Below are 121,896 nucleotides of genomic sequence, written 5' to 3'. Positions count from 1 at the left end.
GGCTGGGGGGAGTTAAGCAGGGCTGGGCTGGGCTGGGCTGGCTGGGCTGGGCTAGGCTGGGCTGAGCTGGACTGGCCTGGTCTGGCTAGGCTAAGCAGGACTGGGCTGGCTAGGCTGGGCAAGGCTAGGCTGAGCTGGGCTGGGATGGGCTGGCCTGGTCTGGCTAGGCTAGACAGGACTGGGCTGGGCTGGTCTGGCTAGGCTAAGCAAGACTGGGCTGGCCAAGCAGGACTGGGCTGGCTGGGCTGGCTGGGCTGACTGAGCTGGGGAAAGATAAGTTCTATTACCTCCCATGCTCTCCTTAGACTCTGCCCTCCCCATTCCCTCTGTCTACTTGGAGCCTGAGGAGGGATGAGAAGGTATTGGAGGGAGGCTGGCCTTCAGAGAGCTGAGCTGCTGCCCCCAAGGCCCTCGACCTGGAGACCCCAGTGACTCAGGTGCCAGGAACTTTCCCCAGGAAGCAATTGTCTCCATCACACAAAGAGATTCTAGAACTCAGAAGCATTACCTAGCACTAGATTGTTCAGAGGTCTCCCCCAGGTGGCTGAGAGGGAGGGGGCTGGATGTCCCAGTTGGTGGATACTGGAGGGGGAGCTGAGTGACCAGGACCTGGGTGTGGTTGCCCTGCATGAGACTAGAGTTGCCGAATCCCTAACCTTCCCTGGGACCAGAGAGGTGAGGTCTGGCCCCACCATGCACCACGACTGCTGGAGACAAGGTCTCCTCTCCCTAGCTGCTAAGGTTTGGTGTCTGCTGGGGAGGCACAGAGCCAGTCATTGGGGTCAGGGTCAGGGTCAAGGTCACAATTAGAGCTGGGACCAGAGGGCAACAGATCAAGAGCCAGATGGGATGATGGAGGTCCAGCCCCTTCGTTCCTGGGTGGTCACACACATGACCGCCTGTACTCATTGTACTACCTCCTGGTGCTGGTGGATGGCTGTCAAGATGGGGTGGGAAGGCTCCTCCCTGGTCTGTTTCTGAGCACCATCCACTCTACAGCTCTGGGGGCCCTGGGATCCCACAGTAGGAGCAGGAGTGAGCTCAACAAGCAGGACTAAGGCACCAAAGGTCCAGGCACTGGATGATGGGAGAAGTGGGTGGGGCACAGCAAGGGGCCAGGACCTCCCGGGGCAAAGGCTCCCCCACTCCCACAGCCAGCACTAGGCCAGGCACCTTCTGCTTCTCACCTTGGGCAGTGAAGTGAGCTCACAGCTCCTAACCAGCACACACACACCCCTCCCACCCTTCACAGTGTGCACTGGTTCCCAACTTCCCGGCTTCTAGGCCAGCTGCCCCACTTTTCATTCTGGGTGGGACACATTAAGAAGGCACGAATGCAGCATGGCCTGCATCATCACCTCCCCCTCTCTCACCCCAACATCCAATCTGCCAGGAATCCCCTCCTCTCTTTCGGGGCAAGCCCTTGGCTGGTCAGTAGTCTATCACAGCATTAACATAACAGTCTCATAGCTTTAGGCTGCTGCTGGCTGGTGGCCTCAGTTTTCTCAATCTGCTGTCAAAGAGGACACAGGTGGGATCTCGCCATCCCTTACTCAGTTAACTGTGGTGGCTCCCTCCAGGATCCCACACTATGTCACCTTCCTCCTGAAAATGACCAGGGCACTTTTAGAGTTATTCATGATGCTGAGGTCCCTCTCTGCTCACCACCCAACTCTGGGGCTAACCACCCCTCCCTCTGCTTTCTTCTCACAGAAACCCTACAGAGGACACCATGGCTGAAGATATATGGGTGGGCTCCTGGCGGCCCCACCACCCTCGGGGGCCCATCATGGCCCTGTACACCAGCCCAGGCCCCAAGTACATGATCCCAGGAACCACAGGTAGCCAGAGGCAAACTAAGTGGAGGGGGAGACTGAAAGACCTGGTGGGGAGGGAGCTAGAATGGGGGCCGAGTAAGGATCCTGGTCAGGATATTGCATCCCCATGAGAAGAAAGGTCCATATTTCATAGGCTTCAATCTTTCCAGCCTCTAAGGGAGCCCAGCCATGGAAAGGCTCCCTCCCAGGCACAGATGTCTGCTCCTTTGCTCTTTAGGTTTAAGAGGTCCTGAAGATGGAACCCTCCTCAGTCCCCTCAAGCCCTCAGCTTTGCAAAGCAAGGTCCAGCTGGGCCTTCTCAAGGCCAGGAAGGTCAGAGGAGGACTTTAGCAGAGGGGTCCCAGGCTAACTGGGTGCAAAGGAGAGTGAGTGTGAAGTTCTTCCCTCCCCAATCTGCAGGTTTTGTGAAGCACACTCCAACCAAGCCGAGGGCCCCAGCCTACAGCTTCCGTGGGGCCCCCATGGTCCTATCAGAGAACTACTCCCCTGGGCCCCGATACAGTGTGAATCCCAAGATACTCCGGACAGGCAAGGACATGGGCCCTGCCTACTCTATCCTGGGGCGCTACCAGACCAAGACCATCACAACACCAGGCCCTGGTGAGTCACATGCAGGGAGTGGTCAACACTTCAATTAGTCCCCTCCTCCCTCTGCCTTCCTGGGACCCTCCCTCCATCTTGAGTCAGGATACCTGGGTTCAAGTGTTGCTCCTGACCTTCACCTCCCTAACTTCTGAGTGCCTTATTTGGGGGTCTGCAAAGTGCTCAGTGGCCCCAGAGGAAAGTACTTGGCTGCCTCAAGGTGCTACACAAACATGGGATGTTTTCCCTCTTCTTCCCTCATAGGAGAATACTCTCCAGAGAAATCCATCAAATATGTATTCAACTCAGCGCCCAGCCACTCCATCTCTGCCAGGACCAAGTCCTTCCGTGTGGACAGCACCCCAGGTCAGCACCAGAGCACAGAGGAAGGGACCCTGGAAACTGAGGCAGAGACAGAGCTGAGAGGAGAGAGGAGGGGAGCAGTGGGGAGGGAGAACAGACAGTGAGGAAGGAGGGAGAAAGGGAAGGAGACAGAGATGAAGAGGGGAGGGAGATGGAGAAGAGAGGAAAGAGGAGGGGAGAGGGAGTGAGACAGAAAGGAGAGGGGGGAAAGAAGGGGAGGGGAAAGGAGATACAGGAAGGAAAGAGAAAGGGAAGGAGACAGGGATGAAGAGGGGAGGGAGAAGAGACAGAGAAGAGAGGGAAGAGGAGGGGAGGGAGATGGAGAGGAGAGAGAGAGGAGGGAAGCAAGGGGGAGACAGAGACAAGAGATAAAAGGGGAGGGAAGGGGGAATGAGAGAGAGATAGGAGAAAGATGCTATTAGCTAAAATTTATATAAAGCTTGAAGGATTGAAAGGGGCTTTACAAACATTTGGTTTTATCCTTGAAACAACCCTGGGAGGTGGGTGCTATTTCTAATCCCATTTTACAATTAAGGAGACTGAGGCAGGCAGTGGGGAAGTGGCTTGTCCTAGGTCACACAGTTCGTCTGTGTCTGAGGCCAGATCTGAGCAAAGTTCTTCCTGATTCCAGTCTCAGCACTGTATCCACTTCATCACCAGTCATCAGTAGAGAGAGACAGAGACAGAGACACAGAGAGGCAGAGAGGGACAGAGACAGACAGACAGACAGACAGACAGACACACACACACACACACACATCTTTCTATGGAGCCTGGGACACAGCCTTCCTGGGGGCAGCAGGAATGGTGGGGCCTTGGGCATGGAGAAAGAGGAAGGGGCAAAGGAAGAAGAGTGTATTAAGGACCCATTATGTGCCAGGCACCGGATTAAGCACTTTCAAATAACTCTGAGGACACTGGCCAAGGTTGGGACTCTCCTAGAGAGGGAGGGCAGGAAAAATAAACCCAGAAGTTAGAGCAGAAAGTGTCAGTGTGGGCAGGCTTGTGTAGGGAGGGGAAGGAATAGGTGCGCTTCAGTGTGCTGGAGGATAGAATGCAAGTCTGAGACGAGTATGAGCAAGTGTGTGAGAGTGAGTATTTGTGTGCGTGTCAAGAGGGTGACTGGTAACATGGAAAAGGAGCAAGGTGTAAGAGAGTAAGAAAATGCAGGGGTGGGGAAGGGAGGGAGATGTGTTTCATTTCACCTGCACTGGTTAAGCACCTGCTATGTGCCAAGCCCTGTGGCTTGTAAGCACTGGATAAACCAATATGAAGGAGACAACATGGTGCCTGCCCTCAAGGAGCATGCAGTCTAGATGAGGAATCATACAATAGACTCAGAGGCCTCAGAGCTGGGATCAGGGGCCTCATTCTACAGAGGGGATGCAGGTTTGCTGAATCTTTATTAGAATAATGCAATGTCAAGTGTGACATTTACATCACATGTGTTTCTGGTTCTAGGAAAGGAGAAAGGAAGCCTGGAAGGCTTCATGGAAGAAGGGAGCTTCAAGTTTGGTCTTAAAGGGTCTCAGAAAAGGGGAGAAGAGAAAGGGCATTCCGGGAGGGTGGAACGGCATGGAGGTGGGAATGTACATAGCTTGTTAAGGGAATAGTGAGTAGACCCAGGAGAATTTGTGTGAAGTGAGAGCAAGGGGAGGAGAAGGGGGCTAGTGAATAAGGATGGGGAGAGTTGGGACTACAGACAGCAGAGGTCCTCAACTCTTCAAGACAGAGGAATGTGGACTTAGCCAGAGGGCAATGAGGAAGCCCTTGCTGAGTAGGGCAGTGACATGGCCATGTCAACCAGACCAGAACGGGCCTCTAACCTGGGGGTGACTGGAGATGAAACAGAGCAGGCGAGAGACAGGAGAGTCAGGACAAACTGTAATTTAATTAATTTCAGAGTGAGGAAAATGATGTTTACAAATGGAAGCCCCCCAGCCCCCACCAAGAAACAGGACTTGAGGCTACGACTGGGGCCACTTATACACATGAAAGTGGTTGGCCCACAACACAATCATTCTTAGATCTTGAGATAGTTTTCATGGTTAGCATTTCTTGGGACAATAAAGGTGTTTTGGGGTCCTGTGGGAACAGTCATTATCTCAAGTCTTAGGGGTTGTGGCCACCCTGCAAGACACAGAACCAAAGTTTTGTGATGGGAATAGGAGTGCAGTATTCGTCAGTGACAAGAAACAGGGATTGTGAATATGTGATGGATGGCCCTGGAAAATTAAGGGAGCTGAATTCCTTTGAGAACACTGGTGCTGGTCCATGCAATACCTTTTGTCAGTGGGTGAGATCGTTCCAGGGTGCAAAGAATTATCAATATGTGAAACTCAAGGCACAACCTGCTTGCCGGGCCTTAGCTCTGGAAAACAGAATAGCTCCAAAATATTTTGACAGGTGGAACTGTAGGGAGGGGCAGGTTTCAGCTGGAAGGTGGGGCAAAGGAGAGATGCTAAAGAGGTAGAGTGGACAGGGTTGGGATGTAGAGGACAAGGACAGAGTCAGGTGGATCTGGAGTTTCAAGGTAGGGTGACCTTGAGGAGAGAGAAACCCCAAAAGGAGGCTCTAGGTTTGGTCACTCACTGCTGGGCGTCTGGGGGGGGCAGCTGACCCAGGATCTCCACACTATATTAGAACATAGTAATAGGTCCTTCCTTAAGAATAAACGTAAAACCCAACTGCCTTTCAGACACCCCAAACTGGGAGTCCAATGGACTTCTTAAACTCAACATGTCCAAAATAGAACTCATGATCTTTCCCCCTAAGCCCTCCCCACCCCTCCCTGTTACTGTGCAGGGAGGGCACCCCATCCTCCCATCCCTCCCCTCAGGCTCCCAAACTAGGAGTCATCCTGCATCCCTCACTCTCTCATGTCCAGATGCAAAATTTCACCTCTAAGTATCTCTTGTCAATTTCACCTCTGTAGCATCTCTCATGTACTCCCCTTCTCTCCTTTGACATTGCCCCCACTCTAGTGCAGGTCCTCATCCTCTCACACCTGGACCACTTAATAGCTGCCTCAAGTCTCTCCTCTCCTTCAGTCCATCTTCCATTCAGCCACCAAAGCCATTTTCCTATAAGTCTGATCATGTCACCCCCTTCTCAATAAACTCCAGCAGCTCCCTTTTACCTCCAGGAGCAAATCCAAAATGCTGTTTGGCATTCAAAGCCCTTTCATAACCTGGACCCTCCCACCTTTCCAGTCTTCTCACACCTTCCTCCCTGATACTTGCTCTTCAATCTAGTGACCCTGGCCTTCGGGCTATTCCATGAACAAGAGATTCCATCTCTCTGCTCCAGGAATTCTCTCTGGCCATCCTTCATGCCTGGGAGGCTCTGCCTCCTCCTCTCTGGCTTCCTTTAAGTCCCAAGTGAAATCCATCTTTTACTGGAAGCCTTTCCTAACCCCTCTAAATTCCAGTGCCTTCTCTCTCTGTGTGTTAATTATTTCCTATTTTTCTTGTCTGTAGCTTGTTTGTACATGGTTATTTGCATGTTGGCTCCCCCATTGGATTATAAGCTTCTTGAGGGCAGGGACTGTCTTTTGCCCCCTTTTGAATCTCCAGCTCTTAGCACAGTGCCTGGCATAGAGTAGGCACTTAATAAATGTTTATTTAATGATGACGAACACACACTGCCATCTAGACACTGGGCACACTGAGTTCACCTGAGCAGGGAGTAGGCATTTTCTCTTCATTGCTAAAGCCCAAGACATTGGTCTCAGACTTCTCCTTCCAGACCTCTCTGTAGCATGTGGGACTTTGGGCCATGGACCTTCCCTTCCTAAACACTGTTCTCTCCTCTTCCTGCCTGCTTTCCCACTCTTTCGAATCTATTCAGAATTCCCACCGTAGCCCCAGATCCTAGGCCAGGAGTAAGCAATGGGCTCTCTTCTAGGCTCCCTTCTCTCTACACTCTGTCTCTGTATTTGTCACTTTCTGGCTGGCTGGCTGGTTGACTGGCTGGCTGTCTCCCTCCCTTCCTCTTTCTCTCTCTGTCTCCCTCTCCACCTCCAGAGGCAATCGCTTCTGCTCTGTGACAAGTCTCATAGAAATGAAGTTTTTCCTGATAACAAGCCTAAATCAACCTCTTTAAAACCTACCTTGGAAAGGACTTTGGAGATCACTGAAACCAAGCCTTCCTAGGACAGGCATCCCCTCCTTCGAGGCTCCTGGCTCTGTCCTTCACTCAACAGCCCACCATACACTTGGAGTCAGCTCCCATTGTCCCCTGAATCTTTTCCAGACTAAACATCTCCACTTCTTTATCCATTTTCATGACACGGACTCCATGTCCTTCGGTATCCTGGTTGCCCTCCACTGGAAATGCCAATCAATGCCTGATCATTGCCTTACTTAAACCAAGATGCCCAAAACTGGAAGCAGGAATCTAGATGTAGTCTGAGTTCTATAGTGGTCTGAGCAATCACTCCCTTGTTCCTAAACCCTTGGCCTCTTGGCATGGTAGCATTAGTTGTCTGGCCTGTCATATCACTCTGTTGATACATATTGAATGAATGAACATATGTGAAGTGAGTACCATATGCTGAGCTCTGGAAATACCCATGGAGAAGCAGAGATAGCTCCTGCTTACTCTCAAGTGTGTCTGTGTTGGGGGTAAGGAACAGCACTCAGGGAGTTTCTGCTTCAGGGACAACGGAGAGATCCCATGTTCCTTAGGGTGCAGGGGCAAAGCAGGGGGGAATATAGCCTCTAAAGAACCACTCCCTAATAAGGAACCACTTGACACTGCCAAGGACTTTGGGGGAAGGAACTTTCTTTTCTGGGTCCTCAGTGGCTGTGATCACCAAGATGGGGGCTTCAGCCACTGAGAGGAAGCTGCCACCTCACATCATCATAGGAACTGGTTCTGGGATGATGGCTAGAAGGCTGAGGCTGGGCTAGAAGCAGGACTGGTAGTCTTGGAGGTCGGCAGACTGGTATTCCTGGCCCTCCTGGGCTCAGGATATTGGGCTGTCTTCATCAAAGTCCAAAAGGAGTTAGTGGCCTAGGTGACACTGATGATTTTTTACATGCTTGTCCTGTACTGCCTCCTCTCTCTGTCTCTGCCTGTCTCTGTGTCTGTCTCTGTCTCTCTCTGTGTCTGTCTCTGTCTCTCTCTCTCTGTCTGTCTCTCTCTGTCTCTGTCTCTCTGTCTCTCTCTGTCTCTCTCTCTCTCTCTCTCTCTCTCTCTCTCTCTCTCTCTCTCTCTCTCTACCTCTCTCTCTTCTCCCCTCCCTTCTCTTCCCCTCCCCTCCCCTCCTCCCCCTCCCCTTGCTGTATTGACTAGGCTAGATTGCCCTCCATGTCAGGGGCAGTTGGTGGGGATGTCTGACCCCTTCTCTGCCAGACTGTGCCTTTGGAGGATGGCTGGGGGTGGAGGTCGGGGGAAGGGCCCAGGAGTAAGACCAGTGCTCTAGGGCAGGGGGAGGATGCTGCATTTCTCCCCAAAACTTGCAATCCACCAAATCCCCCACATATAAGGTAGATTTTTAAAGCCCAAGGGTAAGGTTTTTCATTTACCACTTCTAGATATAATCTTTCTAGATTTGGCTGAAACTACTAGCAACTTTCATGATGTTTTTGAATCTTGACTCTCCTCCACTGGGTCAGCCACCCTGCTCAGCCCTGTGTCATTGCATATTGAATAAGGGGGCCAGCTCTGCCTTTATCTGAGTGATCAATCTCAATGTTAAGCAGTGCAGGGCCAAGCAAAGATCCCTGCGGCACTGCACTGGAGATCACCTTACAAGTGGACTAATGACCACAAGTTCTCTCTCCGTCCAATTGCACTCCCATCTCTAACCAATCTAGTGACCCTATCAAACTAAACTAGATGAGGAGAGGTGGGTACGAGTTCTTCTAGCTGAGGTCAGCTGAATGGCTGGTTCTTTCAGAGTTCTGAACCTGGCCATTTCAGCTCACCCAGCACAGTTAAGTCTTCTCTACCTAACTCCCTGCTGGGACATTCTGTTCTGTCCTGATCAACATGAGATCTCTCTCCTGGCCAGGGAGAAGAGAAGTAAGGGCCAAGCAGCTGTGATTGGTCACTCTGCCCTTCGTCAAGGACCTGGCACCTTGTCAATGCCCCCTTTTCCCCAAGTGGGCTCAGAACCAAACAGCCACACAAACGCCAAGCCCACCATGCCGTGGGGAGGGGGGGGCTAAGACCCCCAAACAGTGAAGCGCTGACTTCTATGCCTCCCTTTCACTTCAAAACTTCTGTTGGCTAGAGAGTTCCCTGCTCAGACTTATCCACTTCATTAGGTGGCAGTCCTTTTCATCTTTGGGATGGCTTTTCTTCTTGTCTCCTAATGCCTTCTGCCAACCTCTCCTCCTTCACTCCTATCTCACACAAAGGGGTGGCCCTTCTCCTTGCCAAAGCTAACCCCTCTCTACCTGCACAAGCCCCATTCTGTTGCAACCATCTCTTCCAGCACACTGCCCTCTCTATTGTCTCCAGTCTCATTAATCCCCAGTCTCAAGAACAGATTAATAAAATTGCAAGTAAGAAAACCATCTAACTAATAAATAAAACTAGGAACTGGTTTTATAGAAATAAAATAGATAAACTATTGGTTAATTTGATTTTTAAAAATACCAAATTTACCAGTATCAAAAATGAAAAGGGTGAATTCACTACCAATGAAGATGAAATTAAAGCAATTATTAGGAGGCATTTTACCATATGGTGTGTAAATAAATCAAATAATCTAAGTGAAATGGATGAAACTTTAAAAATATAAATTGCCCAGATTAATAGAAGAGGAAATAGAATGCCTAAATAACCCCATCTTAGAAAAAGAAATTGAACAAGCTATAAATAAGCTTCCTAAAGAAAAAAAATAGGACCAGACGTATTTTCAAGTGAATCCTACCAAGCCTTTAAAGAACAATTAATTCTAATACTATAAAATATTTGGAAAAATAGGCATACAAAGAGTCCTACCAAATTCACTTTACATCACAAGTAGGGTACTGATACCTAAACCAGGAGGAGCCAAAACAAAAAAAGAAAACTATAGACCAGTTTCCCTAACGAATATTGCTGCAAAAAATTTTAAATAAAATACTAGTGAGGAGATTACCACAATATATCACAAAGATCATACATTATAATCAGGCGGGATTTTTACCAGGAATGCAGGGCTGGTTCAATATTAGGAAAACTATCAGCATAATTGATCATATCAATAAACAAAACCAGCAAAAATCATATGATTATCTCAATAGTTGCAGAAAAAGCTTTTAATGAAATACCACATTCATTCCTATTAAAAAGAGAGAGCAACGGAATAAATGAGACTTTCCATAAAATGATAAGCAGTTTCTATCTAAAACCATCAGCAATCATTATCTGCAATGGAAATAAGCTAGAAGCATTCCCAGTAAGATCAGGGGTGAAGCAAGGATGCCCACTATCACCACTATTATTCAATATTGTACTAGCAATGTTAGTTTTAGCAATAATAGAAGAAAAAAAAAGTTGAGGAATTAGAACAAGCAATGAGGAATCAAAACTATCCCTCTTTATAAATGCTACGATGGTATACTTAGAGAATCCTAGAGAATCAACTAAAAAACTACTTGAAATAATTAACTTTAGCAAAGTTGCAGGATATAAAATAAATCCACATAAATCATCAGCATTTCTATAGGTTACCAACAACAAAGTCCAGCAGCAAGAGGTAGAAGGAGAAATTCCATTTAAAATAACTGTAGATGATACAAAATTCTTGGGAGTCTACCTGCCAAGACAAACCCAGAAATATAAACACAATTTCAAAAGACTTTCCACACAAATAAAATCAGATCTAAACAATTGGAAAAACAGCAATTGTTCATGGTCAGGTTAAGCCAATATAATAAAAATGACAATTCAACCTAAACTAATTTGCTTATTCAGTGCCATACCAATCAAACTACCAAAAATTATTTTATAGAGCTAGAAAAAATAATAACAAAATTCTTCTGGAAGAACAAAAGGTTAAGAATATCAAGTGAATGAATTTTTTTAAATGTGAAGGAAGGTAGTCTAGCCATATCAGATCTCAAACTGTATTATGAAACAGTAATCATCAAAACAATCTGATACTGGCAAAGAAATAAAGTAGTGAATCAGCACACTAGATTAGGTACACAAGATACAGTAGAAAAATGACCATAGCCATCTAGTATTTGATAAACCTAAAGACCCCAACTTTTGGGACAAGAACTCACCATTTGACAAAAATTGCTGGGAAAACTAGAAAACAGTATGGCAGAAACTAGGTACACACCAACATTTCACACCATCTACAAAGATAAGGTCAAAAAGGGTACATGATTTAGACATAAAGGGTGATGTCATAAGCAAATTAGGGGAGTATGAAAAATTTTACCTGTCAGATCTATGGATAAAGGAAGAATTTATGATCAAACAAGAGATAGAGAGCATTGCAAGATTGAAAATGGATAATTATGATTGCATTAAATTTAAAAGTTTTTGTACAAAAAAAAACAATGCAGCCAAGGTTAGAAGGAAAGTTGGAAATTGGGGGTGGGGTGGGGTGGAAGGGTAGGAGGTTTTACAGCAAATTTCTCTGATAAAAGCCTCATTTCTCAAATATATAAAGAACTGAGTCAAATCTATAAGAATACAAATCATTCTCCAATTGATTAATGGTCAAAGGGTATGAACAGGCAGTTTACAGACAAAGTAATCAAAGCTATCTATAGCCGTATAAAAAAATACTCTAAATCACTATTGATTAAAGAAATGCAAATTAAAATAACTCTAAGGTACCACCTCACACCTATCAGATGGGCTAACATGATAGAAAAGGAAAACAATAAATATTAGAGGAGCTGTGGGAAATTTGGGACACTAATGCACTATTGGTGGAGTTGTGAACTGATCCAACCATTCTGGAGAGTAATTTGGAACTATGCCCAAAGAACTATAAAACTGTGCATACCCTTTGATCCAGGAATACCATGCTATATTTATAGCAGCTCTTTTTGTGTTGACAAAGAACTGCCAATTGAGGAGATGCCCATCAGTTGGAGAACGAACAAGTGGAACATCACTGACTGTGATGGAATACTATTTTGCTATATAAAATGATAAGCAGGATGACTTCAGAAGAACCTGGAAAGATGTGAATTGATGCAGGTCATGCCTGCTAACCTCATGTGTCCCTCAGGGCTGTCCTGGGCCCTCTGCTCTTCCCCCTCTAGACTGCTTCTCCTGGTGATCTCATGGGCTCCCATGGATTTAACGACCATATGCTGATGATTCTCAAATCTACTTATCCAATCATCTCTGCTGACCTCCAATCTCACATCTCCAATTAGCTATTGGACATTCCATAAACAACTTCAATTCACCTTGTCCAAAACTGAGCTCAACATTTGTCCCCAAACCCTCTCTTCTTCCCACCTTCCCTCTCACTGTGGAGGGCAGCCCCATCCTGCCAGACCCTCAGGCTCCCAACATAGGAGTCATCCTTGGTGTCTCGCTATTTCTCACCGGGTGCCCCCACCATCTGTTGCCAAGTGCTATCAATTTTACTTTTGTAATATCTCTCAAATATGCCCCCTTCTTTCCTCTGATGCTGCTGTTACCTGGGTGCAAGCCCTCATATGCCTGGGCTATTGCCGTAACAGCCTGTGAGCTGAAGTCTCTCCCCCTATCAGTTCATCCTCCATTCAGCTGCCTCAAGTGCAGGTCTAACAATGTCATCCCCTACTCAATAAACTCCAGTGGCTCCCTATTACCCTCAGGATCAAAGGCCCTCATCACCACCACCCCACCACACACATACCTTTCTAGCCTCCTTATACTTCATACCACCTGCCTCCTGCACACACTGTTGGATCTAGTGACACTGGCCCCACCAACCGCGCATGCTATTCCTCAGATAAGGTGCTCCATCTGTGAACTCTGGGCATATTCTCTGGCTGCCCTCCCCTGGCTGGATGCTCTCCTTCCTTATCTCCACTTCCTGGCTTCCTTCTAGCCCACCTTCTACAGGAAGATTTTCCTGATCCCCCTTACTTCTAGAGCCTGGCCTCTGTTGATTATCTCCAATTTGTACCTACTTGCTTGCATATTGTCTCCCCCATTAGACTGGGAGCTCCTGGGGGGTAGGGGCTGTCTTTTGCCTCTCTTTGTATACCCAGTGCTTAGCACACATTACGCACTTGATTCTTGTTTGTTGACTGATTTCAGAATCTTATTCTTGATCCTTGCCCATCCCTCTTAGACTGCCCTACCCTACAGAATTTTAAGACTTTTTCCAAAATGCTCCCCCAAGATCCAGAGTGCCTGTCAGACCATGCCTGGATCACCTCTTTTCTTGATCACAAACTTTAAGAGAGGTTCCATCATCTCCATCTTTGTGGATGAAAAGCAGATGTTGACTTTCTCTTCATGGGCTCCTTAAAAGCAAGGCATCAGTCACAAAGGCCGCATTCTCCTGTGTAGTGAAAGGTTCTTTTCAGAGGAGTTTCAGTTGAGTGATGCATACAGTGGACCAGTGGTCTGATGAGGGGGTGAGGGAGAGGTGGCCACCTGAAGAGCGAGGCACAGTACATCAGAGGAGAACGGCTCTAGAATGGGGACAGTTGAGCCTGTCTGTATTCTGATGGGCTAGTGTTTTATCTCCACTCCCTCAGGTCCAGCTGCATACATGCTGCCGATGGTGATGGGCCCACACACTGTGGGCAAAGTCTCCCAGCCCTCTTTCTCTATCAAGGGCCGGAGCAAACTGGGTGGATTCAGCCAGGACCTTCACAAGGCAAGTGGTCTCCTCAGAGTTCCTCCCCAGGGTCCTTTGGGTCCCCTGACACCTCAGGTCCCCTGAAAGGGGCTCAGCAGCCCCAAACACCACTCCTCTCATTTCCCTGTCACATTTTAGGTGCAAGTGCATGGCCAGAAATACTGAGCTATGTCCCCACATCAGGGAAAGCAGGATACAGTCACAGTGAGAGGGTCTCTCCGGAGGGACCACCTCTTCCTGGGCACTCTGCTCCCCAGTTTGTTAGACTTAGAGTGGTTACACAGGAGTGTGGGCGAGCGCACGCGCGCACACACACACACACACACACTCCAGCAGCACTTTAGGGTCTCAAACCCTCCTGCAGTCATTTGAGGAAGAAACAGCACAGTCCCCACAAAGAGACAGGCCCGGGGTCCAGGGTCAAGGTGGTCCTGGGCTGCTGTCCACAGACTGGAGTTCCCTAAAGAGGGCAGCAGTGCTTGGACTACCAATCCCACTGGCCTCTGTCATTTCCCACAGACTCCAGGCCCTGCTGCGTACCGACAGACTGATATCCAGGTGGTGAAGTACAAGGCCCCACAGTATACCATGGCTGCCCGAATCGAGGCGGTAGGAGATAAGACAATGAAGCCAGGCCCAGGGGCTCACAGCCCAGAGAAGGTTTGAGGACTGGGTATGGGCAGGGCTGCCAGGTTGGGATGGTGCGGGCTAGGAGAGCCAGTACCTCACAATCCAGGACCTCCTTCTGTGTCTCCTCCCAGGTGACGATGAACAAACCCAGCGCCCCCTTCCTCAGTTTTGGAATCAAGCATTCCGACTACATGACTCCTCTCATCCTGGATGTGGAGTAAGCCCTTACCCTTGCCTGGGGGCAAGTTGCTCTGGCCGCCTCCCAGGCTCCATCATGATCCTTCTGACAACAAATTTGCCTTTTATCTGAGGGAGACCCTCTGCAGGTGATCAGAGTTCTCCTTCTTTCAATCAAGTGACAGTTTTGGCCATGCTGGGCCCATGCATGGTCACAAAATGGGAATGCATTTATTTTTTTCTATGACGGAGTTTATGTTTATTAATCTTGTTTCCTGCTGTGCCTGGATGTTTAATAAATCACCCATTATATCTGCTCTAGGGGCCCAGTCTGCTGATATGAAAAGAAGGGTCCATTGTCAGGTTTCACCTCCAACCTCCCACCTGCCAGAACCTCTGCCTCAGATCTGAGAAAGAGGCAGGGCACTCTGACCAAACTGCTGGACCCCAAGATGACCCAGGTATCCCTAGATGCTGCTCAGAGAGAGGAGGAAGCCTCACTCACCAGATAGAGCACTGGATTGACACAGTGCAAGGAAAGCCAGGAGTTGGTTGTATGGTGTGAACTATCCCTCCCTTCTCTGCAGCCCTCATGTAAACCCCCTGGACAGTCCCCAGGGGCATCCCACAGTTCCAGAGGTGGAAGGGACCCATCCCAGGGGGTGCTCTAAGTTCTCCCAGAGCTGGCCAGTAATGGTCCAGTAGGGAGGATCCCCCTCCCTCCTGGACGTTCAAGTCATCAAGCTTTTTCCGTAGATTAAGCTGGGATCTATCTCCCACTTCTAGTTCCAGCCTTTAGGGTGAGGCAGAGAGAGCCAACTTCCTCTTCCATGTGGCGGCCTTTCAAATACTTGAAGGTAACTTCCCCCGGAGCCTCCTCTTCTCCAGTCCCTTCAGCCAGGCCCCATAAGGAATGATCGGCAACTCTGCTTCCTTCGTCAACCTGAATGCCGGAAATAGTTCTGAAGTCTAGCCCAGGCAGAGCACAGAGTGACCTCATCTTATTCCTCAGGACCTCTCTCCATGCAGACCAGGATCTCCCCATCTCTCCCACTCTACCCTCAGCTCACTCTCCACTAAAACTCTCCAGCTCTGTCTCCCCTATTTTATAGTGACAAAGTTGATTTTTTTGAACTAGTGCATAAGACTTTAAATCTATGTCTGTTAAATCTAACTTGTTAGCTGTGCCTCCTAGCTTTGTCAACCAAGTGCAAATTGGATGACAGTATCATCTCTACCTTTTTCCAAGTCGCTGATAGATCTATTCAACAGGGCCAAGCACAGACCCCTAGGGCCCTTCACTAGAGACCTCTTTTCAAGCTGACTTGCCAAGCTGACTACTCTTTAGGTCTGGTCACTCAGCCAGTCCTGAACCCCTATCTCTCCACCTTATTCATGTCGAGCACTTGGCCAAAATCTAGGTAAAGGCTATCAGTAACATTCCCATGATCTATCAGCTTGTGACCATGATAGTTTCTTTGTGATCACTGCCTCCTTTTCCAGAGTTCACTGGCCATCCCTTTAATGACACCGTCTCCAATCTTGCCAGGAATCAAAACAAAGCTCCCCGGCCTATAGTGTGAAGATTCTATTTGCTTTCTTGGGAGATCCACATAACTTTTGACCTCTCTCATTCTCCAAGGTTACCATATCACCACCACCACCTTCAGATTTGTTGATCTCTTTCCTCATAAAGTCAGGTCTACAGTAAAAGTATTATTCTAAATTTTACAGATAAAGACACTGAGAATCCAAGAAGTTATGCAATCTGACCATTCTCACATAGCCACTCCAGATATAGGTCAATGTGACTCAAACCCAAATCACTCCAAATCAAGCACTATCATGCCAATTTTGCCAAGCAACTTGGAAATCACAGCTCCCAGTTGTCTGAGCCCCAAAGGTATAGCTCATCTGGAACAGGTAGCAATCTCATCAGAAGTAGTTGGGTGCTGAACACTTCCTCAATTATCTTGGATTTCAAGTCACTATTATCCATTTCTGCCCATTCAGAGATGATTCTCTGTGGGAGGAGGGGGAAAATTTTAGAAAAAGGACTTATTATCTAGTTCATCCATTGACACTATCCCATCTGCCTTGGGCAGGGGGGCTTATCCTTCTGTTGAGGAAGCCCCCTTTGGACATTTGTTGTGCTCGGAATCACAAGGCTGTAATGGATTCTCAGAGGTGTCTGGTCCAACCCACATCTGAGCAGGAATCCTCATTAAACAACCCTGACAAGCTTCCAACCAGCCTCTGCTCAAAGACCTCCCTCCAATGAGGGGTCATATTTCACCTTGAGAACTCAAATGTCTATGCATTTCCTTACAGCCTAATAGAAGCACATATATTGGTGATCATCGTGAGGACAAGAGGCTAGCTAGGATCTCCATTTAATTTAACCCTCAAGCTGTGAATCTCATGATACAGCCTGGGGCAGCCATATTACACTATTGGTATGTTTCATACCAAGCATGCAGTCCACTCCATCCCCCAGATCTTCTCCACATAAACTGCTAACAAAGCTAGCCTTATCTCTCCTATCTTGTAAGGGTTAAATTGATTTTTGGAAATATTTAAAGCATATTTCATTTGATTAGATTCAGCCCAGGGCTCTCCCAGTTTTATGTCATCCACAAATTCTATAAGCTTGCTGCAGTCCAGCCAGGCCTTTGTCCAAGCCACTGATAAAAATGTGAAAACTGCCCAGGGCCATGCAGAGATCTATAGCATATGCCCCTAATTACTCTTTGGATTTAGTTCTGAAATCACATTTCTAGATCTTTCCCAAAAGAACAGAATGAAACTTTGTACAAATACTTGGTCAAAAAGTGGGTAAATTCTACCTACAACCAATGTGGTAACTGCCAAAATGGGAAAATGCATGCTACAAAGGATCTGTTGTTCTTAGAGAAGGCTGCTTGCTGGTGCTGTGAAGATACTACTTCATTTCCTAAAGCATCCCTTTAATAACATCCTAGAATTTTGCCAGGACTCAGTCACTCACTGGTCTGTAACTGGAAGGCACCACTACCTTCTCTTCCTTTTTCTAAAAGTTAGCTATTCTCCATACCTGCAGGCAGTACTTCTCCCAACCTCATGCTTCCTCAAAGATGACTGACAGATCAGTGGTGGTAGAAATCCCATCTGCTAATTCTTTCCATACCTAATGCTGGATACTTTGAGTCAGGAGACATATTCACCAAAGACTGCCAGGTGCTCACTTATTAGCTTGTTTTCTTTTGGGTTTTAACTTCCAATTAATCAGCTAAAGATCATTCCCAGTGGCCACAAAGACTAGAGTCCCTCCACCTCTTCTGTCATCAGCATCAAGATCCTCCTTTCTCCAGTGTGGGGGAGGAAACTCCCTCTTTTTGCTGTCCTTCGCTTTCCTCACCAGCCTTGCTCATTCTGAGCTTTAGCACTAGACAGTCTTCTTGCAGGAGCAGGCTAGGCATTTGGATTCATCCTCTTAACTGCCCTGGCTTCCATCTTCTGGACATCCCATTTGGAAATCCAAGTTGATAGGCGAGTCCCCTGAACAACCAACCACATCAGTCTCGTCAGAAAATTTCCATTCCACTGTCTCTCTGATCAGAACTGCTTATGGCTTCCAAATGTCATAGAGCCTTAATATTTCAGAGACAGAAGGCACCTCAGAGGCTACTGAGTCCAACCCATACACAAAGGGAGTAGCAGCTAGAAGCATCATGACATGCCTCCGCCAAGGTCAAAGGGCTCCAAAGAGGAGCCTGCTCTTCAGGCCGTGCTGAATCCTTTGTTCTCCCCAAACCAAGGATCCATGTCAGACTCTTCCTACCTTTCCTTTACCCCAAACTCAGATGGGTCACTTCTACATTAAAGCTTCCACCTGAGCCACCAGTTCCTCCCCCTTGGTGAGTCAGACCAAGATTAGAATTTCACTGCCTAGTCTCCTTTCAAAGGAAAAAAATTATTGGCATTGACAAAGGGCTCCAGAAAGTGTTTAGATCATTGAAGCCCCACTCCCTCATCACTACCATCACACACAGAAAGCTCCTAGTCAGCACCAAAAGTTGGTCAAAGCATGGCCTCTGGACTGACTTGACTTTATTCTCATTACACACTCAGGTTCCTGCACAACTGTTCATTTATTGCTCCAGCTCCATAGATTTTCCACTTTCTGTCTTTGCATTGGCCGTCTCCCATCCTTTGAGTGTCCTCTGTCCTCAGTTCCATGTTGTGGGACTCCCATCTCTCTTCAAGGCTCATCCCCAATACCACTTCCTCCCCCAGGGAATTACTTGATAGATCTGATATTCTTACATGCACATGTAATTATTCCCTAGTAGAATGCAAACCCCTTGAGGACAGATACTGTTTTTATATCCCCTTTGCAGAGTATGCTGTAGGCATGAAATAAATGCTTGAATAGCCTGTGAAAGGTTTGTGATTGGTGCACCTGTTTCTTTTGTTCTGACAGCATACCATATCCTCACCCATTTATCTCCTTAATCCACGTCAAGTATAACCATGCCTTTCCCCAGCCAGCTAACACATGGGCATGTACACACACTTGAACCATCTGGGGCCCCTCCAATAAGGAACATCTTTCTAGAGCTCCAGTAACTCCTGACAGCACCTGTCTGATTTCACCCAAGTCCTGCCTGGCTTTAAGTCCTAACCCAGAGGAGCTACATACAGGAAGGCACTGAAATTTCTCATCTACAGATGCTAACCCAAACCAACAACTCCATAGTAGTACTGAAATCCTTCCTAGACACAATTCCATTTCTGTCTGTGGGAGCAGCCTTTTCAGAGAATGACATGCGACGTGTTGTGTTGGCAACCAAAAATGGGCTCCTTAGCACTTAGTCAACAAGTGCCCTTGACTAGTTTGGCTTTTTCCCTGAACTGAATACTGTTTGTATGTTGGACTGGAGTAAGCTTGTCGGCCCCTTCACCTTGCTTCCCTTGCTTAAGCTGATGGAAAGAACCTGTGCTTTCCCGGTCAACCCCTTCACCTTGCTTAAGCAGATTGAAAGAACCTGTGCTTTCCCCGGCGTACCTTACACCCCCGCAGAAGCCGGATGGTTAAAAGCAGCTCCCGTTGGAGCCAGAGGCTGCTATAGCCATAGTCACAGCCACAGCCACAGCCACAGCCACAGCCACAGCCACAGCCACAGCCACAGCCGAAGCAGGAGCTGCCAGTGGCAGAGCTGACCTATGGGAGGAAGCTGAACAAGGACTTCAGGCCAGTGGGTAATCTTTTTACCATAGAGGGGGAAGCATGATTTTGCTTTACGCAATCATGCTTCTCTGTAGCCTCCTGGTTACTCTTTCAAGGCGTACTTATTGGGCCTGGAAGCTTTTGATCAATATATCAAAATGGGGTTGCTGGTTCATGGGTTGGTTACTGTGGAGCCTAAATATATGTTTTGATTCTTCTGCCTTCTACTTTGAGAGTTTCTTATATCCAGCGGTTCCGAACCTTTCAGACATGTTTATGATCCTCTTTGAGATTATAAACTCTGCCCTCCTAATACATTTGGCGACGAGGATGGGATCGCTAGGTATAAGATCTCTATTCAGAAGCAGAAGAACTTCAGAGGAAGAGATGAATATCCCAGGGTGGGAGGATCCATTTTATTCCTCCCTAGCAAAGGAATTGGCTAAAAAAGCCGGACCCTGTGAAAACTGGAAACCAAGGCTACAGAGAGGAGATCCTAGGGATTTGGAAAAGTGTTTACAAGAAGTTGGGATTCAGTCAGGGGCATCACTATCTAGGCAAAGCTGGATAGTGTTATCAGCCTACCGGCTAGTATACAAAAGATTGAGATTAAGTGAAAGACATGGGGGCACTCCTACCCCACAGCAAGAAGCGGAATCTCAGATAACAGGAGACCAAACTGACTCAAATGAGAACTTTTCTATTAATGTGGCTAGGAGCAACAGGAGACCAAATAAGCCAAGAGTGCATTCCAACCCAGCCCAGAAAGAGCCTGACTGCCTGCTTCGTCCTAGCCATGGTGGTAGAGGAAGCGAGTGGGGAGAAAATGAGACAACGTTAGGGGCTGAGGCACAAAACACTACTGGGGTTCAGGATGTCCCTCACACAGAGAACAGGAGATGGTTAAATGATCAGACAAGGGCTCGACCCATACAAAGGAGGAAGACAGAAACCCGAGGTGAAGATTCAGTTACAAGGGAAATTCAGGAAGATTTCTCACCGCAAGAGGTCACAGATATTTTGAGTAGATTCAGCCAAAGAATAGGAGAACCATTGATATCTTAGATGGTAAGACTCAGTGATCAAGGGGCCAGTGGAATATCAGTAGATAGGACAGACTGTATGAGATTCATAGGTATCAGCCATGATCCTCTAGTTCAACAAGCTTTTAGGGAACATCATCAGCAAGGAGATGGTGATAGCAGGACTACTTGGCGTTAGCCGCTGTGGGATGCAATAAGAGATATGCTACTGATTCTATGTGGCCCACTGAGCACAGACCCTGGTATTCACTTAGAGATTGTATCATGAGACTAAAGGAGGAGGTGATGAAGACTGCCATTATGATAGGAACCGCAGACAAATATTACAATGATCCAATGGGACTGCCTCATAGGAATTTAATAATTAGGACAGCTCCCCCTGCTTATAAACAACTAATTTTGAATTTATTACTTGGAGAAGTAGGGAGCCGTCTTACAACAGTGATAAATAAGATTTTACAGTTACATGACTTAGGTGACTGGGGAAGGGATAGATCTCCTCGAGAGAGAGAAGGGTGAATAACCAGCAAACTTGGCGCCAAAGGAGAGTAACAAGGAAAGAAATGTTTACTGCTCTATTGAGAGCAGGGGTAGGTTTTGAAATGATAGATGGCATTCCAACCAATGAATTATACAGAATGTATAGAGATAAAGGACTTGATAACAGGAGAGATAGGGAAATAAGAACTGCTCCTGCAAATGCTACAGATGTTGAACCTTCAAGCCCAAGTGAATCACATGAAAGGGAATACTAGGGAACAGGCCGAGCCCCAGCCCAAATTAAGGAAATACACAGGCTAGATTGCAGACCTCACATTAACTTGACCATATATTGGAAAAATGGGTCAAGTACGGTAACTGAGGCATTAATAGATACTGGGGCCGAGGCCACCCTTATTTATGGAAATCCAGACAAGTTCAGCCATGGAACTCCTATTACCATTACGGAACTAGGAGGGACTGAAATATCAGCCAGGCAAGTTAAATTAATGATGAAAATTGGACAGTTGCCCAAGAAAGAATATAGTGTGGTTATTGTGCCTATTCCCGAATACATCATTGGAATAGACATATTGAAGGGTATGACCTTAAATTTACCCGAAGGGAAATACCAATTTGCTGTGAGGAAAATGGGCATTAATGCAGTCTTAGTGGGGAAAATCAAGATGGATCCAATCACTTTGCCCGAACCTTCTAAAATAATTACTTTGAGGCAATATCGTGTGCCAGGTGGGCAAGATGAAATTGCCAACGTGTGCTGGCCTTTTCTTTCCCATGAAACACTCACAGGCTAAACTTGGGAGACCCCACCCCCTCTTCTTCCCACACTCCTCTGCATCCTTTTAAAGCCAATGTAGTCTTCTCATTGGCTGAGACCTCACTCTCTCCAGGGCCAGCCTCCCTGCCAACAAGGTACTGGGCATCATGGAAAAATTCAGAATCATGAATTAGTTAGGCAAATCCCAAGCACACACCAAAAGGGCCTGCCTAGACTGCAGGTGATCTGGTCCCTGGCTTTACAGCCTGCTGGTACTCAGGCAGAATGAAAAGCCACTGGCTCTGGGCATTCTCTCAGGCAGTCCCCCATGCCTGGAACACACTCCCTCCTCTGCTCTGACTACTGACTTCAAAACCCCACCTTCTACAGGAAGCCTTCCTCAACTCCTCTCCATTCCTGCACCTTCCCTCTGTCAATCATTTCCTGATGTTTTGCATGATTTCACATGTATAATGGGGAGCATATTGCCTGCCTTCTCAGTGGGTGTGGGTGGGGATGGGGCTGGAGGGAATTTGAAATTCAGAATTTTTAAAGTGTTAAACAACCCAGATTTTCCATTTATCCTGTAGATAGCTTACTTGCATGCTGTCTCTCCATTCAAACTCCCTGAAGACGGGCATCTTTTGCCTCTTGGCAAATAGGCCCAGGGAGGACAGGTCAGTGTCCCCCACCAGGGCTCAATGCTCTGTGAGGGGCCGAGTTGTGGCACAGGGTGACAGATGCGGACAACTCTGGCCCTTCACGCCTCGATCCTGCCTTCTCTGCAGAGGTAGGGGCGATGGGAGCCGTGGCACTGCTTGGTTCCGATCGCTTTTCTCTTTTTTATTCTCGACAACGAGAGAAGGAATAAAAACAGGGTCTGGGGAGCACTCCCTGCTGCACTCGGTCATCCCTCCTCCGGGTAGCAGCCCGGAAGTCACCAGGGAGTGGGGCCCACTCATGTCCGTGCTTTCGAGACCAGGTAGGAAAGGAAGAAGAACAGGATGATGAGGCCCACGGACACGCACAGGAGCAGCCGCCGGTTGTCCCGTCCTGAGCGGGTCATGCTGGAGAATCGCTTCACGCTGCCGGTCAGCAGGCTGGTCACGCTCGAGAAGTCCGAGTCCTGGGGCACAGAAGCAGGTGGGGAGGGGGGAGGGAGTGACCGGTGAGAAGGGGGAGCTCGTGGGCAAGCGCACGACCGGCCCCGGCCCCTCCCGCGCACTTGCGCCGCTCACCATGCCGTCCAGGTAGCGGTTCTGTTCCTCAGCGTCCCGGTCCATGTCCAAGGCCAGCTGGGGGGAAGGGGCAGAGCCGGGGCTCAGACGGCGCTGCCCCTCCCCCGGCCCTCCTCCTCCCCCCACCCCCGTAACCGCCTCCCCACTCCTCCCCGCGGACACGCACGGCCTTGAGACGAGTGACCTTGGCCGCCAGCCCATCAGTCAGACGCTGGTTCTCGCCGTCCAGGAGCGTGTCCGTGTCCATGTCCGCCGCGGCGGCGGCGGCGGCGGCACTACCCCCCGGGCCTGGGCCTGCGCGGAGGAGAGGACAAGGATCAGGAGGGGTCGGGGAGGAGGGGGCCTCGGCCCCGCCCCCATCCATACACCGATTCCCCCAGCCACTTTCCCCCAGCACCGCCCCCGCCTCACCCCGGGCCCAGCTGGCCATGGCCGCCACCTCCCGGTGCGCCGGAGCCGGAAGCAGCGCCAAGGCGAGTGCGTGGGGTGACGTAAGCTGACTGCGTGCGTGCACGGCGAGAGCGGACTTCCGGCCCCGCCCCTTCGCTTCTGGCCAGCTGAGCTTCTTCCACCCCCCCACCCCCCGCGTGGTGAGCGCCTCCGGGCCGGGAGTCAAGTTCAAGGTCAGGGCTAGGCTCAGTGTCCCCACGAAACCGAAGAGAAGTGCCCACTGCCTCCCTTCGGTAGGACGCCCTTTTCCTAACCCCGCACCCGCGTCCAATTGGACCCAGTAAACACGCATGAAGCGCCTACTGTGGGCAGGCTGCGCAGGGGCTACAAGGACAAGCCCTAGTCTCTAGCGGAAGACGACAGGCAAAGGCTAAACCCGGGAGCAGTAGATAATTACGAGAAGGCAGGAAGGCACTGCAGGAGTTGGGGAAGGCGGGACTTCCAGGGAGCCGCCTATGCCCCTCCCCCGACCTCTAGGACAGACAGGGACAGACACACACAGACACACCCCCACCGAGATCTGGAACCCTCCACTCCTGGCCTCCAATTTCAGCGCCTGCTAGGCTTTCTTCCCAACTAGATCCCCCAATCTGCACACTGACCCTCCCCGACACGTCTCCACCCACCTCGGCCACGCCCAGAGGGTCCTCTTCTTGATCTTGCCATCACCCCTAAATGCACCATTTCCACATTCAAGAATTCTCAACTCCCTTTATCTGACCAGGCTCATTTTCATTCTAACCCTAACCCTTTGCTGGATCACCCTCCACCCATGGCTGTCCCTCAAGCTCCGTCCTGGGCCCTCTACTCTTCTATTTACTTCCCTGGGAGATCTTATTAGCTCCCATGGATTTCAGGACCCTCGGCACAATAGATTCCGATGAACACGTCTTGGCGCACGTTCAGGCTTCCACAGCTGCGCCAAGGGCTTTGGAAGCCTGTAGCTTTCAGTTCTGGTCCTCGGGTCACAGACCAAGACAAACACATCACAGGAGACACCGAGGACATGCAGCCAGATGTGAAGAAGCATTCACTTTGGTGTTCCTTTGCTGGCATGTTGTTCCTTCCATGTTTACTGGATGACAGCTTCCCCTTGGCTAGGTTTCCACCCACTGGCTCGGGTTCTACAAAACCACAGGTGTGGCTTTGCCCACTGCAGTGAGGCACCAATGGAACTCCTGCTGCCCCTGAGAGGGTCCCTTTGAGAGAACTCCGGGCGGCTGCCTATCTGACCTGTCCTTTCCTCCCCCAACCTGGTCCTAGAGAACCAGAGCACTTTCTGTTTCATCAGTAGTGAGCACTAGCTTAGCTTGATCAATCGCATCCTCTCCAGCACCCCCACATCCCAGCTTCACGAGGAAGACGCCTCCAGGAAACTCATCACGGGGCATCACTGATGCCCTTGGCCGCCCTGACTGGAGGACATAGGCACAAACTCCCCTGAAGAAGGGGAACAAGCCTGAAGTCTCCCCAAACATCACCTCATTTCTGGCCTGGCTGCACTCCTTAGGGATTTCTTTGCCTTTTCCACAGGCCCCCCCCCCCCACACACACACACACACTCGGTTTTTCCCACACACACACCCTTTTCAGCTTTCTTTTTATGTGCAGTCTTCCTGTTAGATTGTAAGCTTCTTGAGGGCAGGGTGCCTAGCACTTAGTAGGCGCTTAATAAATGTTTATTAACTATTGAGAGACCAAGCTTCCACAAGAGATCTTGAATTCATGGCTCAGATGAAGGAAGAGGTGGGGTCGGCCACAAGGCTGAGAAGGGAGAGGTGGCAAGGACTTGGCTAGAGCCCCTGGGCTCCAGGAACCATACCAGACCTGCCCTGGGCCCTGGTCCGTCTCCACTGCTTCTCAGAGGGCATCCTGTGAAGGAAAACGAGGGGTGAGAAGGGAACAAGGCCTGGACTGTAGCCCTCCCTCCTCTCCCCACCCATTGCCCACTGTCTGGCATCTGTTGTGCCCCTTGAAGAGAAGGGAGATGCTGAAGGTACCCAGGGCCCATTCCTCATCTGGGGGGCCTGGCCACAGTCACATCACAGGGAGTCCACCCTCTGACTGTGCGCTTGTTTCATAAATGTTCTTGTGTCCGCCACCTACCTAACCTCTCAGTGAAAGAGACATTTGTTGTCTGGAGGCAGTGTATGGGGAAGACAGGAACTGCTTTCAAGTTCAAGTGTGGAAGAAGTGATTGTACTCACTTTGGAGAGAGAGTCAGAGAGAGAAAGGGGACATGGGTGGGGGGAAGGAGGAGGGAGAAAGAGGAGACAAAGGAGACAGATAAAGGAGAGAGAAGCATCAGAAAGAGAAAGGGAGAGGACAAAGGAGAAAGAGACAAGAGAGGGGGAAGGAGGCAGGGAGGGAGGGAGAGTAACAAAGAAGACAGACAGAAGAAAAAAAGTCAGAGAGGGGGGAAAAAGGAGAGAGAGAGAAGAAGGGAGGTAAGGTGGTAGAGAGGAGGAAGAAGGCGGGGGGGGGGAGGAGAGAGAGGACAGAGAAGGGAGAGAAAGGGGGAGGAAAGAGACAGAGAGGGAGAGAGAGAAGCATCAGAAAGATGGGGGGAGGGAGGTGGCTCTCACATCTGTCCCCCTTTTCCTTGCCTCACTTAGGGTTCCTGGTTCCCAGAGCAGCTGCCCAGAGTCCATGCTGCTGAAAGCACCAGCGTGCCCAGGTCACTCCTCCCAGCCTGATTCTCATGGCTTCACTGCTGTGGCTGGCACCAGGCTCTCCACCCCACACCATGGCCCGGTGCCTCTGAGCCTGAGTGCCCAGGAAGCTTCCCCTACACCCCAGCAGCGTGGGGTGCTTCCTCCTGTACAGCCTCCTCTGTTTCCATGCTGTGCCCTCCCAACCTCCCCAAGGGCAGAGGTGGTTTTCCATTTCCCACATGCATCACCAGGGAAGGTGAGGGCAGAGGGAGGGTGGAAGGCATCCTCCAGAGTGACAGCCCCAGCCAGCAACACTGGGCCTACTTCTTGCAGGATTCAGACCCCAATACAGAGGTCAGCTTAATGCCCCACAGAGGCCAGTGTGAAAGAAAAGATAAAAACAGGGCTTCTTATATATTAGGAGCAGCTAAAGGGCACTAGAGGAGTCCTGAGTTCAAATCTAGCTGAAGTTACTTCAGCGCTGTCTGCCTCAGTTTCTTCATCACAAGATGGGGATCAAACAGCCCTTCCTCGAGGATGTTGTGAGGATCAAACGAGACAACTGTAAACTGCTCAGTGACTGGCACACAGCTAACATACACCTGTTAATCCTTATCTTTATTTTTAATGCCCATTTCTCATCATTTCACCTCCAACAGTCCCTCCCAGGGAGAGGGTGCCCACACATGCCCTGAGATGATCTCCTGTGGCCCCAAAGCGGCACTCCCAGCCAAGTGTCCCCTACCTTGTCAGTCTCTCTTTGGACAAGGTCTTCTATCTCCTCAGTCCAGCCCAGGGCCTTCACCAGCGTCTCCACCCCGCCAATGATGTCTCCCAGCTGGGCCACATCACTATGACGAGGCTGCCAGGCAAACGGTCCCACCAGCTCCCGATTGATCAGCAATCGAGGGACAGACCTTCTGGATGCTTGGGACAAGCTAGCAAAAGGCTCCACCTAAAAGAGTGGCAAAGGCCCACATCAGCAGACCAAGTCTCAGAGGCCTCCAAAGCCCCAGGAGCTGCTATACAGAGACCCCTCCCCAATACACACACACACACACACACACACACACACACACACAGACACACACATATACATACACACACACAAAAACACACACACACACACACACACACACACACACACACACACACACAGCCATGGGGGGCCTAATCCCTATTCCCCTGAGGCTTCCCTTCTCTAGGACAAACAAGCCAAGTCCTTCCAACGAGTCACCTCCAATGGACAACGGCTGTTCCCTCCCCCCATTCCTTTCAAGCTTACTCCCTAACCTAGGAACTCCCTGACTCAAGAGGCCATTCTTCACTTCCCTTCATTTAATAAATGCTGCTTTAACTGAATTGTGGGCAGACAAAAACAAAGAAAAGAAGAGACAAAACCAAAGTTTCTGCCCTCATGGGAGGAATCTGTTTGGCTTGACTCTGCTGACTTGTTACAGGGACTGGGGAGAAGGGGGAAGGTGGGGGATGTGAGGGGAAAACGTGATATGTCAAAAACAGGGAAGACCAAAGGGTTTCGGAGGGTAGTGACAATCAGCCCTGAGCTTTGGGGAAAACCCTGGAGAGGGGGTGCAGGGGAGGGGGGGGCAGCCTGCCCCCAGGCTCTCTCCATCTGCCACCAAAGGGCTCTTCCTAACAACTCCCATGGCTCCCTATGAGCCTCCACTTAGGGATCTCCTATAAAAGGCCTTTCCGGCCCCATGCCCACCACCCCCTGCTGCTCAAGCCTTCCCTCTATCTTGTACATGCCTAGGTACTGATATACTGTTCCCCCCTTGGAACATGAGCTGAGGGTAGGGCCTGGGTTTGCTGTTCTTTGTATCCACCAACAGTGCTCAGCACAGTGCCTGGCACACTGTAGATACTTGATAAATGCTTGTTGACTGATGGGTAGGAAGTAGTAAGCCCAGTGAAAAGGCTAGGACCTGAACCAGGGACATGGTAAGAAAACAAGAAAAGCTCCTGCTCCTCCCAGCCACCATTTTGGCTCTTCTCCCTCGGCCTCTCACTTGACCAAGGCCATTCATGACAGCCTCCTTCCTCTCCTTTCACCCCACACCCCTTGACAGGTGCCAAGGCCTCCTTCCCTGCTCCCCAAGGTCAACCCTTGTTGGCCAGCTCCCCAACCCTGCTTCCTGGACTCAATCCCACAGCTGCCCCTTCTCCATGCTCTCAGGGTCTCCTGGCTCTTTCACCAATGGCAGCAAAACCACCCACATTTCTCCATCTTTGAAAAGCTCTCACTAGGTCAGTTCGTTTTGTTAAACTATTTTCTGATCTTCCGTATTGTGACACCTGTCATGGAGATGGGGGAAGGGGGATATATTGGGAAATGTAGGTGATGTGCCTACAAAACCCCTCCCTAGACTCCACCACCCCCTGCGCCTCTCCCTCCATCCTCAGCCAAAGTCCTAGGAAAACTTGTCCACATCTGGTGTCTCTCATCCCTGGGCTTCAAACTGCCCCCTCCAAAGAGGCCAAGGAATGGCCAAAACTGGCCCCACCTGCCTCACTGTCCCAGACCAGACCCTCTCTCCTGCCCTCCCCCACCCCTCTGAAGTCCAGGGTCTTCCCTCTCTTACATCCTTTTTATCCTACCCATACAAATTTTCTTTGTCTCTTTATTTGCAGGTTACCTCCCCCAGTAAACCAGGAGCTTCTTGAGGGCAGGGGCTGTCTTGTGCCTCTTTGCCTGGCACACAGCAGACACTTAATCCGTGCTGATCTGTACATGTAGACACAGCAGGAGGAAGACTCCCTCCCCTCTCTGGGGGTAGACGGGCCTCACCCTGACTCCTAGATCCACCTCACATATTCCTTGTTCTCAGCGATGCACAGGACCTTTGCAGAAACTGACCATGTACTAAGACATAAAAACGTCATAAACTACAAAAAGCAGAAGTGATACACACATTCTCTACTGACACAATAAAAATGATCAACAAAGAATATCTAGAGAAATGATTCAAATGTAAATACAGACTCAGCAAATTCAGACTTTGGCTAAAAAGTTAGAGTAAATTATGAGTTTTCTTTTGACTGGTCTGAATTCTTTGTGTGTGTGCTGTCTTGTCACATGTCTTGTCTGTGTGTTTGAGAAGTTGCATGGTTTGTGATGAGAAAATTTCTAAGGTCTGCACTTAGAGAAAGAGAACATTGGGAGAGAACTCCCTTTCAGGGGGAGATCAAGATTCTTTTCAGTTCTAACCCTGGCCAAGTTGGAATACCAGATTAAAAATCAAATTATACAAAGCCAGTAGCTTTTGGAACTGATAAGGAGTCACAGTCAAAGCAATCCAGATGAATCGAGGGCTGATAGAGAGAAGAAAGCTGAGGGTTTATGAATTAAGGTTTAATTAGGTCCTAGAGGTTAAAAATTTGTGTATTTGCAATAAATCAATGTATCTGACATCAAGCAAAGTGTTTTAAAGCTGCAGAAATAGGGGGTCTTCTGTATGATGATCACTTTAGGGGTTCAGTGGTCTGTTTAAAATGCGATTAAATTGTTAGACACTTAACTTCTAGTTTTTAAGGTATAGAAAAACTGGATGAAGTTGGTGAGTATATTTTTTTATTTATTTGAAATATATATAAATTTGTGGATAATATTTCCTTTCAAAAGGCCAGAAGTACTGGGCTTAAAAATATATAATATATACGTAATTGAAGTTATATTGTTATTTGGCAATGACTACCCATACTTGATAACTTTTTACGTTGAATAATTTCTATATGTAATAATCTGGAGATGTAATTGAGGTCATCTTATTTATAAATTGCATTGTGGTTTTCAGTTCTCTTAGGTTGTAAAATCTGAGAGACCATTGTTAGGTAGAAATGGTGTTAAAGCAATTTTAATCCGGATTTTGTAGTATACGAATTGGCTTCTTTAAGGATGGGACAAAAAAAGTGATAATTTGAAATGGTTGTATTTAATTAAAACAAGTAATATTATAGCAGATTTTCCATTTGAAGTCCTGGCTATTTATGAAAATGTATACAGTGGTTTAGGGTGATAGTTTCCATGTGCTGATGAGAAGATTAATGATTCTCCGTATAAAATGATTTAGAAATGCATTCACCTAATTTGATAATGGGTTGTTTCAAGTTTTAAATACATAATAATGGTTAGGGCATGATTACATTTCTATGGTCTAAATGTTGTTACAATTATATTGTCAGAAAAAACATGATGGGTTAAGAAACTGTTCTACTGTACCACTGCCGTAACTTAAGAAATTATAAACTTCCAAGTTTTGTCTTTATTTAAAAGGAAGTTTCAGTTAAAATCGTTCTGCTATAAATCAAGCATTTGCAAAAGTATGTTTGTGAAAGGAAACTTGATAATTATGCAAAGGCCTTGTTTGGGATCTCCTCTTGTTATTTCTGTCAATTCAGAATTAACTGTAAACCGTTTTCAAAAAAAGAAAAAGGAACTTGATAAGCTGAGAATTTGCAAATTTGATCTCTAGTAACTGACTTAGGACAGTTTTAAAATTAGAATTTGAGATGTGGGTCCTGGCAAAGTTTTGATTAATGACAGAGAGAGAGAGAGAGAGAGAGAGAGAGAGAGAGAGAGAGAGAACAGGTGGATGTGATGCTGTGTGTGGAAGGTGGAAGGCTGAGATGCTTTCCTTTTAGTGGCAGGTCTCTGTAATCAAAACAAGCAGTTAGTGATAAAAGGAAAAGTATCTGTCAGAATCTGTTACTATTGTGAAGTTGTGGTACCTAAAGACCTAGACAGTTTTATGTAGAGAAATGGAAAATTTGATTAATACAAATATGGGAAATCTTGCTGTTTTTAAGCAAATAATTGGGTAAATTGGTACTCTTGTATAGTCATGTGAAAAATAACAATCTTTCTAAGTAGTAATGGGAATAATAGAATAAAGGAAAAGAAATAAAGATACAAACACAATGTTGAATCATTATCCCATAGTCTAAGGCAAGCATTTAAAGTTACTGTGCATCTATATGGAATAAGGTTCTTACATGTTTCAAAATGACGTAAGAGCAATTGGGTATTAATACAATTGACTAAATTACTGAAACTAAATTGGAGACATCTTCAGTTTGGGGAAAAGAATTTCAGCGTAAGTTTCTTAGAGGGAGACAACTTCTGGAGAACTTTTGCATTAATAGGAAAATTAAATGTTTTTGTTTTGATTTGAATTCATTCCATGACCTAAAACGTAAGATAAAGTTAGTGTTTGAACCTATCATATTTATATGGTTCAGTTCTTGAAGTATATCTTATTAGAAGCTTGGGAAACTGATGCAAATCTGTTAGAGCAGTAACTTATGATCTTAATGGGAAATCTTGGTTTTATGAACTAAAATAAGTATAAAAATGCAGGCAAGCTATTTAAGGCTCACTTTAAAGATGTTACTTAAGCAATGTGAAATTATAGTCATATCCTAGACTGATTATTGGAACTTGCTATTCAAAGACCTAATGGGACTGTTAACTGACTGTTTTTCTGAGTCTAACTCCAGGTATGGATATCTACCAAGAAAGGGTATCTGAGCCACTGATCCGTGATGCCAGCAGCCTGTGAGGCACAAGTATGAACTGCAGGTTGACAGGGCAACTGTGTGAGAGATCAGTAAAAGCTAGAGTTAGGTTTCCACAGAATAACTAATTAAGTGTCAGCCTTGAATGCGCAAGGGAGTAAAAATTAACTAGGGCAGGTGGACCCAGCTCATCAGAGAATATGGTTTTGTGAAAACCGCAAACCCAGGATATTGGGGAAACTGGTTTAAACCAGCCAGACAACAGGGTTGAAGAGAGAACTGGGTCCAGTTGTTATTACGCACGCTTAATTAGCTAATCGAATATTACCTTACACACCCACAGGGAGTTTTCTGCCATTTCTGAACATGGGACGTATGTTGGTGGAGGAGAACATATCAAGGAGTGACATATAAGTGAAGTGTAAGGAAGATTGTAACCCAGAAGGGGAGCTGACCAATCCGTTCTCTCAAGGGAGGTACTGGGCTGGTGATGTGTTGGTCTAACACTATAAAATTGCTCTCATTTTTGTATTCATTGCTTCCTCTTCCCAAAAAGAGTGAAGCCTGCTTCTGGCCAGAAACTTGAGCCTGAATCCACTGGCCTCTCATCAAATAAATTTTCCTTGATATCTGCATCTCAGTGTCAAGCATTTTTCTAACAAACTGTTCTGCATGTGCTGAGGTGGGACTCTCGACTTGATTGCTTAACTAAAACCTGGCAGACTGTAAGCCTGGCTCAATGCAATTTGCAGTTTGACATAACTTCTGCCTGGAGATGACATGAAACTGGGGAAATACTGTTGCCTTACTATATGTCCCTAATCTCTTAGTGGCAACTTTGTGTAATCGAAGGTTTTGTAAACACAATAACAAATCTATTAAATAATTGATTCTGGAACATCTTAGGTTACTATAAGACTGAGCTATTAGGCTTAGGATTTTAGTCCAAACAACACCACTATCTGTTACTAGTGTGTATAGATAGATAGATAGATAGATAGATAGATAGATAGATAGATAGATAGATAGATATATTCTTGTAAAAGTTAGGATCTTCTAATTCTTTGTAATAGTATGGAGACAATTAGATCAAGGGCTTGGGAGTTTATTATTTTGTTAGTTAATATCATGCTTGTCTCAAGTTTTGTTACAATTAGCTAATGTTAAAAGAAGAATGGCTTGTGGCTTACTTTGTAAATGCCTTAAGGTAAACATGACATGACTAGAAGTCAGAATTGGTTTATGATTTTATATGTACTGTGTTGAAAATTGATTACTTAATGTATTTATGTATGTACTGGAGTCTGTTAATTCCTTAGTGAAATCCTCTGGGTAATGGATTAATGTAAAGTATAAAAAACTGGGTTCTGATGTGAATTTCTTAAACATGACAATTGGCCAAGATTCCAATTTTGGTTTTGTAAGAATGGTAACTTAAAACTGTGCTGAGGTCACTTTTGTAGGAGAATGGACAAAAGAAAGCTGGTTCCTACAAGAAGATGCTGAGATGCTGTGCTGAAGACAGCTAGAACAGGTGCCCAGACCAGAGGACTTTATCAGATGATCCCCACCAGACAGCTGTATGAGACAAGACCTTAATCTTAAAAGGGACAATTGATTGTGCATTATTATTTTCTTTTGGCTTCTGCATCTGTATTTATAAAGGGGACTGTCCCCTTTTAAGTTGTCAATGTGTCGACTGACCTCTTCCCCTTGCCTTTCCCATATTTATTATGCCCACAAAAGGGGAGATGGATAAGGGGAAGAATTCATGTAGGAAAGAAAGGAAGGAAGGAAATTGAGACAAATGTGGAAACAAAACATTTTTGATACAAAAAGGGGAGGGATTGTAAAGTATGATTGAATTTTGTTTCCACAGAGATTATAAGAAAATATGATTTGAAGTCATACTGGTGGCTAATTGTAGGATTTTGGCCGCCTGAAAAATCAGCATATCTAAAAGGCAGACTCCTTTCTTTGCTCTAAGAAAGCCTTTTCCTGTATCTCAAAAGCATTGCCAGACCAGGTATTAATCATAAAAGAATAAGACTCATTAAATCCAGTCTTTTACCATTGATATCCTGGGTTTGAATCTTCAAACCCATGCTTTTGTCAATTCTCTTTAGCAATTGAGAGAGATCCTCCCTCATGCCATCTGATGCAGACAAATAGAAAGGAAATTAAAAATATAAAGAATAAAGTGTATGTGGATGAGAAGGGTGGGGTGATTAAAATGTTGAAATGAAAAGATATAATCAAGGGGTAGGGTTTAGTGAACCCTGAAAAGCTGACCAATGGGGATCAAGGCACAAAACTCAAATCTGGATATATTATAGAGTTTTGTACCTAGCTTAGGAGGGCTTGTGCCAGCTAAGAGGCCAAGTCACCCCATCAAATAATGACATCAAATAAAAATCTTTTTTCTAAAGTCACTCATGGCCAGGTAAAATTCTTGGTATTTCTAACAGTGGGAAAAGGTTATTGTTGGTTCAATCAACCTTCAGCCTTACAAAAAGACACCCCTCAAAAACCTATTTTTAAAAAGTGAATTGGGGCAAATATTCAAAGATTACATAAATTCCTTCTATGAAACAAATATGGTCATCACCTGCCCTCAACTAACCTTTCCAGACATCCCACATCATTCCCTTCCTCACCATCGAGAATCTACCAAAACTCCTTCTGGAAGGAGAAAAAATCAGGAAGAAATCAAAGTAGGAAAAGACAACTACAGACCAGCATGAATACTGAGGAATGAACTGCTGAGGAATAGTTCTGAGAGAAGCAGGAGAGCTTTGGGACCAACATGCCGAGGTCATAACCTGCTTCTAGAGAAATTGGAGCAGATTCATGGCTGGATCAACCATCTACTATCTGTGGATTCTCGTCAAGGTCAGAGTATGAACATTTCAACCCTTTTTTGATCAAGACAACGATCCAAGACAATTCCAAACAATTCATGATGGAAAATGCTCTCCACCTCCAGCGAGAGAACTGAGGAACTCTGAGTGCAGATTGGAGCAGATTTTTTTTTCCTTTATTTTTCTTGGGGTTTTTTGGATCTGTTTCTTTGGCAGCATGGCCAACATAAAAATGTTTTGCATACCTATAATTGAGAGGAAACTGCTTGCCTTCTCAAGGAGGGGAGGGGGTAGAGAGAGGGAGAGAATTTAGAACTCAAAATTTTAAAAAATGAATATTAAAAATTTGGTACATGTAATTGGGAAATACTTAATAAAACAAAAATATATTGGGGGGGAAAAATGACCTTTTTAAAATGAGAAAAACAGATAGAAAGGGAAGCAAGGCAGGATTATCCCCCAAGAAGATACCTAGGAGACAGAGCACTTGGGGAAAGATGCACAGGGCGAGGGGGTGGGGGGAAAGAGAAGGGATGACCTGGGAGTTGAGTCAAGACGCCAAATGCGAGCAGAAATGGATAAGGAGTTTGGGTGTTGGAAGGGATAGGTTCGGAGCTCCCTCCATCCATCCATGCCTTCTGGACTGACCTTGGGACCCATTTCATTCTTCCTCCAAACTTGTTTCTATCCTGGGCCCCACTGTCCTCCACATCTCCCAGACTCCTCTAACTCATTCCCCCTTCCTGACCCAAACACCCAATCAGTTACTAAGTCATATTCATTTCACCTCCACCCGTTGGTGGCAGCTGGCTCTCCCCACTCCAGTCCTAGGCTCTAGGCGATGCCCTGAGGATACAAAGAATGGCACATTCTCTCCTCTCAAGGGCCTTACATACTATAGGGGGAGATGAATGTACATAAGTAAATACAAACTAAATATGGGATAATTTGGAGGGGAGGCACCAAGCCTTGATCTCATACTTGGAGACTTCAGAACAGACATCCTGACCTCCCAGTTAGCTGAGCTCTTGAACTCCCATGACTGATGGCTCCACTGAACCCACTGAACAGCAGGGATATGGAAGCTGAGGGAGTGTGAAGAGGGAAGTCTGGGGAGAAAGTTGGGGACCACCATTTTGGATGCATCACATTCAAGACGGCGAAGGCAATAGACGGGACTGGAGCTCAGCAGAGACACTAAGGCCATATCAACAGATCTCAGCATCATCTGTACAGAGCTGATCACAGTGAACCCATGGGGGCTGATGAGGGTAGAGAGAACAGGACTGAGGACAGAACGTGGAACCCTCAGGATTTGCTGTTTGACTCTGGTGCTCTGAGCAAGAGTCCTCAGCAAAGGAGACTGAGAAGAGGTCTGACAGGTAGACAGGTGGGAGGATCACCAAAGTATCTGCCCTTTTTCACCTGAATCATATTGAAACGCTGTCTGGCACAGGGTAAACAACAGAGACTTTCCTCCAAGGATGCCCAACCTACTCAGAATCTACTCACTGCTACTACCATGTGCTCACATTTCCAACCATATTCTCCTGATCACCTAACCTCTTCAAACTGGCAAGTGAGGCAGGTCTGGCCTCCAGCGAGGCACCAGGATGTCTGAATTCCTCCAAGTGCCACCAGATAAGCGATTCTCCTTCCCCAATCTCTCATCTCTTCTTTTCCATGATCACATTCTAGCCTGGGATTCCCCTAGGCTAGGACAAGCTTTCTGCCTATGGGTCTCTAGCACCAAAAGCAGTCTCTGGTATTTGATACTCCATGAATTAAACGGAGTGCAAGGCACCCACTGGCCTCCCCACTCCCTCTTCCCTGCCCTGTAGCCCTCTCCTTAATCCCATTACCCCTAGGGTCTCCAGACCTCCAGAGAGGTCCCAATGATGATGAGCAGATCTGCCATGGGGAAGTCAGCCATGTGCAGGAAGAACCTTTGTGGGAGCTGCTCCCCAAAGAAGACGATGTCAGGCTTGATGACCCCTGCGCAGACAGGGCAGCGAGGGATCCTATCTGCCATCACATCCACCTGTAAGAAAACTCAGCAAGAGAGTAGTCAACATGGCCAAGTCTTTCCAGGAGGGGCTTATTCTCAATCTTGTGTTTAAGACAGCATCTTAAAATGCCATTTCAACCTGCATCTGAATGAAAAGTTCCCATCTCTAGAATGTCCATTAACAAGCATCCAAGGCCTACCATGAAATCAAACCGTGGTCAATCTGACATTGATTGAGGATTGCTAATCGGGAGGACCCTTCATTGTTCTTGGTAACTTCTCTGTTAGAAGTTCTTCCTGACCTCAAGCCTCCTGGGATTCTTTCCACTTCCCTACCCTTCTCCTGGTCCTCCTCCCCCACACCCCACACCTCACTACAGAATCTCAGAGTTGGAAGAAATCATTCCCTCCAACTCATGACTGGCAAGCAACCCACCAGACTGCTTGAAATCCCCTCCCCTTCTTCCCCAGGTAGGCCTTTCCACTCTGGGTGAGCTAACTGTTAGGAAGGTTTTCTTTCTATAAAGTAGAAACTACCAGCTGACAGAGACGGCCAGAGGCTTAGAGGTTGATCTCCAAGGCAGGCTATGAGTATGATTCCAGCACAAAGTCTCCATCCTGGACAAGTGGAGGCCCAGGGGAGGAGGGGAGGAAGCAATGATAATAGAGACTGTATAGAGCCCATTCACAAAGTACTTTCCAGATACAGTATTATCTTGTTTAATCCTTGCAACAAGCCTGTAAGGTAGAATCTATTACTAAGTCATCGAGGCCAGAGACACACTGAAGGAAGGAATAACACGATGGACTGCCTGACTTGAAATGAGCACAGGTCTGGAAGCTGGTGGGTAGAGAGGCTCAAGGTTATTCTGGCCTCCCAGACTTCCTACAGACTATGTACCTCATTCCTTCTCTTTGCTTTCCTAATGCGTGTTAACACGCTTTCCTGGGAACACAATCCCATTCCCACCAGCGTGTCTGACATCTTGGCCACAGTCTGACTGCACAGTGGCTAGCTCCTGCTTTCTGCCAGCACAAGACTCCCTTATGTGGCTTCACCTCTTGGCCAGAGGGCTCCACTCAGCCGTGCCTGTAGAAGCCCATCCTAGAGATGCCTTCACAGCTTCTCATTTTCCTCATCCGATGGGCCAAAGGCTATCCCTGGAGCATGGCATTCCCCTCCACAGGAACAGGCTGGTACCCAATTCTATCTCCTATACCCCTCTTCCTTTAGCCCACACCCTCAAGGCACTACAGTCACTCACATGAAATTCTTCCCCAGGAAATGATTGCCGGCAGACAGTGCAGGTGGCAGAGGCAAAGGTGCCATGGGCTTCCACCAGTTTTGTAGCAGGGATGCCAGCCGCTGCAATCCAAATGCAAAGAGGAGGTGAGGCGAGTCCATCCATACAGCAGCCCAGAGTCACCACTGCTGCCTCTAAGCCTGGCTGTATTGGCCAGGAAGGACCACATGTCCCTCCCTATGCCAGACATTCTGCCACACATGGTCTAACCCTAACCCTACCTGTACAAGACAGTAAAGAATTGACATGGGCAACCACAAAGGACATAAGGAGAATTTACTGCCAAGTCTCAACACAATTCATGAGACACAGGGACAAAAGGCAGGTGGAATACTCACTCACTGTCATGCCCCATAATTTGAACAAAGAGGGGCACCTGAGGTTCTAGAAAAAGAGAGAGCATTCCAAGCATAGATGCTAGGAGACAAAATGGTGAGTCTGGGCACCATTCTGCAGGCTAGTCTGGCTGGAACACAGAGTGAGTAAAAGGAAACCATGTGGCAGAATGGTGACAAGACAGACCTTGGCCATGTGCAAACAGAGAATAAGTTGGAATTTTGAAGTGATTTAGGGAAAATACTATGTCAGCTATATCAAGGATGGACCAAGGAAAAGAAAGGCTGCTGGGCAGCTGGGGTCCCACAAGAGGGCTGGCTGTGTGACCTCCAATCCTAAGGTGTTGGGGCCAAAGGACAAGACTCAGTAGCTGACTAAGTATGGGAGCTGAGGAAGAGGGAAGTGGTAAGGCCAGCTCAGAGGTGACAAACCTGGGGGAATGAAAAGATGGTGGTACCATCCATCAACCTGTCCACATTTATTAAGCACCTTCTGTATGCCAAGCACTATGCTAGGTATTGGGGACACAAACACAAAAACAAAAATCCCTGCTCACCAAGTAAAGTAGACCAGTAGGGGGCGAGACCCAGGGCTATCTGCTCTGGACACATGGAGCCTGCAATGCCTCCAGAGCACCCAGGCAGAGAATCCAGAAGGCAAGTGGTGATGAAGGAGACACATCTCTTTGGGAATATGCTGCTCAGATCACCAAGGGAGAAAGTATGGTGGGAGATAGAGAAGAGAGACCAGCTTGGAGAGGCTCCCCTATCCAGTGGTCAAGAAAAGGACGAATCAACAAAGCAAACACAGAAGAGGGATGAGAGAGGAGGAAAACCACACGAATGCAGTGCAAGAAAGCTGAGGAAGAAGACAGTATCCAGCAGGAAGAGGCAACAGGGAGCAAGGTGGTTGGCAAGTGAGAAAAGGCACTGGGCTCACTGGTGACCCTAGAGCGGGTGGTCTCAGTCCAGCGATGGGTCAGAATGAGCCAGATTGTGAGGGGTGGAGAGGCGATCAGGAGTCTGTGAAAGGGAGAAGGCAGAGGACCTGGAGGATAAAGAGAGGCAGAAGCTTAGCAGACTCCACCCTAGAGGAGATGGAAAGGGATGAGCTTAGGGGCACAGGAGGAGGGGCTGGCCTAAGCACAAAGGGCCCCCTCCTTCCTCAAAGACAGCAAAGGAGAGAGGATGGGAGTGATGGCGGGGGGGACAGAACTGGGAGAAGATACTCCAGGCAAATGGCCTGTTTTCTTGGCCAAGGCGTGAGGCCAGGTCCTTGGCTGAGGACAGGAGGTAGCATGGGGGTCTGAGGAGAGCATAGTGAGCTGGACCAGAAGCTGAGCAAAGGAGAGTAAAAGGAGTATGGTCACGTCAAGTGAGGGCCCAGGTGAGTTTACATAACTTAATGCACAATACTGGTTCAGGGGCCACACCCTAGAAGGAATAGACATCAGTGGTGGGGGTAAGTCCAGTCCAAAGGCTGACAGAACAAGGGGGAGAAGAAGGAAGGCAAGGTGGCTGGTAGCTGCAGGAAGAGTGGAGAAGAGCTAGAAATGGAAAGACCAGGGGCACTTCCAAGGGACGGCAAGCCGACCATCCCTGCATGTGCGTCAGGGGAGCTGAGCAGACTGAAGAACTGGCCAGGGCGTCTGGAGGACTTCCCACACAGGAAATGGAGGCCCAGAGGCCATCTTCACCAGTGATTTCACCTGTGGGCTGGCCAAAGTACCAACAGCTGTTTGGGGAGATTTCTCTTTTTCTCAGAATTCCTGAGTCTTGCCATGAGAAGGAAGAAGGAACTGGCCTCCAGAGTTTTTTCCCTCTGCCTGATCCGCCGTTCCTGGCTGTGTCTGCCTCGGGCACACGAGAAGAAAGCCAGAAGATGGATGGGTGGTCAGGTCCCTCTATAAAGACCACACTGAGCCAAGAGAAAAGCTGCCTGGAGAGCACTGGGGAAGACCCACACTCACCTCTCTCAAGCCCATCAATGTTCTGAGTGTAGAGTCGCAGAAGCAGCCCCTTGTCGTGAAGCAGGCGAAGGAAGTAGTGGGCCAGGTTGGGCCTGTAGTTCCCAGGATAGAGCTCTTTGGCCAAAGTGAAGAAGGGCTTGGGGTTGTGGAAGAAGTAGTCCAGTTCAAATATGGCTTCAGGATAGGGAAGGTCATACTGCTCCAGGTTGCTATAGAGGCCACTCCCTGGAGACCTGGGGAGGGAAAAGAGCCTCAGCCTCCCACAGCAAGAGCTCTACCTTGGGGACAAATCCAGCCTCAGACACTTGACACATTTACTAGCTGTGTGACCTTGGGCAAGTCACTTAATTGCCCTGCCTTTCCCCCCTCCAAAAAAAAAAGACCCCCACCCAGACACAGAGAGGCAGGGAAGGAAGGAGGCAGAGAAAAAGGAGGGTGGCATTCCTTACCTGAAGTCCGGGATCCCGCTGGGGGTGCTGATCCCAGCACCCACCATGACCACCACCCTCTGGCAGGTTTTGGTGCGAATCATTTCTGCTATGTCCTGCAAGGACAGCTTCTCTCCTCCATGGCCACCTCCTGCTCCACAGCCACCGAAGGCCCCCGCAAAGAGACAGTCATGCTTCTCACCCAGGGAGCTGGGGGCAACAAGAGCTCATGCCACATATCGCAACCAATTCCATCTCCAACAATCTTCCCTGACCTTCCGATAGTTAGTGGCTCTGAGACCCTCACTTGGGACAGCCATCCAGATGGTGTGGGATAATTGTAGGTCTTCTCCTAGGGCTCACGGATGGGTAAGCAAATGCAAGGGACAGAAGGCTCCCACCTTCCTGGATGGGAAAGCCCAGGTACTCCCCACAGTGTGGTCATTTCCATGTTTTCATTAGAATGGAATTCCACAGATGCCTCCCCATGAGACTGGGAGCTCCTTGAAGGCAGAGACGGTCTCTGGCCTCTTTCTGTATGCCTCCTTAGCACAGTGCCATTTGTCGTTAACTAATCCCCCACAAATCAAGGCAATTTTAAAAGAAACAGAAAGCCCTCAATGCCTAGCTGCAAAGCCCAGGAAAGCAAATTCCCACATTAGCCATATCTGAAAACAGATGTATCTTTATGCATTTGTTCAACACCTCTCTGTTAGGGGATGAGTGAATCATTTCAACTTTTTTTGGACTCATGGTTCATCATGACATTAATCAGAGTTCTGAAATCTTTCCAAATTGTTTTTCTCTATAATGTTGTTGTCATTAATTATCTTCCTAGCCATGATCACTTCACTTTCTATCATCAGCTCACAGAGTTTTTCCTAGTTTCCTCTGAGGCCTTATTTTTCCTCATTTCTTAGGATGTATTACATTCATGTATCACAATCTGTTTAGCAATTCTCCAATGGGAGGACATCAGCACAGTTTCCAGCTCTGGGCGGCTATGAAAAGAGCTGCTATGCCTTTGCACACATAGGCCCTTTCCCTCAATTTCTTTCAGGTATTGGACTAGGAGCTGGGACAAGGGGTATGCATGCACATTTTGGTAACTTGTCCACTATCCTTTCAAATGGTTTTCCAGGATAGCTGGGCCGCTACACAGCTGTCAACAGTGTATTCGAGTGCCTGGTTTCCTCTACTTCTGATCATTTCCCCCATTCATCTTTGCTGCTTTACTTTGTATTTCTTTCATTCTTTTTTCATATGGTTATTGATTGCTTAGATTTCTTCCTTTAAAGACTGCCCGTTCACATTCTTTGACCATTTATCTACTAAGGAATGGTCCTAAGTCTTACCAAATTTGAGTCAGTTCTTTATATAGGGGATGTAAATCTTTCATGAGACAAATTTGCTACAAAGATATTTCCCCCCATTTATGTTTCCCTTCTGACTTTTACATTAGATTTACTTGGGCAAAAACTGTTTAATTATATATAATCAAGTGACCATTTTATCTTATGTGATCTTCTCTAGTGATATCCACAGATCTGAAAAGTCATTTTTCCTCTTGCTCCTCCAATTTGTTGATAATATGGCTATGTGACCTTTTATGTCCAAGTCATCTATCCATTTGGTGTTATCTTGGTGTATGGTGTGAGCAGTTGGTTTCACCCTCATTTCTACCAGACTGCTATCCAAGTATCCGCAGAGGTTCTATCATTCCTCCAGTAACTGGGGTCTCTGGGTTCATCACACACTAGGCTGCTGTTTATTATCTTCTGTATGTTTTGTACTGATTGACTGTTTGGTTTTTTTAAAAGAATACCAAATCATTTTAACGATTACTGCTTTGCAGTACAATTTGAGATCTGGCATTGATAGACTCCCTTCCTTCCCATTTTTCCTATTATTACCTTTGAGATTCTTGACCACTGATTCTTCTCTGATTTGTGTTATTGTCTTTCTAGCTCTGCAAGATATTCTTTTGATAATCTGACTGGTACAGCAGTGAATAAGTAAATTAATTTAGGTAGTATTTTTATTTTTATAACATTTGCTCAACTACCTATAAGGAATTAATGTCCCTCCAATTGTTTAGGTTGGTCTTTATTTCCACAAAATGTTTTATAGTTGGGATTCATATAGCTCCTGGTTGAATCTTGATAGACACACTCCCAAATAATTTATGCCTTTGATAGTTAGTTTGAATGGAATGTCTCTTTGTAACTCTTCTTGCTGGGTTTGGTTGTTTCTATACAGAAATGTTGAGGATTTATGTGGACTTATTGTATACCCTGAACTTTTGCTGAAGTTATTGTTTCAATTAATTCTTTTTTATTTTCATCTATACAGAATCTTTATTCAATTTTATTTTATTTTCAGGTCCACATTCTTTTGGGCCCTTCATCTCTTCTCCCATTCTCCCACTGAGAAAGCAAGATAAATAAACCTCATTACAAACATTAAGTCCAGTAGTTAAACATAACAATTTCCCATATTGGCCATGTTCAAAAGAAAAATATGATTCAATCTACACCAAGACCTCTCTCTCTGGCAGTGGGCAGTTCTGTCTCTGGGGGAGCAGAAGGCACCTATGGGGAGGAAAAGAGGGATAGAATTTGGAACTCAAAACTAAAAAAAAAAAAAAAAAGCAAATGTTAAAAATTGTTTTAACGCATAGTGGAGGGGGAGGGAATACGTACGTGCGTGTGTATGTGTAAAAATAAGGGTTCTTGTGGTTGATCATTGGGTTGATCAGTTATTAAACCTATTAAAGTTGTTTGTCTTTATAATATTGTTATTATTGTATACACTGTCCTCCTGGTTCTGTTGACTTCATTTTGCATCAGTTCATAATGGCTTTCCCAGGTTTCTCCGAAACTATCCCCTTCATCATTTCTTATAGTATCAATAGTATTTCTTCAAATCATATTCTGTAACTTTTTCAATCATTCGTCAATTGATGGGCACCCCACATTTCAATTAATTCTTAATTGACCCTCTAGGGTTCTCTGAGAATACTATCCTGGTATCTGAAAAAAGCTAGAATTGTTTCCTCTATGCCAATGTTTATTCCTTCAATTTATTTTTTTTTGTCTTACTGATAATAATGTTAGTCAGATATCATTTCTAGTACTGTCTACTAAATGTTAAATAGTAATAACGATGACATCCTTGCTTTACCCTTAATCTTAGTGAAAAGACCTCTAATTTTTTTTCCATTACATATATTACATAAATACTATTAACTATGTTAAGGAAGAGTCCAATTATTCCTATGATTTCTAGTTTTTAATAGAAATGGGGTTAAGATTTTGTCAAAAGTCTTTTCAGCATCTATGGATATATGACTTTATTGTTAATAATAGTTTGTTTATAGTCTTCCTTATGAAGAATCAACACTGCATAAATCCAACCTGGTCATGGTGTACAATCTTCTATCTTGTCATAGACTACTTGTTAATATTTTGTTTAAAATTTTTGCATAAATGTTCACTAGGGATAATGGTCAGCTATTTTGTGTTTTGTTTCTCCTTGGTTTACGTATTAAGACCATATTTGTATCAGAGAAAGAACTGATAAATAGAAGTATATATAGAATAATCTTACATATATATACATGCATACACACACACACACACACACCCCTATCTATTTGTGTCTAATGGTAGCCATCACAGGGGAGGGGGAACGGGGGGGGGGGGGGGGGGGACAAAGAAATTTATATAACTGTCGTATATTTGGAGGAAACAGCAAGTTGCACATGGTAGATTTGCAGTTTCATGTGCAATCATTGTTTTTATTGTAGTGTTATGGAAATGCTTGTTTTGTTCCATGAACTGAAAATAAATTTTAAAAAGATACTGGAAGGATGCCTTCTTATTATTGCAGAGTTTTGTAGTATTGGATTTAATTGTTCTTCAAATGTTTGATAGCATTCACCTGTAAATCCATCTGGTCCTAGGGTTTTTTCACTGGGAATTCATACACACATGTTCAATTTGTTTTACGATACTGAGTTAGTTTTTCTCTTCTTTTGTTAATGTAATTAAACATTCAGTTACTGTTATCTTTCATTTCTGATATGAAGTTTGATTTCCCCCTCTTTTTAAAAAATCATATTAGCTGTTTATTTTATTAGGTGTTTGGTTTAAAAAAAACAGCTAATAGTTTTATCAATTCAATGGTCTTTTGCTTTCAATTTTATTATGCTTTTCTTAATTTTCATAACTTCTGCTTTGTTTCTTATATGGGGATGTTTTATCTGTTCATGTGTTTTTTTTTTAATTATTGCACGCTCACTTGATTTGCTCTTTCTCTTTATTGCTAATGAAAGTATTTACAGATACAAATTTTCTCCTCAGAACTGCAAAAGCTATGTCCCCTAAGTGCTGTTATGTTATTTCATCATTGCAATTTTCTTGGAAGAAAATTTTCCATAACTTGTTGACATATTTTTTTCAAATTATGTTATTTAGTCTCCAATTAATCTTTTCTTCCTTTAGATCTGTATTGAATTTAATTTTTCATTGCACTGTAATAAAAAAGTTTAGTATTTCTACTTACCCATTTTTATTAGTTTTTTTTTTACTCCCAATACATGGCTAATTTATCCCCATACAACTGAGAGGTATATAAATTCTTCTCTATCCCACTCTTGTTGGGAATCAACAGATTCAACATCTCTAACTTTTCTAAAATTCTACTCAAGCTTTTAACTTCTTTGTCATTTATCTTTTGGTCACATTTGTCTAAGTCTAAAAGGGTCACATTAATCCCCCTGTATTCAAATGTTAGTCTTCAGTTTTCTGTCCAATTCAATTAATTTTTCCTTTATTTAGTTGCTTTCCTCTTTGGTGAAGAGTGTGTGTGTGTGTGTGTGTGTGTGTGTATCTATGTGTATGTATGTATGTATATACACACACACACCCTATATAACATTGATACTTTTTCACTAGTTATGGTATCTTTAAGCATAATGTAATAACCCTCATTCCAACTTTTTTTTAATTGTGTCTACATTGACTGTAACCTTTTAAAATCATGACTGCTACCTCAGCTTTTCAAAACTCAACTAAAACAACACAGGTTTTGATTCAGCCTCTCACATTAACTCTATGTGAATTTTTGTATTCCAAGTGTGATTCTTGCGAAGTTATTGTCATGATATTTCCTCCATTAGAGGGCAGAGGCTATTTTTGCCTTTTTTTCATTTTGTAACCCGTGTTGAATAAGAGTTTACTCGATTGCTAGGGCAGCTTGTTCATATTTGTACATAAAAATAAATGCTGTTTCTCCCCCAAAGAATATAAATTCAGCGAGGGCAGGAAAACAGTAACTTCTGTGGTTGGCACATGGTTACTGGGCGCTTAATACATGCTTATGGATTGTGTGCTTGTACAGGGAGCTGGGGGCCACCCCTGAAGGAGAGTACCAGATTCCTAGGGTCCTTCTAGGTGGTCAATAAGAATGAGGTGAGAGGATCCCAAAGTGAATAAAGTACTTCAGTAACAGTGTTAGAACTGGTTTTTATTCGGGTGCTTCTGAAAATTCCTCAGCAACTGCCTGTAGAAGCTGGATTGTATGGTATGTGCCACTTTCTTTTTTTTTGGGGGGGGGGGCAGGGCAATTAGGGTAAAGTGACTTGCCCAAGGTCACACAGCTACTACGTGTCAAGTGTCTGAGGTAGGATTTGAACTCAGGTCCTCCTGACTCCAGGGCCAGTGCTCTACTCACTGCACCACCTAGCTGCCCCATATGTGCCATTTTCTAGAGTGTAAATGGAAATCCAATACTGATTCAGTAACTTCCATGTAACAAATATGATAAGGCCATTGTCTTCTAGGGCTGGGTTTCCTCCAAAAATCCGGAGGACCCCAGGCCATTTACTCAACTTCCAAGACCTTCCCTCAGAAGGTCAGTACAAAAGCTCAAAGGATCAGAGGATGCACCAATTGGCTTTGCAAAGTTTAGTTGTTAAGAAAAATGATGCTGAGGGGTAAGAAGCCAAGATGGCAGATTACAGGCAGCCACTCAGCTGAACTCTCCCAACATTTCCCTCCAAATAGCTTTAAAATAACACCCCAAATCAAATGTCGAAGTGGCAGAGTGAACAAAAGGTCAAGGTGAGACATTTTTCCAGCCTAATAAAACACCAGAGTTGAAGCCAGTCCACAGTGCAGCAACTTCAGGAGCTCTCAGCCTAGAGATACTAAGGGTTATCAGATAACTGGTCAGAAAGAGATTACAGGGGACCCACTGCTGGCACTTGGTACAGCTGGCACTGACTGGTAACTCTTATTGCTGATACACCGTTCTGGGTTTAAGTGTGGAAAGGACTGCTGGAAATCAGTTACAAAGGAACAGAGGCCCTGGTCATGGTTCCAGGGCCAAGAGAACTGCTAACACCTGGCCCTTCCTGGGTAAAGAACTGGGTGCAGACGAAGAGAGCAGAGACCACACTTCTCCTTAGATCATAGCACCTTGGAAGAACCAAAACTTACAGAACTCTCCACCACCACCACCACCCCCTCCAAAAAAAAAACAAAACTAGTTCTGAAAATAGCAGCACAAAAAAAGCCTGAAGCTTAGAACGGTGCATCCCAACCCCCAGGTGAGCAGAGCCCAACTTTAGCATAAGTTCAAAGTCAAGAAATAGGCTGGAAAAATGAGCAAAGAACAACAAAACTTGACCATATACAATGGCAGGGAAAACGAAGACATAAATGCAGAGGAAGACAACAATGTGGGAAACAGCTAAAACTCAAAGAAAAACGCTATTTGGACCCAAGTCCCACAAGAATTCCTGGAAGAGTTAAGAATGGTGAGCGGAAATTAGGAAAAGAAATGGGAGGGATGCAAGAAAATTATAAAACAAGAACTAACATCTTGGTAAAAGAGGCACCAAAAAAATGCTGAAGAAAATGACATCTTAAGAAACAGAATTGGCCTAATAGTAAAAGAGGCACAAAAATTCACTGAAGAAAGGAATTTCTTCCAAATGGAAAAAAGAGATACAAAATCTCACTGACAAAAATAATTCCTTAAAAATTAGAATTGGGCAAGCAGAAGGCAATAACTCCATGATATTCTAAGAAACAATAAAACAAAGTTAAAAGGATGAAAAAAAATAGACGAAAATGTGAAATATCTCATTGGAAAACCAAATGACAAAGAAAATAGATGGAGGAGAGATAAGAATTATTGGACTACCTGAAACCATGTTCAAAAAAAGAGCCTAGACATCATATTTCAAGAAACCATATGGGAAAACTGCCCTGATATCTTAGATCCAGAGGGTAAAACAGAAATTGAAAGAATCTCCTGATCACCTCCTGAGATTCCAAAATGAGAACTCCCAGGAATATTACAACCAAATTCCAGAGTTTTCAGGTCAAGGAGAAAATATTACAAACAGCCAGAAAGAAATAATTCAAATACCGTGAGGCCACAGTGAGGATCACACAAGATTTAGTGGCTTCCACATTAAAGGAGCAGAGGGCTTGGAATATGATATTCTGGAGGACAAACAAACTAGGATTACAACCGAGAATCACCTAGCCAGCAAAACTGAGTATAATCCTTCAAGGGAAGAATGAATATTTAATGAAACTGAGAGGACTTCCAAGCATTCCTGATGAAAAGACCAGAGCCAAACAGAAAATTTTACATTCAAACAGAAGACTTAAGAGAAACATAAAAAGGTAAACATAGAAGAGTAATTATAAGAGACTCAATAAACTGTTTACATTCCTATATGGTAAGATAACACATGTAATGCCTAAGAACTTATTAAGGCAGTTAAAAGGAGTTTACATTGACCGAGGGCATGGGTGCGAGTCAATTATGTAGGAATGATTTGCAAAAAAATGAAGGGGGAAGAAACAGGGATGCACTGGGACAAAGGGAAACAGAATGGGGAAAATTTTCTCACATAAAAGAAGCATGCAAGGAAGAGGTTTTACAATGAAAAGGAGAATGGGGGGGGGGGGCAGGGGGAGCAGGCAATACTTAAACCTCACTTTTACCAGAATTGGTTCAAAGAGGAAAGAACATATATACATACTCAGTTGTGTATAGAAATATCACTTAACCAATATGATTATAGGGAAATAGGAGGGGAAGGGAAGAAGTGAAAAGGGGAGGGGAAAGATTATGAAAGGGAAGGTGGATTAAAAGAGGCAGTGGTTAGAAGCAAAATAGACTTCTGAGGAGGGAAGGGATAAAGAGATAGATAAAGAGATAGAGAAAGAGAGAGGGAGGGAGGGAAGGAGAGAGACAGGAGGGGGGGAGAGAGAGAGAGGAGGGGGGAGGAGAGAGAGAGGGAGAAAGGAGAGACAGAGAGAGAGAAGGATAAACAGAAGAAAATAGGATGCGGGCAAGTACACAGCCAGGCATCGTAACTGCAAATGTGAATGGGATGAGCTCACCCGTAAAAGAAAAGCAGAGAGCAGAATGGATTAAAAGCCAGAATTCAACCAATATGTTGTTTGTAAGAGACATTTGAACCAGATACACAGAGTTAAAATAAAGGGCTGGAGTAGAATCTAATTTTACTTAAGCTGAAGTGAAAAAGGCAGGAGTAGCAATCTTGATCTCAGACAAAGCAAAAACAGACTTAAGGGATAATCAGGAAAACTACACTATGCTAAAAGGTTCCATGGACAATGAATACCAAAAATTTTTACATCAAGTTTCTCTGATAAAGGCCTCATTTCTCAAATATAAAGAAAGTATAGAGCTGAGTCAAATTTATAAGATTATGAGTCATTCCCCAAATGATAAATGGTCAAAGGATATGAACAGGCAGTTTTTAAAGGAAGAAATTAAAGCTATCTATAATCATATGAAAAATGCTCTAAATCACTATTGATTAGAAAAATGCAAATCAGAACAACTCCGAAGTACCACCTTATACCTATCAGATAGGCTAATGTGACAAAACAGGAAAATGATAAATGTTGGAGAACATGTGGGAAAATTAGAACACTAACGCATTACTGATGGAGTTGCAAACTGAGCCAACCATTCTGGAGACCAATTTGGGATGATGCCCAAAGGGCTGTCAAACTCTGCACATGCTTTGATCCAGCAATACCACTACTAGGTCTGTATCCCAAAGAGATCAAAGGAAAAGGAAAAAGTCCTATTTGTACAAAAACGTTCATGGCAGCTCTTTTTTGTGGTGGCAAAGAATTGGAAATTAAGGGGATGCCCATCAGTTGGGGAATGGCTGAACAAGTTGTAGTATATGATTGTGAGGGAATACTATTGTTCTGTAAGAAATGACAAGGGGGAGAGGGGTAGTTTCAGAAAAATTTAGCAAGATCTCTATGAACTGATGCAAAGTGAAATGAGAAGAACCAGGAGAATACTGCACACAGTAATTGCGATGCTGTAATAATGATCAATTGAAGGATATGGCTTTCCTGATCAATACAATAAACCAAGACAATTCCAAAGGACTCATGATGAGAAAATGCTGCCCACCTCCAGAGAGAGAAATGAGGAACCCTGAGTGCAGACTGAAGCACAATTTTCTCACTTTCTTTTTCTTTTTTGAGATACACCTAATACGGAAATGTTTTGCATTATTTCACATGTATGGTTGCTACCACTTGCTTGCCTTCTCAGGGGATAGGGCAGAGGGAGGGAGGGAGGGAGAGAATTTAGAACTCAAAATTAAGAAAGAAAAAAAATGTTGAAAATAAAAAATAAATTAAAATGTTAAATTAAAAGAAAAAAGGGTAAAAATAAAAGGAAAGCAAATGATACTCACTCATAGCCTCCCAGAAAGTAGAAGCTCTTGGGGAAACCAAACCTTCCCTCTCACGAAAGCCAAAAGGGATGAGGAGGAGAGTCCATGTCAAAACACCCAGGCAGCAGGGAAAGGCCAAAGATGAACCCGGCACAACCAGAGGGAGGCTGGAGGCAGCTTATCAAGTCTTCCCTTTATTCCCACTGACTCTGATGGAGACAGTCCCAATTTTCCCGTATCTTCTCCAACATTTCTCATTTTCCTGTTTTGTCATGTTAGCCAATCTGATACGTGTGATGTGGTACCTCAGAATCCTTCTGATTCGCATTTGTCTAATCAACAGTGATCTAGAGCATTTTTTCACATGACTATAGATAGCTTTAATTTCTTCCTCTGAAAACTGTCTGGTTTTTTTTTTTTCATCTATATTCATTAGGGAAATAGGTCTATAATTTTCTTTCTCTGTTTGGCTCTTCCTGGTTTAGGGATTTGCCCAATATTAAAAGTCTCTTTCAGCTCTGGGATGCTATAATTCCACGTATCTCTCAAGACCCAGACGTAGCCTATAATTCCTTCTAATTTCAAAGAGCAACAATCCCTTATTAAGCTCCTAATATGCACAAGGATTTACATCTTCTTAAAGCTTTATTCTATTTGCCAACCTCAAAACTGACTTTCCCTCACCCACCAGTAGCCAGGGTCCCTCTAGGAATGGCCACCTACTTTTGTCGCCAAGAGCTGGACACATTCACAGCTTCCCCTCTCAGGATCTTCTCTGGCAACACCTGCTCCCACAGAGAGATGCAGCTGGATCTGTGGACAGCTCGGAGACTCCCCCAAACTCTGGAGACAGAGGGCTGTCTGCAGAGACAGAGATGCTTCCACCCTAAAGAAACAAGGATAGGAGAAGTCCAGCTGTTAACAGTCTACAACAGACTACTCAGTGGTGGAGGGGTTGTGAGAAGATCGACATATTAGTGCATTGTTGGTGAGGCTTTTGGAAAGCTGTTTGGAACTATCTATGCAAAGGCAGGGATTGAAATGTCTATCATCTCTGGGACCCTGCATCTCAGGAGGCTGTTGATAAGAACGACGTCCCAAAAAGCGGACAGCAGCACTGCGTTTGATGGATACCCATCAATTACGGACAGGCTGAACGAATTGTGGCACATGACCGAAAGTGATGTGGTCAGCACAGATGGAAAGGCTGCGGGGCGCTGGGAGGCGGAGCCACGACCGCCACCCCGGGGAGTCCTGAAGGGGAGCAGACCCTCCCCCGCACACCCATACCCGTTTGTGCGGAGGTGGGGAAGAGCGCATGTTCGCACGTGCTGACTCTTCTTTCTCCTTCTTTAAAACGGTTTGTTACAGGGAATGGTTCTCTGGGCTGAAGAGGAGGCGGGATCCCGGGACATAATTTTGGCTTCTAAGAGGAAGATCTGATTAAAATGCACTTTTAAACATCCCAGCAGCCATTGGGTCTGAAGTGACCACAGGCACGGAAACAGCTGGCGCCGCTTTTGCCCGTTTCTTTGTCCTGAACCGTCCAGACTAAGGGAGAGGGGGCTGCAGGGGATTCGACCCTAAGTGTGCCATCCCCACGAACCACGGACTCTGCACGAGGAAGTCCCCGCGTCCTGGGGCCGGCATCATGGGCCCCCTCCCCCGGGCGACTGGCAGCTCCTCGAGGGCAGGAACCAGAGCAGGGCATGCAGCAGGTGCTTAATTAATGCTTGCTAAACCAAGCCCGAGCGTCGCCAGGACCGCCCTGGGCAAGCTCGCCCACCCTCACCTCCGGGGGCCCCATCCCCCACCCCAGGACTGCGCCCGGGACACAGGTCACTGGAGTCCCTCCTCCGCCCCCGCCGGGGTCCGGCCCTCGGGCGGGGCGCGCGCACGCGCGGGCACGTCGGAACGCTCACCGCGAGCCGCCGCGGGCCTTCCACCCGCCGGCCCCAGCGCCGCACCCAGGGCGGTCCAGGCGGCGGCGCGGCCTGGCCCCATGACACCGAGTCCCCCGCGGAGGAGGGAGGATGCCGGCGGCACTCCCGACCTGCTCCGCGCGGCGCCAGGGCCGGAAGCGGATGAGGGTGCGAGCGGGCGCCGGAAGTGTGCGCGCGGGCGCCGGAAGTGAGTGTGCGTTTCCGTAAGTCCGACCGTCGCTCCCCGCAGGTCCATCCCGGAGGCGCTGCCGCAGCTGCCGTCGCCGCCATGAAGGACGTGCCGGGCTTCCTGCAGCAGAGCCAGAGCGCCGGTCCCGGCCAGGCCGCCGTGTGGCACCGCCTCGAGGAGCTCTACACCAAAAAGTGAGGGGGGCGGGGGAGGGGGAAGGAAGGGGGGAGGGCCCGTCCCGGGGATCCCTCCCGCTCCCCCCCCCACCCCCTCCCCGCGTCCCCGGGGGCGCTGAGGGTCCTCTTGTCTCCCAGGTTATGGCACCAGCTCACGCTCCAGATCCTGGATTTCGTGCAGGATCCCTGCTTTGCTCAGGGCGACGGGCTCATCAAGGTGAGTGGGGGTGCACCCTGGACCCTGCCGCTCCCCCAAAACTCTGGGTTGTGCAGGGGGAGCGGCTGGCACGGAGTGGGCGCCTTAGAGCGGTGTGGGCACGTGCAGCTGGCGGCGGCCCCGGGGGCTCCTCCTGGGGGGATCCTCCAGCCTAACCCCACTGCGGTTCCGCGGAGGCTGCCTGGGCACCCCTCCGTGCGTCTGACCCCCGACGAGTCCCCCTGGCAGCGTCGAGGATGGCCGGGGGCCTCGCACAGCCCTGTCGGCGGGGTCAGGTTTGCAGCTCCGCCCGCGTTTCCCTGACCGAACCGAACCTCTTTGTTCCTTGCAGCGCGGGGGCGTCGGGCGCCCCCAAATCCGTGGCCCCTCCTTAGGTTCTGTAAAACACGTCCTCCTGGAGGTAGCCCTTTCCTCTCAAACAGTCGTCCCTTTGTCGGTTGAGAGCCGTTTGATGTGTGTTTCTCTCCTTGGTGTTTGGGAACGTTTCTTTTCCCTATTTTTTGACACCTTCGATTGCTTTTTTAGAAAACTTCTAGCGTCCTTTGATCACTTGTCTATCGGTAATTGCCTCTGTTCATACAATGCATGTTGCTCTCCATTCCTTTTGTATTTTGGATAGTAAACCTTTATCAAGACTTCTCCCGCAAAGATTTCTTCCTCCTTGTTTCCCTTTTAATTCTAATTGCATTTATTTTGTTTGTGCAAAAGCTTTTCAGCCTTTTGTAATAAATTGTCTGTTTTCTTCTGATTACCTCTCCCTCATTTTAAGCCTTGTCCCCCTAGCTATAGTTGTTTGACCTTTTCCTTCTCTGATATTTTTGTGACCTGACCTTTTACGTCTCTACCTGTTCATTTAGAGCTTATTGTGGCCTGTGGTCTGTGCTGTTGGTCCAAGGCAAACTTCTACCAGGCCGCTCTTGGTGTCCTTGAGTTCATCAAACACTATGGCTTATTGTTTCTAGAGCTTGTTTACGTGATCTGTTCCCTGGATCAGCCTTCTTTGGTCATGTAGTGCTGCTAGAAGGAATGGCATTCTTCTAGCTTCTCCTCAGACAAATGCCTATTTCTGTTGTCGGTTGAACCCCACTCACTAATACCTTGAAATAGGTGCTTAGATGCCTGAAGCAAGTCCACAGGGTTCTTTCAAGACTGTCCCCTGACTTGGGTCATTGGTCCCAGACTCTCACTTCATGCCTGTGAAGACAGCCATCACGGCCATCTCCTCCACCTGTTCTCGGGTGTATTTTTGTTTTTTTCTTGCTCCCCTTCAATGTAAGACCCAGGACTAAATGTGGCACTGTGGATGGGCTCTGACTTTAGTGATGCTTCAGACGAGCTAATTCTGTCGATGCAGCCTGAGATGAAAGGATAGCCTTGGCAGGTGGGCCGTGCTGACTACAATCAAGGCTCGCTAAAAGGCTAAGAAGCCTTCAGGCCTCTTTTTTATGAGTTGTGGTAAAACCTAGTCTTCCCCATCCTGTACTTCCACCACAAGGTGAATTTCGTTATCTGTATATTTTCACTTCTGTTAGACCCTTTTAGAGCTTTTCCTGTTGTGTACAAATGCTTTCTCATGATGCCCAGCAAACTGATCCAGAATTCCTTTCCTGGGAACTGATAACATCATCCTATAATTACAGTTTGGGTTGTTTTGGCTTAAATTCCTGATATTATGCCTGCCCATAATTAAGCTTATCTCCTTTTTTGCCCAGTCCCTTAGCCTTTTGGGAGCTTCCTGCCCTTTCATCCCCATCAGTTGGGCATTGTACTGAGCTTCTTGGGTGCTTGGCTGTGTACCTCTTCCAAAAAAATATTAAACAGAGCCAGTTCTAGGACTGACTCCACAGGACCTCAAGTGTTAAAAGTTTCCTTCTATGAAATATTCTCTCTCTTTTGTTCCTTGTCTCTACTCCTCCAAACTCTGTCTGGAATATCCTTGGTTTTCCTTTACTAGCTCCAGTTTCGCTATGAATGTTAGTATTTGGGTTTGTTTGTTTTGTTTTAGTGGTGGGCTCATAAACTGTATTGGTTAATGTTAAGCAGCACCCCCTTAAGAGGCATTAATACATAAGCAGAAATTTGAAATTCACCAAGGAGCAGGAAATCTAAGTTTCTGGATTTGGTGGGTGTTTCTTTTGTGTAATGTAATTTCATATGTTAAAACAGGATTGTATCAAAAGATTTGGAGTTGATCCTTATAGAAAGCCTGTTTGCCTAGGAGACTGAGAAGTTCAGTAGCAGGAGACAGATTTAAAAGCAGGAGTCCGTTGAGTTGACATCTACTGCTCCTGGCCCTCCCTCTGTCCTGTCTTTGTACAATCAGGAACAAGACCAAAGTGTTCTCTCTCCATTTGTTAGCAGTCATTTAGATTTCTGACATAGAAAGTAACAAAGCATTGATTAGGGACCCTGAGGTATCTGTGTATAATAGCCTGGCAAGGGTACCACTCTTGCAGCAGTCTCGCCCAGGCCTTATCTAGGCCTTGAGGTGACCATGGCGCCTGTCCTTTGACCCCACCTTCCTCTCACTATATGGCTTTATTCAGTCCCATTCTAGGGCTGAGTTCTTTCAGTCCCCCTGGATGTCATGGAAACATTGCCCTTGACATGTTTACCAAACTGATTACTGTCATGTGTGTGGCACAAGGGTTGGGTATGAAGGCCCTGCCAATCACAGTGGGGTTCCACCATAGCAATAACTGATATCCCAGCTGTGTGCTTTTCTAGCCACAGAATCCCATCTTCCCAGTACACAGACATTACAGAATGCACACTAAAATCCCCTTAGACTCAAGTCCTTGTCAGTGCCTCCTGGCACCTCCTTAGCCTATCTCAAAATCTCTCAAAGCAAGACTCCAGCACATTTCCTCTCCCTCATTAGAATTTCATCATAACCTTGGGCACCTCTGTTGTGGTTTTAGTTTTCTCTGTTCCTTGGTGTTGTACTAACATGATTGCCCCTAGCTTGGTGTTATGGTGGCCTTTGAGGAGACACGTCTCCTGCCTGTTGCCTACGCATTTGCTGCTCCCAAGATTCCTCCTGTCTATACCTGTGTCTTTGCCTAAAATGCTTGCCCAGCCAACAAAGCGAGACAGTCCCAAAGGTCAGCCATAGCTCCCAAGGTGGGGTTCTAAAGCTGCAAATAGAGGTCCTTCCTGGGGGGGGGGGGCGGGATCAGTTGTGGCCAACACACCACCCCCTGAAACATAAGCACTGGCAGTTGTTCCTCTTGGAGGCTCTTTCCTTGGGGCCATTCAGGACAGCGCTGCCAGCTTGAATTTTTGTTTAGGAACTGTCTCGTGTGGCATTGTGTGTCCTGGGTTGTGTCTCTCATGTCCTTCCCACCTGTAACTTGAGACTGAGAGCTAGATTTGGCTCAGGAGGGGTCTGCAGTATACTTCAGGGCAGAACTGGCCTCATCTAATGAATCTCATTTCTTTACTCTTACAGCTTTATGAAAACTTCATCAGCGAGTTTGAGCACAGGTAACACACCCTCTTGTTCATTGTTTACCTTCTGCATTTGCACATTATTAAGATTTTAAATCCAGGTGATCTTTCCATTTCAGGGTGAATCCTCTGTCTTTGGTGGAAATCATTCTCCACGTAGTTAGACAGATGACAGGTGAGCATTAATTTCACAAAGAATGAGCCCCAGAGGGTAAAAGCGCTGCAGACTAAGTTCATTGGCTTTTGGTAGCCTACATTACTACATTGAATGATATCAATTTAAAGAGTTTCACACTGGGCTGATCTGCCCGTCGGTGCCTCTTCTGACTTCATTCCTTTTTATTTATTCCAGATCCTAATGTTGCTCTTACGTTTCTGGAAAAGACTCGGGAAAAGGTAGGTTTGACATTTTAGCTGCACTTTTCCTTGCTAGAGTGGTTCCCCCTTGGGCTGCCCCTGGTTCCTTGGTCCATTGCCTTGTGCACATGGAGACTGTAAACTCTGGGAAGGCAGGAGCCTTTTCCTGGTAGTTTCTCTGTTTTTGCCGCCTGCTCCTCTGGTTTCTGATCTTTCTCTTACTCCTTTTGGCAATTTCAGGTAAAAAGCAGTGATGAGGCAGTAATCCTGTGTAAAACTGCCATAGGTGCTCTAAAACTGAACATTGGAGACCTCCAGGTGACAAAGGTGAGGGCAGGGGACCAGTTGTTGGTGCCTTAGGGGTCCTGGCTTGGGAAGGTCCTTTGACCTGGAGACTAAAGAAGCACATCTGCCTGTCCTTGTTCCCTCCCCTGGTTGATATAGAACACAGTCAGTGTCTAATAGCTAGCTGACCAGTAAGGGAAACCAGATACTTAGTGGTTATGGTTGTGTTAGGAGAGTAGAGGATTGGGAGCCAACACCCAGAGACTCCCAGATTGACCCGGCCTTGGTGAAAGAGACTTAGATCACATTTGGGGGTGGGGTTGAACAGTCTGTTTGTCCCCCTTCGGAGTAATGAGATGTAAGCCGGTGAAGAGGTGAGGCCACGCATCATCTTTACAAGCATGGTCAGCCTCATTATTTTTGGACCTCAGGTAGGATATATAGGGCTGCCTCTTCTTAGGAGAAATAAGAGCTTTAGCCACAAAAGAAATAGGAGGCTTGGCCACATCCAAGTGGAGGAGGCATTTGCTGGCCCCCATGGTCCTGGGTCTCTTTTCTTCTGCTTCTGGTGGGGAGGGGTGGGAGGAGGGTCCAACAAACATGTGCCCAGGACACTCCAAGTTTCCCGTCTATGTGCAGGAAACAATTGAAGATGTGGAAGAGATGCTTAACAACCTTCCAGGTGTGACGTCCGTACACAGTCGTTTCTATGACCTTTCCAGCAAATACTATCAGACGATCGGAAACCACGCATCCTACTATAAGGACGCCCTGCGGTTCCTGGGCTGTATCGATGTAAAGGACCTGCCAGGTAACTCGGGGGATGCCCCTTTACCCTGCTCTGTCCTCTTTGAGGGTGAGGTCACTGTGCACTTCCCGGGTGGTAGCAGGCACGTTCTCTGTGTCTCCTACTCAAGTATCTGGAGAAATTAATTCACATGAAAATGGAGGGGTGGTCAAGGAGTCAGAGTGTGAGCCAGTGAGGAGGAAGGCTGCATGAGGCACCTCCAAGGCTACACGAATGGGCAGGACAGGGACAGGAATGGGTTCGGCCCCAGCAAAGAAGCCTGGCTGTTGTCCACCCTCTACAGGCCATGGGCTTGGGCCCCAGCTCTACTCCTTCCTCCCTCTTGGCCTCAGTTTTGTCTAACTAGAAGCTCCATGAGGGCCCTTCCAGTTTTGTATCTGCGATCTAGCTCTGAGAACGTATAAGGCCAAAGTGGGAATGTCCTTGGGATGGCCTGCGTTGGATTTGTCTCTGCTCCAGAGAGAGAAGGGCAGCTAACACAGCCAAGGAGATAAGGAGGCTGCTATTGGGGGGGCAGAATCAAAAAAGTGGCTTTCGTTGCGTAGGACTAGGGCAGGGAGGGAGCTAGATTGAGAACCGTGAGGAGAATACCTGGGAGGAACAGCCATGAAAGCTGGAGAGAATTTGGGGCTAGTGTTATTTGTTAGTCTTTTTAATAGCTTTTTATTTGTGCTGGTGCTGAGAGCAAGAGAACATTTAGGAAAGACACTACCCCTCAAGGCATCAGGTGAGATAGGAATGTGGGCCACATCCACAGAGACCCGAAGGATCTCTGTGACCTCCTCACTGTTCTGGCTGCCAGGTCACAACCTGTCTGAGCGCTTGGGTTGTCTGTGGGTCTCCCTTTGTTCTGGACAGTCTCCCCAGTGATGATTTGTAAATCAAGTTCAGTCAAAAAGTGCCAAACACTGGGCCAAGCCCTGGGGAGATGATGAGCAGCCACAGGAAGTTAAGACCTGAAGTCTTCCTGTTGGCCCCTTTGGGTGAGCTGCCCCCAGGGTGTAATTTTGATTCTTCAGAGGTCAAATTTACAGCCATAGTGTATCCCCAGAAGAGGGTAGGGGTTAAACAGTTCTACCTTGTTTCCGAGAAGCGATCTTGTGTGCTTTCAGTCGTCCTCTTTAGTTTGGGTTTTTGACTGTAGTCTCTTTGAGATAAATATCTGGCAAGGCAGCCTGTGGCCTTTCCAGCTGCAAGTTCCAGTCAGAGTCATTGGTGGTCTTCATCCACTTGGTTTTTCTTGTGTGAATTGTGAAGTTGAATTTTTGTGTGCAGTAGGGAATCTTATTAGGAGGGTCTCTTATTCTGGTGCTTTGTGTAATCAGCGTGACGACACCTACAAAAAGGAGCTTCCGGGGGCAAGCATGGGTCCAAGGATCACCCAGGTCATCTCTGTTAGGTCTGATGAGGAATCTTGTATGACCATCTTGCCCTGATTCAGGCTGTTTTTTTGGTCCTTTTTCCCTGGGTATGTAGCTCACTCTCTTAAAAGTGCTCAGTGCCCTCCTGGGAGGGGATCCTCCCATGCCTCCTTCATTGTGGCCAGGCTCTTATGCCCTAGTTAGTAGGATGTTAGGGAAGTGCTGACAGGCCTTCCTGGGCATCTCTGGACCCCAGCCCAGGCTACTTGGTCCATAAAGGTTTGTAAATGCAAGGAGGGGATGCAGTGTTAGTGGAGTGTCCTTTTGTAAGGCTCCTTTGGCCTCCCCCTAGAGGCAGTCAAAGGGTGCCACAGTGGACCTGGAGCCAGGAGGATCTGAGTTCAAATCCTCAGAAGCTTCCTACCTGAGACCAAGAGCAAGGCACCAAACTTCTGGCTGTCTTGTTTCCTCAACTGCAAAATGATGAGAACAGCCCTGCCTCACAGGTTGTGGTGAGGGTCAGAGATCACAGACTTGTAGAGCACCTAGCACTTGGTCTTTTCTCTTCCTCCTTTTGGCAGTTGCTTTGTGGAAGTTAGTCTTGGGCAGAAAACCTTGATCTTGAGTGTCGATGTCCTGTGCTTTATCTGTTTCCCATGAGTGGCATGAGTAGTTTGTCTGGAGTTCAGGTCAGGCCTGGTACAGCATCTTCCCAAACCAAGTCAATGGCCCAGGATGTCTGGCCATCGTTGGGGGCTTCCAGGTGGTGGAGAAGCGTCTTCTGAGCCCTCTCCTGTGTCTCCCCTGAGGTCGGAGCGACTCTGCCCATGGGCTCTGTCCCATAAGTGTTCCCTGCTGCTCATCCACCTTTCTGTTCTTCTCTGATGGAGAGAGCTGGGGCTGCTTCAGAGGCGCGTCTCCTATGCCTGCCTGCATCCCCCATCATGCACCAGGGTGGCCCTCCATCTGCCCTTTCTTCCTTTCCCTTCCCTCCTCCTAGGCTCAGTGTCTGGGGGAGGTCCGGAGGGGCCTTCTCCTTCCCCAGGCCAGGCCAGCTCCACGTCTGGTGCCTCCCCCTCCCCTCCTCTCTTCTCCTCATCTTCCCTTCTCATCTTTAGTCTCTCCACTCCTCTGGCCTACAGAGACACCCAGGGCTCCCCGTCTCATAAAAAGTACGCTTTCTGCCCTCTCCTTGCACTGTGCTCCTCCTCCCTAGGCTCCCTTGCCTAGTTGTTGGCACGTTGTCTCCCTCCGGCCCCTCAAGGGACTGGCTTCCCTGGGGTCTCCTCCCCCCACCACACCCACAGCCACAGCTTAGTCGATGCTGATGGAGTTGGACCAAGGGCCCCCATGGTGAAGCTGCCCAGGGAGCCCCTGAAGTGCCACCTTCTGGTGAGGGGTTGTTTCCAGCAGGCTTGGCAGGATCCCTGGGTCAGATCTGTGTAGTCATAGGCCAAGGGGTGGGGCTGCCTTTTGTACTAGAGGGAGGGTAGATACTAGTTCCTGAAGGCCAGAGTCCCAGAGGGGTTAAGGTTAGCATTAATGAGCCAATTTCAGTACTTCCTTGTCAGAGGGGTCTATTGGACCCCTCTGAGGACTGTTGTTACTAACTTGGTATCAGGGAAGGCTTCCTGGAGGAGGTGGCATGTCAGAGGATGGGCCATGGGGCAGTGGGTCCAGCTTTCCTGAATGGAGCATCCAAGGAAACAGATGGGACAGCTGGTCTGGAGGTGAAGCAGACAGATGGAGTAGTGCCCAGTCGGGCATCGCCCACAAGGCAGTTTGGCTGGGCAGACTGCAGCCGTGTGACCAGAGGCCTTTTGTCACCGCAGTGTCCGAGCAGCAGGAGAGAGCTTTTACCTTGGGCCTGGCAGGACTTCTTGGGGAAGGCGTCTACAACTTTGGGGAATTGGTGAGTTGGCTCCAGAGCCGTCCCTGACCCTGCAGTGAGGGGCATAGCCGAGCGCTCCTCAGGCCAATGCCATCTCTGCTTGTCTTGCAGCTTATGCACCCTGTGCTGGACTCCCTGAGGAACACAGACAGGCAGTGGCTGATCGACACACTTTACGCCTTCAACAGTGGGAACGTCGAGAGGTTCCAGACCTTGAAGCCTGCCTGGGGCCAGCAGGTGAGGCCCCAGTCCTGGGGAGCCACCCAAGGTGGGAGGAGGGGGGTGTGCCTTAGTGTCCTCCCCCCTTCCCTCCTAAGCGGAACAAAATTAAATTCTAATTGAAACCCAGGCTCCTCGAGGGCTCTGCTGCCCCCAAGGACTGCCACTGGCTGCCAACTCCCCCCATCTCTTGTTGGCAGTCTCAGGCTTTGGGGTGGGCCTGGGGCAGGTAGAGGGGCCACTTGCCTACCTCTTCCTCCATACAGCCAGATCTGGCCGCCAACGAGGCCCTGCTCCTGCAGAAGATCCAGCTGCTTTGCCTCATGGAGGTGAGTGTGGGCATCCCCCGGGACGGCCGGGGCTACCCTGGCGGGCTGGGATTCTAGGAAGAGGTGGTCATCCCCAGCTTGGCGTTTCAGATGACTTTCACGCGCCCAGCCAACCACCGGCAGCTCACCTTTGAGGAGATCGCCCAGAGCGCCAGGGTGAAGGCGAACGAGGTAAGCTCCCGCCCAGGGGTCCCAGGGCTGTACCCCCTAATCCCACCCTCCCCACTGACCCACACTTGGCTATCCCCATGTAGGTGGAGCTGCTGGTGATGAAGGCCCTTTCGGTGGGTCTGGTGAAAGGAAGCGTCGACGAGGTGGACAAGCGGGTGCACATGACGTGGGTGCAGCCTCGAGTGCTGGATCTGCAGCAGGTATGGGCACCAAACCCTCTGGTCCCTGGGAATAACTTTGAAACTCTTAGATTGCTGTCAGCCCTGCCAACTTTCAGGGGCCCTTGAGGTTGGGGGGTCCTGGCGGTTCCCCTCCTCATTTATTACCCAAGTAGAAAGAGGGAGGAAGGGGGAGGGGGAGGGCAAGGGGAAGAAGACCAGCAAGAGGGAGGGGCAGGAGGAAGGCCAGGATGATTCAGGCAGTCCAGTGTGGAAGTGCCTGCCCAGGCGGGGGGACCCTCATGAGGGTGGCTGTGCCCTGGCTTGTTCTTCAGATCAAGGGCATGAAGGACCGCCTGGAGTTCTGGTGCACGGATGTGAAGAGCATGGAGATGCTGGTGGAGCACCAGGCCCACGATATCCTGACCTAGGCACTCTGGGCAAGTGCAGTTCTCACAGGAGCTTCAGGGCCTCCCCCAATCCCCCATCAGTGTGTGAGGGAAAGACTTGTCTGCAGCCTGTGCTGACAGTGGTCATTGCTGGGGCAGTGCCCACCCTGGGATGTGGGGATGGTGGAGCATCCTCCTAGATGAGATGTGGGGGGGCCCCATTACATCCCTTCCCCCTATCCCAAAGGTGGCACCTCAGGGCCCTCTAGGTAGTGCATATTGGTTTTTCTCTCCCCTTGGGTCTGACCTCCTCCTGTACAGGTCTGTTTTAGGGTGTGGTGCCGAGTATTGCTGAAATAAACATCTCTAACTTGCTTCTCTGGGCGTGTCTCTGAGTTCAGGGGGTCCCTCTGGCCTGCTGGGGGCTGGGGGTGAGCCAAAGTGGGGGACAGTGGCCCTTGCTGAAGATCACAGAACAGAAGTGGGGCCCGGCCCTGGGTGCCTGTGAGGAGTCCTCATTGATCAGAAGAATCAGAGAGGAGGCTTTTGGCAGGAGAGACTTTTAATGAGCGGGTCTTGGAGGGGTCTCCTGGAGGCAGCTGTAGGGGCTCCAGCATCGATGGGAGCTCATTTCAGGGTGCCTCTGTTACCCTGAACTTCTCTTGTAGTTGTGGAGGTTTGATAGTACCCATCCTGAAGGGACGAAGAAGGTGAGGAAGATGGCCACCAGGGCAGCCACCTGCTCCTGGTGGGGAGGGGAGATAATGCATTGATTAAGGACCTACTGTGTGCCAAGCACCGTGCAAACATCCCATTTGATCCTCACAGCAACCTGGGAAGTAGGTGCTGATATGACTCTTAATACAGTTGAGGAAGCTGGCAGGATTTGCCTTCGGGTCCTCCTACTTCGGGGTTGGCCTGTCTACTGCCCCACCAGCTGCTTGGGGAAAGAACCAGCTCACTGTGGTGGCTGGGAGGAGGCCAACTCCTTTCCCTATCTCCTCCCTTCCCCTCCCTCTCAAGGTTCCAATGCAGCCAGGCCTCTTACATCCTCCCATCCCCCCCAAAATGACCTTCAAACCCTGTAGGCCAGAAGCCAAGGAGGACGTGACTTGACTAGTCAAGGTCAGAGGATAGTCCCTCTGGTCAGCCCAGGGAAACCCTGGTAAACACACCCAGCTAACAGGGAGGGGGTGGGAGTAGGGTCTCAGGGCCCCCCTCCCCAGGGATCTCTTCAGTGGTGGAGGGGGAGGGCCTTGCCAATGGTGTCAGCCCACAGATGGGGCAGAAAGAGCAATGACCAGGAGATGCATTCAGACTCCAACTGCTGTGTGACCTGGTGCTGGTCACAACCTCTCTGGTCCAGCCAAGGAGCCGGAGTAGATCAGTAGTAAGGGAGGTGTTGGGAGAGACCACCTCTCTGTGCCTCCCTTCAGGAGGGGAGCAGAGCATCAGCTCACTCTCAGCATTCTCTGGGGGCCTCCTTTGTTTGCCCTCATGCCCTGGACACCGTCCCTCCCCCCCCCCCCCCCCCAATGCTCTCAGCTGGTAAATGACTGGCAAGGATCTGGGACTTCTAAACTCTCCCGACTGAAGGTTTTCTCAGCAGCCAGTATATTCTCTTTGTGAGATCACTGGAAGATGAGGCTAGCTGAGAAGGAAGCCTTTAGGCCAGTCCCCTTGGCTACCCTGGTCCCCTTAGTTTTCGAGCCCACCCCTCTCTAAGTTCCTCAGGGCTTCTCCCTCCCAGCATTGTCCATCTGACCTCACTGGGCCTACAACCCTCTCTTCTCAGGGCCACTTACGCCGGTGCTGGTCGGATCCCTGGCTGGCCGGGCAGAGACATGAGCCCTGGGAACCAGCTGGTTCCTCAGGGAGGTCTGGAGCAGTCTGGAGGCCCTTGTCAGGCTCAGCATGGTCCTCAGCGGGCTCTGCTCTGTTCCACACAGGGAAGGGCTCCTTGCCTGTCTGACCTTTACTCAGAGGGTGGTGCTCGATGCAGCTTGGTGCCAGAAAACAGCAGCTGTCACTGTCGCAAAAGACTGAGAGGCAGGAGGGGGAGGCTGGCTCCAAATGCCAGGCATAGCAGCCTCCTGGGGGAGTGGCCTCCCCCAATCACCACAGGAGGGCCCACCTTTGGCCCCTGGCCCTCAGACTGCAGAGGGCTCTGGGGACTTGAGGCCCAGACCCACGGATTTGCCCAAGGTGAAAAAGGGAGATTTGGGAATTCGAACCAAGGAAACCTGGCTCTGACCTCTTTCCCTAAAACTTCCATCCATCAGTCACAGGAACAGATTTAGATCTCAAGGCAATCCTAGAAGCCCAACCTCCTCATTTGACTGAAGGGCCTGAGAGGATCAGTGACTATCCCAGGATCACTCAGCCTCCCACTGGGTGTCTGGCAAGGTAACTAGCAGCTGTGGCCAGAACTCAGCTGAACAGAGACAGTCTTGATCACAGGATCATTCTCCCTGAATGAACTTAGCTGGTACAGCAGCTCCGAGAAGTAGGGAGGAGGCGCCAACCGTGGAGCTCCTCCCCTTGGGGTCTTAACCCGGGCACCTGTGTCAAGCCCACCCCAGCCAGGAGGCGTCCTTGGGTTATGCCCATGGAGCCAATTAGAGGCTCTTGCTGCACCTGCTCAACAGTGCATACACACACACACATGCACACGCATCAACAGTATCAGGCTAGGGCTCGAGCAAAGTGAGCTAGGCTCTGGGATTGTGTCTCCTTCCTGCAGTCTTTCCCTCTCAGCTCCATCGCCCTACATACTCCATCCTAAACGTGCCCAGAACCAAGCACAAAACCAGTTGTGATGGAGCTTTCCTTTTACTCTAATCTCCCCAAGATCCCAGTGGCTCAGCAGTCCCTGAGGATGGAGGGCATCGAGTCTGACCACGTGGAGTTGCCAGGCAGCTTGGTGCCCTGTCACACTGCCAGCCACCCATCCGCTCCTGCTCCTTTTTCTCCCTCTTTCCATTCTTTGGAGGTGGTGTGATGCAGTCAAAGCTTACCACCCTAATGGCCTTGTCAAATTACTAAATGTCCAGGGCCTCAAGGGCTTTCCCTTCAAGCAGTGATCCATAAATGTAGGGCCCATTAGTAGAGAACAGCAGGGCAAGATTAGAATGGAGGCTAGATTGGAGAAGGGAAACAGATCCACTGGAAGGCTTTAGGGTGCTTGGCTGCCGTTTACGAGCCAGACTGTCCGTAATCCCTGGTGAGATTGGGCCCGGGATGGACTTTCCCCTGGTTGCTCCTCCATCTTGGGGAGCGTACACTTCTGGTCCCTCTCAGTGAGTATCATTCACTTGGACTGGGGCAGGCAGGTGCTTGGGGCCACCTGGAAGACAGAGAGTGGCCATTTGCCTGCAGTCTGAGGCCCCAGGTGATGGTGTCTCCCTCTGTACATTCACTCTAATAGCCCCACAGCCAAGAAGGGGACACTGTCATCTCAAAGAGTGACTAGCAAACCTTTCATCTGCCTCAGGTGAGGGTGCTGGAGACCCAGATACTGCAGGAGAGAGGTCCCTGCCTTCCAGAGGAGGAAGATGACAACATTTCTGTAAACATTATGTACAAATGTACCCAAACTAACTGACAGATGCCTTGAGATTTCAAGTGTACAAAATAGGTTGGGGGCAGGGGTGACACCAACCTCTCAGCGACCCAGGAAAGGTCTTAACTGGAAGGGAAGGTGGGGCTTCCACAGCTGAGGGGAGGAGGGAGGGCATTGCTCACTCGGTCTCAGAAGCGGACCTGGGACACATGGGGACCCGCAAGATCGCTTTGCCTAGAGCAGAAAGAGAGGAAGACCCCAGAAGGCATCATCTGAGATCAGTCCCTGGAAGGGGCTGGGTCCCAGATGCCCCCAGGAACATTCCTCAGGCCCTGATTCTGTCCTGAGGACCCCTAGGCCAATGCCTGGAACAGAAAGGAGATTGTTCTGGTCTCTGCCCTGTGGCTGAAGGAAGGTCAGGGCCTCAAGGCGAAGTTCCTTCTCAGTCCAGGACATCCTCCAAACCCACAACCTGAGTCACGCCCCCTCCCTTGGGGTCTGGCCACCTCCCGGGTGGGCGCAGCCTCCCAATTAGAAGATTATGTCTGCCCCACCCCTGCCTTTGGAGCTGGGATCAAGGTGGGGTGGGGAAGAGCCGCCAAGCCACAATTCAGGAGCCCGAGAGCTAAGGATCTCAGGACGGCAGGTGGGTGTTAGCCCTCTCTCCTCCCTACAAGTGACAGGAAATTACAGGGCTTCAACAGGAAGGATGGGGGCAGGGACCAGGGCGAGGATCCCTGGGTAGTTCAGTTGGCCAGCCGCCCTCTCCACAGTCCCTCCCTTGCACACACTAATGATGCCGATACTCAGGGAGGGCTAGCCAACCAGCGCCCTTGGGGAGCTGTTAAGCCACCATTCTGGAGGGTGGGGTGCAAGCAGCGCCTCCCCCCCAAGCTGGCAGCCAGTGAGCTTTGAGATTCCGTCAGTCTAATCCCTTCCTGTAATCCTGTCATTTGCCCCACAGCCTAACCCCCTCCCAGCCCATAATTACCCCCTTGGATTCTGGGGCTGCTGAAAGGAGTGTTTATGTGGAGGAGGAAGAGGGGTCTATTAGTGGGCCCAGCTTGCTTCCTCTTAGTGATAAGGCACTGGCACCAGGTGGTGACCCTGGGCAGCCTCCTCTCAGCCCCTTGCCTTCAGAATGATTTGGGGGTGAGGACTGACCTGGCCAGTGTCCATCTGGGTCCAGTTGGGGGTAGAGGATAGGAGGGGGCAGGAGGAGGGGCCCCAGAACAGAAGACCAGGGTAGCTCCCCTCAGTAAACTCTTCTTCCCTGGCTCCCTGTGGGTGGGTTATTGCCGAACCCACTGAGGCAGAGCCCCCCGGTGTTCATCAGGCAGGCAGATAGAGGCAGAGACTCCCCAGAACTCCAGCCCTGGGCCCCAGCCCACATCCCATCAGATCCTTCTGTAAAATCTCAGAGACGAAAGGCCACATTGCCCTGGCCTGGGAGCCTCTGGACACCACCGTTTCTGTTTGTGGGTAGTTCTTTTTAGGAATAATTTCCTAATTTTCCCTTGCGTCAAGCCCAAATAAGTTTTTTTTTTTTTAAAATGTCACAACTCTGATGACAAGGTTTGTGTTTTTTCTTCCTTATGTTGTGACAGCAGCATATATCTAGCTAGGACTCTTCAGCCTATTAACCACATCAGACTGTAGCAGCTTTGCAGGCCTCTCCACTCCACCCCCCCACCCCCATCCACCGAGAAAGCACAGCAGAGCAGAGCTAGGCTAAGCCCTCTCCGGCAAGTCTTTCTAATGCTCCAAGGGTCTTCTGCCAGCTGAGCCTTCCCTTCTCCATCCACACACTCCTGGGGCCCTCACCCGATGCCCATATGTCCCATTCCGGAGGCCTACTTCCACCCTGGGCCCCTTCCTCTGGACCCTCTCCTTTACATGCCAGGCATTGCTAAGCACTTCACAAAGACTAACTCGTTTATTGTGTGACCTGGCAGAGTCCAGCCAATAAACATCCATTATGCACCTACTACATGCTGAGCGTTGTGTTAAGCTCCAGGAGAAGCACTCAGTGTCCAAAAAGAGCCCAAAGATAGTCCCTGTTCTCAAGAAGTCACTGTCCAATAGAGCAAGCAACATGCAAACAACCTAGGTACAAACAAGCTAGATTCAGGACGGACTTCAATAATTAACAGAGGGAAGGCTTTGGAGTTATGAGGGCTGAGAAAGGCTTTCTGGAAAAGATGGGGTTTTAGCAGAGACTTAAAGGAAGCCAAGGGCCTGGGGCGGGGGGCGGGCAGAGATGGGGCAGCAGCAGGCCATGTCACTGGATTTAGAGTGCCTGGCCAAACAGGATTTCTATTTGATCTTGGAGGTAATGGGGAGCTGCTGGAATAAACTGAGTCGGGGTTAACATGGCCATTCTTGTGCTTTATGAGGGCAGATGTTGGAGGCAGGCAGACCCCCAGACAGACAGACAGACAGACACACACACACACACACACACACACACACACACACACACACACACACACGCCCAGCAGCTACTGCCATAGTCCAGGCATGAGATGATGAGGGTGGGGGCGGATTAGGGAAAGAAGGGGGTACGTGTAAGAGGTGTTGCAAAGGTTGAATCAGTAGGCCTCAGCAATTGGCTAGTATGAGAGAGCGAGGGGTCTAGGATAACTCCTAGGGTTTTTTTTGGGGGGGAGGGCAGGCAGGGTTAAGTGGCTTGCCCAGGGTCATCTGGATTTGAACTCAGGTCCTCCTAACTCCAGGGCTAGTATCTATCACTGCGCCTAGCTGCCCCTAACTCTTAGGTTCAGTGACATGTGGGTTACTGAGAGCAGGTAAGCTTATAAGGGCTTTGGAAGGAAGGATAGTGAGGAGTTTGGGACAATTTGAGTTTCAGAAGTCTACTGGACATCCAGTTCAAAGTGTCTGAAAGGCAGATGGAGATGCAAAACTGGGGACCAGCAAGAGACTGAAGCAAGAAGACTTGAGAGTTATCAGATGGTCACGAAATCCATGAAAGCTGATGAGATCCCCAAGGGAAGTAGTGAAGGGGGACCAGAGAAGCAGGCCCAGGACAGAGCCCTGAAGGACACCCACAGTTAGAGGGCATGGCCTGGAGGAAGGTCCAGCAAAGGAGACAGTGGAGGAGCAGTCAGAGAGGGAGGAGGAGAGCTTGGGGGGGATTCTCCAAAAACCTAGAGAAGAGGGTGATCACCAGTGTCCAAGGCCACAGAGAGGTCAAGGAGAAAGAAGACTGAGAAAAGGCCAGTGGACTTGACCACTAAGAGGTCGGTGGTCACTCTGGAGAGAGCAGTTTGGATGACATCATCAAAAGTCAGACTAGTTAAGCAAAGAGAAGGTGCCAAGGGTGCACAGCCTTCTGAGGAATTTAACGGCAGAAGGGAAGAGGGATGTGGGATGACAGCTGGGTGGTGGAAGGGAGGAGGGAGTCAGTAGGAAAGCAGCCAGTGTCGGGGAGAGCTGACAGAGGGGGCAATTTCTGGGAGGAAATGGGATGGAATGGGGTCTCTTGTTCCCATGGAGGGTTTGGGCTTGGCAAGGAAAAGGGTGACCTCTTCAGGCGAGAGGGGAGTAGGCACCTGAGAGTGTGCTCTGGCCTAATAGTCTCAAGCATTCTTTCTGTAAAATAAAGTATAAGAGGGTGGGGGACAGGGAGCCATGGGAGGTTGGAGCAGGGCTGAGGTTTGGAAGAGCCTCTGTGGAGGATGGGAGAGGGAGGGTTGCAGAAGGTCTAGCAGGATTGCCGAGGGCTGGTAATGGATCCCAGTTGTGGTTTTCTCCAGCTTTGTTCAGCAGTAGGTAAGTAGGAGCAAAGGCCACCCATAGTGGGAGTGACCCAAGGCAGAGGCTTGGCAGGGCAGAGGACAGCGTGACCGAGGCCTCTTTAGATTGCAAGTCCAGGTGGCCTCTCACACCCCACATCTCACCCTTCTCTGGGCCAGGCTGAAAGAAGAGGGTGATAGCTTGTCAGGAGCATCTGGTCATCCCAACCCGACGTCCTTGAGGGGATTAAGTTGGTTGACCTCCTCATCCCTAGGGTTTGGCTGTTATTAAGGAGTTTGGGTCATAAGGAACCAGGTGGTGTGACTGTGCCCCAGGTGGGTGGAGGCTGGAGCCTAGGGAACCCCAACCTCCAGCAATTCTGTCCTGGTTTGTCTAACCACCTCTCCTCCTCCTCCTCCTCCTCCCTCCTTCCCCTCCTTTCTCCTTCTCTTCGCCCTTCCTCTTTCTCCTCCACTTTACCACTCTGTTTCCCTGGAGGGCATGACTTCTGGACAATTCATCCTCATGCATCCAACCACACACTTGTGAGCACTTGGCACCACCCAGTGTCCAGACTGGGAGTCACAGGCTCAGCCTAAAGGCAGGAGGGTCCCCTGTGAGCTAAGGTTTCTGGGAGCCTGGCAGGTGTTACAACCCACAGGCCTCTCTTAGAGCACTTTATTCTTTTCTTCCCATTCAGAGGAGCGGTCTTGTGACCTCAAGCCTTTGTCTCGGGCCTCAGTTTCCCCAAATGTACAGTGTGTGCTCTCCATATTTGCTCTCAGTTCTGACCTTCTGTGACTTCTGGCTCACCGAAGCCATGACAGAAGCAGGTCCACAGGTGCCTCAGAGTGGTCACAGGACACCCAGCACCTCAGAGCTGGCCGCTCAGCCCAGTTGCCTCTACAATATTTCATAGTCCCAGTCATTAAATAGGGATGTTTAGCCTGGGTCAGAGAAGACCGGGGTGGATGGCTGCATTGTAACTGTCTTCAAGTATCTGTAGACTTCCAGAAGTAGCAATTAGGACACCTTGGTTCAGGGGCCAGGCCTGCCCTTGGCTTCTGGAGATGGCCTGATAGAGAAATGTTATGAATAATAACCCTAAGATAGCACACATTTACATAGCAGGATTTGCAAAACAGTTTACTGATGTTATCTCACATGATCCTCACAATAAGCTTCCAAGGCACATGTTATTATTACCCAAGCTTTACCGAAAAGGGGAGGGAAACTGAGAAAACTTGCCTGTGACTTGCCTAGGATCATCCAGCTTGAAGGTGTCAGGAGCAAGATTCAAACTCAAGTCTTGATTCTAGGTTTTTAGGACATCTCTTCCTCCTCCTTGCTCTTCTCCTCCCTCTCTGCCCACTCTTCCTCAGCCTCCTTTGCTGGCTCCCCCTCCAGATCTGCCCTCTAACCATTGGGGTCCCTCAGGTTTCTGCCCAGGGCCACCTGTTCTTCTCCCTCCATACTAATTCACCTGATGACCTCATCAGCTCCTGTGGATTTAATGACAATCTTTGCACTGATGATTCTAAAATCTACCTCTCCAACCTCCAGTCTCATCTTCAACAGACATCTCAAACTGGATGTCCAGCACACACATTTAGGGTTATATATACTCAATATACAAAACAGAACTCAGGCCTAAACCCTCCCCTCCCCTATTCCTTATTATTGTAGGTGACAACACCATAGGCTCCCAACTTAGGAGTCATCCTGGACTCCTCTCTCTTTCTTACCCTCCAAATCCAATATGGTGCCAAGGCCTGTCATTTCACCTCTGCGGCATCTCTGGTCCATTTCACCTCTGCAGCATCTCTTAAATAATCCCCCTTCTCTCCTCTGAGACTGCCTCCACCCTGGTACAGATGTTCATCACCTCACACCTGGACACTTATAATATCCTGCTGGGGGAGGAGGGGAGGTAGTCTGCCTGCCTCAAATCTAGTCCATCCTCTAATTAGCTGTCAAATGATCTTTCTAAAATGCAGGTCAGATTATGTCAACCCCCTACTCAGTAACCTCCAGGAGCTATTACAAAATGCTCTGCTTGCCATCCAAAGCCCTTCATCACCTGGCCCAGTTCCTGCCTTTCCAATCTTCTCACGCCCTCCTCCTCAACATCTAGTCTTTGATCCAATGACACTGACCTCCTGGCTGTCAGCAAGAACAAGACCCTCCCACCTCTGGCCATCCTCCATGCCTGGAATGCTCTCCTCCCCCTGCTCAGACCGATAACCTCTTTGGCTTTCTTTAAGTCCCAACTTCAATTCCACTTTCTTCAGGATGCTTTCCCCACCCCCTCTTATTTCCAGGGATGTCCCCCTGTTAATCATTTTCTCTTTGTTTGGTCTAGAGCTTGTTTGTACATATTTGTTTGCTTGCGGTCTCTCCCATTAGACTGTAAGCTCCTTGAAGAGCAGGGCTGGTCTTTTGCCTCTTTTTGCATCCCTGGTGCTTGGCCCACAGTAAGTGCTTCATCAGTGTTTTTGGACTGTCTGACTTCACAGAATCAACAAGCTGCCTCTAAGAAAGACTTCTGCGCTCCCTCTCAGCTTCGTCTCAATAGTCATGGCTAACATTTACTGTGTGCTGGGCACTGGGCTAATCGCTTTGCAATTAGCTCATTTGATCCTCACTACAACCCTGGGAGGGAGGTGCTTTACAGACGAAGGAACGGAGGCAGTCAAATTTCTATGTAGGCCCTCTAGTGCACTGTGTACTATGGTGCCCCCTGGCGGCCGGCCAGTTTCAAGGACTCCCAACTCTTAATTCTTGCTGCTTTCTCGCCCAAGAGCTGGCGCAAGGGCATCATTCTTGGGAGAACCAGCATCTGGTTCATGGCTGGCAGGGACCTCAGAAGCTGCCCGGCTTCAGAGCCTCTGACTTTCTCCACCTCTCAGACCCCTCACTATTACACACCCACCTGATTCCTCCTCTACCTTTCTGTCCATACATACCTCTGACTCTTCTCTCAGACTCCCTTCTCTGATCATTTTTTCCTTATATACTCAACCCTAGGGGAGTGGCCAAGGCCTCAGGGGATGACCAGGGCCCAAGGCAAGTGATCAAGGCCTCAGGAAGTGATCAAGGTGCCAGAGACCAACTGAAACTCTAGGAAAGGATGGAAATTGCCCTGGAGGGTAACAGAGGCCTCATGCCCTCAGCATCAGCACTCCAGCCTGGCCTGAGGCTTTTGATCCTACTGACTGGCCCCACTTCCTTCTGGGCTCCTGCCTTATTGCCATCGACTTCAGGGAACTGGTGAGGCAGGATTCAGGGCTGCTGATTACCTCCCTGACCTTCCCCAGCACGGTGCCCTCTGGGGCATCTCTGCTCCCCTAACACCACTTTTCAGAGCGAAGGGGGGAAGAGAAGGCCTTGTCCTTCCTGCCCCCAGGCTTCTATCTAGAGTCACTGGGCACAGTTGTACAGTCTGTGCTGAGCTATCCTATGGTGGGGGGAGAGGCCCTTCTTGCCTTCCCCTCCTCCCCCCACCATCTGAAGTGTTCATGTTTGGATTGGAGGGTGACCAGGGGCCTGAATAAACACCTGAGGAATTTGGAGGAGGTGGGTCTTAGAGGCAGGGCTCCCCTCTCTCTTTCTGTCCATTTCCAAGCTTGAAAGATGCATTGGAGCAAGGAAGAAGCCAGCCACTGCCTCCCCCCCCCCACCCCCAGTGGAGATTTCCCAGGAAGAATGAGGGGGCAGGTCTGTAAGCATTTGAGCCTGGGCTTTGGGGCAGAAGAGGAGGGAGTGGACCCCATGCCAAGGTCCAGGGACCAAGGCCTGCCTTTCTCTCTTCTTCCCGGAGGATATTGTCTCCCACCATCTGTAGAGTTAGTCAAAACAGAATGATAAATGAGTGAAAAAATGAGTGTGAGGGTGGGACTGCCAATGCCTTCTCTCTGAGATTCCTCTAGCTATGTTCTATATTTTCTTCCTATACATTGTAGCAAGTTGTCTGCTCTTTCACACTGTGAGCTCCTCCTTGAGGGCAGGCACTGTCTTTTTCTGTTCTTGTGTCTCCTGCCCTTAGCATAGTGCCTGGTACATAGGGGGGTGGGGGGTGGGGTGCTGCTCTTAAGAGGACCAGTGACATCACAGCTGATGTCTTGACTCCTGAGGGAATTGGACTGAAGTGGGGCAGAGCCAAACTCTCTCTTCCTGAGTCATTGAAGGACAAAAGTCAGGATGACAGGTGATGGCCTGGGATACGGTGGATGGCTTTGGTGTATTCCATGCCTGACCAAGTTCTGTGCTCCACAGCACCTGCTTCAGGTGCCTTCATGGCTGTTGGAGCAAATTGTTCTCTGGGGAGAAGTCTTCACCTCTTTAGGGTAGACACCCCCTAACTTACCAACAGATTTGAGGCCTGTCAGTTACCCTCAACCTGGTTTAGCCCATCTTCGGAGACAGTTTTGGGGCAGGGAGAGGTGGGGTGGCCACTGTGAATGCTAGAGCTTCTTGGAGCCACAGGGGAGAGCTGGGTGAAGGTAGACACCAAAGGTGGATGGGTGGCCCTCCTCATACCAGAGGTGCTGGTCCTCTAGTCCATACACAGTAAGTACTTAATAAAGGCTTGTTAACTGATTAATCCAGGAGTGTGAGAAGTCAAGAGACTATACTAAGGACCTTCCATAATGAGGTGAGAACATCTCCACTGAATCTAGGAAGGCCTTAAACCAAGTGAGAACATCCTAGTTACTGGGCAAGGTTAGGTTTAGAGTCTGCAAGCGTTTGGATGAGAGAAAACAGAATAATCCACTCGCACAAGAGTGTGCTGGTGTTGGTCTAATGCTCAAGGACAAAACAAGGGACAGAGGGGAATAAACCTTCATATAGCACCTCCTAAAGCCAAATACAAACAGGATCTCACAGCTACCCTGCCATGTACCATCATTATCCCCACTTGGCGGGAAAACTGGGGAATCACACAGCTCCAGTGTCTGGAGGCTGCATTTGACCGTGAGCCTCCTGGACTCCAGGCCCAGGGCTGCACCCACTGCATCACCAAGCTACCTGGAAAAAGAAAGGAAAAGCCCTGAGAGAAAAGCAAAGAAGGAAAAGAGGGTGCCTGGAGGGTTTTCCAGGGGCCCAAAGGCCAACCAGACAGAGCTCCCCACAAACAGGACAGCTTTGAAAGCTACATGTTGGATCACTCTTGTGTTTAAAAAGGAGAGGGGGTTGTGTACACCATAGTTCCCACTTTTGTCTGTTCTATTTATTCAGAAATGCCCCTCTTATTGAGTGTTTGTTAAATTCAGAATAGGTTTTATTTTTGAGGAAAAAAAAGTGCAGATCTGCCAAACTCACGGTCCTGGTTAATAAGCTGCAGTGGCCCTCCCTGTAGCCTCTAGGATCGAATGATGCAGAAGCCTCTGTTTGGACTTTCTTCCAACTCTAACCCTTCCCACTCTCATTACACATACCTCCTCCTCACGGAGGGCACAGTCCAGACACTGGGCTTCCTACTCCATTTCCCACCTCCATCATTTTGCATTGGTCGTTGGAACTGGCGCAGGCTGGTGCAGCGCCTGGCCCACAGTACGGCCTTTAACAAAGCTGTCATTGACGGTTGAACTAGAGGGGTCGCTTCCTGCTTAGAGGGCTATACTGTAATCTTGCGACACCGCCCCCCACCCCCGCCCCCGCACTGCCCAAGCAGGGATCAGCATCCCTGCCCCCACCCCAGCCTCAGAGAGATTCCCCAATGACCCGCCACTCCACATCTGCTGAGATGGGGCGGGGGGGGGGGGCGATGATAAGGAGGGCGCGAGCCGGGACTCCTCGGAAAAGTAGGAGGGGCCGCCTTATCCTGGCCCCTTCCCCCAGTGGGGCTTCCAAACTCAGGGGACCCCAGGGCTCCTTCCCAGTTCCTGAGAGCTGCAGACGTAGACACTGGGGAGTAAATCGGCCCCTGCGAACCGAAAGGCGCCCAGAAGTTGCTACGATCCACAAACTTGGGGCCAGTTTCCTGCCCCATGACGTGGAGTGTGTGGAGGGTGGGGCATGCGCCTCTGCAGACTTCCCAAAGAAGGCAGGACCACCCCCGCCCCGCCCTGCCCCGGTCCTATCCCTTAGCTGCCTGACACCCAGAAAGGCGCCCCCGCTGAGACTGCCCAGCTAAAGCCAGGTAACTGTAGACCCAGGGGATCGTGAGCACCCTCTGCCCAGCGCCCGTCCCCGTCCCCCGCCCCCCACCCTTCGGAAATAGAAAGGCCTCCTGAGCTGGGCAACGTAGGCCTCCACTCCCTCCCCTTGGACTCCCTGGAACTGGACACCCACCCGCTCCCAGTGCGAAGGCCTGGGATTGGACCCCGGGCATGAGGTGGGCGTGGCCGGGAAAAGGGAGAGAGGGAACAGCGGTCCAGCCTGGGCCAGACCTCCCCCATCCTTGGGGGGTGGGGAGGGGCGGGAGACCCCTCCCAAGATGGGGGCAGCTGTGAGCCCAGGCTGGACCCGGGGAAAGGGGCTGCCTGGCTGGCCCTGTGTGGTGCAGGCCTTCACTCTTGCCGCCGGGCCCTAGGATGGAGGATGACCCCACCGTGTTCACCACCCACTCACTGCCCGAAGACCCCCGCCTTTTAGCCACGGTGACTAATTCGTACCTGGGCACACAAGTGTACCATCACATCCTGCATGTGAGTGGCGTGTACAATGGAGCTGGAGGGGATACGCACCGGGCAGACCTTCCGAGTCCTCTCAATGTCCACCTGGTGGCTCCAGCCTGCCAAGGGGTTTCCATAGAGGAGACCTTTGCTCTGAACACCAAGACAGGTAGATGCCCTCCCCCCATTATCGGGTGCCTGGCAGAGTTCTCCCTCACCACTCCTGGGCCCCTTTGTCTCCCATCTCCAGGACACTGTCCCTCAGGTAGGCCTAGCTTCAAACCCCACCTCAGATGCTGTCTGGCTGTGACCTGAACAGATCCCCTAACCTCTGCTGGCCTCAGTTTCCTAACCTGTAAAATCAGGAGGTTGGCCTTCACATTCTGGGCTTTTCCAGTTATGTGTCCAGGTTCCTCTTTCCCCAGGTCCCCTGAATGGAGTGAGCCCGAATTCTCCTGAAGAGGGAAGGAACAGTAGCAGAAGGGCCACAAAGTTACAATGTCCCCGCCCCCATTGCCTGGGTGGCCTCCCCCGACACAAACCTTTGGGGGTCTTGAGGGGCAGCTGCCTTAGGGGACCCTGCCCATTTAATGTGGATGACAGAAGTCACCCATCCTGGGGCCCCTTAGCCCACGTGCCCAGCTCACCCCTTCCTCCTTCCTCAGGTACCTTTCTCCACACCCTCCGAGGTCCAGATTTCTTGGCTTCCCACAGAATCTATGCCCACCGAGTTCTCCCTCACCTGCTGGTCTCCAGCGTGTCCATTGGGCGCTTGGGCTCCAGCAGCCAGCCAATCACTGTGCACCTCCAGGCTGACTTCACCCCCCATAGTGCCGATCTGGCTTTGCACCAGGGCCCGGACTTCCGGGGTGCTCGGTGAGTGGGTGGGAGCCAGGTGAGAAGATACAGGCTGCTGGTGGGGGCCGGGAGGGTTGCAGTGCCAGGGAGTGGTGCTGGGGGCTTGTCTCCAGGAGCCCCATGCTTTGCCCACCTAGGTACTTATATGGCCGCACGCTGGTCCCGGAGGAGCCAGGGGGACCCCAGCCAGAGGTGCATATGCTCTGGACCCCGGTTCCTCCGTCACTGACGCTGTCAGAGAAAGAGGAGCAGACGTGGGACTTCCTCACGGTGGTGGGAGGCAGCCAGGAGGAGGCCGAGGGCCAGTTCCTGGAGGCCGCCTCCCTGCAGGAGGCAGGTGCCTTGTATAGCAGCCATGCAGATGCCTGGGGGACGCTCTGGGAGGCCTGTGCCCTGGACCTGGTGGGCTCTTTCCGCCTCCGCCAGGCTCTTCGGGGGTGTCTGTACTACACGCTAAGTGCCCTCCCGCACGAGGGCACCGCGGAACCTTTCCACGGGCTCAGCCCCGGGGGCCTTTCCAATGGGCGCCAGGGGGAGTGTTACTGGGGCCACGTCTTCTGGGACCAGGTGAGGATCCCACCGTCGCCCCCGCCCTGCCCCGTATTCCCTGTCTGGGCTCCGCTGTCTTCCCAACCTGGACTCCACAAGCCGGTCACCTGCCTCCTCACTTTCCCGTGTTCCCCCATGGCCTCCTTCTGTGAACCTGGGAGCCTCCGTAACCCCAAAACCTCCCCTGTCCTTGCCCCCAGGATATCTGGATGTTTCCCAGCATCCTGCTGTTGAACCCAGAAGCTGCCCGGAGCCTCCTGGAGTATCGAGTCCGGACTCTGGGCGGGGCCTTGCTCAACGCCGAGGAGCTGGGCTTCCAGGTGGGAGTCCAGGGCCCGCCCCTCCCGGGAGGCTCCGCCCCCTCATTCCAAGGGCCAGGCCTCCCCTCAAGGGGTGACCTCATCTTCCTGTCCTCCCCTGCTTCTGATCAGTCGAGTGAGTGACCTTTGCCAAGCGAGAGGGTCACAAGGAGGTGGAGGGGACTCAACCAGGAGAGAGCCCTTGGGGGTCCTGGGTACCTTGGGGGCCCTGGCCTCAGCCAGAGGCAGCACCAGGGAAGCCACTTAATCCTGTGTGACCTTTCCAGCCTCAGTCTCCTCACCTTCACAGTCTGCTTCCAGCCTTTCCCCACCGTTCCTTCCCATCTCTCCCACTAACCCTCAGCTCCTCAGGACCACAGGCTGATTCCTGACCTCAGTATTGTATCTTCTGCCTCCATGCTTTTGCCCAGGTTGTGCTCAGTGCCTGGCAAGTGCTCAGACCAGCCTCTACAAAGTCTTGGCTGCCTTTTGTACTCTGCCCCCAGCTGTCAGTGTCCTTAGACTCCTTAGGTTCCTTGGACTTACTTGTTTGTGCCTGTGAAGCCCTGCTCCAGCTTCTAGGTGGCAGAGGCTGCTTGGGCATTGTCTTCATTGGCAGTGAGGGGGTTATTCAATCTCTTATTTTGCAGATGAGAAAATTGAGTCCCAAGAGCATTAGGTCACCAAGGGGGTGATTCAGGCCCATGGCTCTGTCCTCAGGCTTTTCTTTCTCCTCCTCCTCCACCCTCAGGGTGCAAAGTTTGCCTGGGAAAGTGCTAGCTCTGGCCGGGAGGTCTGCCCTGAGGAGATTTATGGGACCCAGGAGATTCACGTCAATGGGGCAGTGATGCTGGCCTTTCAGCTCTACTACCAGGCCACCCAGGTAGCTCCTGGGGGGGGCGAGATAGCTGCCCAGACCCCCAAGGGGAGGGGAGCCCAGGGCCACCAGGTACCTGCTGGGGGGGGTACCTGCCCAGGTCCCAAGGGGAGAAAGGGGCCCAGGGCCACCAGATCCCTTTCTGGGACACTGCCTCAGGCCCCCAAAGGGACAGGACCCAACAGGATGAAGCTTGACTTGAGGGTCATGGGGCCAGGCACCTGCGTGCCCAGAAGTGGGGTTAGGGTGTGAGTCTAGGCTCTGCCAGAGCTGGGAGTAGGAAGCCTGGAAAGAAGGCTCCAGGAATGGGAGCAGTGACCTCCCCACTGCCCTCCCCTGCCCCAGGATCTGCAGCTATTCCAAGAGGCCGGTGGCTGGGATGTGGTCAGGGCTGTGGCTGATTTCTGGTGTAGCCGAGTCACCTGGTGTGCTGAGGAGCAGAATTACCACCTCCGAGGTGAGTATCCGGGGGGAAGGAAGGCCTATAGGGGGCAACCCCTCAGATGCACAGTGCTTTCACACCTTGTCCCCAAGACTGATTGAATTTTATCCTGCCCCTCTCCAGGAGTGATGCCCCCAGATGAGTACCACTCAGGCGTCAATAACTCTGTCTACACTAACGTCATCGCTCAGACCAGGTGAGATTTATTCCTGGCCACCCTCCTCCTCTGTGCAGAGGTGTTGAGGATGAAGGCCTCAGAGACACCTGGTACCCTCTTGACTGTACCTTCCTCACTCTCACACCTTGCCTCCCATCCAGCCTGCGCTTTGCAGCAGATCTGGCTAGAGACCTGGGCCAGCCAGTCCCTGAACACTGGGCAAAGGTTGCCGAGCAAATCAAGGTGCCTTTTGATCCTGAGAGAAATTACCACCCCGAGTTTGATGGCTATGAGCCTGGTGAGTGATGGCCTGCATCTGTCTCCACTAGCCCACCCATCTCCACAGCTTCCATCTCTTTCTTAAACACGTATATGTGGATATTATTGTTGTTATCATGATGTTTTTATATGTATGTATATGGATATATGGATGAGTGTGTACACACATGTATATATACACACATTTATATAGAAATACATACACATATTTTAACAAACATTTGTTTTATATGTATATATTTGCATGTGTATACATATGCCTTTTATCCCTCCATAAAAAAAGAAAAGAAAAGAAAGCCTCATAGCAAGTATCCCTGGTCAAGCAACAACAGATTCTCCCCTTGGCCAGGCCCCCAAGCATGGGCTTCATTCGGCTCTGCATCCCACCCCCAAGTGTGAGCCTCATTTTGTCCCCCCAGGCTTCCTCTCTGCTCCTCTGGAATCCTGGCTGACCATTTGCAACAACGAGTTCTTAAGCTTTCCGAGCTGTCAGTGCTTATAGGCTTGTCCCTGGGTGGTTGTCCTGGTTCTGCTCCCTTCTCTCTGCATTTGTCTGTGCAAGTCCTCCCAGGCTTCTCTGAAGCCATCCCCTGCAACATTCCTTACAGCCCATAGGGGGCTCCAGTACTTGTCCAGCCCTTCCCCAGTCGAGTTTCCACGGCTTTGCCAACCCCAAAGGAGCCGCTATCAATATGGGTGCACCTATGCATCCTTTTCTTCTCTCTGGGACCTCCTTGGGAAAGGAGTTCAGGGTACAGGGCTGGTAGACGCCTATGGGGCCCCAGGGCATTAGCCTCCCTTTTTCAAGGATGTCTCCTCAGTTTGATGAGATGGCAATGAGGCTCTGGGAACACCCCGACCAGCACCTTGAGCTGGAGGAAGGCCTTCCCAAGGGTTAAGCCAACACAAAACACTTTGTAGACATTCAATCCTCACAACAACCCTGGGAGGCAGAGGCTGTTATTATTCCTACTTTACAGACACAGAAACTGAGGCAGGCAGCAGTGAAGTGACTTACCCAGGGTCACACCGCTAGTCGGTGTGTGAGGTCACATTTGAACCCAGGTTTTACTGACTCCAGGCCCAACTATACCCACTTTACCCTGTTGCTGCTCAACATGTATTTATTAAACATTTATTTTTATTTATTTTGTTAACGCTTTTCCAATTACATGTAAAAGATTTTTTTTTTGGAGAAGGAAAGGCAGGGCAATTGGGATTAAGTGACTTGCCCAAGGTCATACAGCTAGTAAGTGTGTCAAGTGTCTAAGGTCAGATTTGAACTCAGGTCCTCCTGACTCCAGGGCTGGTGCTCCACTCACTGCACAACCTAGTTGCCTCTTCATGTAAAAGATTTTTACCATTCATTCTTTATAGTTTTGAGTTCTGAATTCTCTCTCTCTCCTGCCCTACTTCCAACCCTGACCACCATCTCTCCTGAATGCCCCTGCCTTTTGCCCCAGGAGAAACTGTGAAGCAGGCTGATGTGGTCCTCCTGGGCTATCCAGTGCCCTACCCCCTGAGCCCAGATGTTCGGAGAAAAAACCTGGAGATCTACGAAGCCGTGACATCCTCCGAGGGCCCTGCCATGTCTTGGGTAAAGGGGACAGTGCAACCAGATTTACCAGGCCCCTTCCTGGCCCAGGGTGGGCTTCCTGGGTCTGGGGTGGCTGGCCCCCTAACCTCAGTCTCCCCACCCGTGGAATGGGGAGAAGAGATGACTTGCTCCCCTTCTAGTTCCTCTAGGGCTTGGGGTTCTGTGGCGGGGCTCCTAAGGTCAAGGCCCAGGATGTCCCTATTCTATAGAGCATGTTTGCTGTGGGCTGGATGGAACTGAAGGAGGTGCAGAAGGCCCATGCACACCTCAGGAAATGTTTCTCCAACATCTCAGAGCCCTTTAAGGTCAGACCACCCTGCCCCCCAGCTTCGCTGACTCAGAGTCAGGAACAACCTGGGCTTGTGTCCCTGCTGTGATCCAGGCGCCCTCAGGCACCTGTGAGCCTCAACTCCCCCAGTTGTGCAGTGGAGAAAGTTATTCTTGCTCTCACTCTCTGTGAAGGGTATTGGGAGAAAAGTCCTCCACAAACCTTTGAAACTGGCCCCAAGAGTCCTAACCACTCAGACTCTGGCCCCCAGGTCAGGGGTGTGAGGGGGGCGCAGCAGGGTGTAGCTCCCCTCCCTCTTCCTTGAGGAGGCATGTCAGGTGATGGCAGGGGTTCTCCCAAGGGGTCCCCCTGGAAGTTGTTCTTGTAGGTGTGGACAGAGAATGCAGATGGTTCCGGTGCTGTGAACTTCCTGACAGGGATGGGAGGCTTCCTTCAGGCAGCCCTATTCGGATTCCCGGGGTTCAGGTGTGCGTAGGGGACGAGGGGGGGGAAGCCAGAGGGCTGAGGCTTCCCCCAGCCTCTCACTCTGGACTTTCCTTCTCAGGATCACCAGGGCTGGGCTGACCTTTGACCCCACATGTTCGGCCGAGGTCCTGTCCATGAGCATCACTGGGATCTCCTACCTGGGGAACAAGCTCCATTTCTCCTTCTCGGAGGAGACTGTGACAGTTAGCCTGACTGCCTCGGGGCGGGGAGGGGCCCCTCCCCTGGAGGTTCAACTGAGGACTTCTGGGAAGCGGCTCCCCCTGACCCTGGGTAAGCTTCCTGTCTTCAAAGAACTTTTTTCAGGTCCCCTATTGAGTCAACAAGCATTTATTAAGTGCCTACTGTATATTAGGCACCATGCGGAGCCCTGGAGATAGAAAGAGGTAAACATGGTTCCTGCCCCCTGGGCAGATGTATAACGGTCTCGTTTCAGGCCTCCTTCTCTCCCCGCCCTCCACCACGGAGGCCCCCAGGCCTCTCCACTCTTTGCCGGAGGTGTCTCCCCCCAATACTCCTGCACTGCTGCCCCCAGCCCCATTCCCAGCTTCCTCCTCAGTGTTGGTCTGGGTCTCCCCTCAGGACACAAGGTTTCCTTCCCCATCACTGCTGGGAGGATCCAGAGATTGCCCTCATAGGAAACCAGGGAAGCGGACCTGCAGGAGCCCCTCAAGCGCCAGGAAGAGAGGGATCATTCTCTCTCTCTCTCTCTCTCTCTCTCTCTCGCTCTCTCTCTCTCTCACACACACACACACACACACACACACACACACACACCCCTGACTGGGGGGGGCTGGGGCAGTGTCCTCTGCTGACATCCCCTCCTACCTCCCCCCCCATCAGTCCACTGCCAAGGCCTCCTCAACCTGTTGCCTTCTTTCCACACCCCTGGTGGGCGAGGGAGTCGGGGTGGGACAGGGACAGGCCCACTGCCTCTTCTAACTTGCCTCTGACACCAGCCTCTCCTTCCCAGATCCATCTGATGTAGAGGCACCCTCCTAAAGTGTAGTTCACCCCCCTCCCTAACCCTTATTGACCCTCTGGTGCCTACACAATGAAACCTGAATTTCTGACCATGGCATTCAAGGCCTCCATCTCCAGTATGCTGGCTGCCCAGTTTTCAACTCTGTACCCTCACTCCGTGTTCCATAGGTATGGAATGGCTTCCCCACCTCCACTGCCCACCTTGGCCACCTGCTCTGAGGCTGTGATTGGCCTCTCCCCCTCAGTCAGCCTCTCTTTTTCCCCTTCTCTCTGTCTTGTTATCTGTGTACTTGTGTGGACAGCACCTCCTCCATCCCACCCTTGGGGCCTGCACATAGCAGGAGCTCAATAAATGCTGACGGGAGACTTGAATTAAGTGGGCCTCATCCCTCCCCCTGCCTTAGAGGCTAAAGAGCTAAGGGAGTCAAAGGACTCCCTTTCAGGAGCCAAAGAGCTGCTAAGTCTCCCCTGTTCTCTCCACCCCAAGCCCCCTCAGGACTGGGATCTCTGCCCCCACCAGCCCTCTTGGGGTCCTGCTGCTTCAAGGCTGTTATCTAGCTAAGTGTTGTGTGGCATTATCTCCACTGACCCACTCTGAAGCCTCTTGGAGCTGAGTCTGAAAGAAGCTAGAGCTGAGACACCCATCAACCTGTGGCCTGGATTGGCTGGGGCCCCTGGGCATGGAGGAGACATCAGAGACCAGTGTGGGAGAAGGACAGAGCTCAGAGGCCCTTCACTTGAGTCAGGCTTTTATTCAGCACCTACTATGTGCAGGGCTCTAAGACTGGCTCTCAAGATCTTGGGGAGGGGGAGGGGGTGGTGATACAGCCCAGGTGCTTTGCATACATGATTTCATCTGGAGTTTTTAAAAGCCTGGATTCCTGCCTTCAAGAAGTTTACAATCTAAGAATGGAGGGCTGGCTAGGACACACCAGAATAAGCTGCTGAGGTTGGAGTTGGATGCAGGGAGGTGGAGTTATAGAAACAGCTGAGGGCCGAGGCCTCCCATTGGATGAGCCTGTCGAGAGAGAGAGAGAGAGAGAGAGAGAGAGAGAGAGAGAGAGTGCCAGGCCAAGCCAGACTAGGGAAGGGTGCTGAAGACTGAGTTGGGGGCATCCACGTTAAGGGTGTGGGCAGTAAGCTGGCAAAGGAAACTGAGGAAGATCCAACAGGGAGGGGGCCAGGAGCAGGGGAAGCGTCCAGAGGGGGTCACAGTGTCTGAATCTGCTCAGTTCTGGGAAGAGGCTGGAGAAAACCAACTCTAATGGGGCCTGAGGCCATGGTGCCTTAGGGGAGTGAGTATCACCAGAGTAGGCAGCTCCTAGGAGCCTCCAGAGGGGAGCGGAGGCAGTGCTAGCTCCGGTTCCCTCCCTACTCCAACAACCAGACAAATCTGCCCTGGGTGTGGTGGCTTCCCTCCACAGGCAGCATTTGGGACCGAATGGGGAATGAGAGTGGGCACCACCCTGTAATTAGGGTCGGCAGAGGGTCCCCAGGAGGGGCTCGGGCACATACTGCCAGCCCCAGGGCTGGCTGTCTGGGTTCTGGGTTCTGGGTTCTGGCTTCAATGCGGTCCTCTCCTGCAGTAAGTGTGAAGGAATGGCTGGGGAACAGGAGGAGGAAGGAGCCTCCAGGGAATCGAATGCGGCTTGCAAAGGCCTGACCCCACCCAGGGAGCCGAGTGAGGGCCGGCACGCCCACTAAGGGTGGGAGCTGGCCGATCCTCCCTCCTCAACTGAGAGACAAAAGCGGGTGAACGCAAAAGGACCTTTCCCCTCGCCACCCCCAGCCCTTCTATCCCGGCTGGAGGCCAGCTGGAGCCGGACAGAAGCCTAGGGTTCCAATGTCTTAAAGTGACACGCAGTCAGAAGTCAGGTCCTCACCCATTGGGCTTTGGTTCTAGTCCTACGCTCAGTCCCTGATTCTCGGTGACCGACCGAGCGCGCATACTCTCATAGGCACACACATGCTCTGACACCCCCCCACCCCCGCCTCTGCACGCGCTCACACACACACACTCCTCCTCACCATCCCGTCTAGCCGGGAACGCACACTGCCACGAGCACACACGCATTCACCCACACCCACTTTAGTGGCCCCAGAGCACCCACGAGAGGCCTCTGAACCCGGAGCAGAGGCTATCGTAAAGCCGTCTATGGAAACGCAGGGAGCCGCGCTGGCCCGGGAAGTGAGACGTGAAGCTGGAGTGATTGACTGGCGTATGATCCGAGTCATGGAGAGTCTGGCTGCGGGGCATGGAGAGGAGACACACAATGTGGTGCTGGGGACGTTGAGGAAAGGGGAAGGGAGCTGGGGACTGGCTTCAAATTGGCTCCGCCCAGGCTCCCTGCAGGAGAAGGGCTCAGGAACTTGTGAGAAGGTGAGCACCTTGAGACAGCTAAGGGGTGGGGAGGGGGAGGGATGGAATACGAGGGAGACCATTGGCCGGGAAGAAATCGAGAAGCCTGAGGGGCTGCCTTCCTCCCCACCCCAGACACGGCTTGAGGGATCATCAGGAGCCTAGACACCGAGGCTGCTTGGAGAGGAGTCAGAGGGGGTGGGGAGTAGGGCGTCTTGAGGGTTTGGGTGGGCGTGGATGTGAACGTCTGGAGAGGATGAGTGGGAGTGGATGTGTCGGGGGCGGGGGGTGGCGCAAGAGTAAAAGTAAAAGAGTAAAAGCAAGAGTAAAAGTGTCTGGCGCAGAGTCAGTCGTAATCCGCCTCGTTGAACTTGACGCTGAAGTAGCTCATGGAGCCCTGGGCCAGGCGGGACAGGTGTAGGGCTCCAGTCACCACCAGGGCCACGAGCAGCAAGGGCAGCAGCAGCGTCCACACGGTCGCCAGGATGTTATAGCATTTGGCCTTGGATCCAAAGCGCTGCGCCGCTTCCAGATCCCCAGCCACCTTCTGGTCCCGGGCCTGGGGCAGGGATAAATCATGAAACACTCCTTGTAGCCTGGCGCTCGGGAGACTTCACCCCAGCTGAGGGTCCTGGCCATCCGCCCCCGGGGAAAATGCATTAAGTCACTCACGCTGCACTCAGGAAAACCCAGTGGCTCCCTATTGCCCCTAGAGTTCTTGAAGGGGGGAAGGGAATGCGTTTAATTTTTTTTCCATTTAAAAATCTTTTCTTTGACTCTCATTTCCAGACTCCTTTGGGAGGAGAGAAGAGAGCAAACCCCTTGTAACGACTACGCACCCTCAAGCGATACAACTTGCCTCATGGGCCACGTTTCCAAAATGCCTGTTTCAGTCTGCACTAAGTTCAATGACTTAAACTAGTTATTCTGAGAAAGAAAAGGTTCACTGACTTTCCCGACTTGTCCGAGGAGACCCCAACACACAAAAGATGACGAAGCCCTGTTCTAAGATCAAATGGACCCACGATCCTGATGTGACCCCTGTCTCTGAGATGACACCCTTCGGCCCTGAGGTGACCACCCCCCGCCCTGAGGTGATCCTCGGCTCTGAGGTGACCTCCCTTCCCTTCCCCCATTGGGGCCAGATCTCGTGTGTCCCTGGAGAGCTGCATGCCATCTTCTCCATTAGAACAGGAGTTCCCTGAGGGCGGGAAGTGCTCTTTGCCTCCCTCCGCCCCTTAAAACTACCTCTAGCTTAACATCCAGCCTGGCATATAAACGCTTTGTGGACTGATTGATGGAAAGCCCTGTCGCGGTCTGGCTCCCTCAGGCATTCCAGGCTCTCACACTGGCCTTTTCCAATGAAACTGGCCTTCTCGCTGTCCCCTCAGGTGTTCCCAAGAGGACACACGGCATTCCATGGGTTCTCCAGCTGGTTCCCAGCCTCTTCCCTCCCTTATTACCTTCTAGGGTCGGTGTCCAGCCCCGCCCCTCCCCGCACACCTCTGGGGCCCTCCTCCTGAAGACTAGTCGAATGGTACTCCCCACCCCCACCCCCGAGTGCCACATGCCCATGCAAGGGTTTTTCCCCTGTAGCCAGCCAGGTGGAAGCCTCTTACCCTCCCCTTTTGCCCTCCCCCTTCCTCCCTCCCTCCCCGACCTCGGAATGCTCCCATCGCATCCCCCTACCTTGATGGAATAGGCCAGGGCCAGGAAGCCCAAGCAGCAGAGATTCAAGTAGAGAGTGTTGAAGACGGACCAAATCAAGTGGTCTCTCGGGGGGCGCGGGGCCCCCATGGGGATCACGGTAGCGGAGCTGGGCTCTGAGCCACGGGCTGTCATAGGTAGATGTTCCCCACGGGGGTACGACGTATCCATGGGTTCGAGTCCCGTATCTCCCTTAGGAACTCAGGCAGCCCAACTCCGAGGAAGGATCTGGCCAATCCTTTAATAAGGCTGCAGCCTAGCCGCATGGGTCTCTATATAGAACAGCAAATGACAGACTGGCCCTGGGGCATGGGGTGGGGGTGGGGGCGCAGAAACCCTGGGCACAGCCCGGAGCCATCTCCATTCCCACACACCCGTCTGGCGGCCAGCCCAGAGCCCAGACACAGGATCGCCCTCCCCACTCCGCCCCCGGCCGGACTTGGGAAATCATTGGCATGGGAACGAACGCTCTGGGAGGAACCGCGGTCTACCAACGAAAAGCGGCTGCTCGTAGGCCTCTAGAGCTGCCCGCCAAACAGAGGTTAAGCAATTTTGACAGCGTCACACAGCGCGCATGTGTCAGAGGCCGGGCTGCCTGCCCCCGGACCAACACCACCGCCCTGCCTAGACCTCTCGAAAGTGGTTGGGTTCCAGGGTTTCTGTTATTTTAGTGGAGTGTTTGAGCGCTCACACACACAGAGACACAAGTAGACACACACACAGATGCTCGAGCGTCACCCCCATACACACCCCCGCTCACACACACTCGAGCATCACCCACACCCACAGACACAAACACACATGCACACTCACATGCACGGACGTTCAAGTGTCACCCCACACACACAGATGCACACTCACAGACACACACACAGATGCTCTAGCGTCACCACACACACACACACACACACACACACACAAAGAAGCACACACACAGACACATACACACTCAGACACTCGAGCGTCACCCCCACACACACTCACACCCGCACGCACACACACCGAGACACACACCGATGCTAGAGTGTCACCCCCAAACACACACACACACTCACAGGCACACACACCACCCTCCCATGATTGCATTACAGCTCCCTGTCTCCCCCCCCCCCCCCACCTCCATCTCTTTGATTTCATAGGTGTAGGAATCTTCTGCGGAAGAAACTCTCAAAAAGACATTCTCATGTATATAACCTGCTCCTTTGAAGGACCAGTACAACTCACTTCTGGGGCTGGGACTCAGGATATCACCCCCCCCACCCCCAGCACTAAATCCTTTCCATCCTTTCCCCAGAATCAGCATGCCTGAAGAATGATTGGGGGAGACTTCTCCCCACTCCCCAGCTCTTCTAAAAAAACATAATCTTGTACTAGAGACCCAGTCTCTCCCCATACCAGCAGGAGGTGGGCAAAGGTTCATTGATCCCCCTCAGACACTATTCCTCAGCCAATACTTCAACTCCATGCTGCTGCCCTCTGCCAAAAGGGAGCTGAAGGGTAGAAATGGGGCTGAGAGAGGGCCTGGATCTGCCCACTAGTCCCACCAGTATTCTCAGCTATTTAGAGGTTAGCTTGACTCCTGGTAGCCTAATGACATGTACTCCACTGGAGGCCCTGAAGCACATTCACATGGACATTCTCCTCCTGAATGAGACCAAGGGGGACAGAAGAAGTATTTGCTCCGTGAAAGCATGGGGAGGGGGCTCTCAAGTTCTTCTTGAAGAGTGAGGCTAGGCTAGTGCTAAAGGCACTAAAGGTCTTCACAAGACACTGGCTCACCAACCTTGTGGCGGTCAGGACCCCCCCCCCCCCAAAAGCCAACCAGGGAGATCAAGACAGTGGATCTAGTGACATCTGTTACCTTGAGTTAGGAGAAAGCACCGTCTATCAAGAAGAGTTCAGGAAAGGTGGTGCAAGGATCTGTGTTCAAGTCCTAGTTCTTCTGTCTGTTCTAACCTTGTCACTCCCCTTTTGGATACGGTTCCCTGATTTGTAAGGTAGGACTAATGGGCACTTCTGGAGCTAGGTCTATGATCCTATCAACTTATAACTTCTAATTGGCTGGTTTTTCTTTTCCTCTTAATTTTCCTGCTGTGTTTCAGAGCCAAAGGAAATTGGTAAGGGTGCAGTTGCTAAATGTCCCAAATATCCTAAAAATAAAGGGAGTCCCAAAACCCGAAGTGGTGAAGGGTGGGAGCCACGAAAGTTTGTTATTGCAGCTTGATCCGAGGGACTCCTCCCTCTCTCTGGCTGACAGCCCCTTCTGGTAGGAGGGGGGAGGAGGGCTATGGATGTGGAATGTTGCATATGCTTTGGAATGAGGCCCTGTCTGACAGGTTTTCCAGACCATTTTTTCTTTTGTTTTCTACCTCTATTTGAAAGAAAGCTCAGTGGGGACAAGGGGCTATTCCGAAATGAATGCGGTGTCAAAAAATAAAATGGTAGTAAACACAGCTGCCAAAGTGACCTTGGTGCAAACAGAAAGAAACCAGAACTTTGTGGGGCGACAAGCACAGGTGAGCAGGTGTGACTATTCAGAGTGCAATCTCAGCCTCAGCCACGAGGTGGCGTTCTGAGCCCAAGCTACCAGCCTATGCCTCTTCATCCCCCGCTGGGTTCACGGCTTCCAGCCTCACTTTAGCGCCTGCTCTCATGAAATGGAAGGTTCAAATGACCGCTGGATAATCATGCAACATTTCACCAGTTTCTCAGTTTGGCTTGGCCCCCTTCTCGTGAAGCTTCTCTCCTCATCTTTTCCTTGACCTAAAGACAAAGCCTTGGAATCAGAGACCCAGGTTTGGTTTCCCTCTCTGCTACGAGCTCCCTGGGTTACCTTGGGCAAGTCACCTTCAGCCCCTGAGCTTAAGATTCTTGACCTTTACAGACGAAGAAGTCAGACTTTGAGATCCCCTGCCCAGCAGCTTCTACTTTGGGCAGGGGGGATCTGGCTGCACGTGGCGGGGGGGTGATGTCGGAGAGAGCAAAGGGCAGTAACCCAGGCCTCCCTACCACTGCAAGACCCCTTCAGAATATTGAACTAATGAGGTTTGAGGGAACCCCAAAACTATGGGGGAGGGTCCGTGTCATCTGGAAAGAATTCATGGACTTGATCCACCTTCTAGTCAAGTGTCAAAAGTATATTTTGATGCTTATAAAGTGGGTGGAGCTCCTGAGTGAACTTGCAACCTAATGGGGGTGAGGCTAAAGCTTATATAGAAAAAGGTCAGTGAATGGTGTGCCAAGTATGCAATTAGGTGGTAGGTAGGGCTGGGTAGATTAAGGAGTGGCCAGTTCTTAAAGGAACAGGAAAATTTTGTATTTAGTGCTCTGGCGTTTTACTTAAGAGTTCACTAGGGGGCCACTAAAGGATGTGCTTTTAGGCATCACTAAGTGAACCTAAGGTCATGGCCATCCTGTCTGTTACTAATCAATGTCCTGTTAGATAAAATGGATTGGGGAGTGGATGTATATTTTGATTTCTGGAATGTGTTCGGTAACTGAGGGAGTCAGTGAGAGAGAGTTCTGTGGGTACAAGGGAAATGCTTGCAGGGTCAGCTTGTTACTGTAGCAGGGAGAGACAGTTTGCTTCACTGGGGCCCACTCATGAGTTATTACCAGAGATGTGGTCTTTGGGCCAGGGTCCAAACACCCCATCAGAACCTTAATCTTCATTGTTAGTGATGCTTCACAGTCTCCCATTGTGTATTTCTCTCTCTACTCCTGAAGCAATAGCTAACCACATAGGAGCAAGCTATTGCCACTCCCAACCCCAAGTCTCTCACACAACCCTCCCAGCACCACCCTGCCCCCACCCATCCCACTCCAACCCCACTCAGCCTTTCTAATGCACCCCCTGGGATCCCTGACCCACAGTGGATGAGTTTTCTTTCCATGTAGGGGCTCTTTCCATCACCTTGCTCTCACTGAGTCCCAGCTCCCCACCATGTCACTGACTTTTTGGTCTGCCTCAATAGCATTTGCTGAACCTTCAGGCACCCCCTAACCGTGCCGAATAGGTGTATTATATGTCCAAGTTATCCAGCTTCACTGGACCCTCACTACAATAAGGCAGTCTTTTATACCCCCTAATTGAGACCCACCTCACTCCCCACAACAGATGTTCCAAACCTTTTCTGTCCTCAAGCCTTTCACTCAGCCGAGAACCTCAACCCTTACTTTACTGTGAAAACTGAAACTACATAACAAGGGCACCTCCTTCTCTCATTCCGTTCACTGCAAAACCTCTTGATGTTAGAGCCCAGCCCATCTCCTCCCTTTGCTCATTTTCTGACAAAGAGGTGGCTGTTTCGCTTGCCCAGGTCAGCCTCTCTCCACACTGCCTGATCCCATTCCCTCTCATGTCCTCCAGCAGATGGCGCCCTCAGTCATTCCCAAGCCCTCAGATCTTCCTTCTAACCCCATCTTCAAATACGCCCAAGTCTCCAAGCTCGTCGAATGGGCATTCTCTTCTCTCACTCACTCTTCCATCCTTTTGGTTTCAGATCTTATCGAGGAACTGAACCTGCCCTCTATGAAGTTATCAGTGATCCTTTCGTTGTCTGAGTTGGTGGCTTTTTCTCAATCCCCATTCTTGTTGACCTCTCCAAAGCTTTGGATATGGTGGGCCATCCTTTCCTTCCAGATGCTCCTCTGAGTTGTTGTGACACCCAAAGGCTCCTGGTCCTCTTCCTACCATCTTTCTGACCTTTCCTTCAGCAATGTCCTTTGCTGGCTCAGCAGCCACATCATGCCTCCCCGCTGTGGAGGTTGCTCGAGGCATTCTCTGATTCCGACTCCCTGATTCAATAAGATCTAATGTCTCCCTTTCCGATAACTGAGCAGGTGTCATCGCTGTGCAGAAAGGTTTGTCCAAGCCCTAGTGTCATTGCTAATGCCCTCCCAACAGAGACATTTGCCTAAGGGTACTCCATCAAACATAGCTGGCTATAGTTAGGATAGCTTACTCTTTAGCCTAGAGGCAAACTGGTCCAGGTCCACAGGTGACTCTATCCCATTTTGTTGTTGTTCAGTCTCCTTTGTCACTGTATTTGGGGTTTTCTTGGCAAAGGACTAGAGTGGTTTGCCGTTTCCTTCTCCAGCTAATTTTATAGATGAGGAACGGAGGCAAACAGAGTGAAGTAACTTGCCCAGGGTCACACACTTGCTAGCTGTAAGTGTCCGAGGCCATATTTGAATGAGGAAGACTCTATCCACTGCACCACTTTAGTGGCCCCTGTTATTTTAGGAATTTGTAGATAAAGATTATTTTTAAAATCACCATAAGATGCTGTTGCACTGACATTCATGCATCCCTATTAAGAAAAAAAAAATCCCCTTATATTTGAACAGAGATTTAAGTCTCTGACCTAATTTAATTCTGTGTGATTTTCAGCTAACCCCCTGAACCCTCCATTTAGCCCTGAATGACAGGGAATGATATCAATAGACAGGAAGCCCAAAGTGGTCATGATCACTTGTGGAATTTCATGAGCAACAAATTCAGAAAGTAGCTTAGAGAAATAGTGAGAAAAGCCACGGGAGATACAAAGGCATCTGGATGGAGAAAGTGAGGGGAGCTCAGCCTTGCTTAGCTTTCCCCAGGTCTCAAAAGGCTGATGGCAAACACCAGCATCGGTCCAGATGTGTGCTGAAGCCAGACCCCTCTGCCCAGTTCCCAGTTCTGGTGCTCACACCAGAAGGCACCTGATCACCATCACGGGGATCTGAGGGAGCTCTGCCTCCAGCCCTCCTATTGCCTTCCACTGCTTGCATATTCCTGTCTGCCAGCTCCAAGCTTTTGCTAGCCCCAGTCTCTTCCAGGGCTGGGAGGGAATGTTAACTCTCCAGGACTACAGTTGCCAGAATGCCCAGCTCTAGTTCTGATCCGAATGTATCCAAATACCTAGTTTCGTAGAAATTCTGCTCCCTGGCTTCAATCTATCTTTCCAGCCTCGATGGGTAACCCCCCTTCCCCATATGCTGGAATTCAGCCAAATTGACCTCTCTGTTCCTTACCCAGGACCCTCCTTCCCAAATGCACAACCTCTTCTCCCCTCCACCCCTTAGAATCTCCCATTTCTTTCAAGACTCACTCAAGCCCCACCTTCTGCAGGAGGAGATCCTTCCTGGTCCTCCCCTCCCTGCCATGCCCTCCCCACAACTACTTTCTATTTATTCTCTTTAATTCAGTTTTGTATGCCCTGATATATGTCCTTGCTGTGTCCCCCGTCAGACTGTCAGCCCTTAGATTGCAAGGATTGTTTCCTGGCCTTTGAATTCTCAGCACTTAGTACTGGAGTGGTTGAGCTCTCCACCCTTTCAGCTTTGGACTCAACTGAATACACCAGAAATTAAAACAGCACATGCAGACTCCTGAGCAGCTGCTTAGAGGCTGGCACTCCCAATTGCCCAGTAGAAGCCTCAGATGCCCTTGGGATCTGACTGACAGAGATGTGACCACAGGGAGATGCCAGTGCCCACCCTAGAACCTCAGTCTCTGCCCCATCTAGAGCCCTCAGAATGCCCTGTACCAGCTCAGCAGCTGTCCTTACCCCAGGGCCTTATTCAGCCCTGGGGTAGCCATAACTGGCCCTGTTCCCTTCTTCCCTTCCCAGCCCCCCTCCAGGCACATACACAATACCCACTTTGTCTTTACTCCCACTTACTGCCACACCCTGCATCCTGCCTGGCTCCCTTGGGGGCTTCATGGAGGGGGAGATGCCTCCCTCCTCTAGGCTGTGAGGAAAGCCTCCAGAATACCCCTTCACTGTCTGCTGCCTTATTGGACTTTGGACAGTTTAATCATCTACCTTCCTCACCAGAGCTCTCTCTAACCACTGACACACTGTGTGACACCTCCTCCAATGGCCAGCATACTCTCTGCCACTCCCTATAATCTCTCAGTTCAAGGATTCTGGACCCCTCCCTGCCCCTGTCCAAATCCTGACCTTCATCCCCCACTGCCCACGTCTTGGTGACTTTATACCGGCTGTCACCCCAGGCCTGGGCACTCTCCCTCCTCACATCTGCCTCCTGGCTTCCCTGGCTTCTTCAAAGACTCTGCTAAAATCCCACCTTCCACAGGAAACTCTTCCCAGTCCTCCTTAATGCTGGTGCCTTCCGCTCTGAGACAACCACCAATTGACACTCTACTTACTTTGCGTGAGCCTAGTTGTTTGCATGTTGTCTCCACCTTAGGGTGTCTTTTGCCTTTCTTTGCATCCCCAGAGGACGTTGGGCCCATAGTAAGTATTTAAATGTTTGTTGACACAGGCCCCCTATCTCACCCAAATCAAAGGCAGGAAGAGGCTATGGCCTAACTGTGTGTGGAAAGCAGGAACCACTTCCTGACCACTTGCCAAGAGAACACTGGTGTGTAATGGTCACCAGTGTGCTTGCTCAGTGGTTTTCCTGCATCCCAGAACTGCTGCTGCATACTCACTGGCCATGTGGCAGTTCAGTCCACTTTGGGCCTGCCCTGCCACCTGTGTTGTAAGCACCCTAGCTCATGACACTAGTGACCCGGTTTAGGCAGCATCTCTCAAATGGACAGCTCTGGGAAAGCCAGATCCAGCAAACTCCCCACCCTCTTTCATTTCCTGTCCTTGCGAAGCATGTGGAGAACCAGAAAATCATAAGAGCACCCAAGTTGTTCCCAAAGATGGGTTACTGTGAGGCAATGACTTCTTTATGCTTCATGCCTGGCCTCAAGCACCTCACTTGCTCAGAGGTGGGAAAGCTGTGGCCCTGAGGCCACGTGTGGCCCTCTAGGTCTTTGGGTGTGGCCTTTTGACTGAGTCCAAGTTTTACCCCACCAGAATTAGGCTGCTGGTGGTGCAGTGGGTGGAGCTCTGAATGACCTCCATTCAGATCTGGCTCTGGGACCTCAATAAGCCATTCATCTGGGTTTGCCTCAGTTCCCTCAGCTGTAACATAGCACCTATGCTGCAAGATTGTTGTGAGGATCCAATGAGACAGTCTTTGTAAAGCACCCATCACAGTGCCAGGCATACAGCAGGTGCCTGGTCCCTTCACTTCCCTCCTCTGTCCTCACAGGACTTGAACTCAAGGCCATTCACCCTCTGGGCTGCCCTTCTCTGGACAATCTCCTGCTTATCAATGTCCCTTTAAAACATGCTACCCAGAACAGAGCCAAGCCCTCCAAGTAAAGTCAAAGCAGGACAGAGGAGGCCAACTCGCTTATGCCCTTCATCCTCAGAGCTCTGCCTCTCTGAATGAGGTCTGAAAAGTACTTGGCACAGGGCCTGGCCTAGAGTAGGCCCTTAATCACTACTTAGCTCCTTCTCCTTCCCAGTTAATGCAGCCCAAGGTTCCATTAGCTTTTCTGGCTTCTACTCACACCACTCCACACACGCATGGGCCCCTTACTCTCCCTCAGAACAGCTGCTACCTACCAATGCCCATCTCACTTTCCCTTTCAAAGCCTATTGGTTTGTATCCAAGTGTAAGACAACATTTATCACAATTGGACCTGCCAAGAGCCTTTTGGACCCTGACTCTCATTCACTGTATGAACTATCCCTCTTGGGAGACATTGGGTCATTGGTTTAGGGTCATTTTCAAATGTACAAGCCACTTATGCCTTCATCCAAGTCATTATGCCTTCATTCAAGTCATTAATAAAATGCTAGACTGAGCCCAGATCCTAGGGGACAGGGACCCACTCCACTGGAGACCTTCTGCCATGTGAGCATGGAGTCATTAAGAAGTATTCCTTATGTTTCCCAGTCCATCTGACTGTGTTCTTGTCTCATCTGTATCTCTACATTTTTCCACAAGAACCTTTGGCTAAAATCAGAATAAGCTGTGTCCACATCCCCACCTTCTATAAGTTTGGTGATCTTGCCAAGAAGGAAAAGATGGTGACATCTTCCACTTCTGTGGGGCAGCCATGGTATAGGAGCCACAGGATTGAAAGTTGGCCAGAGGGGGAGCCAGTGTGGCTCTTTGTAATCACTGCCTCCTTCTCTGTTTGGCCATCTTAATCTACAGAAGTTGCCTGCCCTTCATAAAGTGACTGTCCCTCCTAGCCCACACTGTCCCTGCTGCATACTGTCTTGGGAGTCTGAGGGACAGGGATCCAGGTTTCCATCCCTGGGGCTTGGGAGTGTCCATGCCTGACATTGCCCATATTTCCTGGTCTTGGTCCAGGGGATCAATCTTCAATGCCCCCTTCTCCAGAGTGTGGCTGCCCTGGTATCCACAGCCCTCATTCAGGATTTCAGAGTCTGAAGGAAGGCATAGTCCAAACAGTACTTTTCCCAGATTCTCCAAAGAACATCCCCCAGAGGGAACCATCCAGCCTTTCCATGAAGGACTGGAGGTGGAGGAAGAACCATGACACCAGGGGGAGCCCCCTCCACCCTGGAACAGCTTTCAAGATGAGGATGCTCTAACTGGCATCCAGCCTAAAATGCCTCTCCTGTAACTCCCCTCCCCTAAGCCCTTCCCAGGGCTCCTGGTTCTGCCCTTGAACAGAACAAAACTTAAAGCCAACTGCCATCTCACCCCAGAGTCTTCTCTTCTGGCCAGACATGCCCAGCTCCTCAAACCCTTCCCTATCCTGCCTGCCCTCCTGGGGACATGCCATCAGATGCTCTTGAAACTTCGTGCCCAGAACCAATCACAGTCTGGCATAGGGTTGGTTGGTGAACTGAGTTGGAAACACCTGAGACTCTGATCCTCACCCTTCCCACTTCTGAGAATAATCTTCTGACCCCACAGCCTCTGCTCCTGGGGGGCAGTGCCAAGACTTTTCAGTGTGGTCCCGCCCTTCTTCCAACCTCTGGCTCTGCTTTGTCTCTGCTTCCCCTCTGGTCAACTTTCAATCTTGTGGCTCCCACACCACGGCTGCCCCACAGAGGTGGAATCTTGCTTTGCTTGTGTGGAAATGGTTGTCACTGTACACAACAAGGGCACATGGCATGTCTTCAGCCCTGCTTCTTCTTGGCCAATCCAGGTTGGTGCTACTTGATCTCAAAGGGATGCAAACATTGCCCTTCTCTATGCCCCTTCCCAAGTCTAAGCCAGAAGAGCTTCATGGACAAGCCTTAGCTGTCCTGCCTCCTTGGGGCACCTGCAGGTATCTAGGACAGGCTCATCTCTCTGCGTCAGGAGGTGGCGGTCCAGGACTCCATTCACTCACCACGACCCCCGGGTCACTGGTCCTGTAATCCATTCCCATCTCCATTTTCAGAGTAGGAAACCGAGATCCAGAGGGGCAAAGAGACTTGCCCTATGGGTAGTACATAGGATTTGAATCCAGATCTCAACTAAAATCTTGAGCTTCCTAGCACCCCCTCTGGGAACTATGCTCCAGGACCCTCCCCTGCTACCAGTGACTTCTTCCTCTTTTAGACTTCAGATTATCTGTGGGAAACTGCCAGAAAGCAGGGCCCCTCTCTCCTAAAGATCACAGAGAAGGAGCTGGCAGAGACCTCAGAGAACATCACCATCATTTTATAGCTGAGCATACTTAGACAAGGCAGGTGAAGCGACCAAGGTGCCATTGGAAGTGATGGAGTTAGGATTTGAATCCAAGTCCCCCCGCCCCTGAGCCAGGGCTCACCCTACTGTGGAGCTGCCTCTCAGTCTCACCCCACACAATGTGACCCAGGCTAATTTTTCAAGCCGATCATGGTTTCCTTCCCTAACTCTATCCCTGTCTAGCTCTCCCTCATCCCCCACTTTGAGGCCAAGCTGGATGTCTCCCTCCTTTCCCTGACTTTCCCTGGCCCTTTCCTTTGCTCAGCTTGATGCCTAAAATGCCCTTTTCCTCCCAGACTTCCCATTCCCCCTCTCCCTGTCCTACTCCAGTCCCCCAGAGGATGACTTACTCTGGGGATGTGGACATTTTTGTTGTGGTTGTTCAGTCGTTTCAGTCACGTCTGACTCTTTGACATTTATAGAAACTTTGCTAACATCCAGAGGCTCTGACACACAGGACAGAAACAGAAACCAATTCATTTATTGAATTTATTTACTGCCCACTCTGACCCAGGCACAGAGTGTTCCGGGCTTCTGGGCGTCTATGGGAGGGAGGGGCCACAAGGGCTGCCCTGCTGGACAAGGGGGTGGGGTAGATGAGAGGAGATCTGCCTGCTGTGGGTGTCCATGGAAGCAGGACTAGGGCAGCCTGCAGGTATCCCCTGAGGGGTGCAGGGTCGGGGCCTAGTGAGGCTTTTAATGGTTGGACTTGGCCTGGATCCAAGGAACCATGTAAAGAAAAAATAAGACGATGGAGATGATGAGGAGCAACACATTCAGGATGATGGAACCAATGTTCAGCTGTTTGGAGGTGTTTCCATAGCTCAAGGCCTGATTCATGTCCCCAACCAGCTTCCGGTCCCGGGACTAGGGGTAGAAATAGACAGACATACACCAAGAGGCAGAGAGAGTGAGATTCTTGTAGGTGAGGACCCTGAAGCCTCAGTCTCCCCATCTACACCACAGGAGTGAGGATCAGGGCCCCCACCCCCATCCCAAGGGACAGAGGCAGAGGGGGAATTTGATCCGTCTGAGGAGCAGAGCCTGGAGTTCTGGGGAAAGGTCAGAGCCAGGAGAACAGCAAAAAGGATTAAACCTAGAAGGAAAAATGACTGTGAGCTGGCCTGCCCACCTCAAGCTGTGTCCATCGTAAGCTGAAGTTTCTTCAGGAGTCAGTCAGCCTTGCAATCAGAGTGGGCTGGGCAGCCTGTCAGCAGCCCTTCCTCAAGGTCCTGGCTGTTGGCTTCCAGCCACACCAAGCCAATTTGGCCAGAGCTCCCTGTCTCCCACCTCAGCTTAGGGATAGGGCCCTGGCATTGGTGGTTTTCTGCCCTGGCTCTTCTTCTTCTTGCTTCCTTCCAGGCATCCCCTTCCCCTTGGCTCTGCCCTGGCCTTCCTAGTCTCTTGTCCTCCTTTCTATGGGAATCTCATCCATTTCCAAGGGGTCCAAGACCACCACTCCAGGCCCCTGCCCCCAGTCTGCAGCACCAGTCTTGACCTGATTCCTGAATCCCAGACAGGCACTCTGCTGGCCTGCTGGATAGCTCCACCTAGCTGCCCTACCTGGGCGCTTCACCATTTTCCAGACCCCAGGCATAAAACCTATCAGCTCCGATTTCCCCTTCCCCCATATCCAGCCAAGGCCCTCTCCGTTCCTCTATCCTGCTCTCTCCATTTACGTGGTCATGCCTAGTTCAGGCTCACTCTGAACTCTCCCTCTCCCTGCCTTGCACCTGTGGCAGGTGGAGGTGCTGATCTTCAGATCTATGCTTAGGGACCCCAATGGCTCCCCACTGGTTATAAAACCAAGCCCAAACCTGTTAGCCTGACCTAGGGGCCTCACCCTGTTTTAATCTACCTTTTCAACTTTGCCTCTTCTTATTCCCCTGACAAGTGTCTCCCAAGACAAGTGGGCACAGAGAGACTGCAGGGCACAAGGGCAGCAAGCACACACATACATGCACACACGCGCACACCAATGCACATGCACATATGCACACACGCAGTGCACACACGCACACGCGTGCACACATTACGCACACTAATGCACACGCACACATGCATGCACACACATGTGCTCACACTAATGTACGCACACACCGCATGCACATATGCACACATGCGCACGCATGCACACATGTGTGCATACTAATGCAACGACGTATGCACACATGCACACATATGCAAGCACACACGCAGACACACATGCACGCAGACGTGCGCGCGCACACGCATGCACACCATAACCTGCTCCTTGACAACTCTCTCACTCTTCCCTGAATGTTCCTAACCTTTTGTTGTCTCTGTTCTTTTTCTCAGGCTGCCCTCTACCTGAATGTCCTCTTTCCTTCTGTACACCCCCATCTTCCCAAAGGTCACCTCAGGCACTGCCTCCATGGTGCTTTCCTCCACCCCATCTCCTCTGTTGGTCCCTCTCATGGCAACTGACTCCAGAACCAGCTTCGTTCTTCCACTGCAACCCTGTTCCCCCTTAAAGGCTGTCGGGGTGTGGTCCTTATCCTTGGCCATATGGGAGTTGGCCTTCCTGGAGGGTCTCAGAGGCCAGGACAGATGGATGTCCCATCTCTCCACCACTAACACTCTGTAGCAGCCAAATTTCCTGGGTCATGACCAGAATTTAGTGGGGCCTCAGAGGAAGAACTAAGGGCTGAGAAGAGGAGGAAAAGGGGTAGAAAGAAGAGGAAAGCACAGGGAGCAGGTGAAGGAAGGAACCTGAGGAGAGGGAAAGTGGGGTTGGGAGGAGAGGCAGAGAAGAGTGAGTGAGGGGGGATGAAGGAGAGGGAACGATTGGGGAGTAAAGAAGAGGGAAGGAAGCAGGGACAAGAAGGGGGAAGAAAGAAGAGAGGGAGAGGAGGAGGAAGGAGAGGAATGGGGGAGAAGAAAGGAAGTGCATGAGGAGGAAAAGAGGGAAGAAGGGGGAATAGAGGGGAAAGGAGGGACAGGAGCAGGAGAAGGAAGGAAGTGGATGAGGGGAAGAAGGGAGAGAAGGAGGAGCAGGAGCAGGGGGAGAAGGGGAAGAAGAGAGGAGGGAGAGAGGAGCAGGGAGAGTGAGAAGAGCAGGGGAGGGGGAAAGAAAGAAGGGGACGATGGGGAGACCTGAGGCAAGGTGACAGAGTCTGGTGGAGCCAGGGAAGTGGAAGGGGAGCGCACAGCCAAGGGGGATCCCTCTCTCTGGGAGCCAGCTGTCCCACCCCAGCTGCGCTGTACGGCTGCTGAAGCTACCTTGACCGAATAAACGAGCGCCACGAAGCTGAGACAGCAAGGGTTCCCCAACACCAGTATGTTGAAGAGGGAGAACAGCAGGTAGTCACGCGGAGGGGCTGAAGTGAGCCTCTTCTCTGGTCCTCCGTCCTGCATGGCGATGACAGTGTGGTCAGGCATGGCTCGGATTGGCTGCCTCACGCGGCGAACTTGAACAGCTTCACACGGGGGCACAGTACAGGGCTCCTTCCGAGACTGAAAAGCCTGGCAGCAACCGTGAGCGCAGCTGGGAAGTCTGGTGGTTCCTGTGAGTTAGAAAATATTTACGGGCGACCGCTGGATGCACGGACCAGGGCGCGGCTGGGGGGCCGGAGTTGGGAAGGTCTAGAGGAGTTTGCGGACTCCTCCTCCCTTCCAGCTACGCCAGTCCTTACCCTCTCTATCCCCCTTCTACTCAACCCCTCCTCCCCGCACGTTCCCCAGCCTCCAGGAGCCCCCGCCAGTCATGAGCGCTGCTCTCTGGTTAGAAACAGCTCCAGACGCCCCTACTTTCCCCAGTCACCCCAGGCCCGGTTCCTCTGTGCCTCGTCAAGGCGATGGCGCAGTCGATCACACCTGGTTCTAGGCCCGACCTGGAGGGCTGAGGCAATCCTCTGCCCTGCCTTGAATCCACGTTCCAAAGGTTCCACTGAGCCCTTATATAGCTCTTTAGCCCAGGAGTCATTCGGCAAATGACCCAGCCCCAGTGAGGACGTCGAGAAGATGGGGGTGGGGGTGGGGGAGGTAGGAGTGCAATTGCTAGGGACAAGCCCCTGCATTCCACGGGTCGCGCAACAGAGCGGGGAGCCAACGTCATCTGGGCTCCAGTCTCCACTTTCCTATGAAACTGTGAGGCGCTGGGCCACTCACTCATTGGACCCTCTGGGCTTCAGCTTCCCCTTGTGAAATGGAGGTGGGCTCTGTGAGGAATCCGCGGGCCTTCGTGTGTGTGCGTGTGTGTTTTGGCGGGGAGATCCAGACTTGTTATTTCTTCAGTGGAAGGAATTCTAGTGTGAAAATCTCCCCGGGAAGCAGGTGGACGATTCTACAGTAACTGAGGAGTCAGGGGACTTGCCTATGCAAGGGTTCCCTTTGAAAGGGATGTCTAAACAAATCAATTTCAAAATGGAGTGTCTTCCAAGCAAGCTCGAGCATCTTGGAGCTGGAACCTGAACTCTTAGTGAACTCCTCCATCCAACCTTGGAGCTCCACTGTATAAACAAACATGTCTTTGAGGAGTGCTTTGTTTGTTACCGAACCCTGCTGGCATCACCAAATAGCAGATGTGCAAGAAACTTCGAATGTCTTTTAGGAAAACACACGTGTTTGACTTTTAGATTTTTTCGAAGCACTGGAAATGTTCGAGAACCCTGTAGATTCTTAAAGCCGCCATCAGCATGCTCTGGGTGACTGGAATCTTCCGTAAAACTTCCATCTTGTCTCCTCAGGTTTGTGACCCATCATCTGCAGCCACACAGTTGCTTATGTGTCAGAAGCGACACTCTCACCCAGACCTTTCTGACTCCATCCTTTGGCAGCTTCTCATGTGGGCAATAAATGAGCCAAAGAAGGAGATGGCCAACCATGCCACTATCTTCAGAGAAGACCCCAGGTGGGGTCATGAAGAGTCAGACACAACTGGACAATACGTGGGCACTGAAAGCCCTGGACAGCCTGACCCCAGCCTTTTCCTTCTTACTGAAGACTGGCAGCATTTGTGCCCCTCCTTCCTTTGTGCTCCTCCTCCTTTGTACCCCAGCCATGTTGGCCATGATGGTGGAGATCAGCCAGATCTCTTCACCGACCACAGTGGAGCAGGAAGACTTAAGTTCCGATCTAACCTCTAATACTTCTTTGCTGGATGATCATGGGCATATCACTGAACTGCTGCCTGCCTGCCTGCCTCAGTTTCCTCAGCTGTAAAATGGGGATAATTATAGCACCTACCACCCAGGGTTGTCGTGAAGACCAAATGAGATCTTAGCACAGGCTTAGCACATAGCAGATGCTTACTGAATGCCTGCTGCTTTCTCCCCCCACCCCCACCCCAAATCACAGAAAGCAAAGGGCAGATGACAGAAATAACCAGATATTAAATGAATTGCAAAGATGCACCTATGCCATATGCTACTTAATAAATCATAAGTAAGTTTCTCCTTGATTGAATTGGAAGAGGCAAGACCATTGGCCAGGGAAATAAATGACCAATAAAAGCCCTTAATGGCTTTCTCTAGCTAAATCGGCCAAACCTGCAGTCAGACCCTAATTTGGGAGGTCAGGTTTAGAGCAGATTTTTGGAGCATGACTCTTATACCTATCCCAGAGGGCAGCTGGGCAGGAAGGAGAATTTCTCTCCTTCTCTCTCCCACATTGACTGTGGTGTCTCCCTCACATAATAGGAGAGGTTAGAAGTTTGGAGTAGATCAATTCAAGATCATTCATGCCACTGAGATGCACCCACTTTAGGGGTTGAGGGAGCAGATATACAGTCTCTGTAGAGACACATATAACAGAGGGGACCAGACCCTGAGAGTTCCATGAGCAACTCACCCAGGGAAGACACTGTGGGAGGATGGGGAGAAGGGGGAAGAAACGGTTGGGGGGAAGGGAGCTTGAGAGGGCTCCTCAGAGGAGAAAGAACATTGAGGCTCAGGAGTCCTGGAAGCTGGGTTGCTTTGGCCACATGAGTTCTCTACATGTATGTTTTACTACCAGTGTGCTCTAAGTGGATTCCACTCTTCCCACTGAAGCTGTGTTTATTTGTGAGAGTGTTTCCCAGCTATATAAAGCAGATGTTCTTCACTATTGTCTTTACCACGATAACCTTAGTAAATGTCTTTGCATGAGTTAATCATGTCTGGCTAATGTTTCCTGGGTAAACACACTGATGGGGGCTCAATATCTATAGAAATGGGAGAGAAGCCCTATAGGGTAGCCTAGAACCCAGAGAAGTAGTTTATCTACTTCCTGGCAAATGTAAAGGCAGAAGGGGTAAACCAGAGGGGATACTACATTAGGCATGATTCTCCTTTATATGCTAAACTTTTTGGTCAAACTGGTCTCCTTCCTGTACCTCAAAGGAAGCACTTCACTCCCCATCTCCATGGCTACCCCATTACTCCTGCCTCTCGTAATCCCTTGTTTCAAGGGTAATCTCATGTGCCATCTCCGACACAACACCTTTCCCCTATCATCTGGCTCACTCCCTCACCAAGACCTGACACACTCCTCAGGACACAGGCTGGCCATCTTTTGCAACAGGCAAGTTATTATCAAATGAGATAATCTTTGTCAAGTGCTTGGCACAATGGCTGGCACATCATGGGTGCTTAATAAATGGTCCTTCCCTTGTTTCCTTCCAGCCATGGTTGTGGTAGGAGAGTTGGAATACTCCCTGTTCCCCATTGCTGTTTCCAGACTCTACCTCTACTGCCCCCTTCAGTTGTTGTTTGTCCTTCATTTTTTAAGAGGACCAATGACACCACAGGGTGATGACTTGATTCATGGTGTCCACCTGGCACTCAGCTCTCACCTGTGTTCAATTAAGCTAAGTTGGGTTCAGATTCGGATTCGCACTGGCAATAAAGCACACTCCTGAGAGAACATGGTTTTTATTGAAAGACAGGGAAGATACTCTAACAAACACAGTTAATACAACAAAGACAAAGATACAAACAACATAGATTCATCACCTCTCGGGGGAACTCCAGCACTTAATCCTCTCAAAGCTGAGGGAAGTCCCGGTTTACACAGCCCAGCTCGATCAAGGCCCAAAAGGGAAACTGATCCCAGGAAGCTTCCTCTCCATAGTGAGATCCCCACTAACTTGTTCCACATGGGGACTTTCATAGCTTCCTCAACAAGGAGGGCCTACTGCTAACTGTCCCGGATGTTCACCTCCATAAGGGGCAGCCACTCCCCTCAGGAGGGGAAGATCTTGTCAATCGTTTTGTTTTTGAGAACTAGCTAGGTCCTCAAGAAGCAGTTTTGGAATTTCCTGTCCATTATCTTAAGAGTTACCTGTTCTTTTGGGCCCATTAACAAGAGAGGAGTGTCTGAGAGGTCCATTCTTAAGGTTTATCAGTTGGAGAGGTATGTCTGATTATTTGTTCCAAGCTGGAAAGTCTAAGGTCTTTGCAAGAAAGAAAGGGGGAAAGGAATGTCAGATATTCCAAACCAGAGAGTCTTGCAGGGAGGGGGGATGGGGAGAAGGAGGAAAAGCTGGGCTTACACCATAATATGGAAGATCTTCTATAATGATTTATCATTCAACCTGAGGCTCTAAGAAGTGGTAGCATGGCCAGTGGCCACATCCCGATAAACCGTCTTGGCAGACCTCATTCAGAGACCTCTTGTTAGAGGCAGATTGGACTCTCTTAGTTCAGATTTGATGTCCAGCCAAAGGAGGTCCTCACAAGTCATTGAACAGTTAACAAAAGACTTTGCTTTCCTGGCAAGGAAAGATGTGCCACACAAGGACATAAGGACAGCCTCTCCAGACACATCCTCCCTCGACTCCATATGGAAATGGACCTGGTCAACAGGGCAGGTGATGGGGACTTGGAAATGAGAGCAAACTTTGGCTGTGTTCCTCAGAAATCCACCAAGCAAAGAGGCCCTGATTCCCCACAGGTGGGGTGTTTGGAGCTGTTAGGTGACCATGAAATGCCATCAAGGCCATTGCCCCAGTCACATCCCAAGGGCAGCTTTGTTACCTTTTAGGGGAAAGTATGGTAATTCTTATGCCTCAGAAATTGGGAACCCTGGACCTATCACATACCACCCCAGAGTGGCCAAGACCTAAGGATCTTCTAGAGACACCCCTGCTGGCTGCCTATTGACCTAGAAAACCATAAATTAACATGATCTGTGTTGTATTATATTAGCGTTTATTTTGTTAAACTTTTTCCCATTCCATTTTCATTTGGTTTGGCAGTTTTGCAGCCAGCCCAGAGCCAGGGAATGTGTTTGATTCCTCTGTTCTCAAGGACCTTCCATCACTTAAGTGCTTTTGAAGATTTTACTGGACAATCTTCCTGGCAGAGGCAGTATCAGAGGGAAAAGAAAGAGAAAAGAAATGACTACACTTCCCTCTAGAGTCAGGAAAAAGAAAAAGAATGAAAAAAGTGTGGAGGACGAAAGTCAGTTATCTTGGCTTTTTCTCCCCTTTTGAGAGGTGCGAATGTCAGATATCTATGCTCTGGTCCATGTGGTGGGTGATGATGAATTTACACAAGTGCACTGTGGGTCTTTAAGCAAGGCACCAGGAATCTCAAGAAGCAATTACTCTTCCTCAGGGTCATGCGCAGGCAAATGACTAAGGGGTCCCAAGCCACTTACACGCAACTTGTTCCAGGATCTAAGTTGATACTGTTACATTTGAAAATTAAGATAAACTGAGACCCAAAGGTCTAAGCATGATCAATTTGTTAGTTAAGTTAGCAGTAACCAATAAGTTGGGTCAATGGCCTCTCAAGCACCAAAGACCTCAAAGTAGGGCTCACCAGCCTTAATATAGTTTTGGGAAATACAGAGTTGGGTAGTTGAGGAAGACAACTCTATTGATTACATGGTAGACTGTTATCATGGGGGACAGTGCAGGGCAGAGGACAGCATGATTGGTTATTTTAAAGAATCATCCCTCTCTGACAATTAAGGAATGTGAATTGTTTTATGCGACCCATCAGCATTTTGCAGGCCTTGTTAGTGGACCTGAATTAGTGGACTCCATGGCACCTAGAAGTGTTTGTTAGGGAGACTAGACCTGCCTTAACTGTACAAGTACAAGCAAGGATGGACAATATACCATGTGGAAATCCACCAGATCAGCTTATAGACTTTTGAAAATAAGGTATGGTAGATAACAGGTTTTCTTTTAATTATGCCTCTAAACTAACTCAGAGGGAAAATGGGACAGTACCACAGAATAGGATCAATTTTCAAATGAAACAGAATCCATTTAATTTCTTCAATCCTAAGGTTCTCCCAACACTGATACCTCTTCTGTCTCCTCCCCCACACTGGTACGGGACCTCATCACCTCATCACCTCAGCCCCTCCCCATGTGATGATTCGACCTTCCTCAAAGAAACTCCTTAGCATGCCCCAGTAAGATTTCTATTGAAGGACTTTCTCTCAGTGAAGGAATACCCATTCTCAGAACTCTGTGTCCTCCTGAACCACCTCCAGATGTGTACCTCCTTAGTGGTGAGTGGTCCCTGATGAGGGTACCGTAAGTGCTGGCTCTGGTAAGCCAATGGATGCCCCGTTAGGGAAGTTGTTATTGGCCTGGGAATAGGGGAAGCTTTCCATTCAGAAGGGGATGACTAAGAATAGAGGTCTAAGAGGACCTTGACAGAGATATAAGGGGGGAAACCATGGTGGTTCTTAAGAAACCACTTTCATAAGAAATAGTAAGGGTGGGTAAAGCTAATGAAGCAACAAGACAAACTTTTGGTTAGGCTTTTAATGGGACATAAGGAGGAAAAAATTCAGATTATTTCATTCTCTCTGCCTTCACAACCCTGGCCAGGTTGAAGATTGTAGATGTCAATAGAATTTTGAATGCAGTCCAGATGGGACTGGTCTCTAACCTGGGAATGGCCAGAGTGAAAGAGAGAAGGCCAGAGACAGGTATTTCAGGACACAAAGTAGTGGGATAATGTATTTCAGAGTGAGGAAAATACTTGCATGCAAGGAAACCCCCACCCCACCCCAAGCAGGAGGGATTAGCATGTTGGGGTACAGGTAGTGCTTATATCCAGAAGTGGACTGAGCTATGACATAATCATTCTTAGGTCTTGAGTAGCCGTTTCCCATGGCAGGCTCAGGCGTGGACAATGCAGGTAATCCTGGGTCCTGTGAGAACAGTCTCCAAGTTGATTGTCTCACAGAGGAGTGCAATACCTGGTTCAGTTCACTTAGCTGTTACAAGGAACAGGGATTGTGAGCAAGTCAAACAAGGTGATGGATGGCCCTCAGGTCCCTGAGAAATAGGGAGCAGTGAGCACCTAGTGCTGGTCAAAGCAGTACGCTTTGCCAGAGGCTGAGATCATCCAGAGCACAAAGGATTGTTGTTATGCCAAGTTCAGGGCACATCCTGCTGGCTGGGCCTTAGCTCTGGGAAACAGGAGGCCTCCAAAATATTATGACACAGAGATGAAGACAGTCAAGATAAGGAAGGTAATCTTTTTTCAGGCTTGTAGAAATTTATGGTATTACAAACTAATTAGATGTTAAAAATTTTAACTGAAATATCTTTAGTGTAAATTTTCAAGTTACGGTTTAAAAATTTTCGTAACTGTTAAAATATCTTAGTGGGTTTTTGGAAGCTTGCAGCTCGAATTCAGATTAAACACAGACAACCTCTATCGCCTTCCTAGAGGGCAAGAATTGGTACTGTATCAGGAAATCTGTACCAGAGAGATTCAGTAGAAAGTCAGACAAGAATATGATTGAGACACAAGAAGAGATGAACTTAAGAAAATAGTGAAGGTAAAGAGAAGCGGGGAACCCACGTATAAAATGAAAGGTTTGCTTCAAAGTTAGACTTTCACTAGAAGATATAAAAATAAAGGAGGGGGAAGTTGTAGCAAATAAGGATGAGAGGAGAATGGGTTGAATGCTAAAAAAGAATTGGAGTCTGTACACTAATAGTGTGAATGGAGGGTTTGAAAATAAAGGGTTTGGAGTTTAGAAAGAAGTTTGACAAGGGTTTGGCGCCATTGAGATGAGCCATGTGGAGCCTCTCCCTGTCCTTCCACCTTGACAACAGAGAAGCCTTGGGAAAAGCTGAGACATACACTTCTTCAAGTATCCAGGTGGGTTAGGGTTCGAGTTAAGCATTTAGGGTTAGGGTTGGAAGGAAAGTGTGGGAGAGAAGAGGTATTAGACTGATCATTAGACTGAAGGTCTACAGAACTGTGGTGCTGACCTCATTGCTGTATGCCAGTTCAGGACAGTCTACCAGCACCATGACAGGAGACCAAATTGCTTCCATTGGAATTGTCTTAGGAAGATTCTGAAGATCACTTGGCAGGATGATCAACTACCAGACACCGAGGTCCTTTCTCAAACTAAGCCACAAAGCATTCAAATTCTACTTCAGAGAGCACAACTCCAACGAGCTGGCTGCAGTGTTTGAATGCCAAACTTAAACGTCTAAAGGACTATTTTACAGATATTCTGCACAAGGAAGGTGCTCCCTTGGTGGTCAGAAGAAGTGGCACAAGAACACTCTCAAGGTCTCCATGAAGAACTTTGGAATCAATTGTATTACCTGGATGACACTGGCACAGGACCATTCAGTATGATATGCCCACATCAGAGAAAGTACTGTGCTCTATGAGCACAGCAGAACTGAAGTAGCTCAAAAGAAAGGCCAGATGTGCAAATTCAGAGAATCGACCTCAAATGTTCTATTTGGACTATTTGTGCCTGACCTGTGGTAGAGCATTCCAAGCTCATATTGGTCTGGTCAGCCACAGTTGGACACACTGAAACTTGACTTTAGCATAGTGATGTCATTTTGGTCCTCTGCAAGAATGAAGGACAACAACCAACCATCCAGGTGAGATTAAGGTAAGAACACAAAGGTATTGACTTGTCTCATTGGTGATTTTAAAGGAACCTAAAAAGTGTATAGAAAGGTGAAAGTGCCACCAGGAATCTTTGAAAATGAGCTAATTAGAAGGATTCTGGGAAGATGGCAGAATAAGGCAGAAAATTACCCAGCCCTGTCAAATTTTCCACAAATAATTTAAAATAATGCCTCAAAGTGAACTTTAGCATGGCAGAAATAATTAAAAGTCAGGCTAAAGCAGTTATCCAGCCCAAGACAACTTGGGAGGACAGTTAGGAAAGACCTGAGCTCCTGGGGTGGTGGTCTGGCCTGACTGGAGTGCAGATATCTCTGAGCAGAATCAACTAACAACAAGGCCTGGGGGCAGCTGTGTTGGTGGCAGCCTCAGCTTCAGGAACTTTCCCCCCATGGACAGTATGAAAATTAGACTGCTGTACAGGGAAAGATTGCAGGGCCTTTCACTGGCACTGGACAAGGGGCACAGGTACCCTGAACAGACGTGGTGTGACTTTAGATGACGAGGAAAAAGAACACATTGGCGAGTATGACCACAGGGAGCTGGGACCTGCTGGCTGCAGTCACTTGCAACAAAATCAAGTCCTTGGTTTCAGTACCAGGGCAGATGGATGAGCTGAAGCTTGCAGCTACAGTAGGGACCACAGAGAGTGTTTGTGGTAAGTGTTGCTGGGGCCCTGGTTGTGCCTGGAATGCCTAAGGGTGGACTCCCAGATACAACTCAGAAAACAATAGCATGAAAAATCTGAAGCTCAAGACTCCAACATAAAGTTAACAGCTAAGAAACAAGCTGCTGAATGAGTAATGACTGCACTGTCCAGTTTGCTCTCCTGGCCCCAGAGCCAAGGCCCCCACCCAGGAATTATGGAGTCGGTGGTCTTCTCTGCCCATCCCTCAAGGCTCTGTCACATGATAGTCATGCAATCTGGAACTCAGCTCACTGGAAGAACTTGGAAGGACGCCCATTCTCTAGGCCTGTGGGGTCAAACTCCAATAGTAATGGAGGCCACTAAGCTATACATAAGGGGGAAAGGAATAAGCATTTATGAAGTGCCTGCTATGTGCCAGGTACTCTGCTAAGCACTATACAAATATGATCTTATTTGATCCTCACAACAGCCCTTCAAGGAAGGTGCTACTATTATCCCCACTTTATGGTTGAGGAAACTGGGGCACTGGGGCACACAGCTAGGAGGAGTCTAGGGCCAAATTTGAATTCAGTCCTTCCTGACTTCAAGCCCAACAATCTTATCTTCTGCACCACCTAGCCTCTGAGGCCCAGTAACTAGCAGCTGCTTTTCAAAAGTGAGTAGCTGCTTCAGGGTACAGGGAGCTCCAGATGCTGCCTAATGGTCATTGATCCTGGCTGCATCTCAGTACCCGCCAAAGGCTGTACTCAGCCTGGTCTTTGTGGACTGAGGCCTCTGGAAATAAGAGCCTGGCAGGGTCCTAAGGGCCCAAGAGCACATACTGATGGACATGCTGCTTTGGCTCTTTCTGAGCTGGAGCCTGTTTGGGGCCCCAGGGGAAGAGGGTGATTTACAAGGAACTTGACAAATAGGTCCCATCAGCACAGCCAGGTGAGGCAGGCTGGTTCTTTCCAATCTGAAGAGGCCAGTGAGTAGTTTTCCGCACCTCCTGCCTTCCCCCAAATCTGACTGAGGGGCCTAGACCCCAGGCTTTCTTCAGGTGGATTTCTCATTCCTTGTTCTTCAGCCGACCCATACTCTCTGCTGTAGGGCCCCGACTGCCAGCATGACTGTATCTGTTTGGGTCGATGTGATATCATCTGAAAGGGAGGTTTCTTTCAGGTCTTGACCTACTGTAACATGGTAACGTGGTAACATGGGCTTGAGGGGGACAGTGAAGGCACACTGACTCCTTCCCAGCCACAGGAATACAGGCAAGACCATTGGCAGGGTTGAAAGTCCCAGCCTCTCACCCTGCCTACCTGGCCAGCAACACTGTCAAGGTCACAAACAGCATAATGACAGTGTCCAGCTGCCCTTGGCACAGGTCTCACAGGGCCATGGTGAGCACAGAGGGTATGACAAAATGCCCCAACTTTCTGCATCTCCATTCCTAGGAAAGAAATCTCTTTCACCCTTACCCCCACCCTATCCCCAGACCCAGCATGGTATTCAAGGCATGAGATGGTTCGGATAACTCTAAGGATTCTCATTTGGCCTTACCCATGATCGTATGCCTAGAGGTATTGAAAAGTCCTGCACAGATACTAGGCCCATAACATCCCTTCCATCCGTGGTCTGCCCTTGGTGTCCTCTCCTGAATGATCCAAATGGGGCAAGGGCTTCAGAAGCTGCATCAGGCTGGGGTAAGGCTGAAAGGCCCCAGCACCCAGGGTCCTGGTCTGAATTTCTGTCTACACTTTTCCTAGCCCATCATGGGCTGGCCATCAATTGCTTTCTTATCAACTCTATGTTTCAGGATTTAGAACATCAGAATCCCAATATTTCAGAAAAGAGGCTCCTCATGGAGGGTTATCATTGCCCTCTGTCTACCTGGTAAACTAAAGGATAGAGGGCCTCTTTCCATCACCCTCAGCTCCAAATGGTAGAGGAAGGCCCAATGCCAACACACTCTTAATTCTGCTTTGATGTTGGGACAAAATGAGGCCCCAAGAAGTCATTGAACAGTTAAAAGGAGGCCCCGAGAAGTCATTGAACAGTTAAAAGGAGATTGTAAGGGTAATGTGAACCTTCGGTTCTCTGGGCACAGCCCCCTTTCTCTTCATGGACATGAATCTGGTCACTCAGCTTAGATATAGTGACTCCATCATGTCCTCGTGGTGGGGAGTTTCTATGTTCTTTGGTAATCAAGGAACTGCATCTGGAGAGGGAGGGGCCAGTCAAGTCTCAGGGACAGCTTTGTGACCTTTAAGGGGTTGAAGCTGAAACACATCAAGGGGTTTCCCATAGGCTTTTCTTTAGACATAAACTGGGTGCCTGGACATGGAAGGCAAGAAAGTTAGCAAATTACAATGCACTAAATAGGAACTTTTGCACATGTTGGTAAATTCAGAAATTAGTAGACATTTATTAAGAAACTATGGCAATCCTCTTCAGTGTTAAAGTGATTTTAAATGTCAAAGAATTTGTATAGCACACTAGGAAAAAACAGCCAAAAGAACTACTGTTTAATTCACATTTAATCGTTTTAATTACAACTGATGTGACGTTTACTATTAATTGAATCAGCAATTGTAGTCTCAGCATCACTATTCTAAATTGTGTGGTTAGGGAGCTTTGTAAAGATTTTTTTTTAGGCAGTCCGGGTTAAGTGACTTGCCCAGGGTCACACATCTAGTAATGTAAAGGATTTTTTAAACTAGTTCACTTTGTATAATTAAAAATTTCCACGAGACACTGTTTTTCAGTAGGTCTTCTGAATCTCAATTAGATAACATGCCCTGTTACAATTGATTATGGGGTATGATTGTCTGAACTGTCATGAAACCAATAGTCCACTATTCAAGGGGAATGTTGCACCACCCACAGAGACTACAGTCTGAAAATTGCTACAGGTGGATGTCTATGCCTGGGATGATCGAGGGGACAACCCTGGTGTAGACGAAGGTAGGATCCTCTTGACTCAGTTTAACGGGAAAATGTTCTCACCTAATTCTGAGCTTTGCTATGGTACTCTGTGAATAACATGGAAACTTTGCTCTGTCAGAAATGGCTCTCACCTTGAATCAAAGTTAAAGGAGTTTTCCGCATGTTGTAGCTGATGCCCTCTAGGGAACAGTCATAACTGTGTCCTTCCTTTTCCTCTCACAGCAAATTTCTATAATCAGGGCAGGTGAACTGTGAAAGTCTGACTGAATCTCTGTGACACACTACTTGAAAAACATGTAATACAAATTGGCTTAAGAATTATTAGAAGGAAGAACATATTAACAGAACAATTAGAAAACGGTTGTGAATGGGACACGATTAAGATGTAGTTTATTGATTCTATTTACAAAGTTTTATAGTGTGTATAAATCAGCAATCAAAAAAGCAAATACTTGGGAGCCAATATGGCAGCTGGAAAGCAGGGACTTGTGTGAGCTCCCTTCCAAGTCCCTCCAAAAACGTATAAAAATGGCTCTGAACAAATTCTAGAACTAAAGAACCCACAAAACAGCAGAGGGAAGCAGAGCTCCAGCCCAGGACAGCCTGGATGGTCGCTGGGTGAGGTTTATTGTGCATGGAGCTGGGAGCAGAGCGGAGTGGAGCAGAGCCCAGCGTGGGTGTCAGCAGGACCAACTAGACCAGGAACCAGGCAGAACAAGCCCTAGCGCCCTGAATCAGTGAGCTGTGGCAGTTACCAGACTTCTCAACCCACAAACACCAAAGACAACAGAGAAGGTTAGTGGGAAAAGCTGCTGGGGACAGAGTGAAAGTTTGCAGTTCGGCCACTGCTCTGGGGGTGGTGGGGGAGGTGCAGCTACAGAACTACAGCTGCAGTTGCTTCAGGCCCCAGGCCCACCTGGTGGGAGGAATTAAGTGGCAGATCAGAGCAGGAGTGCAGAGCCTGCTGAAGATCTGAGTCAGGTCCAGGTTGGTGGTTCTTGGGGGAGGAGGAGTGCTGGTATGGCAGAGCTGGTTGTATTGAAATAGCTCTGAAAACAATAGCACATCCCCTCAAGCTTGGAACAAAGTACTCTTTACTCTACAAGCAGTCGTACCCCGAAGAAAAACTCAAGGGTCAAGTAAGTTGGCTGGGAACATGGCCAGGCAGCAAAAATGGACTCAGATTCAGTCTAAGATTTTGGAATCTTTCTTTGGTGACAAAGAAGACCAAAACATACAGGCAGAAGAAGTCAACAAAGTCCAAGAGCCTACATCAAAAGCCTCCAAGAAAAACATGAACTGGTCTCAGGCCATGGAAGAGCTCAAAAAGGATTTGGAAAAGCAAGTTAGAGAAGTAGAGGAAAAATTGGGAAGAGAAATGAGAATGATGAGAGAAAACCATGAAAAACAAGTCAAGGACTTGCTAAAGGAGACCCCCAAAAAATACTGAAGAAAACAACACCTTAAAAATAGACTAACTCAAATGGCAAAAGAGCTCCAAAAAGCCAATGAGGAGAAGAATGCCTTGAAAGGCAGAATTAGCCAAATGGAAAAGGAGGTCCAAAAGACCACTGAAGAAAATACTACCTTAAAAATTAGATTGGAGCAAGTGGAAGCTAGTGACTTTATGAGAAATCAAGATATTATAAAACAGAACCAAAGGAATGAAAAAATGGAAGACAATGTGAAATATCTCATTGGAAAAACTACTGACTTGGAAAATAGATCCAGGAGAGATAATTTAAAAATTATTGGAGTACCTGAAAGTCATGATCGAAAAAAGAGCCTAGATATCATCTTTCAAGAAATTATCAAGGAGAACTGCCCTGATATTCTAGAGCCAGAGGGTAAAATAGAAATTGAAAGAATCCACAGATTGCCTCCTCAAAAAGATCCCAAAAAGAAAACTCCTAGGAATATTGTTGCCAAATTCCAGAGCTCCCAGATCAAGGAGAAAATACTGCAAGCAGCCAGAAAGAAACAATTTGAGTATTGTGGTAACATAATCAGAATAACACAAGATCTGGCAGCTTCTACATTAAGGGACCGAAGGGCTTGGAATATGATATTCTGGAGGTCAATGGAGCTAGGATTAAAACCAAGAATCACTTACCCAGCAAAACTGAGTATCATGCTCCAAGGCAAAATATGGATTTTCAATAAAATAGAGGACTTTCAAGCTTTTTCAGTGAAAAGGCCGGAGCTGAATAGAAAATTTGACTTTTAAACATAAGCATCAAGAGAAGCATGAAAAGGTAAACAAGAAAGAGAAGTCGCAAGGGACTTACTAAAGTTGAACTGTTTTGTTTACATTCCTACAAGGAAAGATGATGTGTATGATTCATGAGACCTCAGTATTAGGGTAGCTGAAGGGAATATGCGTGTATATATATATATATATATATATATATATGTGTGTGTGTGTGTGTGTGTGTGTGTGTGTGTGCGTGTATGTGTACATTATATATATGTGTGTGTGTATGTATGTACATATGTATGTGAATATATAGAGAGAGGGCACAGGGTGAGTTGAATATGAAGGGATGATATCTAAAAAAAATAAATCAAATTAAGTGATGAGAGAGGAATATATTGAGAGAGGGAGAAAGGGAGAGATAGAATGGGATAAATTATCTCGCTTAAAAGTGACAAGGAAAAGCAGTTCTGTAGGAAGGGAAGTGGGGGCAGGTGAGGGGGAATGAGTGAATCTTGCTCCCATTGGATTTGACCTGAGGAGGGAATACCATACACACTCAATTGGATATTTCATCCCACAGAAAAGAAGGAGGAAGAAGATAAAAAAGGGGGATGATAGAAGGGAGGGCAGATAGGGGGAGGAGGTAATCAATAACAAACACTTTCAAAAAGGGACAGGGTCAAAGGAGAAAATTCAATAAAGGGGGATAGGATAGGAAGGAGCAAAACATAGTCTTTCACAACACGAGTATTGTGGAAGGGTTTTACATAATGATATGCATGTGGCCTATGTTGAATTGCTTGCCTTCTTAGGGAGGGTGGGTGGGGAGGGAAGAGGAGAGAGAATTTGGAACTCAAAGTTTTAAAAACAGATGTTCAAAAACAAAATAACAAAAATTTTTGCATGCAACTGGGAAATAAGATACACAGGCAATGGGGCATAGAAATTTATCTTGCCCTACAAGAAAGTAAGGGAAAAGTGGATGGGAAGGTAGTGGGGTGGCAGAAGGGAGGGCTGACTGGGGAATGGGGCAACCGGAATATGTGCCATCTTGGAGTGGGGGGGGAGGGTAGAAATGGGGAGAAAATTTGTAATTCAAACTCTTGTGAAAATCAATGCAGAAAACGAAATATATTAAATAAATTAAATAAATAATTTTTTTAAAAAAGCAAATACTTTAAGATTAAGTCCTTGAACTATGTCTTTCTTTTAGAGTGATCTGTGATAATATCCTACTAAGGGGGGCAGGAAATTAGAAAAATGTAGAAATAGAAAAGTCTTTCTTAATTAAAACTTTTCAGCGCTGTCAGACTGTTTTAACAAGAACTAATCCAAATGTTTCCAATAAGATATTTAGGCCTTGAGTGTGAAGGCAGTAAGTTTTCAAAGTTAGAGAAAGGGTTTTACACTTAAATGCGCTGTGAATTGTCTTCTCCTCTTGCTTGAAAACTCATTCAAAGGGACTTGATACACTCCTCCTTTCTTTACTATCTGTGAAGCGTCCCAAGGAGGAAATTTGGTTTGGATTTGGAACTCTGAAATTTGAAATTTGGAACATTGAAGAGGACATTAATTTGGATTTTAATCTGGTGGATCTTTGGATTTCAGGACTTTTCCTTTAGACACTTTGTTATACCAGAGTCACCAAGGGAAGATGTTTCCAGAGATCAGATGACAACACAACACTTCTGGAACTTAAAAAGAAACGTGCTGATTAAGTGGACATTGAGATGGTTGATTGTGCTTGGATCACTTTGGCCTTTTTGCTTCATGATGTTGATATTTTCTGACTCTGTTGCCAGCCACAACCACTTAGTGTCCTACAATTCCCAACATTCAAGGCTCCAGGGCACTTGTTTGCTAGTGTGCATTTCAGTTCCCTAAAAGCACTCAAATGTTGGCCATAAGACATTGGGAAAAGTTTGGCGTCACTCTGGGCTTATTCTTTGTTCAATGAATTCTATCAAGCTTTAAAGAAATTCTCAAAGAAAGTTGAGTCTATTGGTTCAGGTCATTTGCTGTTTTAACCCAGTTTTTCTGTTTCTGTAATTATACTTTCTCTGCTATAGGAATGGGGGGCTTGAGAAGGTCCAAAAGGAGAAAAAATGGGGGAAAATGGATTTATTTTATTGTTCCATAATTGTTCTGCATTAGCTGTTTTATTGGCTGTACCACTGAAGTCTGTTCCAATTGGATTCCAAAGAAACATATGATGGTTCAGCATGTTGATCTAGAATGCTCTTGTATCAGCGTGGAATAATTTTTGAGTGATCCATGAGGAGTACATTCCCCAAGGATAAAGGTGGGAATTGTGAAATCCAAATTTAGTTCATATTGGTTATTAGGTGAACCATTAGACTCCACCTTGTCCAAGACTGTTCCCCATTTTGTGAGCTATATTTTTAGAAGGGCTTTATGTTCATAAATCTACATGAGGCTTGATCAATTCAGTTTCTAGTCCACAGTATGAGATGTAGTTCCCCATTTGGAGTTCCCTATTCTTGACTGTCAGAAGCTTTACTTGTGTTTCAGAGAAATTTATACAAAATGGATGCTGTTATAACTTGCTGATATAAAGTATTCCATTAATCAGATGATTTCATCGTATCTCAGCCAATAAGCAAAAACAGTGTATGTTGATTAAGATTGTACAAACACATCAGATCCTTCACTTCTGATTATCAGTTCCCTATTTTCAGTCACGATAACACCCATGATTTTGTGATGTTTGTTCCCCTTTTATGCTTCTCGTTAGTGACTATAAGAATGCTCTGTTGACTCCCAAATAGTGTCTTTGGTTTCTGACGAGGCTTGGATCCAATTTCTTGGTAATTGCTAGCTTTGCTAATAAATTGATTGTGTGCAAAAATTTTGTTTCCTCGGTCTTTATTAATTTTAATTGTGACAGAGGGAAAACTAATTCCTTCTGTGAGGAAATGTGGGACCTCGGTCCTATTTCACATCTCCTCCTTTGAGGTTAATTCAATCCACATTAACACTGAATGAAGATTCTGGTGGCAATTGTTGCCTGAGCTGCAGGACATTCTCTTTGCTTCCTCAATGAGTTCAGTGCTGGCTCACAGCCTTTTCTCCCTAGCTTCTCGTACGAGGGCACATGCGTTTCTGAACAATCTAGTGAAATCAGAAAACTGTGCCAACTGGGTCCCCTATGAGTTGGTGTTATACAACCTCAATGAGGTGTTCACTGATGCTTGGCAATCATTTGACATCTCTCTGATCCACTCACTCTCTCACCTCCACAGTCCTTCCCCTCACTTCCCAGGGCTCCCATGGCTTCCCATAACTTTCCTACCTTCCATCCTCTCAGCTGCATCTTCATTCAGTGAAAAAATTGAGGCCATTTTCTGAGAGCTCCCTCTTCTCTCTTCTTCCTTAACTCACATCACCCAGATGCCTTCTACCGCTGTCTCCTCCTTCGCCCCTGTCTCATCTGGGGAGGTGGCAATCCCCTGTACATGAACAAGAGATCCTGTTCCAGCCTATCTGCTCCAGTAGCTCACACCTGCATCATCTCCACTCACTCACTCAGCCCTCAAGTTCTTTCTTCGCTGCTTCCCTGCTGCCTGTAAACATGCCCATGCCTCCTCTAGCCTCCTAAAATCCTCACTTGATTGGTTCATCCCCATGAGCTGTTATTCCATACCTCCCCTCCCTTTTGTGACTAAACTAGAGAAGGCATCGACAACAGGTGCCTGCACTTCTCTCATTCTCTTCTTAACTGTCTGAAGTTTGGCTTCCAACTTCATCACTCAACTGAAACTTCTCTCCCAAAGTTACTAATGATCTCTTAATTGCCAAGTCAGAGAGACACACAGAGAGAAACAGAGACAGAGAAACACACAGAGAGAGACACGGGGATGGGGAAAGACAGACAGAAAGAGAGACAGAGAGAGAGAGACAGAGAGAGAGAGAGAGAGAGACAGAGAGAGAGAGAGAGAGAGCCTCTCTCTAGAGCACATTTCTTAAGCACTTACTATGTGCTAAACACTGGAGACACCAATAAAAGACCATCAGTCAAGCTTCTGCCTTCCAGGAGATCCTATTCTAATGGCCAATAGCCAATAGCCAGAGGGGAGCTTGGAAGGGGAAGAGACAGCAGTCTAGTGTAGCAATAGCAGATAAGAGAGGGGCAGCCTGGTGACCAACAAAGTAGAGCAAAGCCTCTGACTTACCCAGCATCTCAGGAACAGAATCTGAAGTTCAGCTGAGGGGAAGCAAAGGATGTAGGGAGCAATCCCAGATCAGTGTCTCTCCCTACCTTTTACAAAGTAATGGGTACGAAGAGTTCTGAGAAGCATGACAAGAATAAAGTCAAGGCATATTCTCTTCCCCTCATTCTCCCATCATTCCCATTTCCATCTGCAGGCCAATGAGTGGGTGAAGGGAGGGTTAGGAAGGAGTACGATGCCTTCAAGGGGATAGTCACAAGCCATACAACCTTCATGACTCGAGGGGAGAAAAGGAAAGCAAACAGCAGCAATAACAAGAAACAGCCTCCTTTGCCTCCGTTCTCTCATCTTCACGTAACCTTGACTTCCAGCCAAGCCTGGAGTGTTTTGCATGAGACTCTTCATGGATGGAAAGGATGATGGCTGCATACAGCTACTGTGTGCCTGCATGGGGAGTGGAATTGGACCAAGAGCTTTGGAGAGGAGAGCCTGTCTTTGTTTCTGCTTGGAGAAAAGGCATTTGAGGGTGCAGAGGGTCTCCAGGATGGACTCCAGGGCAAAAAAAGAGAAAGAATGCTTTGCACACATCCCAAAACAGAGAAGAAACCTGTGGAGGTCTTCCTCAGGCAGGAGACTGATGCCAATGGGCACAACAATGCTAGAAATGCAGAGAGCCATGGCTGGGCACATGAGCCTCATGCAACTGATGTCCTTCTAGCTGTGTAGACCCAGAAACCACGCCCTTCTCCCCAGGATTCCACCTGCTTAGCAGCCTCAGCAGACCCAAAGTAGGCACATGGCCTCAGTGCTGAGCTGTGGGCCTGGGCCCAGAGAGAATCCAGTAAGGGAGAGAGTGGTGCCCCAATCTCTGCTCCTTGGAGAAACAGAGGACCAAGGTAATGGAGGGAGGGCATGAAGACCTGAAGAACCCAGAGTAATAGACCGATCAGCTGTTAAAACTGGGACACCAAGAGCCATACATGTGGTGACTAGAGAAGTGTCAGAATTGCTTAGCTAAAGCTAAGGGAAGGAGGCCAGAAAAGGAGGTAAGCCTAGGTCCCAAGCACTGCCCCACTGACTTTGCCACCAATTTCTTTGGGGTCTATCCCACCCGTAGTCCTAGGACCTCATCCAGAGATGATGGTATAGATTGAATGTGGACTGCACGACTGTCCTGGACAGTGGACCCCAACTTACCACTATTTGCCAATATTTTGATATATCTAAGAAAAATAACTTTAAAGTCTATTCCTGGTTTTAGAGCTGGTGGCTTGAGTGAAGAAGATTCTCCATACCTGGGAAGTGTCAAGCAGGGTGCTGCCGGTAGTAGACTAGGATTCAATACATACACACTTGGATCATCCCTACAGAAGGCTCACAAGGGCCGGAGGAAAAGACACCTTCCTCCAGCTGCCCAAAGACTTTCTTGTCCAGATGTGGGCACTGACAGTGATGTTTGCAGAGAAAGAGAACTGAACCCAGAGGCAATACCTTTCCTTCCTGGAACTGGTCCAGAGACTCTGAGGGCACAGACCCAACCCATAGAAAAAAAAAAACATGCTGCTGGCCAACTGGCCCCTGCTGTTGGCTCAATGTAGACAAGGAGGTCTGGAATGACTCCGGTGGTTGGCTCAGCCCATCTCCCAGAGCAGGGACAGGAGCGATAACAAGAGCCCTGAAGACTAGTGCCTAGACTGTTAGGAGGTTACAGTCACATACGTTCAAGGCAGCAGTGGCAGAGGTTGTGCAAGGAATGCACCTGGCAGGTCATTGAACCTGCAGATTGCTGCACATGACATCTACGGCTTGGAGTAGGCTTGGTTCTGGCTTTGCTGAGATGGTCATTTGACTGTGAAGTGTATTATTGTGGAGATGGCAACTTACTTGGTTAGCAGATACGCTCAGGTTTAGAATGAAGCTACGTTTTTTATAGAAGTCTATTGGTATTGCATAGTGCAGTCTGTATCAGAATGTAAACTCCTTGAAAGCAGGAACTTGGGGTTGTTGGTTTTTATTTTTTTAACCCCAGTGCCTTGAATATAGTAGGTTCTAAATAAAAGTTGATTGGATTGAATGATAAAAAAAGTCTATTGATATGAAACAAATATGGTGCTGACACTTAAACCAGGAAGGGCGAAAACAGAGAAAGAAAATTATAGACCAGTTTCATTAATGAATATGGATGCAAAAATCTTAGCTATAGTACTAGCAGCAATATATCACCAAGATTATTCATTGTGACCAAGTGGGTCACAGGCACCAGGAATGCAGAGATGGCTTAACATAACAAAAACTATTAACATAATTGATTGTATCCGTAACAAAAGTAACAAGAATCATGTGATTATGTCAATAGATGCAGAAAAGGCTTTTGACAAAATATAACACTCATTCCTATTAAAGACACTTGAAAGCATAG

At 48.8% G+C, this 121,896-nt stretch overlaps 7 protein-coding genes across 15 annotated transcripts; 3 read left to right on the top strand and 4 right to left on the bottom strand.

Moving 5' to 3' along the window:
- Positions 1 to 1,732: 1,732 nt before the first annotated feature.
- On the top strand, positions 1,733 to 14,405 carry ODF3 (outer dense fiber of sperm tails 3). 2 transcript variants are annotated; one of them, XM_036763929.1, is made up of 6 exons: positions 1,733 to 1,841; positions 2,238 to 2,438; positions 2,685 to 2,786; positions 13,451 to 13,572; positions 14,074 to 14,214; positions 14,316 to 14,405. In XM_036763929.1, exons 1-6 carry the CDS (start codon positions 1,733 to 1,735, stop codon positions 14,403 to 14,405), a joined length of 765 nt encoding a protein of 254 aa, XP_036619824.1. The 2 variants fall into 2 exon arrangements, with proteins under 2 accessions (XP_036619824.1, XP_036619825.1); XM_036763930.1 differs by lacking the exon at positions 14,074 to 14,214.
- An 8,288-nt stretch (positions 14,406 to 22,693) lies between these two features.
- On the bottom strand, positions 22,694 to 23,622 carry BET1L (Bet1 golgi vesicular membrane trafficking protein like). The gene is made up of 4 exons (XM_036762457.1): positions 23,521 to 23,622; positions 23,276 to 23,403; positions 23,110 to 23,166; positions 22,694 to 22,997 (listed from the first exon to the last, which is right to left on the bottom strand). Exons 1-4 carry the CDS (start codon positions 23,537 to 23,539, stop codon positions 22,830 to 22,832), a joined length of 372 nt encoding a protein of 123 aa, XP_036618352.1. The 5' UTR covers positions 23,540 to 23,622; the 3' UTR covers positions 22,694 to 22,829.
- A 1,594-nt stretch (positions 23,623 to 25,216) lies between these two features.
- On the bottom strand, positions 25,217 to 52,475 carry SIRT3 (sirtuin 3). Of its 5 annotated transcripts, XM_036765488.1 has the most exons (8): positions 52,334 to 52,475; positions 51,135 to 51,297; positions 40,676 to 40,864; positions 40,227 to 40,459; positions 37,883 to 37,983; positions 36,489 to 36,650; positions 26,959 to 27,168; positions 25,217 to 25,431 (listed from the first exon to the last, which is right to left on the bottom strand). In XM_036765488.1, the coding sequence occupies exons 1-8, from the start codon at positions 52,413 to 52,415 to the stop codon at positions 25,420 to 25,422; spliced, it is 1,152 nt and encodes a 383-aa protein (XP_036621383.1). In that variant the 5' UTR covers positions 52,416 to 52,475; the 3' UTR covers positions 25,217 to 25,419. The 5 variants fall into 5 exon arrangements, with proteins under 5 accessions (XP_036621383.1, XP_036621384.1, XP_036621386.1 ...); XM_036765489.1 differs by lacking the exon at positions 36,489 to 36,650 and having other exon boundaries at positions 52,334 to 52,472; XM_036765491.1 differs by lacking the exons at positions 51,135 to 51,297; positions 52,334 to 52,475 and adding an exon at positions 50,433 to 50,522.
- Positions 52,302 to 62,710, top strand: PSMD13 (proteasome 26S subunit, non-ATPase 13). Its single transcript, XM_036765493.1, has 13 exons — positions 52,302 to 52,717; positions 52,838 to 52,916; positions 56,368 to 56,402; positions 56,486 to 56,541; positions 56,719 to 56,762; positions 56,964 to 57,050; positions 57,648 to 57,819; positions 61,010 to 61,089; positions 61,180 to 61,305; positions 61,554 to 61,616; positions 61,707 to 61,787; positions 61,871 to 61,987; positions 62,281 to 62,710. The coding sequence occupies exons 1-13, from the start codon at positions 52,623 to 52,625 to the stop codon at positions 62,374 to 62,376; spliced, it is 1,131 nt and encodes a 376-aa protein (XP_036621388.1). The 5' UTR covers positions 52,302 to 52,622; the 3' UTR covers positions 62,377 to 62,710.
- A 13,005-nt stretch (positions 62,711 to 75,715) lies between these two features.
- PGGHG (protein-glucosylgalactosylhydroxylysine glucosidase) lies at positions 75,716 to 83,455 on the top strand. 4 transcript variants are annotated; one of them, XM_036763703.1, is made up of 14 exons: positions 75,716 to 75,794; positions 76,188 to 76,438; positions 76,935 to 77,145; positions 77,265 to 77,694; positions 77,877 to 77,996; positions 78,727 to 78,858; positions 79,198 to 79,309; positions 79,418 to 79,490; positions 79,613 to 79,749; positions 81,194 to 81,327; positions 81,537 to 81,632; positions 81,984 to 82,081; positions 82,161 to 82,372; positions 82,682 to 83,455. In XM_036763703.1, the coding sequence occupies exons 2-14, from the start codon at positions 76,189 to 76,191 to the stop codon at positions 82,735 to 82,737; spliced, it is 2,061 nt and encodes a 686-aa protein (XP_036619598.1). In that variant the 5' UTR covers positions 75,716 to 75,794; position 76,188; the 3' UTR covers positions 82,738 to 83,455. The 4 variants fall into 4 exon arrangements, with proteins under 4 accessions (XP_036619598.1, XP_036619596.1, XP_036619599.1 ...); XM_036763701.1 differs by lacking the exon at positions 75,716 to 75,794 and adding an exon at positions 75,918 to 75,989; XM_036763704.1 differs by lacking the exons at positions 75,716 to 75,794; positions 81,537 to 81,632 and adding an exon at positions 75,918 to 75,989.
- A 2,333-nt stretch (positions 83,456 to 85,788) lies between these two features.
- Positions 85,789 to 87,320, bottom strand: LOC118854310 (interferon-induced transmembrane protein 5-like). Its single transcript, XM_036764669.1, has 2 exons — positions 87,132 to 87,320; positions 85,789 to 86,001 (listed from the first exon to the last, which is right to left on the bottom strand). Exons 1-2 carry the CDS (start codon positions 87,318 to 87,320, stop codon positions 85,789 to 85,791), a joined length of 402 nt encoding a protein of 133 aa, XP_036620564.1.
- Positions 87,321 to 98,116: 10,796 nt separating this feature from the next.
- LOC118854269 (interferon-induced transmembrane protein 3-like) lies at positions 98,117 to 101,218 on the bottom strand. The gene is made up of 2 exons (XM_036764626.1): positions 100,899 to 101,218; positions 98,117 to 98,522 (listed from the first exon to the last, which is right to left on the bottom strand). The coding sequence occupies exons 1-2, from the start codon at positions 101,055 to 101,057 to the stop codon at positions 98,352 to 98,354; spliced, it is 330 nt and encodes a 109-aa protein (XP_036620521.1). The 5' UTR covers positions 101,058 to 101,218; the 3' UTR covers positions 98,117 to 98,351.
- Between the last annotated feature and the right edge of the window lie 20,678 nt (positions 101,219 to 121,896).

This window comes from Trichosurus vulpecula, chromosome 6, assembly GCF_011100635.1.
Source record: "Trichosurus vulpecula isolate mTriVul1 chromosome 6, mTriVul1.pri, whole genome shotgun sequence".
Lineage (NCBI taxonomy): Eukaryota > Metazoa > Chordata > Mammalia > Diprotodontia > Phalangeridae > Trichosurus > Trichosurus vulpecula.
The sequence above is the reverse complement of the archived record's forward strand: the minus strand, read 5'-3'. Positions and strand labels throughout refer to the sequence as shown.

Excerpts from the sequence above, each read along its gene's own strand:
- PGGHG (XM_036763701.1), top strand. Across the intron at positions 79,310-79,417 it reads GCAGAATTACCACCTCCGAG|GAGTGATGCCCCCAGATGAG; the intron begins GTGAGTATCCGG and ends GCCCCTCTCCAG. Across the intron at positions 82,082-82,160 it reads TTCGGATTCCCGGGGTTCAG|GATCACCAGGGCTGGGCTGA; the intron begins GTGTGCGTAGGG and ends TTTCCTTCTCAG.
- PSMD13 (XM_036765493.1), top strand. The coding sequence starts at position 52,623 with ATGAAGGACGTGCCGGGCTTCCTGCAGCAGAGCCAGAGCGCCGGTCCC. Across the intron at positions 61,306-61,553 it reads AGCCTGCCTGGGGCCAGCAG|CCAGATCTGGCCGCCAACGA; the intron begins GTGAGGCCCCAG and ends TCCTCCATACAG. Across the intron at positions 61,788-61,870 it reads CCAGGGTGAAGGCGAACGAG|GTGGAGCTGCTGGTGATGAA; the intron begins GTAAGCTCCCGC and ends ATCCCCATGTAG.
- ODF3 (XM_036763929.1), top strand. The coding sequence starts at position 1,733 with ATGGCTGAAGATATATGGGTGGGCTCCTGGCGGCCCCACCACCCTCGG. Across the intron at positions 1,842-2,237 it reads CATGATCCCAGGAACCACAG|GTTTTGTGAAGCACACTCCA; the intron begins GTAGCCAGAGGC and ends CCCAATCTGCAG. Across the intron at positions 14,215-14,315 it reads GGGCTCACAGCCCAGAGAAG|GTGACGATGAACAAACCCAG; the intron begins GTTTGAGGACTG and ends GTCTCCTCCCAG.
- SIRT3 (XM_036765488.1), bottom strand. The coding sequence starts at position 52,415 with ATGGGGCCAGGCCGCGCCGCCGCCTGGACCGCCCTGGGTGCGGCGCTG. Across the intron at positions 51,298-52,333 it reads AAGGCCCGCGGCGGCTCGCG|GGTGGAAGCATCTCTGTCTC; the intron begins GTGAGCGTTCCG and ends TTGTTTCTTTAG. Across the intron at positions 37,984-40,226 it reads CATTGATGGGCTTGAGAGAG|CGGCTGGCATCCCTGCTACA; the intron begins GTGAGTGTGGGT and ends TTTGGATTGCAG.
- LOC118854269 (XM_036764626.1), bottom strand. The coding sequence starts at position 101,057 with ATGCCTGACCACACTGTCATCGCCATGCAGGACGGAGGACCAGAGAAG. Across the intron at positions 98,523-100,898 it reads CGCTCGTTTATTCGGTCAAG|TCCCGGGACCGGAAGCTGGT; the intron begins GTAGCTTCAGCA and ends TTCTACCCCTAG.
- BET1L (XM_036762457.1), bottom strand. Across the intron at positions 23,167-23,275 it reads AGGTCACTCGTCTCAAGGCC|CTGGCCTTGGACATGGACCG; the intron begins GTGCGTGTCCGC and ends CCTTCCCCCCAG. Across the intron at positions 22,998-23,109 it reads ACCGCTACCTGGACGGCATG|GACTCGGACTTCTCGAGCGT; the intron begins GTGAGCGGCGCA and ends TCTGTGCCCCAG.
- LOC118854310 (XM_036764669.1), bottom strand. The coding sequence starts at position 87,320 with ATGGATACGTCGTACCCCCGTGGGGAACATCTACCTATGACAGCCCGT. Across the intron at positions 86,002-87,131 it reads CCCTGGCCTATTCCATCAAG|GCCCGGGACCAGAAGGTGGC; the intron begins GTAGGGGGATGC and ends TCCCTGCCCCAG.